Source organism: Rhamphochromis sp. 'chilingali' (genome assembly GCF_963969265.1).
Source record: "Rhamphochromis sp. 'chilingali' genome assembly, chromosome: 20".
NCBI classification, from domain to species: Eukaryota; Metazoa; Chordata; class Actinopteri; order Cichliformes; family Cichlidae; genus Rhamphochromis; species Rhamphochromis sp. 'chilingali'.
The window spans coordinates 14,349,215-14,479,832 of NC_137947.1; the positions used below are offsets into that span (position 1 = coordinate 14,349,215).

The 130,618-nt window shown below is 41.1% G+C and overlaps 8 protein-coding genes and 2 long non-coding RNA genes across 11 annotated transcripts; 4 read left to right on the plus strand and 6 right to left on the minus strand.

Moving 5' to 3' along the window:
* The first annotated feature begins 410 nt into the window (after positions 1-410).
* Positions 411-13,302, plus strand: hmgcll1 (3-hydroxymethyl-3-methylglutaryl-CoA lyase like 1). Its single transcript, XM_080868784.1, has 9 exons — positions 411-659; positions 2,994-3,071; positions 3,551-3,658; positions 4,032-4,127; positions 4,327-4,475; positions 5,017-5,080; positions 5,514-5,702; positions 12,010-12,135; positions 12,515-13,302. The coding sequence occupies exons 1-9, from the start codon at positions 564-566 to the stop codon at positions 12,632-12,634; spliced, it is 1,026 nt and encodes a 341-aa protein (XP_080724910.1). The 5' UTR covers positions 411-563; the 3' UTR covers positions 12,635-13,302.
* Positions 13,303-17,328: 4,026 nt separating this feature from the next.
* On the minus strand, positions 17,329-21,615 carry gfral (GDNF family receptor alpha like). Its single transcript, XM_080868801.1, has 9 exons — positions 21,518-21,615; positions 21,095-21,208; positions 20,491-20,646; positions 20,271-20,330; positions 19,855-20,170; positions 18,493-18,752; positions 18,329-18,400; positions 18,137-18,215; positions 17,329-18,053 (listed from the first exon to the last, which is right to left on the minus strand). Exons 1-9 carry the CDS (start codon positions 21,552-21,554, stop codon positions 17,984-17,986), a joined length of 1,164 nt encoding a protein of 387 aa, XP_080724927.1. The 5' UTR covers positions 21,555-21,615; the 3' UTR covers positions 17,329-17,983.
* A 5,361-nt stretch (positions 21,616-26,976) lies between these two features.
* On the minus strand, positions 26,977-67,286 carry hcrtr2 (hypocretin (orexin) receptor 2). The gene is made up of 7 exons (XM_080869205.1): positions 66,972-67,286; positions 31,753-31,931; positions 29,827-30,070; positions 28,213-28,328; positions 27,896-28,116; positions 27,617-27,738; positions 26,977-27,347 (listed from the first exon to the last, which is right to left on the minus strand). The coding sequence occupies exons 1-7, from the start codon at positions 67,186-67,188 to the stop codon at positions 27,178-27,180; spliced, it is 1,269 nt and encodes a 422-aa protein (XP_080725331.1). The 5' UTR covers positions 67,189-67,286; the 3' UTR covers positions 26,977-27,177.
* Positions 67,287-79,705: 12,419 nt separating this feature from the next.
* LOC308388780 (uncharacterized protein) lies at positions 79,706-83,139 on the plus strand (the record flags this gene model as incomplete). Its single annotated transcript, XM_080869673.1, has 5 exons — positions 79,706-80,598; positions 80,867-80,963; positions 81,337-81,447; positions 81,896-82,062; positions 82,395-83,139. The coding sequence occupies exons 1-5, from the start codon at positions 80,243-80,245 to the stop codon at positions 83,137-83,139; spliced, it is 1,476 nt and encodes a 491-aa protein (XP_080725799.1). The 5' UTR covers positions 79,706-80,242.
* A 1,802-nt stretch (positions 83,140-84,941) lies between these two features.
* Positions 84,942-88,499, minus strand: LOC308388435. The gene is made up of 7 exons (XR_013970091.1): positions 87,533-88,499; positions 87,318-87,420; positions 86,987-87,054; positions 86,820-86,872; positions 86,638-86,716; positions 85,548-85,741; positions 84,942-85,439 (listed from the first exon to the last, which is right to left on the minus strand). It is a non-coding gene; the product is annotated as an uncharacterized lncRNA (long non-coding RNA).
* Positions 88,500-88,991: 492 nt separating this feature from the next.
* On the minus strand, positions 88,992-93,743 carry LOC308388455. Of its 2 annotated transcripts, XR_013970097.1 has the most exons (7): positions 93,703-93,743; positions 92,831-92,856; positions 89,983-90,068; positions 89,802-89,834; positions 89,618-89,707; positions 89,135-89,206; positions 88,992-89,026 (listed from the first exon to the last, which is right to left on the minus strand). It is a non-coding gene; the product is annotated as an uncharacterized lncRNA (long non-coding RNA). The 2 variants fall into 2 exon arrangements; XR_013970098.1 differs by lacking the exons at positions 92,831-92,856; positions 93,703-93,743 and having other exon boundaries at positions 89,983-90,195.
* Positions 90,199-92,299, minus strand: LOC308388454 (uncharacterized protein). Its single transcript, XM_080869206.1, has 3 exons — positions 91,820-92,299; positions 91,393-91,675; positions 90,199-91,265 (listed from the first exon to the last, which is right to left on the minus strand). Exons 1-3 carry the CDS (start codon positions 92,272-92,274, stop codon positions 90,594-90,596), a joined length of 1,410 nt encoding a protein of 469 aa, XP_080725332.1. The 5' UTR covers positions 92,275-92,299; the 3' UTR covers positions 90,199-90,593.
* Positions 93,744-106,146: 12,403 nt separating the features above from the next.
* LOC308388396 (G2/M phase-specific E3 ubiquitin-protein ligase-like) lies at positions 106,147-110,680 on the plus strand. The gene is made up of 11 exons (XM_080869096.1): positions 106,147-106,181; positions 106,493-106,568; positions 106,775-107,086; positions 107,212-107,293; positions 107,373-107,470; positions 107,727-107,924; positions 108,245-108,498; positions 108,717-108,845; positions 108,910-109,047; positions 109,769-109,871; positions 110,449-110,680. The coding sequence occupies exons 3-11, from the start codon at positions 106,942-106,944 to the stop codon at positions 110,664-110,666; spliced, it is 1,365 nt and encodes a 454-aa protein (XP_080725222.1). The 5' UTR covers positions 106,147-106,181; positions 106,493-106,568; positions 106,775-106,941; the 3' UTR covers positions 110,667-110,680.
* Positions 110,681-111,383: 703 nt separating this feature from the next.
* On the minus strand, positions 111,384-116,102 carry LOC308388395 (uncharacterized protein; the record flags this gene model as incomplete). The annotated part of the gene is made up of 7 exons (XM_080869095.1): positions 115,757-116,102; positions 113,842-114,515; positions 113,593-113,638; positions 113,427-113,443; positions 112,534-112,644; positions 111,667-111,943; positions 111,384-111,590 (listed from the first exon to the last, which is right to left on the minus strand). The coding sequence occupies exons 1-7, from the start codon at positions 115,826-115,828 to the stop codon at positions 111,384-111,386; spliced, it is 1,404 nt and encodes a 467-aa protein (XP_080725221.1). The 5' UTR covers positions 115,829-116,102.
* Positions 116,103-120,328: 4,226 nt separating this feature from the next.
* On the plus strand, positions 120,329-122,531 carry LOC308388209 (uncharacterized protein). Its single transcript, XM_080868785.1, has 3 exons — positions 120,329-120,931; positions 121,076-121,349; positions 121,477-122,531. Exons 1-3 carry the CDS (start codon positions 120,675-120,677, stop codon positions 122,146-122,148), a joined length of 1,203 nt encoding a protein of 400 aa, XP_080724911.1. The 5' UTR covers positions 120,329-120,674; the 3' UTR covers positions 122,149-122,531.
* Positions 122,532-130,618: the final 8,087 nt, after the last annotated feature.

The following is a 130,618-nucleotide window of genomic DNA, read 5'->3' on the forward strand; positions in this document are numbered from 1 at the left end:
TGTTGCCTTGGCTTAACGGGGGATTTTATTACAATATGCAGTTGACATTGGCAGCAGTGGCACGCCTGGCAATGGAAACTGTTCCACCGGTTCAGGTCACAGGAGATCAATCAAAGCAGGCTGTTACACTGAAACCTTCAATTCTCAGCAGTACAGGGAGGTGAATGTGTATGTGAACTTGTTGAATCAATTAAGAAGAAAAAAATCACCAGCTTTCAAACTGAAGGAAGCACCTTTTCCTGGCCTTTATTTTCTTTATTTCATTCATTTATTTTCCTTAAAAATAAAGGAAAATACTCCTCTGTGCTTAATTTCCTCTCTCGCTCTCTGGCCTCCTCCCCCCACTTTAGGAGATGTGGTTGTCATGACAACCGCTGAGTCATCCTCTACTGTAAGTAGCCATCCTCATATTTAATCTCTGCATGCAGCGAGGCCCTCCGCCATCCAGGCCTGCATTAGCACACGGATGCGACACATTAATTTGCTCTGGGTAGTTCCCGCGATCTGCGAAGGTTATTCCCGGAGAACACGGAGCTGCAGCGGGCTGAGCAGCAGCCACACGGATGGGTAACGTGCCCACCACAGTGAAGCACTGCCTGAGCTATGAGCAACTCATCGAGGACTACCCGTGGCTGAGACGCTGGCTGCAGGAGGACAAGGTGGGCGTCGGTTTTCCTTGTTTTTATTCAACTGCACATGTTCGGCCACATGACTTCCTCATGACAGAGCAGAGAGGAGCACAACACAAGGCCACCTATGCGCAGATGCGCAGATGCTGCTGTAACTAAGGTGGTTAAAAAAAGAAGAAGAAGAACATGCGAGTACCTTTTTCTCAATAAGAGTATTACGTTAGCATTATGTATGTTTGGGGTAATAAAATACACTCAATAGAATATGAATAGAATAAAATACAACAGAATATGAGCTGCCCCAGGCTTCATTTTCAGTTGTAATGTAGCCTATTAGAGGTAAAAGTAGTGTAAGTGAAAGAGTCCGCTCGATTTTATTCCTGCATTTTCGAATTTATTTTCACTTTTACTTTATAACATTTTTGTAATCCAAAGTATGAGTATATTTTACAAATAGTTCATGCCTATCTGTAAAAAACGTACATTTCACTCATAACAGTTAAAGATATTACAAGCTAAACCACATGCAGTACTGTGCAAAAGTCTTCAGTCAACTTTTGTTTCTGTATATGTGGTTTCCAAGTCTTTTATGTAATTTTTTAACTTCTGGGTTGCTTTTTCACTCATTTTCAGTTCAGTCCTTATACATAACCATTTTCAGAGGAATGTGTTTTGTTTGTTTGTTACACCACTTAACACTGAGCCATGCATTAAAAGACAGACAACTTAGTAAAGATCGAATTTTAGCTTAAAACTCTGCATGGTGTGTAGTGTAGCCTTAAAAAAATTGAGGAAACTAGTCAAGTGGATAAAAGAGGAAATGTCACACCTAGAAAAACTATCTATGGTAGTTAAACAGTGTCTGTTCCTCTTATCTAATTAGTCAGGATAAAATGTGGAAAAGAACTGACACAGGAACTGAGAGATACATCTGCCTCTATACTTAATCTATCTACTGTTCACTGAAGTCTCAGTGGAAGAGTGGCTGTACAACAGTCTGTTGTACCTGTCTCCTGTCTCCTGTCCAGCTATCTGTAAAACACGAAGAATCCTCTGTCATAGTTTGGGACTGGATTTCGGCCAATGGTGTTTGGGATCTTGTCAAAATTGAATTATGAACCCAGAAAAGTACCATCAGATTTTAATCCACCTTGCATTACCACCTAGAAAGGGTCTGATTCGGGAATATGTTCATTTTTCAAAATGACAATCATCCCAAATACACTGCCAGTGCAGTGAAAGCATACCTGCATAGAAAAACACACAGTGGAACACTATCAACCATGGATTGGCCTCCCCAGAGCCGAGACCTCAACATTATTGAAGCAGTTAAAGCAGTGTGGGATAATCTTGATAGAGAATCAAACAAAAGGCAGCCAACATCCAAAGAAGGGCTTTGAATGTCCTTCGAGAAGCTTGGAGAACTATTCCTGAAGACTAAAATAAATTACAAGAAAGCTTGTCTAAAAGAGTTAAAGCTGTGTTGAAGAATAAAGGTGATCAAATCAAACATTCACATTCAAGCTTGTTAGAATTGCACAAACACTGTTTTCGTGTAATACACTGTTTCCATGTATGTTTGCACACGTTTCAGCAAACAACTGCATCTATTTTCCATTTTTCTAGTAAAATATAAAGAAACAAGGGGTAGCTAGACACTTTTGCACAGTACTGTATATTTCTGAGCACAGTACTGTGTGCTCAGTTTGTTCTGAATAAATATTTGATATCTATCTTCCATAGATATAACACATTAGCTCTTTACCCCTTGAAAATTGACAAAGATTAGACTAAAAATTTAAACTGAGTGGATTCTTTCACATTTCAGGCCTGCTTGTAGAAGAGTTAAGCTGGGATATCGGTTAGCTTTCTTTGTTTTACTGCTCCCCACTGGAAAAAACTTAAATAGATATTTTTGACGGCTATAGTGAGATATGTGGTCTTCACTCTCTGCTTAAATATCACTGTTGCTAGGTTCATATTGTAATCTTTAAGGTCTGTTGAGGTTTTGCATTTAGTTCAACAAGGGTCTTTTTCTTTAAAATTATAAGGTTGAGATCAGGAAAAAAAAATACCTTGATCCTCAGAATATTCCTTGCGGTTTTAGTGGAGTTACTCTAACCCTTCTTCCCAGCCTTTCCTCTGTGTCACATCTCATGAGTTTGCATCTTAATGACATAGCAAGCTTATATTTGGGTTCTAAAGTTTCAGCTGGGTTGAGGTTGAAAGTTATTCATGTTAGAAATAACATGACCTGGAGCATCCCACGGTAAAAGGATGGCTGACTTCTCCGTGTTCTGTGTCTTGTTGAGCGGTGTTTCTCTTTTTATTTATTCCCCTCCCCCCCATTTGATATTTTCCCAGACAATTACAGGACATGCCTATCCAGAGTTTGTTAAAATTGTTGAAGTTGGGCCAAGAGATGGACTTCAAAATGAAAAGGTATACTCTGCAATTACAATCACAAACCTTATTTATATTTATGGGTACCTTTGTTTTCTAATACTATACACAATCCTCCCTGGAAACTCCCATTTTTTCTATACATATAACAATTCATAACATATGGGTTTTGTGCCATAATTGCTAGAAGCATATGTTTCACATTGTCTTTGAAATTGAATAGGAAAGATGACACAGCTTCTGGCTGAGTTCACTCTCTTTACCTACCATTTAGAGATTATACTGGATGGGGGGAAGTAATTTTATTTCTACAACATATTACCTGAAATTTGGCATATAGCGAAGCTATCTCAGAGTTTTCAGCAAGTGCAAGATTGATCATGTCAAATATGGCTATCTGTATAAATAACACGCAGCACAGCAAAATACTAAGCCATATATCTGCTTGTCACATCTCCAACTGTATCATGAGAGGACTCAAATACAAAATAAGCTATTTCAATTTCATTGTTCTCCAGGAGATTGTTCCAACTGGGGTGAAAATCCAGCTGATAGATATGCTCTCAGGAACAGGCCTGTCTGTGATCGAGGCCACCAGCTTTGTCTCTTCAAAGTGGGTCCCACAGGTAAGAATTCTTCTTTTTGAACTGCAGTTAAATGCTGAGTGATTTATTAGGCCCTCTTTCTTGCTCCTCTAGCATCCTTGTTGGAGCTGGAGATGGTTTTGGAGAAAGTATTTTATTCATTTTCTCCTTCTCAATCAAATTGTACCCCTATTTACTACTTGGATACAAAGTCAGACGTTAACACGTGTCTCCTTTTGTACTGAGAAAAATGATAATTAATTTGATCTTTAATGCTGCCTTCAAACGTGTGAAAGCATTTGTGAATTCCCAGGAACATGTTAATATGTTATTATGTTATTACCTTACCTATGTTATTGCCTGTTATGTTGTTACCTTTAACATCTAATTAATATATCTTCCTCCCTTTATTTAGATGGCAGACCACACTGATGTACTCAGAGGAATCCAGAAAGCATCTAATGTTCAGTATCCTGTTTTGACACCTAACTTGCAAGGCTTTCAGGATGCTGTAAGCATGAATTTTCACTTCAGCGTAATGACCTGTGCTATATACCTTTACTCATATAATTCATCATGTTTACTCAAGCTTGTCAGTTTGAGTTAACTGTTGGCACTACATTGTTTTTATTAAAATAGTTCCTGCACTTACGTTAGCGTGACTCACAGTGAACACGGTTTTAAAAGTTTGTTTTCTCTGGCGATTTAAGGTTGCAGCTGGTGCTACTGAAGTGGCTGTGTTTGGGTCGGCATCTGAAACCTTCAGTAAAAAAAATATTAACTGTTCTGTTGATGAAAGTATGCTGAGGTTTGAGGAAGTCATTAACGCTGCCAAAAAGCGACAAATTCCAGTTCGAGGGTTAGTATTCTGCCTATTAATTCTCTGCTACAAAAATGAAAACAAAATGAATGAAATGAAATGAAAACAATTCCCTTGATTTCTGAGCTTCACACAGATTTTCACTTTTCCCCATAGGAAAACAGGGCATTTGAACATACTGCAGTTTTTATATAGAAGAAAACACACAGTTCAGTAATGATACTGTTATAGCAAAGTTCCAGATGTTCACCAGGACTATATCTATGCATTAGTAAACCACGAGGCCAGATGAGGTAAACCAAACAGGCTAACTTTTACTAATGTGGGCCTTTTATCATATCATGGAAATGTGTGTGTGTGTTTTATTTTATTTTTTAAATTATACGAACTGCTTTGCCCATAAAGGACACCAAAACACTAATAGGCTTCTGGACACATTGGACCCAATTCTTTCTTTTTTTGAAGAGCACACTATAGTATAGAAAATGTTCAACAGCTTTTGACGTTTTTTTTTTTTGTTTTTTTTTGTCAGTTGCTGAAACTGACAAAATAATGATACTTGTTAACTTTATCTTCTCAGGTATGTTTCTTGTGCCCTTGGGTGTCCCCATGAGGGACACATTGAACCTTCCAAAGTGGCAGAGGTAGGATTGTTCTTTACACTTACAGGTCTTTTAAAACCTATCTGTTCATTTATTTAAATGATCTAAACTAAACTGAATCGTTTCTTGAGATGTTGTTCTGGTTTTGTTTTTCTGTTTTTTTTGTTTTTTTTTTTAACTTGTTTTTCCTGGAATTAATTAATTTTGTGGATGTCAGTGCTTTTCGATATATATGTCAAAACTCAAAGCTAATTATTGTCAGTTCATTGCTAAATGAAAAATCACAATAAATGTTCATATTCTTTCCGTAAGCACAGATTGAATTAACTGAAGAAATGTAAAATATAGCATTTATATTCTCTTCCATTTCACTGCCTAACCAAACATAACATGGTACTTATATTTGAAAAAAAAGTTATTTTACTATGTAATCCTCTTATAAAGAGAGCATTTTCTATATTTTTATTATTTTTAGGTGGCAAAGAGATTATATGAAATGGGCTGCTATGAGATTTCCTTGGGAGACACCATTGGTATTGGTAATCCAGGATCTATGCTTAAGATGCTGCAGAGGGTGATGAAGGACGTGCCCATCAATGCGCTTGCAGTTCACTGCCATGACACCTATGGGCAAGCACTGCCCAACATCCTTACTGCACTCCAGGTAAGAACACGGGTATTGTGCAGCCAATAGTCTCAAAAGTACTTATGCTTCTACCTATGATGATTTTGTTTCTTATGTTATTGTTTATATTATTATTATTGTTACTATAATTAATATTTCCAAGAAAACAAGAAGTTTTAACGGTTCATTGCCATGACACCTATGGGAAAGCACTGCCAACATTCTTAGTGCACTCCAGATAAGAACCCCTAAGATGTGGTACTGCCAGTAATCTCAGAACCAGAAATTGCTAATGATCTAATGATGATTAGATTTATTATTCATTGTTATTTATAGTTATTGCTATTACTGCAGTTGTTAATATTATGAGTACTGTAGCGACAGAAAGAGCTCTTAAGTCGAAAGTAGAGCAAAGTCTTTGTCAAAGCAGTTAGCTTGACAAACAAAGAGAGCAGATGGAAATCTGAAAAGAAATCAAATAGACAGTCTAGTGTGTTTAACTAGAGAACTATTAGATGATAAAAGCAACAGATGACACCTGTTGAGGATCAGCTTGTGACACCAGAACGTTTCCAAGCTTCATTACGGTCCTTAATTCTCTATCTGTCATGAAGTACATGACAGGATTATCTTAATAAATGCCCTACATCTGTCTTGTAAACCAGCTTTTGTGCAGCTATTTCATAAGTCTAAGATTAGACATAAAATACATTAATAATAAAATAATAAAAACTTAAAAACAAACATTTAAAAGTAAATGAAGTTAGTTTGTAAATGGAAGTCAATAAAAGAAGGAGACTAGCTCCAGGACTATTGAAAGGTGGATAGGGTAGGAACTGTGAATTTTGGAAAAATTCTCTGAACCTAACAGGCAGCCGAGAGGGATCTTTAAAAACAGAGGCAATCAGACACAGTTCAGCTAATTTGTTGGTGTGATTGGAGGGTATGGAGGTCTCTGAATAAGCAGAAAGGTAAAACAGTTCAAAGATCCAAAAGAATAAAGGGATAATATAAAGCCTGACAACTCTGGGAGGACAGATGTGCCCACACCTCTGTTGTGAGACAAAAACCTTCTGATTCTTGTGGGAGAGACATAAAAGGTGCTAACACTTTTAAGTGGAGAGGTCTGTGTTAAGCGTACAAATGCTGGTAAAGTTAGAAGAGGAAGCCCTCTTGCCGTAGTTTGTAGTGTAGATTCTCCTTTTGGACAAGCACAAGACAGCAATGCATCGTCCTCTTGATCCCCATATCCTCTCATGTTAAATTGTCTGACAGCTTTACTTTCTGCTTTCCCAGTGGATTTGGGGTACCTTTGCCTTCACATGCACATCCCTCCCCCTGTGATGAATATGAATGTTCTCGTGGAGAACCACAGACCGATTATGGATAAATGCCCGGCCTTTGCATAAATCAATGTAGTTACTCATGATGACATGAAGAGGAGCAACCAGATGTGGAGGCAAAATAGAGGTGGTGATTCTTGTTCCAGGATATCATTCAACTTTCTGCCAGCATCATAGAGATCACAGGTCTTTGTTTTTTTTTAGGTTGATTTAAATCATTATCCCTGCTGGGAAGCATCATTTGTTAAACTTCTCCCAATCCATCTTTTTAGACACTTTTCAGCTCACATGCTACAGTCCATTGAAATACAGTGTCCTTTCTTTGCAACGAGAAAAAGGAAAAATTGTTTTTATTTTCCGCTGGAGTCAGGAAAAAGGAAGCCAAATAATGTAATATATCAATAAGACTGATGTATAGTTATTTTGGCCATATATGCCACTTTAAAATGATGTAAAACTTTTTATTGCAAACTTTTATATTAGAGTATTTCAGAGCTTAAAATTTTTTTTGTTTTTTTTACGTTTTAAAAAGCGCACATATGTGCCTAAGCTTTAATGACAGTCTGTCAGTCTATGGCATGATGAATGTGTTCTCTGTTGTGTATGTGTAGGCTACAATGGGACACACAGAGAACCAGAAACCATCAGTCAACGAGGAAAATCGGCATTAAGAAACATGATCTAAGCTTCCCCACAAAGCAAGATGATTCACAAACTGCTTTCAAAAAGAAAAAAAAAATCCCAGAATCTTAATGAACTTAACAATATGTATTGTACAGTTAAAGGTATACACTCTATAAGTGCATTTGGGTTGTGAATCTTTGTGAAGGAGCTGTCGTGGGGGCATTTGTCACCACTTTGCCTGTTGCGAGCCAGTAAACCTGACATATATCCAAACATAAAACAGAGGCAATGCAGGCAGGGCTGTATCAGTTTTACTGGAGCGCATTGTCACCACAGAGGAGGAAGCACACTGGGGGCTGGGTGGGTCAACAGATGTGAGGGGGTCAGCACAAAGGCTCACCTATTCAGTGTCTATTGGACAAAGCGACTGAGAGCTAGGTGGATCGAAGGGCCCTGGGGGGGTGGGGGGGCTTCTAGCTCGTCTGCCGCTTGGCTGTTGAACTTTCTGACAATGGCGTGCTTAAAGGCCAGTGGAAAATGATCCTTTCATTTGCTCTACGGTGAGCATGTGATGAATGGTGCTGCAGCTGCAGACGCAGCTCTAGAAACGTCTACTCAAGTACTTTATTTTACTCGACTGTAAACGTTAGTATAGTATTTATGCTTCAGTTTGCACAAATCACTGTATGACTGCAAATGTAACGTGTAAATGAAATCATTCATTCATTCACTAATGTTACACATCCACTAAAGAAACTGTTGTTCCGTTGTGAAACTTGCAGTTGAACACTTATCCCTTCTAATAATTATGATGGAATTAATCTAATATTGTACTTCTCTGGTACAATTTATGGTCAAACATTGTTCGGAAAGGCAGCTGATCCATGTCATGTAAAGAAGCAAATATTTTTAAGGTTAAATCTGATTCTGAATGGTTTGAAAAAGAAAAAGTACAGAGAGATGGTGAAATTCCTGCGTGGATCATATTTACAATGATTCATTGCAGCTGCCCCATGGCCACAAGAAATAATAGCAGCCAGGGATATTTAGCTCACCATTTGCTCACCCATAAACAAGTAGGAAATTAAAGATTTTATCATAGTTTTTCATTACTGTGTGCCAGAACTCCACACCACCAACTGGGAGAGAAATGAATTCCCCCAGTGCTGTCAGCCCTGAGTCACCTCTTTTGTTCCCGATAAAGACATTCCTTAGTCTTTGTACCTTTTTTCAGGAGGTCTAGGGGGGCTTTGTTACAAACCTACCCTGGCAGGTCACACAATGACAATGTATGTACTTAGATTTCACAGGCTTGGCAAGGAAAATTATTTAATCTTACCTGCAATTTTGGTGTATTGTGTACTACTGCAGCTGGGGAATACAGTATAACCTGTCTGGGCTCACACTAGAGATCTCTACTGACAATAACATCCATCTGCAGTATTTTCTTTTGTCTCCATACATGAGACTCTGTTCAGCCTTAGTTTACTAACATATTTTACTAACATCCAGTTACCTAGCAGCTGTGTTGAGCAGTGTGTTGATAACTTTAGTGCAACTTTATGTTGACTTCTTTGACTGAATGGTAGAAGTTATAATGGATAGTTATAAAGGATCATTTTATCTTGTGACTGGTGATTTGCTATTTCAAAGAGTGAAATCCGCTCTGAATCAAAGCCACCGACGATACTTTCTGTTGAGTAAACAAGTAAAATCAATTTCAGCTAAACTAGAAAATATTTATTATAGATTATTAACTTTTTTTAAAATGAGCCCTTGTGACATACTGGAATATATATTTAAAAGACAACCGTAAAACCCACATAAATACCACAAAAGGACAAAATAACAGTAAAAGAACATTTATTTTTCTTTTTTCTGTATTCTTAGGCTTTATTTTACTTTTTTTTTTAACTATTTAAAAAAAAAATGCTTTTAACATGTATGTAAAGGAAGCAACACTGATGTAATAAATGGGTCAAAAAGCTCATTTTCATCTGCAGCCCCTGGGACGATTGCTGTTATACAAAATAAATAAATACAGATGAAGAGCTGAAATATAAATGTTTATTATTCAAAATCAATAAATAATTTAATTAGCAAGTACATAAATTCCTAAGAAACTGGATTATCTGTGAATTTATTTTCTTATATTTTTTCTTCAATTCCAACCAAATTCATGTTTTAAGGTGATAAATATGTTATATTATTATTATTATCATTAGTAGTAGTATTTTTAGTATTCATTTACATTATATTAAAAATAGGATTGCATATTAAAGTTGAGTAACTTCATATTTGTCACATCACATTAGTCAAACTTTATTTTCTTTTGGAAATGATAAAGTAAAATGTGATTTATTTATTCTTTAAGTGCTTGTTTGCCTTTTGCTGTCCGGGGTTCGCTCCTCGAAAGAAGTGATATAAGTGTCAGCACGGGATCCGTGACAGTTTCTGTCAGCCTTTCGGTTTATGTAGTCGTGGGTGAAGCATCACTGCTTCGTGTCCTTCGCTGAATGCACACTCTTTCTTTCGCTCGCTCTGTGACGCAGTTATAAAACCAAAATGGGAGCTTGTCCATCTTCAGCCTCGTCCACTCAGAGCGCAGAATGTAAACAAGCTTATCCCAAATCATGCAAGTTTGAAAATGTTCAGTGTCTTTACCCAGGAATGCATTGTTTTTATATAGCCGCAGCTCACTCAGTATGGCTTTTTAACACTGAGCACACATCTGGTTTCTGGGTAGTGTGAACCTAACTGAGCATTGGCAAGCCCGAGCCGCTGACCACCAGTTCCTGCGTGATTAGTGTCCAGGGGTACGGGGCACGCTGCTGAAAGGGTTTGTTCTGTTCCTCTCGGAAACAGTACGCTGAAGACCTGTGACCTTATAGCTAGAAGCGAGAGGATTGGCATGGCAGATTACAACTCTGTGTTTATACTACAAAAAATTCTGCCTAGTACAATATCCTGCTCTGGCTTTAACCAAGGTCTGGAAATCTCGTGCACTGCACACACCGGAGTAGATCTCCTCCTCCTTCTACCCACCTCCTCCTCTTCCCTTGCCAACATAAACAGCAATTACGGCTGGCTCAGACAGCCCCCTGAAAGAAGTAGGTTCTTGTCTGGAGGAAAAGCAACCAATTAGCATCATTGTTCCAAAAAAGCAATAGAGATTCTTTTAATTTAACTTGCTTGGTCCTGCTCTGTGGGGTACCGGTCCTTCGTGACCCAGTGCCACTGAGAGGATCAGTGTGTTAATTTTGTCTCACTGTAGGATCCTCTGACATCTGGTTCTACCGCGGAAGCTGGAAAACATCTTTAATATTCTCATGACAATCCCAGGGACATGTGGAAAACATCCCAAGACCTTAGTCCATAATGACTCTGAAAACTGAAGGCCTGTCTTGGTGTGAAAACAAAGGTTTTATTCATGACTGGGTCGCGCACGTCCATGGCAAGAACAGTGACTGTGTGTCTTTGAGTAATATGGGCATTCAGAGAAAGAGTAAAATGTGCTTCTGTAAATTTCAATGTCAACATCGAGCTGCAACAAAAGCACCGGGGTACTGTTTCCTGGGCAGCCTTTTATAATGTTGGGTAAGCTGTCCAACAAAAGCAACGGATTGAGAAGAACAACTGAAAACGCATCATTAATTTTCATATGGAGGCCAGGCGCTCGCTATCGTCGGCAGTAAAAAAAGGAAAAACTTTCCCACAAATTTCAGCAGTAATGTTTGTCGTGAGCGCTGGTGAGCCAAAAAAAAAAAAACGCAGTAGAGTACACAACTTGAATTTTATCTCTTGTATATTCTTACATTCGTGTAAACAAAGAGGCCCTTAGAAAGCAGAAACATTTGTAATCAAGGAGATCAGCGAAATAGTTTGCCATTAATGATTTTTTTTGTAGCACATTTGTGTACAAATGCATTAAGTTTATTGGCACAGTTTGATTGGACACTAAGCAGCCAAGGGGAAAAAAAATGTCTTCTCGATGTGGCAAGAAAGTGAATCCCTATGGTGAAGAGCAGAGTCGTGCTGTAAAAACATGAGTAACCAGGACAATCAGAAACATATGAAATCTTCTGCTCAGCCTTTATAATATTCCTGTCATATGAACAAGGCCATAATTATGTGGTGCTGGTGGTTTGAGCTGACAAAGAGGATGACTAAGCCATACTGCGGGACATTCTGTGCCCACTCATCTTCAAGCCTTAAGCCCACGGTTCTCAGAAACAGCTGTAAAACACAACCACAGGCCTGGCAAGGTGCGCGGCACCAGGCAGAACAACCCAATAGAACAAAGATCTTTGTTCCTGGATTTTACCTGACATGAAGTCTTTCACGGATTTGCCGAATGCCTCTGTTGTTTGTCCTTGCAGATGGGGGTCTCTGTGGTGGATTCTGCAGTAGCTGGCCTGGGAGGATGCCCTTACGCTCAGGGTTCATCTGGCAATGTTTCCACAGAGGATGTTCTCTACATGCTTCATGGCATGGGCATTGAAACAGTAAGTATGACTTCACTGTCTGGTGTGTATGTACACTTGTGTCTAATCTCAACAAAACCAACGTTGTACAATCTTTCAAAGCTCACTCACATAAACACATCGTTCTCCAAACATACTGCCCTGTAACAGTTTATTTGATCATATTAGTGGTTCTACATAACTTGTGCAAGACTGTGGTGTTGCACACACTTCTCAGGAACAATTTATTTAACAATTCCTACCCCTGCTGGTAGAAACGATTCACTGCGGGTTAATTTTCTGTCACCTGTTACACGTCTTCTTTTAATTTCAGTGAGAAAACCTTAAACTTGCCATTTCTTGTTTATCTTGCGCTTATTATATTAATTGCACTTTTACTGATGCTGGGATGTTTTTGCAGGGTGTGAACATTGCCAAAGTCATAGAGGCTGGTTCCTTCATCTGCAGTGCTTTATCTCGCAAGACAAACTCCAAGGTTGCCCAAGCAAGAAGCACGGCCTGCTGTGATGCGTCTCTGTAATGGAACGTCTTTAAATATTTTAGTCTGTTCCCTTTAAAGTGCTTCCCCGTTGTTGCTGCCTTCAGATTTGTTGCCTATCTGTCTGTATTTGAACTACATTGTTCCATGTATCTCTTGCATGTCATCTAAATAATATTGAAAACTATCTCATTTTTATTATTTTTTTACTTTATTGTTCATTTCCAGTCTATATTTGCCGTCTGAGTACCTTTATAATCTGCTGAACACATGCATCTTCCTTGGCTTAGTTTTTGCTCTACACAATTTTTGATGTAACAAAAGCAAGCGTCGACCGCACTGAATGGAAAGTGACAGGAAGCTGGTAATTATCAAGGGGAGTATTCATTTGTGATTGAGGTTTGTGTTGACAGCTCGATAATTTATGATCTTATGATTTTATTCGTTTGCATTGATCAGTGGCCTTATAAAATTATGTAACAGCGTATTATAATCCTACGTGTATGAGTGCCTCCACATGCACCTTGCTTCTCTGAAGACCTTTTGTGATTTCCTGTGAACTTGTATAAATAATTCAAAATAAGACAACTCTCAAATTACCACAAAGATAGCATTTTAAAGGAGGCACAGAGGAGTTTTTGCCATCAGGTTTGCCAAAGATCCCTTAAAAAGTTCCTCTTTATAGTCTTTTTTTTGTATTTCAGAATTTTACCACGACATAAACTACTTTCTGAGACAATTGTCTCTGTAAAGTTGTCCTTTCATTTTTTGTCATGTTTACACCCTGCTGTGCAATCTGTAAATCAGAAAGTAAAGAATAAAAAAAATCAGTTGTTAGCTCTTCTGTCCTGTTCCTCTGCGGCTTTCTTTCCTACGGCTTAATTGCATTCACCTTACATCCCTATTTTCAAAAATCAGACTAATTAGGATGCCAGCATGATGCCAACTGGGAAAGAAAAGCACTCCACACTAATGAATAGATGTTAGATTTGCATAAGCGTATTAAATTGTGATAATTGTCTGCCCATGGCGGTCCATCTTAATCACGTAACAAAAAAGAAAATTATGCATTCATGTGCAGTTGCACACAGACTCAGTCCTGACCTGTCTCCACCCCCAAGCAAAATTCCGCCTGTGAACCACATTTAGTCACACCTGATACCCAGTGCTCCCACTACAGCCTCGTTAAAACAGTTTCCATCTCTAAGAAATGACCAATGTTCAAACAAACAATATTTATTGACAATAGATATTTTTTTCCAATATTAATATTAAACCTGGCTTACCTGGATAGTTGACTGTGCATTCATATTCCCCAGTATACCCAGGAAACAGTAGCCAGTGTCCATACATTGCTGGAGATTTGGTATCTACAGTTTTTATTTGTGTAAATGCATTTTAACAGAGCTGTGCCTTATAAACACAGTAAACACTTATTAAAGGCACTTATTAAATGTATTTGACTCTCACTTTTATGAGCCAAAAACTCACAGAACATAGTCATGGTAGTAGCTACAAGCGAGCCAAGAAGTTATGCTACTAACACAGTAGTACCTAAAAATAGCACCACAACTTTACCCTCAATGCTGTTCTCGCCCTTGTGAGTGTTTTTTGTTTGTTTGTTTACTTTATGTTATCTTTTAATGGCAAACAACAACTTTAGTGAGACATTTTACACCCTTTTGGGGCCCTCTACTGGCCACATGGCTCCAAAGTGGCTCTTAGTTCTGACCTTTGTTCTCCTAGATCTATCATTTATGTGCAGTGATGTGTCTTGGGGAAAATACATAGAAAGAGGGGAATTAGATAGCTTCAATCCCATAGTTATCAACTGTGTAAGTGAAATTTTGTAATATTAAGATCATATAAAATCTTTTGAAAGATGAAAGGCTTAAACAGCCAATAATTTGGGTCAGTTTTTGTCATGCAAAGCAAAAAGTGGAAGATGAGAAATAAAAAATAAATTACTGTCATGGTCCCAGAGTTTTTGTGGATATAAATTTTGGATTCTTAGATTTGATTGTTGTAGTGTTTGATGTTTTGGATTCCTGATTTGATCTCTTTTCTAATAGTGGCTTTGATGTTTTGTGATATTGTTGAGTCTTTGATTTCTACGATTACTTCATGTTTTTTCTAGTCTTGCAAGCCTGTGTTTTGGTTCATGTTTCCATTATTCTAGTTGGCTGAGCTTTAGTTTTACTATGATGGGGTTCTTTTCTAGTTTTCATTGACGCCTGTTTAGACGAGGCTCTGATTCTTGCTATTTATTTTCCACTCATTGTTTGAGTTTATCAATTGCTTTTAGCTCCCTTATGCTTTGAACCTCATGTCATTATTGATATCATAATAAAACAACACCAATACAAAGGAATACAACCTTTATATTAAATTCCAATTCTAATTTTAATCAAATTTCTATCTGCTGTTATGTAGCACAAACATGAAGAAAACAAAGCAAAAAAATTTGCTCTGTTTGTTGTTGCCTACACTGACGGGTGACTTTGGCTCCACACCTAAACAGAAAAAATGGGTACAATCCGGGGGGGGGGGGGGTATAAGACCAGCTGAAGTGAATAGAAATAAGTCCCAGTAGTTTCTGCTATCAGCACAAATGGATTTTAATCACATGGTATGTGCTGCTTCCTCTCTTTGTGGATTTACACAGCCTAATTCAAGAAGATGTAAGCAGATGTTACATGAACTATCACAGCTAATGCCCACCACTAGTCTGTATGAAGCTAATTTAAATGTGGAAGTCAGTGAATGAATCCAAGCAGCACCACCAGCTTAAATTTATTTTCATGTCTACTGCCTGTGATTGTGATCACCACAGTCACTCTGCTCCATCACTAAACTTCACCAGAGTACAGCATACTCTGGTGAACTAACCCTGCATTAAACTGCCAGATATTTTCATATGATCAATATCTGTTTGATAAACTATAAAATGAACCAAACCTTTAAAATGTAAGCTTTACATTTCCAGTATATCAAATGTCACCGAGAAGTCCTCAGCTTTAAAAATAACCTCTTTTTCTTCCTATCCTTCCTTATCTTTTCTCCATCTCTGAGTGAAGTTATCTCCCACGTTTTCTCTCCCTGGGAAATAGAGCAGCTGTGCCTTTAGCTAGCAACACACTGTGTGACAAACTGTGCAGAAACAGTTTGTCTGTTTGCTAATATTTGTTGAGGTGTTGGATTTGTGTTTGCATTTTTGGTGTTTGCATTTAAAATCACCTGCCACATTTAAAAATTAATCTAAAACCTGACCATAGTCCTAGAAATGATGGCTAGATGATGTGTTTTTCTGTCTTCCATCCCAGATAAGATACAGATAAGCACATGCGATAGACACACACCAACAGAATTGTCTTTTATGTTATTTTCCCCTCGATTTAGGTTCAAATTGTTTTGATGTTTGAAGGCAAGCAGTGATAGAAATAATCCCCGCCCCCATTTTGAAAATGTAAGAATTAAAAAGTAAAGATTTGTACAAAAACATCAAAATTTAAAGTAAAATACAGACGCCTGAAAGTTCTACGTAAGTACGTTAGTGAAGGTTTTGTACTTTATTATCTCCTACATCTGAAATTAGGCCCAAATAGTCCCACCAATCCAGTGTTTGCCTGTCAATGAACATGTTTAGCTCACTGTTTAGTGTTTAGTTCCCTTTTGTCCTATTTTCCTGAAAAAAGCCTTCTTTACCTCCCAATCAACTCTTCCTGTCCAACAAAAATCCCTGCCTTCAAACCAGCTGGGAACTTTTTAGCATGTATTTGGATTTATCTCTGTATCTACTTACTGTTGCATCCTTTCAAATATATAGATTTCCAGACATGGCTGTTCATTTTCCTCACAGACACAGAGCCCTCCACACAGAAGATCAGACTGTATGTTGTGTGTGCTTAACATGATAGAAAAAAGAATTAAATCATGGGTTAAAACATCAATCATATTTATCCACACTGACCTTTAATTTGACTTTAAATAGACTATTGGACAGAACTTCAATTCTTTCCCGGGCAGAATGAGTCCAGAAATACTCACCTATAGCTCAATCGTATAAAACAGAGCAGATCAGTGAATCAGGGTTAGATCAGCTCCAGTGACAAAAACAATTTGGTGTCTTTGGCCCAATTAAAGTGAAGCAAATCCACTCATCTTGATTGCTGCAATTGCTTCTCTTTTTCCACCACTCAGACCTCGTTACCCTGTCTCCAAATAGCTCAAAATGCTAAAGTAAGTGTGTTTACAGGTCAATACAGATAACTCCCATCAGTGCCTCTCCCCTGCTGTTTGTGCAGGGGTGAATAGGGTTGTCCTCCCTTTCTACTTCTCCTGTTTTTATATCAGACATCACCTGACCAAAGGCTCCACTCTGTCCCTGATTCCAGGACTAAGTGGACTATGCTGACAGGGCTTTCTCGATAGCTGTCTATGAACTAATAAAAGAAAAACAAATCACTGCTTCAGGTTGAAGACCTTTCTTGGGGGGCTTTCACGCACACTGACTGGAACTATTAAAAAAAAGACAAATTATTTAAATTCTGATTTTTTAGTTTTTCTTTAAAAGCTCCTTTTAAAGGAATCGTCACATAAAATGTAGCATTTTGAACAAACTGTGGGGCTTTAAGGCTTTCAGTGGGAAGTTTATTATCAGATACAGAGGAACACAGCACAAGAGTGAGCAGAGCACAAATAAATCATCACACTTGAAGTTATAACTTAAAGCAATCTTAAACTTGTCAGATCTGTTGTTTTTTTCTATAATAACTGTCGGTGTGAAAGATTAACAACAAAATCTTTTCAATTAACTTTAAACATAAAGGTTGTATCTACAAATATACAATATGTTCTTTAATAAAGCAGCACAAGATCACTGTTTACAACAACACAAAGATTAAGGGTGCACTACAGAAGAACTAAACAATGCTACTTCACAAGATTGTGCAAAAACTTCTTATAGTCTTATCAATCAAGTTACACCACTGTGTGACAAGTGCTTCAAACATACAGCAACTCTAGACCTAGAGCTACTGAACTACAGCAAGAAGAACAATCAGTCCTTGTACAGATTGTATGACTCCCACAGAGCCCTCATGTCAAACTCATCAATCACCTACCAAGTACTTTGAAAAACAAAGTGTGCTTTGGAGACCTTTGCAAAGGATGATTACAACAATATTCATTTGGCTATTGATGACAGTGTTTTAAAGCATTCTCAATTTAGTTATTTTCTTAATAAACTCTATTACCTATTACAGCAAAGAAATATGAGATGACTGCATGTGCAGCAAACTCAAAGGAACCTCACGAATCTATTCAGCTGTGATCTTGAGTTAAAAGAGAAAAAATGATGATTATTTTATTCAGTGGGAAGAGGAATAAACATCAGAGAATAACGACACAGTTGCTTTTCTGTGGATGGTGAAATTTTGTTTTATCTCTCTTTCTCGAGATCCTACAAGGAAACAGAAATAAAAGTAAATTATACATAATATTTTGATAAAAGCGACTTAACATTGATTCAACATCGATGCTTACCATTTTTTACTGACAATAACCAGAGGCATTAATATGACACCAGCAAGCAGGATGGCTGCAACAACGTACAGAAGATAATCTGGAAAGACAAAATATTCCATCTTGAAAACCCACTCAAAAATTGTTTTGATAATTTAAATTCATGTGAATCATACTACGATTAGCATAAAGAGTTTACAAATTTCAATTTACCTTGCAACCAAGCATAAGCATGATCTGATGGAGGAGGTTTAGAGGGGCGAATGATTGTTTCTGAAGATGCCACTGAAATACAAATAAAAATAATTTACAATCTTTCCAGGAAAAATGATTGTTACATTTAAAAATGCCTGGTTAGAAAAAAAAAAGATACTCACTGAAGCGTGATCTATTGTGAAGCACGTCGTGAATCATGCTGCATGTAAGAAGATCGTCATTGTAGAGTCTTTTACATGTACAAGGATGGTGAAGCACTGTGCCTAAAGTAGCCACGAAGGCCCTTTTGCATTCAGCGTCTGCACCAAGGATGAGCTCTGGATCCATCTGGGTGAAGCATTCATCTCTTGGGAGGTCACTGTCAATGCACTGGGCTTCTTCAGGACTCCAACAATTGGCTTGAAAATTTTCTAATAAGCCCCTGTTAATACAGAGAAAATGTGTGTTATGTGGAATGAGTGGGTGCTGCGATTTATAGATGTTTATGTGTTATGGTAGCTTGTACATATTACTTCAAGATCATTTCACATATATTTATGGAATTACATCAAAAATGGCAGCGGGAAAAGTGCACCAATCACACAGGCGGAATTTGGATTATAAAAGGCTGCAGTCTACGTGTAAAGTGGTTTCTGAAAAATTTTATTAGATAGTAATTGGAGATGTGATCTTAAAAAATGGCCATTTAAAAAAAAAAGAAACAGCATTGGATTTGATGGAACTATAACCTGAAAATCTAGGTTTCCATAATGAAATCAGCTTGAGAATGGACAAGTGAGGAGGGCATCCACTTGAAGAAGACACTGAACCACAAATTGCTCCTAATGGCTGGACCAGCACTTGGCACTCTCTATGAAAGCTCGCTGCCATGTATGTGTTAAAAGGACAAACAGGACAATGTAAAAAGGATTTTGGTTAGGAGTGCTACTGTGCACTAATGCGGCCCTATACTGGACTACCTCAGCTTGAGTTCTTCTTCATTGTTCACTTAAAGGTTGAGAATTCACATTTTGTTATTTCTGTGTCTGGCTCAGTGTTGGTAGTTACGTATTCAACTATCTGCAGACTTCTTCTTTTCTGTTACTAGCAGTGAGCTGGCATTATTTTAAAAAATGTTATTTTATACACTCATTTCCAGTATCACTCACTCGTTCACTTTTTAAGGCTGGAAAGGACTCTCGAATGATGAACGCTCTTTTTCCTGCTCCAATTTAGTGATTGTTAGTTTGTTGACTGAATCCCTTCCTTGCATTTTAAAGTGTTTGCCTTCCTGCTGCACAGCCTATACACAAGACACCTTTTTTCTCCTCCCCGCATGCCTCGCACAACCAATGTTCCTGCCAGCCTTTGTTGTTCCCTCCAGCAATCTCATCCGCCAGATGCTGCTCATACATTTCATCATTGTGCAAACAATGAATTTGCATCTGATTTGGTGTGCATTTAATAATAATAGTATTTGTACAATAATCCTGAAAACAACAACAACAAAAAAAACAAAAACATCTGAGGACAGAACAGCATACCTGCAGTTACTGTCCTCAGTGCACTGGTTAAGTACACGCTGACAGACCCGGATCTCATCTCCACAGGTGCCACTGTGCAATTCGGTTTTCATGCTCAGACAGCTCTGATCTGAAGCTTCACACTCGCACATGACCAGCATCTCTGCAACATTTTGGGGTACGTTCCTGTAGAACCGCAGAGTTTCCTGCTGACACCCTTCATCATTGCACTGGCCTGACTTACAGGCTTGGAGAATAGGTGCCAGGTACCTGTTGCAAACTGAATCGCTGAGACAAGCCCTAAATTGATCCAAACATGATCCAGCACCATCATATACTAAAAAACAAAGAGAGAGAAAGGTAGTGAATGGGTTTCACCAATTTTGACTCATCTTCACTAGATTTCATCTGAGATTAGCGTAATAAAATATAATTACCGTAGTTTAATAAAGTGCTTGACTGCCAATCCATTACTGCACTCCTCGTGAGCTGAACTGCTGTTCAAATAATCAACATGATTATCTCTCCCACCAACAAAGGCACATTAAAGATCCTCTTAACAGTCATTTTGTAGTGCAATAACTGTCCACCTTTGGCAAACAAAAACGTAATTTCACATATAAATGCTTATCGTAGAGACTTCTGAGAATACCGCACCTGGCTTTTGGTGGCATTGTGTGGCCAGCACTTGTATAGAATCACAAAGCTCCTCCTCCCAGGCACACACGCACCCTGGCAGAGAGGGAAATTGGTGCAGTATTGTCTGGATGGTCATGTTACAGACCTCTGAGCCTTTTATTTGGCACCCTCCATCTTGAATGACAGAAACATAAGAGGAAGGTGGAAAAACAGGATTTTCCATAAGCGAGCAAGGTCTTGTTTGAGCAACAGGTGTTTTCTATGTGCCTGCTGCTCTGACAGTTTTCCTTGTGATGTCTGGTTATGTATCCCGATATAGGCTGGTATATCAAATTCAGTGTAATAATGGAGGATTTCGATGTCAAAACAGACATACTGTGTCTGTCTGTTTAAAGGCATCAGAAAAGTGATTTATTGTCACTTAATTTTGTTATGTACATTTTGCTTCGGGCTGTTTTCTCACTTATTACATTTTAGCCATTTTCCATGGAAGCAATTCAGTCGAACGGTCTCATTTGCTGACCTTCCTGAGGAAATGCAATCGCTTTACGTAATACTTACTTGTCTCAACCCTTGGTAATATTAACAATATAATGGAAATGTGTTTGTTTGTTTTTTTTACCTTCACAGATGCCGTCATAAAATGCCTGTTCACGCTTGCATAAATCTGACATGCAGATTTTCACAGCAGCCAAACACTCAGAAGCCAGCGATGAAATCTGAGGAGCAATAATCACTGAAATACAAGCAGACTTTAAGAATTTATTTACTTTATCATTGGTTTTTATATGGATTTATTTCACGGAGATCATTTTTGTCTTGAGGTTTTATATGAAAAGGGACATTCAAAAATTAAATGTTAATGTCTCACATGACTAACTGTAGCTACGCTTTGACTATACATGTGGTACAAACTACAAGACATGAAACACTTCTAGTAATGCTAATTTTATAGCACAAAAAACATACAATAACACTAATCAACTTGTTTGTTTTTTCTATCAGAAATCTGTAATTTTATGGTAATGGTTCGGCTTAAACTCACCAAATATGACTGCAGCTTCCAGTCGTCTCAGTTGCATGATAGCTGTTGCAAAGCTTTGAGCAGACAAATGAAGCTCTCACCAGCAGCTGATGTGTCCCTCTTGTTGGTGTCAGCATTTAAGCTGGGATACACCACCCGCTGTCAGGAGGATGTAACACATTTACTGGAGGCTGTACCCTGCACCAGAATAAAAATGACAAATGCAATGAAACAGAGCTGCAACAAAAAAGGGAAAAAAATTAGTGCATATAGTATTTTAATATTGTCATTATTATATTTTGTGGGCTTAAGTAATAATATTATCTCTTAGGAGTAGTGCGATATTACTTCAGAGATAGGAAATAAAAAACAGTTCATCCCTGGTCTGATCTGCTGATTTAAATTTGTGTCAGATTGTTTTCACTTGATTTCTTTTTCCAACAATAACTAAGAGGAAAGTAAACATATTTAAGCAGCACATTTCAGACAAAATGCATTTGGATGTGCTCTAAATAATCAAAAAACAAACAAACAAGCAAACCAAATACTTTTTTATTATTTAATATTTTAATGGCTTGAGGCTTCAACATTGCAACGTTGCTCAAGTTCTTGGGAGACCAATCCATGACTGAAGTGTTGCATTGTGTCTTTTCCTGCCAGGTATGATTTTACTGCTGTTGCCAGTCGACATGCCCTTACATACTGAAGATGATTTGAACCAAAGACCAAAACAAAGATACACTACACTGTCAAAATTAATCCCTTACCCATCCAAATAGCTGAATTCAGGTATTCCAATCACTTTAATGACGACAGGTGTATAAACTCAAACATCTGTGTCCCTTCTCCAAACATTTGTGAAAGAATGGGTCGCTCTGCAACAAGTGCAGCCCTGGAATTTCCTCGCTAAATATTCCACAGTCAGTGGAACCTTGTGGAAAGCCTTCCCAGAAGAGTTGAAGGTGTTTTATTACATTTTATTATATTTTATATGGATTTAGAATGGGCTGTCATTTAAGTTCACATGTGTGTGAAGGAAGGAGTGTGAATACTTTTAGGAATATGGCATAATTTCTTAGAGCTACCACTTCTTCTTTTATCCTCTGCTTTTGTTCTGCCTTCATCCTCAAATTTTTTAAGGACAAATTGCACACCATGCCAAATTTTAAGCTAATAGCATTTTGATCATTTCTTTGTTGGAGAAAAAAAAAACTATTTTATGGCTGTCAAACTGTGTCATTTTGCCATTTTTCATATATTCAACTAAAGGCAATGGGACAAACTATATAGTTTTTCAATAGACCAGTGACAAAGTACAATAATACAAGAAAAATGTAAAATATTTAAAAGAGTTTATTCAATAAGTTGTTCTGTTACGAATCAACACAACACTGCCTTAGGTACCAAAAAGCATATGTATATGTATACATGTGTTTACTGATAAACAAACAGTATTCACCCTCAGCTGTAAATAATGTTACAGCACAGTCATTTACAAGATGGATGGCTTTGCTAACAACTCCACCCAATTCGAAGTCAGCAACCTTCTCTTTTTAGCTCATTTCTGCTGCTCCCTAGTGGCTAGAAGTCAACAGTGATTAACTCTCGTAAAGCCTCCAATCAAGATGATTTATTTGTCAAGCAAAAAAAAAAAAAGTCAACAAATATTGATCAAAGGGTTGCACAATGAAGTATGAAACATTGGAAGGCAAAAAGGCTTAAAGTGCACTGGAAAAAGTTACAACATACATTATATTTTTTTTTTAAAAAGTGATGCAAAAAGACGAGACTTTAATTCGACAGCTTCATGTCTATTCAGAAGTTGTTAAAGCCAATTGTATGCACTGTTTTACCCTTAACAGCATTCAAGACCTGGGCTGAGAAGTGTTTTCTAAATACTTTATGTGGGGATGCAAACATTTCACATTTAGTTCAAAATGAAGAAATTCTTGTGAAAAACGTCCCACATGTGTCATTGTTGTGCCATAGTCGTGGTTTAAAGTCTATAAAATTTTAACATAATTAGTAAATCAAATCTATGCTCACAAACAATTTCCCCACATTAAACACATCAAGCTGAACTGAGCAATCAAACCTAGATTAATTACAATCATGCTGCCCTGGCAGGGATTGTTTTCCTCTCTGTTTCCTGTTATTGGTTTTATTTCTGTCATTCTTTCATATTATGCCTTTTTCCAGATTGCCTTTTTAGTTTCCACATCCTCCTTGTTTATTCATTTTTGTCCTTTGCATCCAAACTATAGCACTTTGACTCAAGGATTTTCTCTACTGCTGATTACACTGAAGATTAATATTTGCTTTGTGTTTCTGAATGGAAACGTTGTTGTGCTGTATGTTTGAGGATGTGGATTCTCTGAGTTTCCAGTGTGCTGCAGTGTACAGTTGTAAATATCTTTGCAAATACTTTTTAAAGAAATTTTCTGCTTTTATCTTCTTCCAGTAATGTGCAAGTAGCTAAAATGAATGGCTTCAGCCGCTTACTCATGTTCACTGGGTGAGGGGTTCTCAAGAAAGATGGAAGCTACTCTTGAAGGGACATCGGTTTAATCAGGGTGCTCTCTGCATAAAGAGTTGTGTGTATGTCTTTGTGTTCTGCACAACCATTACTCTGATCCACTTCACCCTAGGCAAATGCTGCGGTTTTAAGGAAGTCATATCTGATGCTGTTTGGATGAGAGGTCTGACAAAAAGTCAGCGCTGCTTGTGAACAGGGTTAACCATATGTGTATTTGTGTGTGTAGACTTCATTCACTGACATAAAATCAAACTCGCAAGCAACTAATAAAAATAGCCCTGCACATTAGCGTTAACATTTTGGAACACATACAAACAGTTGTGCACAGTTTAGGGAACCCTTTTTAAAAATGATGTGGGCATTAACTGTGCTTCTCAGGCTGACACACGGGGCAAGCTGCAGCAATTGTCTTTAAATGCTAGCTCATGCATATAAAATCATTTAAGATATCACCAAATACTATATGCCCGACTGACTGCTGTTCTAAACCAATGCTGTTGAACCACCACAGCAAAGTGTTGACAATCCAAATCAGCTGCTACGAATGACTGCAATTACTGAGTCAGGCTGCAAGTTGCTCATCTGAATGAAGCACGTTTGAAATGGGAAATTCACTGTTGTGGTTAGAAATGGGAGGAAGACTTCATACACGCGGTCTCTGCAGCAGCAAGTAATTTTTGGTGGGGAACATGAAAAAGCATGTTTGTAATTGCCTCATTTTCACCACTGAGATGCCCTTGATCAAAGCCTTTGACCTCCCAGATGCTCTATCAGAGATGCTCAAAGGCAACTTCTAAGTGTGTCATCAAGTACGAGTAGGCCAATCCTGCAAAAGAAACAATGAAGTATACGGAAGAAGACAAAAAACACTACGCATTGTAGCTGTCAGTACAATCATTTCTTATCAAGAAAAGGTCAAAACATTGATACCAAGAGTTCTGGAGTAGAAAAATATCCTGATGAATCAGAGATCAAGATTTGGATTGTTTTCTGATACTGATACATAAATCTATTACAACAAATATTTACTTACACTTTAAATAAAAAATTTAAAATTATTTTACAAAATACATTTTTCAGCGTATCAAATTCAAAATCGAATTCAAATCAAATTCAAATTTTATTCGTCACACACACAACCATGCACAGTATGACATGAGGTGAAATGTTTGTAAGCTGTGCAATGCAATGCCTGACCATTAAATGACAGTGGTTTTACAGTATTTACAGGTTATTACAAAATTTACAGATTTAACTTAGAAATTTACAGTAAAAATGTGCAAATAGCAGAAAGAGTTTATAAATTATAGGAAGTGTGCATGAAGAAAAACCAGAGTGCGTGTGGTGATGTGATGTGTGTGGGAGAGTCCAGTCCTACACCTGGTTCAGGGCCCGAATAGCCTGGGGGAAGAAGCTCCTCCTCATTCTCTCTGTTTTGGCCTTAAGGGAGCGGAAGCGCTTCCCAGACCTCAACAGTGAGAAGAGTCCATTGTTGGGATGGGAGAGGTCCATCATAATCTTCCTAGCTTTGGACTTGCACCGCTTGGTGTAGATGGACAGCAGGTCAGGGAGCTCTGACTGAATGATGCGTTCGGCCGAGCGCACCACTCTTTGCAGATCTCGTCTGTCCTGCTTGGTGCTGTTCCCAAACCAGGTGCAGATGTTTCCCGTCAGGACGCTCTCGATGGTGCAGGAGTAAAAGTTCTTGAGCACCTTCAGTGGCAGATGGAAGTCTCTAAGTCTTCTGAGGAAGAAGAGATGCTGACGGGCTTTCTTAACCAGGGTGTTGATGTGACAGGACCATGACAGGTCCTGAGTGATGTGGACACCCAGGTATCGGAAACTGTCCACTCTCTCCACTGGCGTGCCACTGATGATGAGGGGCTTGTAATTCCTCGCCTGCTTTGTAGTGAAGTCCACGATCAGCTCCTTAGTCTTGCTGACGTTTAGGAGGAGGTTATTCTCCTGGCACCAGGTCTCCAGGTTCCTAATCTCCTCCAGGTAGGCCGTCTCGATGTTGTCAGAGATCAGGCCCACAACAACAGTGTCGTCAGCAAACTTGACAATGTTGGTGGTGTCTGATGTGGCTACACAGTCATAAGTGTACAGTGAGTACAGCAGGGGGCTTAAAACACAGCCCTGAGATGCTCCAGTGCTGAGTGAGATGGAGGGGGAGACTTGTTTTCCCACCCTCACTGATTGGGGTCTGTCTGTGAGGAAGTTGAGGACCCACTGACGCAGTGATAGTTTTTTCATCTGTGCAAACAGTTTCAAGTCTTGCCATAATTCACTTTTTTCTGACCCAGTAATAACTTAAAACAGCAGATAATTAAGTAATAACAGATAATCAGCAAAATATGTGGGCAACACAGTTATTATTCATACATGCTTGCAGACTACTGCCACAAAAGAAAATGGAAAGCACATCCAGGACATGTTTCTTGTTTTTACATTTAGCATCAGTATAAAAAACAACCCACCATAGAGTCGCCTGTAAAAGTGACTGTGAGCAGCTCTTACCCACAGCCGAAAAATTCAACCACAATGATTATTTTGTAACGTATATTTTGCTGGAAAATGTCCGCTTTGCTGATGCTATCCAAACACAAACCTGGAGTGTTTCAAATGAAAGAAACAGGCTTCACATTGCGGTCCCGTTCATGCAGGGGTCACATTGAATATTCTGTACTTTGATGAATTGAGCTGGCTTCATTAACATACTCAGTGCACAGGAACATACATTTCTGGGCATTTACACTGAGGACTTGAGATGAACATGTGACCGACTGCACCTTTAAAGCTTCAAATCCCTTAAACCAGTTATATTAAAGGTGATGCTACTACTTAATTAGACGTAATTAGACAAACCAAAACAAAAATACATACAAAATTTACAGAAACTACACATGAAAGAGAGATATAAAACACTGAACATTACAAACCGTGTCTTTCATAATTAATCAACATTTTCTTGCATAACAGAAGAGAGAAAGTCTGTCCTTTTCAAATCAACCAAACAGAAAACATTAAATACAATTCTTTTCCCTTTAAATGTCATCCAAAAATAATGAGATCTGCACATTATCACATGTCTAACTTAAAGATCAACGTGTCCTTCAGGTGCCCCAGCTGGAATATAAGACGACTACACTATCTGATCTGATATGCGTGACACATTGTCCACATTGTGAACTTGAGTGGAGAGGGATTTTCGACTGTCTGTACGCGTTCTGGTCCTTATCCTCCTTGTTTCATTTTCATGCTGGCCACAACAATGACAAGAAAAGGCTGATTTGAACTCCTCGCGGAACTTCCCTTAAGAAAAAAACGACAACAAAATCTTTATAAAGTCCACCTTCTTTAAAAACCATCTACAAGCTTGCATTAAAAATAGCTTAAATTTTTTTGTAAAATCATTCTAAGAGCTTTTTTTTCATAAATGCATGAATTAAAAACTTGCTGCTTTCTCAGAATTAACTTCTGTTTTCAGGTTATTAGCAGATAAAGCTGTGAATTGTGTTGTTGTTGCCAGTTTGTTCACTAGAGGGCAGTAATGAATCCTTAGAGGAGAGTTCAAAACTTACCACTTAGGAAATTGTAGATGATTGGATTTGCAGCACTGTTGGCATATATGAGCCAGTGTGAGAAAGTAAACCACGCATACACTGTCTCTCTGTCGTTTGTCTTCTTAAATGTCCCAAAGACTCTGGAGGTAAAAAAATGATATCATTTTATTCATTCTTTTCTTTTTGCATGCATTTTAATCACAAACCTGTCAGGGGGAAAAACTATACAAAATATGGCTTATAGTAAGCTCTACTGTAGATCCGGGATGCAGCAGAGCTTCCTTGAGAGATTATTACCTTTTCATGACATTGAGCACACTGATTGGCAGGTAGCACAGGGCGAAAACAAAGAGCACCACCATCAGCATGCGAGCTGTCTTCCTCCGGGCTCTGACTTGTTTGATCTCAGCACAAACCGTGCTGGTTCTAACCCTCACCGACTCCCCCGGTCCTGGAGTTGGAGCTGAGCATTTGATAGACTTCCACTTCCTCTGCAGCACTGATGTGCTTCCAGGAATCTGTTGAATGAATACATTAAAGTGGATACACGCGCACATCAGACCCTGGAAGCCCATTGGGAAATTTATATTTATAGCAAATGGCAGAATACGCACCTGTTGACACCACAGCTTGTGACAAATCTGAATGTATGCCAAGACCATGAGACACAGTGGTGCGAAGTATGTGACAATGAAGAAACAGGTGTGGTACACCTTTGGGTAGATCTCAGCTGTTGAAGGATTTAAAAGGAAACACTTAACAATATTGTAGAGAAAACATGAGTAGTTACTTAGTAGTTAAAGACTAAAAAGCAGATAATGATGAGCGTCTAGAGAACAAACACGTCCACTGACCACTTTTTCATAAGCGGCTTATTATTAACTGAACCTTCTGCTGAGTGGCACAAACTAATGACTTAATGATTGAGAGCGGGTAAAGTTTAATGCTTTTTTTATATACTACATGTTCTGCAACACTACTCATAAAATTCCAAATTCAGGAGATTCCACAAATATAGTCAGTTTCCCCTTTAAGTTTCCCCCAGTTTACCATGTGGCTGGTATTTTTGTTTCCTGAAAAGCCTGACAACTTTCACCTTGGGGCCATTTGCCAGTGCAGACATCCAGCAAACATCCACTTTTTTGCCAAGCAGACCTGCCTCTTAGTCAGCCAAATAGCTGCTTTCAAAACAAGAATCTTCAGCGTCCAAACCCAAAGGTGGCACAATAAGTAAGGGGTTCAACTTCTTGCTCATAATTATTCTTCTGTTGACAGAGCACTGTGAATTCATGCCACAATATCAGACAACCTGAACTGTGGTGCATACCACTGTGTCATCCTGCCATCTTGCATCAGCACACGGAAGAATTCCTCAGTCATATTTATCATTTTATCTTGTTTTTTAACTACTTTGATAACTTTTTAGAATGAAAATGAAGTTGAGGGGTTGCCGTGTCGACATGCTACAGGAAATCAAGTTTTGCACAAACGTTTCAAGAAAAAACAGCATCTGTGAAAGGTTGTTGGAGTGCTGCTGAAGGCGACGAAATTAGAGGTGAGTTAGGCCAAATGCAAATTTGATAAGGCTGTTGATTGTTTTCATGGGCGGAGTCTCTGAACTTTGTGTTCCGTCCTTGTATAGTTCTTCGATCAGAGTCATTCATGAGATACTGACTGACTGCCATTTAAATATCTAGTCATTACTGATTCATTTACCTCTCATCAACTTCTGACATTTTTGTTTACTTTATGTAACAAAAAACACAATTTTCCTCTTATTACTGCTCTGCCTGTCAGTCTTGCACTGCACACTTTCAATGATGACTGCAAGCTTATTAAAGAAAGCAATCTACGTTTCAAAGGTAGTCATTAAAGGTACCCATCATTACTGTAATATAATGAATGTGAGTAGATGGAAAGCTTCCTCTCTTTGTAAGGTTTTCCTCTTTTGACTTCTTCAATCACAGAGGCACCCTGAGCGACTTCATCTGAGCAAAGCAAAATCCACCCATCCCGCTTAGGTGCTCACGCTTTATGGATAAAAAGTGGTATGACACGTGATCAACCCATCTATACGGGGGGTGGAAAAGCCCAATAAATGTCACTGCAGTTGTTGTTTAAGTAATTTAGTGAGTCATTCAGTTAAAGTTGAAACTGTGCTTCTAGCAGCGAGGGAGACATATATTTTCATAATGCGTTCATTTAGTTTGTGAACTGTGAAAACTAACCTCCCCAGTGCTCATCACACACCGTGAACAGACTGGTCTTATTTGTGAGTTCAGGCAGCAGGCTGCTACACTCCATCACGATGGCCTGGGGGATCATGATGATACACGACACAACCCAGATGACAACAATACTCTTGCGCGCCCTCTTGGCTGTGCTCTTGAACAACAGTGGGTGACAGATCGCATACCAACGGTCCTGGGCGATGCAGCTCAGCGTTAGGACTGATACAGAAACAGAGATGGTCTGCGAAGAATGAAATAAAACTTTTAACTAGATACACAAAGATGTTCACCATTTAATATTGATACAGTTTGCAGTTGTTACAGAAAATACTAAATGCTCATGAGGAAAATAATTTCAGAACATACATTTGTAGACTTGAATCATAGATTGGCAAACACTGATGCATGGGACACCTCCTATGCTGGAGATGCTCTTATCTCTGTGTTGCAGATGAGTCTGTTCACTTCAGAGCAGCGGCACAAATTCCACGTGCAGGTTTAAAAGCAGTGGGTGGTCAATTTTTCTTGGAAATAAAAGGCGGAGATTCCTTGTTTTTGTAAAGGGTTAGCTTATGATGCCAGGCACATTAAAATAAATCTCGCTGCCTAATTTAAAATGTTCATTTAAACGATCTTAAAAAAAGAAAGGAAAGATTGCACCTTAGGCAGAGCAGGGCACATCCTCATTGCCCTTCAACTGACAGAAAGTCAATTGTTCATTGAGTTTGGATGTTTTTGAGTTTGGATGCATCCTGGATGGTTACAGGTTAAGTATGCTGAATATGAAACATATGTAAACACTGAAACCAGTGAGAGAAACCTTGAGGGAAGTGAATCATTGTTTGCAAGACAACAGGAACCGTCTGTGACATTTAAATGCTTTGAAATGTATATTTTAAAAAGACGTTCCCACACACACAAAACAACCTGCTGCATTTAGGCCAAAACAGCATTTCCACCACACTGCTCATTGTAAATTGCAATGATCATTTTTCACTTGCTTGCACATTACACTGTGGAATCATGGATGGGTTTAATCCGGACACCAGCTGCAAGCTGAAATATGGACCCCCTTTTTAAAATATTATACAATGTACTGCATTTGGCTTCTGTTGCACCCTGCTGTGAACCTATTCAAGGTATTATAGACCACCAGCATACAATGTAGAACAGTAGAATAGGAATCATACCAAAATGTTACATAAAATGAATCACCAAAGGGGAATTAGAGTTGATGCTCCTGGATTTAAAAAGAAAGCAGCGGGAGATGGCCCTCAAGCAAATACTGCAGCGCCAGTTTATGATACAAAGCTCAACAGTAAACGGGGTGAATGTCACTATGAAAACCTTCAAAGAGATTGCTAATTAAAAGCCATGAGGTGCAGCATGTTTGCTAAACTAGCTCCTGACACACAAGAATTCACATTATGTTAGAATTTCTTTGCTTTACAGCTGCATCCCTGCAGAACATATAGTCAAAGCCGTGCCACCATAAGGCTAGAATTGACTTTGCTGTGCATAAACAATATAATATAACACAGTCTGTTAAGAGTATGAGACATATAATCTGTGCAGAGTAGTTTGGGACTTTGGTACATGCTCTCGATACATATCATTGTGATCAACAATATTAAATAAGATTGTCTTTTTTGCATACATATTGCCAGAGTGGTGCTAAAGCAGTGTTGCCTGAGGCATTAAATCACTTTAGAGTAACATCAAAGGTCTCACTCAGTGCACATCCTGGGGGATATGAAAAAGAGTTTTTTTTTTTTTTACCCTCATGAATACCATGAAGAAAAATGGTAGAATAATAGAAATATGGGTCTTGGCTTGCATCCACAGACCTTGTGAATTGTTTCTGAAAAGGTCAAAGATTCCAATATCCTGTTTGAAAAGCAGATGTCAGGGTTCAAGGCTTACCTGCAGATAAGGGACAATTTTGCACAGAGTGTTTCCAAAGAACCACGTCTCTGTGATGTCCACCACAAGACTCGCAGGCAGGCAGATGATGGTGACCAGCACATCAGCCAGGGAAAGATTCACTATGAAATAGTTTGTCACGGTGCGCATGTGACGGTTCTTCCATACTGCAAAACAAACTGAAAGTGATGCACAATCAAGGGTTGTCCAAAGAAAGGCAAACATTTATCACATCAGTGCATGTGAAATCTATTTGAGCCACCAGTGTCTTGATACTTTGTGTATGCTATCATACACAGAGTCTGAACTAAAATTTAACTGCAGCATTGTTTCATTTGACTAAATCAGGAAATAATTATAAAACTTTCAGACATTAAAAGACAAAAAAAGCTCATGTACAGTATTGTGCAAAAATCTTGAGACTCCTGTTTACTTGAGCCTTTCTTAAAATTTTGCCAGGAAAACAGCTGCAGTGATTTATTTAGTCATGTACAAAACATACATGGAATTACAGAATTCAAGGCAAAACACAGTTTGTACAATTCTAACAAGCTTTAAAGTGAATATTTGGTCACCTTTATCCTTTTACATGGATGTAGACACTCATTGTTGTGCCTCTCTCCTGACCTCCTCCGTACATGTTGACAACAATTTCAGTTAAAAAAATTCAGGTTTGGATTACTCCGTAAGACCTGTTGCCACTGACTTTCAATTTAGTTCTTACGTAAAATGGCATAGCAAAGCCTTTTCTCCCTGTTTCTCCCTCTTAATCTCCGTGGAGATTGAGATGATGGACTCATATACGTACCTGGGTGTTCAACTGACTAATAAATTGGACCGGACTAACAAGAGAAATGCAATCTTGGAAAGGACAGAGCAGGCAGTATCTGCTACAGAGACTTAGGTCTTTTGGATTGCAAGAAGAGTTCCTGAACTCCTCCTATGACTCAGTGGTAGAATCTGACATCTTTTTTGTGTGTGTATGGTCTGCTGGGGCAGCAGTATGTCTTCTGGGGATAATAAAAACTGAACAGGCTGTTCAAGAAGACCAGCTCTGTTTTGGGACACCCTCCTGACCAGATGGAAGTATGGTGGTTAAACTGTCATCCCTTCTAGAGAACACATCCAATCTCATGCAGGTCGCTCTGACAGCACTGAGCATCTCCTTCAGTGACAGGTTGCTGCACCCACGGCGTGCCAAGCTGTTTTTCCTTCCATCTGCTGTCAGAGTCAACAGCAGTAAATGTATGACAGCAGTAATTGTACACATATGAACACACACATGCACACTCTGTGGTCTGTACATATTTCAAAGTTCAACACTCAATGCCTGCTATGCCACTATGAAGTATCCTGGTTTGCTGCTAGGCATCTAATCTTCTTCCACCTTATATTGTTTACATTTTCTTTTATTGCTTCCGTATAGCATTATCAGTTGTGCTGCATCTATTTATTTCTGCCACGTCCAATTTGCTTTTTTAATAATGTGAATTTTCCTACCTGTTGGACTAATAAAGGGTATTTTATCTCATTTATCTTATCTTAAAAATGGCTTCTTGTCTCCCTGAGTCACAAAGTGAAGGTCTACAGTCTTTGACTACACATGTTTATTCCGTATGCAAAGCACCAATTTAAAACACTATAGAACACTTTTTCTTGCTTGTTACCCTGAAAACACTTCACTTCTTGAAAGCTCTTGTTTGAAGAACTCTGAAAGTTCAAGTTCATTATTTAGCATGTTAGCACTCCTCTTTCTGTCATACCCATTGCACAAAAAGTAAACAGTAAGTGACACGTAGAATGTGCCCAAGTGGAGTGAATAACCAAAACCAAAAACGTAGCCAAATTAGACTTCAGTAAACAGTAGAAGGGCCAGATGTATCCATTGGGTCCTGTTTCATGTCTTTACTGGATTTCTTCATATTTATTAAGGACACGACTTTCAGATACTGCTCATCTGCTGTAGATATTATTTTAGGTTTGCTATTTCTTCTTTTGTTCTATTTGGGAATCACCATGTTGGTGCAAAAACGCTATTCTCTCTTATCTCTGGGATTTTTCATAGACCCCACTTAATAGAGTTGCAGTAGGCACGTTTTTTCATGCTTGAATGACTCAATTGTTTGGTTTTTTTGGCTTAACAACCAAAAAAAAAAAAAAATTCCTCTAATAACGGCCATGTAGAGGCTAAACCTACATTTGAAGCCACTGAGGTGTTCGTTGGTGACGCGATGCCAATGTTATGCATGAAACTTCAGTCCAGTAACTCCAGCCGTATACTTATTTTGTCTTGTCCCATCTTTAATGCACTTCCATCAGTAGTTGTTGAACAGTTCTCTTTATCCAACGTCATTTATCACAACAACGCAGCGGTCACAAACTGTTTGCTTCTTTCGACCAACAACACCTGGCGCTAATTACATGTTTCTACAAAAGGTGACCCCTGGTGGCACACATGAGGTAACAACACAAAAAATGACTCCTACAGGTCAGGTTCAAGGACTGGACTGAAAATCAGTGAAAAGCGGTCCAAATGAGAAAAAAAAAGTCTAAAGAGCTGTCCTGTAAGAAACTAAAAAATTAAAAGAAAGTACCTTTGAAAGTAAAATATAAAGAAATGTGGGGTGGTTCAAGATATTTGCACAGTACTGTGGGTTCAAACATTGCCTTTTTTGTTTTCTTCATGCACAGCTGAAATCAGTGGTGTCACATGTCAAAGTAATAAAATTCATTCTCTCTTCTTTTCATGCCACATTAGTGCATAGTCACAGTATATTCTGTGTATCTGGGAGGCAGCTGTTGCTTCTGAAATAGCTTTTAGTATTGTGCAGGGAAATTATAACCTAGAAAATGAAAAGATTTGGAAGGTTGGTAGAGAAAAAAATAATATCTCTGAAGTGGAAGAAATGCATTTTTTGTCACAAAATATATTTTTCCAGAAGGAAAGAAAACAAACAAAAACAAATTAGACAGCACTCCCAAAAGTAACAGTTTGAATCAGGGAATGCAAAGCACACATTTGCCAAAGGTTGTCTTACTCCTTTAATGATTCAAGGTGAGAGGCTTTCAAATGCAAATGAAGCTTTAATGTACACTTTTTTTAAACTTTAAAAGTCATTTCCCAAATGGATTGTGATTTATTCGACAACACGGTGACTGACAAATACGCAAAAAAACTCCCGCTGTAGCTTTGCCTTCCCTCATTTCATGTGCTGCCGTTCCAACATTTTGTTTCTAGCGAGGATAAGAATTATAGGTTAGATGGTATTGCCGCAGAGAACTGATTCACTCCAAGAAGAGCTCCTGGAAAAAGGCTGACAAGAAAATGCAACACTGCACAACTAAAAACAATAGAGCGGAAAATTACCTCACAGACAGAGACCAGGGTGGACGTCAGGTACAATCTACTATCTTTTAGTGACAGTATGTATCAGATTTATACCCCTACATGTTTCATAATATACACCAATGGGCCAAGACATTATATCCACTCACGGATAAAAGGGATGATGCTAAGATTTGGGATTTACGTGGACCAACTTTTGGAAAGACCACATGATGAAGGTTTTGATGACTGGCTTGGATCATTTCCAAATCACAGAGGTTTGCAGGGGTTTTCTGGTCAGCAACAGTGACTGCTGACCAACAACAAGGTGTTGGTGGATCTGCTAGATAAAAAATATGTTCAGAGGAACCTCCGTCTCACAACTTGAAGGACTTAAATGATCTGTTGCTAACATCTTGTTGCCAGATAGCATAGGGCAACTTCAGAGGGATGGCACACTGGCCTTTTTCACAGCAGACATTTTCAGTTGTCATAGCAGGAAAAGCACAGGTGCTGGTGTTAGTGATAACACATGACAAGCAAAATGTAGCAAACCGCTGAATTTACTTAATATGCATATGCTTTTTTCCGCTCTGACATGAAGATGTTACAGAAGCTTGTAATTTTGCATCAGAATGACCCTACAGGAGATGAGCAAAGTCTTCACTAGGCTTGGATTCACTTTAGAATGAATAAGAAACAGAAATTCCTCTTAGTACACTTTTCCATTAGCTCACACAAGTAAACATACCATAAATAATGAAAAAGAAAAAAGTTTTCCCCTCCTTAACAGCTGGAAACTTCCAATCAAAATCTCAATGCATACCCATGCAGATCAGACTGCAGCTTTCTGGCTCTTCAGTTTGCTCCTCAATCCATTCAGTACCCTGTAGCTTCAATTATGACTGCGGTAAGATATGTGTATAAAGAGGGCTCATATATTTACTTTTGCCTCAGGCCTGTAAATGTGCTGTGATGGTGCAGACCTGGGGTGGATTATATAAGGAGGATAAAAGGTCTAGACTGTAACTGAACTACACACAACATCAAAGAGAAGATACAGTCAACTTAAATTATCTTCTTGTGCATATCTGATCAGTGCTTTGAATATGAAAAGTTGCTACAATGCTGTGAATAAATCAGAGGATCTAGAATAGAGTAATACTGACGTCAACACACGCGTTTGGTTTGACTGAATTAGTGTTTGATCTTTTTGCAGTGAAACACGCTGTTCAAATATAAACTAATATTCTCCTCCTTGCCCTTTGTTCTATTGTATGTTAACATGCAGTGTGAGCTACTGTTGGAGCATTCATAGCTTTTCTGCTGAGGGAAAGTTGTCTGTACGCTGCTTTTCTTTCTAATGCCTGCATCACTGACGACCATTGCATCACTGCAAAAAGTTAGACATTCAAACCAGAGAGAGGCCTTTCTCTGCGGAGTCTGCATGTTCTCCACGTGCCAACAGGAGATTCCTGTAGGAACTCTGGTTGCTCTCACTGTCAAAATCATGATAGGTAAATTCTCCTTCAAGCTCCTAGCCTGTTTGGCGCCCTGGGCGAACACTCCCTCTTCACACAACCCGATTCAAATCATGAATACATAATGGACTTGGATTTAAAACATTATAAATGAAATGTGCTCTATTTGGAAGGAGCAGCCCCCCCCCTCGACGGCTCGTGTATGAGACTTTAAATCATCAAACTGTAAATTTTAAATTGTTATTGATCCCTTTACCCCGAGTCCTAAAGTGTATATTTATTTTCTTACTCTTCTTATATATATTGTTTGTTTACTTGCACTGCTATAACTGGAGCTTTGTCGTCTCGTCTCTATATATACTGGACTGTATGTAGCGGAGATAGGGTTGCCAACCGTCCCTTAAAATACGGAATCGTCCCGTATTTCGAAACAAAAGTACACGTCCCGTATTGAGCTAATAAGGGACGCACTTTGTCCCGTAATACAGTGAGAATCAAAAGTAGTCTATAAATGTTTATGGAATTAACACTTTGTTTGAAAACATAATTCCCAGCCCCTCTCCTGCTTTGTGACCAATGAGCTGACAGCACACTTATGACAATTCGAGTATGACAATTCAGATTACCGCTCATCTCATTGGTCGAGGAAAGGTCGCTTGCGGAGAAAATACCGGAAGACAACAGATGACCACAACAAGAAGCATGGTCAACAGGGGAACAAACGCCGACTCTGCGGTGCAAGTCTCGGATGACAGTACACCTAAAGCTGGGCAGACACTGTGCGATTTTTTTCAGTCACGTTATTCAGCTCCTGCTCAAACTGCACGATTGACTCGCAGGGATTAGAAGTTTGCAGGTCACGATGCAGGTCTCACACTATACGGCCCGATGCTCTGATGCGACCTGAGTGCTCACACTGTGCCAACATAACATGAAGGTTATAACAGAACATCTGTCGCTCGCTCTCTCTGTCTTTCACTCACACAGACACACCACTACCATCAACTTTGCTAAATTGCTAATGAAAAACATTGATCAGGCAGCTGTGATTGAGCAGCAGTGTAAATCCAACTATTTTCACGGTTGTTGTGGTTGTGATAATTTTGTGATGCCACATCGAAAAGGCTCGGATGAGCTTTCCAAAGTTCTACAAGTTGTGCCTCCATCGCTTGTGTCCAGATCACACGCTGCACAGCCGTGCTGCGCCGTCTTTTTCACCAACGTTTACGTTTGCGCGTGAGCAGTGTGAGCGCCTGTGGTGACACCCTCACGAGCGATTGATGATCGGGAGCTGGTCGTGAGGTGTTAATCACTTCTCGTTACCCCACGTATACTACACGACGCACGATGAAGGCCAAAATCGGTCCGATCACTCAAAAATCGGCTCAAAATGGGCCAAAAATCGCACAGTGTGAGCCCAGCATTAGAGCAGCAATGTTTGTTCCCCTCAGAGAAAGGGAAGAATGGGAAAAGGAAAACACCTGGCTGGAAAACGTTAATATGGGCATGTGCAGTGAATATCAGCGCTATGTGGCCAGAAGTGTGATAATATAATTTATTTTGTGTAATAAACAACTGCAAGGATAGATGATTACAACAAATTGATGACTAATACATAAAAGTAATACATAGATGAATAATGATGATGAGTTATGATGCGTAATCATGGGAACAAGCGGGTTTACAAACAGGAGCAGCTGATTAGCATTAGAAAAGCTGAAATAATACCTCAGCTGAAGCCAATTGTACTAAATGCACTAAATGTGCACTGTTACAAGAATATTTTTCTTTCTATTGTTTTCTATTATTTTAAGTTAAGCAGGACAGAGTGCTTTTAAAGAAAGATTTACTTATATTCTCAAAAGTTAAGCATGACAGGCTTCTGTTTAAGAAAGAGACCTGTTTTACTGTGTTAATGTTGTCATTTTGAGCTAAAAATAAATGGCTAAATGATCATTTGTTTCACATGTGTTCATATCACAAAGAATAGAATATGCATCTACTTAAATCAACTTCAAGTCAAATGGTTAAAAAAATAATTTCACACACAAAAAAAGAGCTAGAAAATTCACCACACTGGGAAGGGTGAAGACAACTGGGTCGCCCGGCCCTGGCCACGAGGTGTCCCTTATTTATTTTTCAGGGAGTTGGCAACCCTAAGCGGAGATGACAACAAAGTTTACTTTGACTTCGGCAGCAAGCGGGCGCACCGAGGGCTTCGTGTATAGAATTTCGAAAAAACATCGGTGCAAATTATAAGTCTGTATCATAATGTCTGGTGTTTTCGTGTTTGTTGGTTTGTTTTTATTTTGTTTTACTTTGATGGTTATTGTCAGGGTCCCTGTGCCTACCCGGTCGGCTCAGTACGGCTACATATGTTTTGTATTCCTTTTTTTATTTTTTTCCTGCTCTCTCCTTTCCCCTCTTTCCCTCCTCCCTCTGCCTGGGCGGAGCTTACCTGCGGGCTCCTGCCCTTGGCCCACGCACCTGTGGCTCATCACGAGTGATCCAGCTCCTTTATAAGACGGCAGCCCTGTGTTTCTCGTCGCTGGACCGTTGCCGACCCTCGTCAGTGTAATCCCAGCTCAATGACTTCAGAAGTGTTTCATAGCGATTTACCTAACTACCCATTCGTGTCTCTGTGTACAGATTCCCTGGACCTACCCCTGTGTTACCCGAGTGAGTGGAGTGTGAGGAGGAGTGGACGGAGAGTGTGCGTGTCTTTCCCGTTCGTGTGTGGACCCCCGGAGCCCGGCTTTCCCCTCACTTTTGTAAATAATCACCTGGTGCATCATAATAAAGACTCTTGTGCTTTCAAGACCTAGAGCCTGCGCGTGAGTCCGTTCAGTCCCGTTGTGACAGTTATGATGGTTATCAAACGTTGCTCTGGCCGGTCAGAAAATCCCCCGCCGCCCCGCCCTCTCCTCTCTGCGCCGCAAGCAGCAGGCGCACCTGCAAACGAAGGGCGCCCTTACTCCCAGCAAATGGGCGATAGAAAACACTACAGGCACTGTGTAAAACTGAAACAATACACTAAAGCTACTTTCAGCTGGCTCTTATTCATGAGGGGTTGCCACAGCGGGTAGCTCCGCATGTTTGATATGGGAGATTTTCTACACTGGCTGTCCTTCCTGACAAAACACACCTCCGGGGTATTTGTGTCTCCTCCTGAGATCGTTCTAGCGATTTTTCGCTTGTTAGGCAAATACGCAAACTACTTTACTTGCATTAAAGCTGCAATGCTGGGGATGAATTTATCTTCAATAATATGGAAAACAGAAGTATTAACATCCAATTTATATTTTCTTTAGCTTTATACTTTATATACCATGAACAGATTCAAGAAAGAGCCACACAGATCTTTAGAAGAAATGACCTCCTGTGACAGAAAACAGCAAGATTTTGCCTGTCCATATTCAATTAGTCTCTTACACATGTGCTATTCATTGATCAGTTAAATTATAAAAAAAAAAAAAAAAAAAAGCGAAACCCTATAAGGCCAGCGCTACAAGCATATAGTAATTTGATTAGCAACGTGCAGGGACAAGAGATGAAAGGAGAGCACATCTCTTCCACAAACAGCAGGAAATGAAGGAATCTTTGTAGTCATCTTTGTTCATCTGGTTGTTGACCTCTTTAATCAAATCCGTTTAAGTGTGGATTTCTTTCTCTGTCATTTTTCAGATACCGTCTGAAAGAAAATACAGTCTCAAAGTCATGTCATTTCGGATCAAATGCAAGCAAATCACAACAAAATTTAGGGAAGCTGCATAAAAGTCCATATCACGTGTCAGTCTATGTCAGGCAAAGTCACTTTGAATTGGCAGCGCCTGATATAAAAGCTTCAGTTAGATAAAAAAAAAAAAAAAAAAAACAGATTCAAACTTATCTGTATCTGGGTCTCTGTCTAATTTATATCTAATTAAAATCCATCTAGGTGCGGTGCACAGCAAACAATTTCATGCTCTTAAGCAAAGAAATTTATACTTACAATATGTTCTTCTACAAATGTTCACAGTGTAAACAAACTCAAAAGAGAGTGAAAAGCAGCCCTGATTACAGGCTCCATATTCTGAGAAATGATTTCTCCGATATTAAGGAAAAACATATGTCTGCTTATGTGTTGCTTTATTTTCATACATCTTTCCATTTTTATTCCCTCTTGTTCAGCCACACAAGGATTTGAATTGGGCTCATCAGGGAGACAGTGTCATGGTCCCTGTGCCTCACCGCTGATTCTGTATTAGGCAACATGTTTTCTCTCTCTCTCTCTCTCCTGCCGGGGCGATGCTCATTATGGGCTCCCGCACCTGGCCCACGCACCTGCTGCCGATCGGGATAATCACAAGGCCAATTTAAGACAGCAGCACTGTGTCACTCGTCGCTGGATCGTTGAGTTATCAGCGTCAGTAGATTGTAAATAAGGATCTGTGAGTTCGTTCCGTCTGTTCGCCTCTAACTATAATCTCTGTGTACAGATCTATCCCGGACCTTTCCCTGCCTGCCTGTCATCCCGTGGACGAGTGAGTGGATGGTGTTTCCCCAGTGTGGGGAGTGAAGAGAGAGAGCCTTTGGAGGACGTCAGATTCCCGTCTTTTCCCTCACATACCCCGGAACCCTGGACCCCCCTCCCCTCCCTCCAGCACTTTGTAAATAGCATCACCTGGTGTCGTTGTGTAAATAAAATCTGTAAATCCTGTAAGGAGTCCCGGTCTGCGCTTGAGTCCGTTAACTGAAACCTGACAGAACGATCCAGCCATCATGGACTCAGCAGGTCGGGACCCAGCCGCTCAGGACCCTGTCGCTCAGGCACTCATCGCTCAGGGAGCTGCTCTGGCTCGACATGAGCAAATGCTCGAGCGGCTCCACCACGAAATGGCGGCGCTTACGCAGGCGGTCGCTCGCTTAACACCTCTGGAGAGTGATCCCCGGCCGGCGGCTCCCGCCCCCCAGGAGCCTGCGCCTGCCGCTGCGAGCGCACCTCCGGCACCTCTGCCACCCTCGGACGGACCCCTGCCCACGCCGGAACCTTTTACGGGTGAGTCGGACAAGTGTGCTGGTTTTCTGGCTCAATGTACTCTTGTGTTCCGTGAGCAGCGGCGCTTCCATAACAACGACAGTGCCAAAATAACCTTTTTTGTCCAGTTGCTGCGGGACCGGGCTTTAAAGTGGGCTCAGGTCGTGCTTAGCTCGGATCCCGGGATTGCCTATGCTGATTTCCTGTCTAAATTCCAGACTGTGTTCAATAAAGGCTCAGGCGCTGAAGTCGCCGCGCTTCGTCTGCTGAACTACAAACAAGGGAAGCGGAGCATGTCTGACTATTCTATTGATTTTTGGATTTTGGCTGAAGAGACAGGCTGGGGCCCGGAGGCCTTACGGAGTGCACTGCTCAATAATGTTCGTGAAGAGGTGAAAGATGAACTCATTATGCGAGATCTCCCCCACTCTCTTACCGAGTTAATGGCTTTATGTATTAAGGTGGATGACCGGCTGCGAGCTCGTCGTCTGCCGCGGCACTACAATTCCCAGGAAGCCACGGGGCAGTGGAGGGCTGGCTCCACCTCGGAGCCCAGCTCTTCCCGGCAGGCAGAGAGCGCAGACGGAGGAGAGCAACCCATGCAGATTGGAGGCTCGCATCTCTCCGCCGCGGAACGCCAGCGCCGTATCTCTGCCGGTGAGTGCCTCTATTGCGGCCACAAGGGACATGTGGTCGCCTCTTGCCCATCTCGAGCAAAAGGTCGCGCCCACCAGTGACGGTAGGAGTGCTGGTGGGCGGTCTCAGCCAAGACAAATCTCCTCCACGGTTAATGCTGTCTGCCCAGCTCACGGTCAACACCAAAGGTCATGTTCTCTCCGTTTTGATAGATTCAGGGGCGGAACAGAATTTTATTGACTCTGAGTTAGCAGACCGCCTTCAGCTAGGGCAGGAACCTCTTCCCCCACACTTTGCATGTCACTGCTTTGTCCGGCCAGCGCCTACCTGACATTACTCACGTCACTGAGCCCGTTATTCTTACTCTGTCTGGCAACCATACTGAGGAAATATGTTTTTTTTGTGTTTAAGGCCACTCGGACGCCGCTCGTTCTCGGGCACCCCTGGCTTCGTCAACACAACCCGTGCATTAATTGGCTTACGGGACGCATTACGGGGTGGGGAGAGGAATGCCATATGACCTGCCTTAAATCCGCCTCACCGCCTCACACACCAGCCTCCCTCGCCAAGTCGACCGCGCCCTCCGATTTGTCCGGAGTGCCCCCTGTTTATCATGATCTCGCCGAAGTGTTTCGCAAGGACCGGGCCCAGTCGTTGCCTCCTCACCGACCGTACGATTGTGCTATCGACTTCCTCCCTGGCGCGCCATTGCCTACTAGCCGTCTCTACAGCATCTCTCTACCGGAGCGAGAGGCTATGGAGTCATACATCTCAGAGTCCCTCGCCGCCGGCTTGATCCGCGCATCCTCATCGCCCGTAGCAGCAGGGTTTTTCTTCGTCGAGAAAAAAGACAAGTCTCTCCGCCCGTGCATCGACTACCGTGGATTAAATAACATAACCATCAAAAACAAATATCCACTCCCACTTCTGACCTCTGCTTTTGAGCTGCTCCAGGGGGCGACAGTTTTCAGCAAATTGGACTTGAGGAGCGCATATCACTTAGTTCGGATCCGAGAGGGCGACGAGTGGAAGACCGCCTTCAATACTCACCTTGGACACTTTGAATACTTGGTTATGCCGTTCGGCCTCTCTAATGCTCCTGCAGTTTTTCAAGCACTCGTTAATGATGTTTTGAGGGATTTCATCAACAGGTTCGTCTTCGTCTACCTCGACGACATCCTGATCTTCTCCAAATCACTGTCAGAGCATGAGACCCACGTCAGACAGGTCCTGCAACGCCTGCTGGAAAATCGGTTGTTCGTAAAAGGTGAGAAATGTGTCTTCCACGTGTCCACAGTTGCCTTCTTAGGCTACGTCATCGAGCAGGGAGACCTACGTCCTGACCCAGCTAAGGTGAAAGCCGTGGTGGAGTGGCCTGAACCCCCCAACCGACGGCAGCTGCAGCGGTTCCTCGGCTTCGCTAACTTCTATAGGAGGTTCATCCGGGACTATAGCAAGGTAGCTCTGCCTTTAACACAATTGACCTCTCCCAAGGTTCCTTTTCAGTGGAACGATGCTGCCCAATCAGCCTTCCTGGAGCTGAAAGAGCGATTCGCCTCAGCACCCATTCTGGTCCAGCCCGACCTAACCCTGCAGTTTGTGGTGGAGGTGGACGCATCCGACACGGGAGTAGGAGCGGTCCTCTCGCAACAGAGGGATGGTAAGCTCCACCCGTGTGCCTTTTTCTCCCGTCGTCTCACCCCCGCAGAACGCAACTACGACATTGGCGATCGGGAACTTCTTGCCATCAAGCTCGCCTTGGAGGAGTGGAGGCACTGGCTGGAGGGCACTGCCCAACCGTTCATCGTTTGGACAGACCATAGGAATCTGGCATATCTGCAAACCGCAAAGAGGCTTAACGCCAGACAAGCAAGGTGGGCTCTGTTTTTTACGCGGTTCCACTTTTCAATCACTTACAGGCCAGGATCCCGCAACGTCAAGCCGGACGCCCTGTCTCGACAGTTCTCCACCTCCGAAGACCCGGCGGACCCTGCTCCCATCCTCCCGGCCACCTGTGTGGTGGGGGCTGTCTCCTGGGAGATCGAGTCGGCCATTCGCGAGGCTCAGAGAGCCGAACCGGATCCAGGAGGCGGCCCTGCGGGGCGCCTGTTCGTTCCCCAACCTGTCAGGTCTCAGGTATTACAGTGGGCACACACAGCCCGTTTCTCCTGTCACCCAGGAATACACCGCACAATTACTTTCCTGCAGCGCTACTTTTGGTGGCCCACCCTGAGCCGGGACGCCAAAGAATACGTCTCCGCGTGTACAACCTGCGCTCGAAACAAGACCCCAAACCAGCCACCCTCGGGTCCGCTTCATCCCTTACCCACGCCTACCAGACCATGGTCCCATGTTTCTCTGGATTTTGTGACCGGCCTCCCGCCATCTGCAGGTAATACGGTCATACTCACGATCATTGACCGCTTTTCTAAGGCGGCTCACTTTGTTGCTCTGCCCAAGCTGCCTACAGCATTGGAGACTGCTCGCCTGCTCACCACCCATGTCTTTCGCCTGCACGGCATTCCAGATGACATACAAATACAAAATGGCAAAATGGCGCCGGTGAGGTCGGCTGCCGTGCTGGATGCTCTGCCCTAACTTCTCCACTTTTTGCAGTTTTTCGTCACTTTTTGCTATATCTGCGATAATCTTGCATGGGCATCATGCAAAACACACAAATCCGCTACAGTAGAGACACTTTGGTTTCTATTGGTCTGCAGTACACGAACATTTCACCATGTTTAACTCCGGACCCAACCTGGCCAAAGGAGATCCTGAGAGAGAACAAAGGACGCGACCCTAAGCAACGGCCTCGAGGTAAAAGAGCCGGCATCAGGAACAGGCTACGGGTTCGCGCACACCGCGCACCCATGCCCAGTATCCTGCTAGCCAATATTCAATCCATCGAGAACAAGCTTGATGACCTCAGAGCCAGAATCAAGTTCCAGAGAGACATTCGGGACTGCAACCTCCTCTGCTTCACCGAGACTTGGCTGAACCCAGCGATACCAGACCACGCCGTGCAGCCGACGGGGTTCTTTTCGGTTTACCGCATGGACAGGACAATGGAGTTGGGGAAGAAAAGAGGTGGTGGAGTGTGTTTGATGGTGAACAACAGATGGTGCGACAGCACAAACATCTCCCCACTCACACGCTCTTGCTCGCCCAATCTGGAGCTTTTGATCGTTAAGTGTCGCCCTTTCTATCTCCCTCGGGAATTCACTGCGGTCATTGCCTGCACTGTTTACATTCCGCCTCACGCGGACTCGGACACTGCCTTATGTGAGCTACATGAGGCTCTCACACATCAACAAGCACTTCACCGAGATGCCGCACTCATTGTTATGGGAGATTTTAACAGAGTGAATCTCAAACGGACATTTCACAACCTTCACCAGCACATCAACTGCCCCACCCGGGGCATGAGGACATTAGACCACTGCTACACCCCGTTCAAGAACTGTTACAAGGCTCAACCCCTGCCGGCATTTGGAAAATCGGACCATTCCGCCATCTTCCTCATACCTGCTTACAAACAAAGGCTAAAGCAGCAACCACCAATCAGGAGGGAGGTCGCTCGCTGGACGGACCAATCGGTGGCCGCGCTGCAGGACGCACTGGATGACGCACTGGATGATGCAGACTGGGACATGTTTCGGCGCAGCTCTGATGACATCAACATGTTTACGGAAGCGGTTGTGGGATTTATCGGGGAAACTAGCGGACGACACAGCAGAAAGAACTATCATCCGAACGTTTCCCAACCAGAAGCCGTGGGTGGATAAAAACATCCGCGACGCTCTGAGATCACGCACCGCTGCCTACAATGAAGGGCTTGTCTCCGGTAATATGGACCTATACAAGGCTGCGTCCTACAACGTGCGCAGCGCGGTCCGAAAGGCAAAGCGGAGCTACGGGGAAAAACTAGAGTCACAGCTACGACAGTGCGACTCTAGGAGCCTGTGGAAAGGACTGCGGACTATAACGGACTATAAACGACCAGCTTCTTCAATGATGAATGCCGATGCTTCACTGGCTGATGAGCTGAACACGTTTTATGCTCGCTTCGACGCCGCAGCAATTAAAACAACAAACGGCTGCGCGCGCTCGGAGTGCACCAGTGAAGAAAATGCATTCGTCATCACAGAGCATGCCGTGAGGAACACCTTCAGGAGGGTGAACACCAGGAAGGCAGCAGGACCAGATGCAATCCCTGGCCGGGTCCTTAGAGCCTGCGCTGATCAACTAGCACCGGTGTTCACGGAGATCTTCAACCTCTCCCTGGCCCAAGCTGTGGTTCCCACGTGCTTCAAACAGTCCATTATTGTCCCTGTTCCAAAGAAACAACAGCCCGCTTGCCACAATGACTACCGTCCAGTAGCACTGACTTCAATTGTGATGAAGTGTTTTGAAAGACTGATGAGAGATCACATCACTTCTTCACTTCCTCCCACCATCGACTCACTTCAGTTTGCTTACCGGACTAATCGTTCCACAGACGATGCCATATCTCACCTGCTCCACACATCCCTGAGTCACCTGGACACTGGCAGAGGGAATTATGTTACTGTGTCAGTGGATCCTCAACTTCCTCACAGACAGACCCCAATCAGTGAGGGTAGGAAAACAAGTCTCCCCCTCCATCTCACTCAGCACTGGAGTGCCTCAGGGCTGTGTTTTAAGCCCCCTGCTGTACTCACTGTACACTTATGACTGTGTAGCCACATCCGACACCACCTCCATTGTCAAGTTTGCTGACGACACTGCTGTTGTGGGCCTGATCTCCGACAACATCGAGACGGCCTACCTGGAGGAGATTAGGAACCTGGAGACCTGGTGCCAGGAGAATAACCTCCTCCTAAACGTCAGCAAGACTAAGGAGCTGATCGTGGACTTCACTACAAAGCAGGCGAGGAATTACAAACCCCTCATCATCAGTGGCACGCCAGTGGAGAGAGTGGACAGTTTCCGATACCTGGGTGTCCACATCACTCAGGACCTGTCATGGTCCTGTCACATCAACACCCTGGTTAAGAAAGCCCGTCAGCGTCTCTTCTTCCTCAGAAGACTTAGAGACTTCCATCTGCCACTGAAGGTGCTCAAGAACTTCTACTCCTGCACCATCGAGAGTGTCCTGACGTCAAACATCTGCACCTGGTTTGGGAACAGCACCAAGCAGGACAGACGAGATCTGCAAAGGGTGGTGCGCTCGGCAGAACGCATCATTCAATCAGAGCTCCCTGACCTGCTGTCCATCTACACCAAGCGGTGCAAGTCCAAAGCTAGGAAGATTATGATGGACCTCTCCCATCCCAACAATGGACTCTTCTCACTGTTGAGGTCTGGGAAGCGCTTCCGCTCCCTTAAGGCCAAAACAGAGAGAATGAGGAGGAGCTTCTTCCCCCAGGCTATTCGGGCCCTGAACCAGGTGTAGGACTGGACTCTCCCAAACACGTCACTATAAGACTGGACTCTCACACACATCACCACACGCACCACCACACATTTCCTATAATCCTATAATTCCTATAACTTATAATCCTTATCTTTATAATCTCTTCTGCTATTTGCACATTCTTTACTGTAAATTCCTAAGTTAATTTGTAAATTTTTGTAGTAAATTGTAAATATTGTAAAACTTTTCTTCTGTCATTTAATGGTCGGGCATTGTACAGCTACAAGCATTTCACCCCCATGTCATACTGTGTATGGTTGTGTGTGTGTGTGACAAATAAAATTTGAATTTGAAATTTGAATTTGACATCGTGTCTGACCGGGGTCCTCAATTCACGTCCCGTGTGTGGAGGGAGTTCTGCACCTCATTGGGATCTAAGGTCAGTCTCTCCTCTGGTTATCATCCGCAGAGCAATGGCCAGTCCGAACGGGCGAACCAGGAGTTGGAGGCGGCCCTGCGCTGCGTCGTCTCTTCCAACCAGGCCGTCTGGAGCGAGGAACTGCCCTGGATCGAGTACGCCCACATCAGCATGACCTCCTCCGCCACGGGCCGGTCCCCTTTCGAAGCTTCTCTGGGGTTCCAGCCACCTCTTTTTCCCTCCATCGAAGGCGAACACTCTGTGCCATCCGTCCGGGCGCATCTGCGTAGGTGTCGTCGGGTGTGGAAGGCCACCCGGGCTGCGTTGTTACGCACCAAGGACCGCAACAAACGCTTCGCTGACCGCCGCCGGTCCTCCGCTCCCGCCTATACTGTTGGGCAGATGGTATGGCTTTCCACACGCTTCGTTCCCATCCGGGCGGAATCCAGGAAGCTCTCTCCTGCCTATATCGGCCCGTTCGAGATCTCGGCTTTGGTTAACCCTGTGTCTGTTAAGCTCAAGCTGCCTCGCAACATGAAGATACACGATGTCTTCCATGTGTCTCAGGTTAAACCTCTCCGGTCCAGTCCTCTGTGCCCGCCTTCCAGGCCCCCTCCTCCCCCCCGGCTCGTGGACGGTCTGCCGGCTTACTCGATCACCCGTATCATGGATTCTCGGCGGCGGGGGCGTGGCTTCCAGTACCTGGTGGATTGGGAGGGCTATGGCTTGGAGGAGCGGTCCTGGGTCCCTCGGGCGGCCATCCTGGACCGGCGCATGCTGCGGGCGTTCCATCGTCTGCATCCGGATAAGCCTGGTGGGTCGCCGGGGGGCTCCCGTTGAGGGGGGGGTACTGTCATGGTCCCTGTGCCTCACCAGCTGATTCTGTATTAGGCAACATGTTTTCTCTCTCTCTCTCTCTCCTGCCGGGGCGATGCTCATTATGGGCTCCCGCCCCTGGCCCACGCACCTGCTGCCGATCGGGATAATCACAAGGCCGATTTAAGACAGCAGCACTGTGTCACTCGTCGCTGGATCGTTGAGTTATCAGCGTCAGTCGCTCAGTAGATTGTAAATAAGGATCTGTGAGTTCGTTCCATCTGTTCGCCTCTAACTATAATCTCTGTGTACAGATCTATCCCAGACCTTTCCCTGCCTGCCTGTCATCCCGTGGACGAGTGAGTGGATGGTGTTTCCCCAGTGTGGGGAGTGAAGAGAGAGAGCCTTTGGAGGACGTCAGATTCCCGTCTTTTCCCTCACATACCCCGGAACCCTGGACCCCCCCCTCCCCTCCCTCCAGCACTTTGTAAATAGCATCACCTGGTGTCGTTGTGTAAATAAAATCTGTAAATCCTGTAAGGAGTCCCGGTCTGCGCCTGAGTCCGTTAACTGAAACCTGACAGACAGATATGTTGATTTAGGTCATCTATGAATAATTTCTAATCAAAATTGAGATACCTTTTGCACAACACAGCTCTGTTGGCATTTAAGCTTCAGTAGCCAATGTTATTTTTCATATTGTATCAAATGAGTTCTGAAAATGCTGTTTATCCACTTGATTTCACTGAAGAGCTTTTTGTGTATATCGATCAAGAACCTTATGTGTAAAGTCAAGTGATGCACATGAATACGTGACTGGTTTTTCAGTATCAGGAGTCCTAATACATGAAAAAAAAATTACATTACATTAATGTACAATGTCAGTTAACTGTTGGCTCTAAGATGGCAGCATCCTTTTCTCTCTTTCTCTCTAAGTGACAGCAAGTTTTGAACAAGCAAAGCGAATATATGATGGCTGTTCTGAAGCACTTTGATCTTCAGAATAAACGGTTGAACGTAGGCTGTGTCAGAGTGAAATGGTATATAAGCACTCGACTGGCAGAGTCTGCACAGGCATGTGAATGCTAACCTGCAAGGAATGAAGGCATCTGAGTTCAGCACTGCTCACTTGAGCCATACTAGAAAGAAACTGTCACGCATCTCAGCACCATTTGAAATATGACTTGATTATCCTAGAATGTGATGTGGTTCAGATCTTGCAAGCATCTAAAAATCTTTGTCCATAAAGCTGTGCTATCAGAGTTTTTTTTTCTCAATTTAATTAACATTTAGACTAAAAACTACGAACTTTCAGTAAGTTCTTAAAAATTACTTGCTTAGATCCAAAGATTTTCACAAACAAACGAGATGCTAGATGGGAAAGGGAATTCGAGCTGCATCAAACACTGAATCACTGCAATCAACAAGTAACAAAAGACTGACATTTTGACACAGAATAGGGGTCACCACCTCTGCCATTTAACGCTCACGCTCACAGACAGAGCCAATGATGCTGACCTGTTGTGCATACAAGTGAGATCTGAACTCGGAAAAGACTTTAAGCACCCGTCAACACACTGGTGATACTTTATGTGCCCAAAATGTAAAGACAACATGCTAAAATCAAGAAACAGATTGCAGAGACTAAGATATTAAAGTAAAAAAAAAAAAACCAAAAAGCTATATTGAGATGAAGAGATGAAGATCATCTGATGACACCAAGGTTTTTTAAGTGTGCTGGAATGATTTAGAACAGCACCTTCCTTCGTGAAGGATAATTGAATCTGATCAGCAGGTTGATGCATATTTGATTGTGTGCTGCAGCGTGATGTTGCTTGCATTGATAGCAAGGTGACACTTGCACAGTAATGACAAAATAATGACATCCGTCAGCCCCGTTTTTCTTCTCACCTGGTTGTGCATTTACGGTGCAAAGTAAATATAGCTGCAGTCATGGCACTTGGTACAAGTAAGCATAAACCAAATTTTTAAAGGAAGATCATTTAAAATGCAGCTTTTCAAACAGTTTGACAAATATCACCAAACACACAAAGTTTTCCGTACACTTTGACACAAACTCTGTCTGCTAGCTTCATAAATACACAGTTGTTATATTTTCCAGGGAGAGAAAAAAAGATGCAAGAAAGTTTGAGAGATTTTCATAGGTACGGACTGCTCAATTATGCCCTTAGTGATGGCTTAATACATTTTTAGTTTTTAGATCCGATGGATCTATGTGCAGCGTGTTGTTGAATTATGTTTCTGTAAAACATCTTGCATAACAAATGAAGTATACTAACTGTGGCAGGATGTGGTCTGCGGTTCCGCTGCAGAGGGGTGGTGCAAGCTGAGCCCAATATACTAATCATGCTCTCCTTACTTCAGTGATGCCGAGACCACGAGCTAGGCAGTGTGTGTGTGTGTGTGTGGGGGGGGGGGATTATTTGAGCAGCTTTGAGAGCAAATCATCAGAAGTTTCACTGGCAATACTAAATGCTCTGACTACACTAACATTGTTATTTAAATACTATATCAGGCAGTTTGACGTACTGTTGTAAGGTTTACAGTAATGGTGCAGGGCAGGCTGTGGCGTTCAATGTTAGATTACATCAAGGCTAGAAAACATCCGCTTATGTTTAAAGTGATGATGCTGAATAGATTCACTTACTGAATTCCACTTTTCATACTACCTTATGTCTAGAGGTTAGAAATCAGCCATGATAGCTTGTGAAACATCTGCTCACATTTTGTTGATTTCAGTTAAATCCAAAAACAGGAGTGAGTATCGGGGAAGCAGCTGACGTGATACAAATTGTGATTGAGTAAGCTGATTGCTTACTGGTTTCTGAAGTCAGGCTTTAAAGGTAAATGACTGCATTTTACCTGCTGTCATACTGTCTCTTACTGTTTTTGGAGCCAGAAGTGAACTACAAATAAAGAAACTGCAATTTTCAGTGCCAACTCTGATGACAAGTCCAATTTTTATTTCTTTATAAAAAGTATGATTAATAGATCATTTTTAGAACTTTGCTTACACTGAAATGTCTGTTTATGGCCACGATAGAAGACTAACATTCAATATCATAATTTTTAAGAAAATATTGACAGATTACAGGCCTTCTTATTACTCTCTGGTCTAAACCCAAAATAAAATGCTAAAATCAGTTTAAAATTATATGCAGTATCTCCCACTTTATCTGTAATGTTTTGTAAATGAAATATTTGAACAATTACTGTTACTGAAATTACTGCACCACAAAATAAGAGTTTAAAAATGAAGAAATGGAAGATCCTACAGTTTTAGTGTTTACATTGTGTCACGGTCCGGGGCAGCGGCCGTGTGGAGAGCGGAAGGAGGACTCAAAACGCAGCACTTATTCAGGTGTGAGGGTGATTTATTGATAATATCCAATATAAAGTGGGGATGGTAAAACAGAACTAAGGATGAACTAACTGGGAGAAACTACACAAAGAAATAGCAAACCTGAGCATGAAGGGAGAACAGCAGGGAGAGCACGCAGGGGATTACACCAGGTATGAACACAGACGACGCGACGAGGAGCAGAGGAAATCACACACTATAAGTACACAGAGAGACACTGGGAAATCACACACAGGTGGGGGAAACAGCTGGACCTGATTAACCTGACGAGACAGGGGAACACTAACACCAGGGACCAACAGAGGGAGCACAAACCCAGAACCCAGTGTCTAAAATCCCAAACACAAACCATCCCAAAACAGCCATGAATAATAATGAAAGTAATAACAATAAAGAACATAAACATAAAGTCACTGAGTCATGGTCGCAGGACCATGACAGTATCCCCCCCTCAAGGGCTGGCCCCCGACAGCCACAGAAACACACCACCAGATCCGGGCGGGCGGCAGGGGGCCCAGGACGGAGGGACCGGGCCAAGACCAAAGACGGAGGCCCCAGAGTCCCAAACAAATGTTCACAAAAAAAAAACCTCACAGGGGAGCAGAGTCCAAAACACAGTTCAGGCGGCCGGCCACGAAGAAGGCCGTGGCGGCGCGTAAAGAGTTCGGGAGGCCGTCCACGAAGAAGGCCGTGACGGCGCGCAAAAAGTTCAGGGGGCCGACCGTGCGGAAGGCAACGGCGGCCACTCAGGCGAAGAGGGTCCGGGGGCCGGCCGTGCGGAAGGCAACGGCAGCCACTCAGGCGAAGAGGGTCCGGGGGCCGGCCGTGCGGAAGGCAACGGCGGCCGCTCAGGCGAAGAGGGTCCGGGGGCCGGCCGTGCGGAAGGCAACGGCGGCCGCTCAGGCGATGGCGGTCCGGGGGCCGGCTGTGCGGAAGGCAACGGCGGCCAGTCAGGCGACGGCGCCCGGCCAGTAGTCTAGCCAGCGGTCTAGAAAACGGCCGTTTAGCTCCAGACCCAAACGAGGCTGGGCCAGGCGAGGCTGAAGGCACAGAAGACGCTGCTGCAGGCGATGGTACAGATGCTGAAGACGCTGCTGCAGGCGATGGTGCGGATGCTGAAGACGCTGCTGCAGGCGATGGTGCGGATGCTGAAGACGCTGCTGCAGGCGATGGTGCGGATGCTGAAGACGCTGCTGCAGGCGATGATGCAGACACGAAGGCTGGACCAGACGAAGATGCAGACACGAAGGCTGGACCAGACGAAGATGCAGACACGAAGGCTGGACCAGACGAGGATGCAGACACGAAAGCCGGGCCGGGCGAGGACGAAGCTGTAGCCGAAGCCGGGCCGGGCGAGGCTGAAGCAGAAGCTGAAGCTGGACCGGGCGAGGATGAAGCTGGACCGTGCGAGGATGAAGCTGGACCGGGCGAGGATGAAGCCGGACCAGGCGAGGATGAAGCCGGACCGGGCGAGGATGAAGCCGGACCAGGCGAGGATGAAGCCGGACCAGGCGTGGATGAAGCCGGACCAGGCGAAGCTGACGCTGGAGCTGAAGCTGGGCCAGGCGAGGATGAAGCTGAAGCTGGGCCAGGCGAGGATGAAGCTGAAACCGGGCCAGGCGTGGATGAAACCGGACCAGGCGAGGATGAAGCTGAAACCGGGCCAGGCGAGGATGAAACCGGGCCAGGCGTGGATGAAGCTGGACCAGGCGAGGATGAAGCTGAAACCGGACCAGGCATGGATGAAACTGAAACCGGGCCAGGCGTGGATGAAGCCGGACCAGGCGTGGATGAAGCCGGACCAGGCGTGGATGAAGCCGGGCCAGGCGAGGATGAAGCCGGGCCAGGCGAGGCTGCGTCCTCAGGCTGAGGCGTGGTAGTAGCAGGTGGTAGCGCTGCAGGTGGTGGTACTGCAGGAGGCGGCGCTGCAGCCACGGGTGGAGAAGCAGCCACAGGTGGAGAAGCAGCCACAGGAGGCCGGACGGGCTCCTCGGGCCCCCCAGCCGACGTGGCAGCCGGTGTGGCATGAGGCCGGACGGGCTCCTCGGGCCCCCCAGCAGGCGAAGCAGGAGGCTGGACGGGCTCCTCGGGCCCCCCAGCGAAAACAGCCGCAGAACCAGCGGGCACACACAAAACAAAACTAGGAGGCACGTGGGCCTCTGGCACACATGAAACAAAACCAGTAGGCACGTGGGCCTCTGGCGCACGTGAAACAAAACCAGTAGGCACGTGGGCCTCTGGCGCACGTACGGAGGGCTGCAGCTGCGCAGAGCACTGACCCTGCTCAGGCAGTGACAGCCCGGTGCAGTTCACAGCTGGCATCTTGGCCTCCAGGGGTCCAGAGTAAGCTGAGGGCAGTAACCCAGCCTCTGGGGAAGCCCCGGAGTGAGCAACAGTCTCTAATGTTGCCAGCTTTTGAGGAACAGGTCCGTAGCGAAACAGTTTGTCTCCCTGCCCAGAAACAGCGGTGGAAAAACAGTGCGAAAATTGTGGCTCAGCCATTACCGGAACTGTGGGCTGTAGCGATGCTAGCGGTGGTGGTGGCTGAGTGGCTAACTGGAGCGGCGGCAGAACGGGTAATTGAGCCCTTAGGGAGGCTAACGGTTGAGCCACAGACCTGGGAGCTTGTGGCTGGACACAGAACTGAGCCGGAGAATGGTGATAAAGTCCTGGCTCAGAAGGAGCGGCAGAGAAACAGTCTCTCGGTTTTACAGAGGGTTTGTAGACGCCCACTTGCAAAGGATCCGTTACCACGAAGGTAGGTAAGCTATCTACACTGTCTCTCATCCCGCTCTGAATAGCCCCAGAAAACAGAGTCCCAGAATCTGGGGAAGCCAGAACATGTCGCTCGCTCACCGCCTCGGGCTGCTCGAAAGTAAAAGTAGACGGGGGGTGAAGTCCGAGGTCCAAAAGGAGGAACTCCCGCTCCCACAAACAAAGCGAGCCCAGAAGCCATGGGAGACCGGTCACCAGACGCTGTAGCCGCCTCTCTATAGCGCGCTGGGACGTGCCACCCGGGTTTTCCAGCCACCGGTCGATGAGCTCCTGTGTGGCATCGATGAGATTTTCCCGTAGCTCCCTGGACGGGTTAAGCGCTGCTGGGTCCATGTTGTGTTCGCGTCGTACTGTCACGGTCCGGGGCAGCGGCCGTGTGGAGAGCAGAAGGAGGACTCAAAACGCAGCACTTATTCAGGTGTGAGGGTGATTTATTGATAATATCCAATATAAAGTGGGGATGGTAAAACAGAACTAAGGATGAACTAACTGGGAGAAACTACACAAAGAAATAGCAAACCTGAGCATGAAGGGAGAACAGCAGGGAGAGCACGCAGGGGATTACACCAGGTATGAACACAGACGACGCGACGAGGAGCAGAGGAAATCACACACTATAAGTACACAGAGAGACACTGGGAAATCACACACAGGTGGGGGAAACAGCTGGACCTGATTAACCTGACGAGACAGGGGAACACTAACACCAGGGACCAACAGAGGGAGCACAAACCCAGAACCCAGTGTCTAAAATCCCAAACACAAACCATCCCAAAACAGCCATGAATAATAATGAAAGTAATAACAATAAAGAACATAAACATAAAGTCACTGAGTCATGGTCGCAGGACCATGACACATTGTGAGGAAGCAAAATGAAATAAAATATTATCTTTTACTATACAGGAGAAATATCCTTGTGAAAATCAATCTATGTTTGTAGTAGTTGCAAATAATCTTCTCATGACCTCTGACAGTAAATTCAGCTTAAATTATATACCTATAGACTCCATTTATTACTTCTAGGCTGACTTATTGTAATTTATTATTATCAGGATGTCCTAAAAACTCCCCAAAAAGCCATCAGCTGTTCCAAAATGCTGCAGTGAGAGTACAGACAGGAACTAAACGGAGAGCCAAATCAATGACGGAACCAATGAAGAGAAGCTATATTGAATTCTCTTCATTGGCTCCTTGTTAAACACAGAATTTAATTTAAAATCCTCTCCCTCACATAGAATATCTTAAATAATCATTCCCCATCTTATCTTAAAGAAATTATCGTACAGTAGCACCCCAAGAGACCACTTAACTCTTGAACTGCAGACTTACTTACTCCTACTCCTAAGACTCTTAGGGTACTTAAAAGTAGAATGGTAGGCAGAGCCTTCTGCTTCCAGGCACCTCTCCTGTGAACCAGCTCCCAGTTTGGATTCAATTGAAGTTGTGGAAAAATACATGTAGAATTTATTTAGAATCTCCATCTAAAAGATGATGAAAACTAAAAACTGAGGAAACAGCTTTGCACCAGGCTTTCCCCCATTTCAGGAGCACCCCTGTCAATATACCTACTATGGCCTGCTCAATAAACAACCTAATATAAAATGACTCGAGAGGCGCTAAAACTCATGTCTGCATAGTCAGAAGCACCTCCCAATTCAGGAAATTAAATACTGAGCACAAAATTAGCTTACAGCAGAGCTCAATCCAGCATTCAAAAGACAATAATAAAGAAACAGTGGGAAAACAAATTTAATTTCATTAAGAGAGTGGGCCTGCTTTACATTTGCTTACAATCAAAACGTCCTTCAAACATCAGACAAAACTCCCCCTGACATCCCCCAGGACCACGACGATAAAAAGAGTCCTAAAGGACCGGGACCTGGTTTGGGATTTGCTGGATTCAAACTAGACTGGAGCCGAGGAGAGGTAAGAAATAAATAAACTACAAACAACAGATCAAAAACAAATCCTAAAACTATTATTTAGTTTAGCTGCAACACAGCAAGGTTACAAGAACTGAGTGTTGTGTTGAGAAGTCTCAGGCTTCCCTTTGATGAGGTTAAACAACAATAACCTGAACTGTGGATTATTTGGGATTCTTTTTATATTTAGAATGAGAACAAATGATCCAGTTGACAGCCCAATTAAGGTTTTTTAAATCAAAATTAACATAGCACTATGATGCTGTGATGCCTAGGAACTATAAAAAGGACTAATGCACATTATACCATAGATTTATAAATATCAATATAACCCAAACAGCTGATAATGTTTGTCCTGAAAACTCCCAGTAACCTACTTGCAGAAACTCACACGTAGATAATAAGTGCATGGAAGCTGAAGCAAAGATAATGAGCGGCTTTTAAAAAAAAAAATATTGCTACATATAGCAAGCCAGAATCACTCAGGTGGAACTGGAACCAATGTACTGCTAAAAGCTATTAAGTAATGGACAAGAGGTGATCAGAAAAACACTCGAGCTGGATAATATTTCCTTGTTTCAGCTGGATAGCTGTGCATACGATTATTGAGTTGAATTGTTGCAGGCTCTGTGTGGTAATTAGTTAGTTAGTTCAAACAGTTTCTACTGTTGTTATAGTAAAAAAAATAGTATGGAGGACTGCTTCTTTTTTTTAAAAGAGCTTGTGATCAATTATTCTTAAACAAAAAAGACATAAATGTCAAATAGTCCTGTAAAATTTAACATGCATGTTTAAATTCTTGTTTGAACTTTCGCCAAGCATTTACTGATTAGAGCATCACACAGGAGATAGTACTGTTTCACAGGACATTTGCTGCTCTACTTTTTATATAACAGTATGATTTATTATACAAGTACACAGATTTGTGTGGTTCAAGTTAATGTATAAAATATGCTGATTGATTTTCCAAAGAAGGTTATCTCTTTAGTCAGCAAGTCAGATCTGAGATGTTGGCGCGCGCGCGCGCACACACACACGCACACACACACACGCACACACACACACGCGCACACACACGCGCACACACACACACACACACACACACACACATATTTATACAGCACTTTTATTCTTTGTCTAACATTTACACACACACACACACACACACACACACACACACACACACACACACACACACACACACACACACACACACACACACACACTGCAGTGGATCAGCATCAAGGGAAATTTGGGTTTCAGCATCTTGCCCAAGGATCCTTCAACATGCATTCTACAGGATCCGGGGATTGAATCACCGACCTTCCGATTAGTAGATGACCCACTCTACCTCCCACGGCCACCCCTGCAGCTGCCTGTGGGTGTCTTCCACAGCAGCAGATGTGCATGCCTACTTCAAAGATCTCTCCTCTCAATGCAGTCATAATAAGTTTACATATAAGTTTATCATTAAAGGCAAAAAAAGGGCCCGCATCTGCTTCTGATATACGTTGCTGGCGGATGGCAAATAATATACCCGCTGCCCTTTATAGGGCACATTGCCAAAAAATGAAAACAAGTAGAGTGCGTTTAAAAGAAAATCTAATCTCTTATAATGTGTTTTCAGCAGACATTTAAAAACAGACTATTGATTTTGTTGACCTAATGAGTGAGGAAGTGCCATTCCAAAGTTTATGCACTAAATGTTAAAAAGCTTCATCATTTGTGGATTTAAAGAAAAAGCGTGGACCAGTTAAGACCAGGGTTGGACTGGGACAAAAATCGGCCTGGGCATTTTGACTAGAGACCCACCAGGTATTACAGGAAAAGCCATAAAGCCTTTGAATGAAAACAGACACTGTTGTGACAGTGATGTACACTGTCTTGTTGGTATATGTATGATTTCTATACATTTTACATCAGATAAAAACTTTGGTTGTCAGATTCAGATAATTATTTATTAAAAGCTAGACATTTTAAATGAGAATAAGAAAGAAAAGTATTTCTTTGTGCCCCCCTTTCCCTGTTAATGCACTACCTGGCCCCTGGGAAAACTTTGCTAGACCCGCCCCTGCACAGTTACCAGCTTTCAGCTACTACAGTTCATAACTTCCCTTCAACTCATTCATGTCACCTAAAAGGTAAACCTGTTTCTCCATCACCTGTTCAGCTCTGATGATTCAGTAAGGACATCTCCTGGTTTCATCTTCATGTTTCCCTCTCACCAGATAACCAAACCGATATCAAGACCAGCAGCTTTTACAGCTGTGGCTCCAGCAAACATCAGCTGATAGTAGAAATTAATATTAAATAAATTCTAACAACAGCTGATCAAGCTTAAATGTGCTGCTGTTGTTTAGCGCGACATCCGCTGGTTTCCTCTTTCTGGCGCAAAGTGGGAGACAAACAAACAAGACAGCAATCCCGATCAGCTGATCATTGATCAGTTTCATGATTGAAGTAGCAACAGGCGAGAGAGGGGCAGAGAATGAGAGAAGAAGAGCCAGCTGACAGCGTAACGACACAATAACTTTCTCTGAAGGAGGGACCATTCCATTTTTTTTAAGGAGCAGTTGGCAACTCTACTAACTAACCTTATGAATAAAATAAAGTTCACTATCAGTAACATCATAGCACCCACCCAGCTGTATAGAAACTCAGTCATGTTGGCTACTATGCAGTACGAGTTATTGTAACTTACTGTAAAAAATCAGCACAGCGAAAATAAACTCCACCTAAACTTGGTTTATATCTGACCCAGATAGACTGCAGGTCATAACTTCTTACCTGATGTTCAGTTCACCTGACACTCGGACTGCCGCCTCGGGTCTCTCCTCCTCCTGCCTCCCCTTTCCCTCATCCACCTGCTGGCCTCTGTGAAAGCTCCGCCATAGAAACCACCACCAAACAACTGAGTTATTTTTACACATCGGTCAGCATCGGGCCCGCCCACCGATGGCCAGTCCAGCTATGGTAAAAACCAACTGAAGTTTGCAATGAAATAAAGAGACAATTAAAGTGTGATTAACTGGCTGTATCACTAGTTACAGTGGGGCAAAAAAGTATTTAGTCAGCCACCGATTGTGCAAGTTCCCCCACTTAAAATGATGACAGAGGTCAGTAATTTGCACCAGAGGTACACTTCAACTGTGAGAGACAGAATGTGAAAAAAAAATCCATGAATCCACATGGTAGGATTTGTAAAGAATTTATACGTAAATTATGGTGGAAAATAAGTATTTGGTCACCTCAAACAAGGAAAATCTCTGGCTCTCACAGACCTGTAACGTCTTCTGTAAGAAGCTTTTGTGTCCCCCACTCGTTACCTGTATGAATGGCACCTGTTTGAACTCATCATCTGTATAAAAGACACCTGTCCACTGCCTCAAACAGTCAGACTCCAAACTCCGCCATGGCCAAGACCAAAGAGCTTTCGAAGGACACCAGGAAAAGTATTGTAGACCTGCACCAGACTGGGAAGAGTGAATCTACAATAGGCAAGCAGCTTGGTGTGAAAAAATCAACTGTGGGAGCAATCATCAGAAAATGGAAGACATACAAGACCACTGATAATCTCCCTCGATCTGGGGCTCCACGCAAGATCTCATCCCGTGGGGTCAAAATGATCATGAGAACGGTGAGCAAAGATCCCAGAACCACACGGGGGGACCTGGTGAATGACCTGCAGAGAGCTGGGACCAAAGTAACAAAGGTCACCATCAGTAACACACTACAACGGCAGGGAATCAAATCCCGCAGTGCCAGACGTGTTCCGCTGCTGAAGCCAGTGCATGTCCAGGCCCGTCTGAAGTTTGCCAGAGAGCACATGGATGATACAGCAGAGGATTGGGAGAATGTCATGTGGTCAGATGAAACCAAAGTAGAACTTTTTGGTATAAACTCAACTCGTCGTGTTTGGAGGAAGAAGAATACTGAGTTGCATCCCAAGAACACCATACCTACTGTGAAGCATGGGGGTGGAAACATCATGCTATGGGGCTGTTTTTCTGCCAAGGGGACAGGACGACTGATCCGTGTTAAGGACAGAATGAATGGGGCCATGTATCGTGAGATTTTGAGCCAAAACCTCCTTCCATCAGTGAGAACTTTGAAGATGAAACGAGGCTGGGTTTTCCAACATGACAATGATCCAAAACACACCACCCGGGCAACAAAGGAGTGGCTCCGTAAGAAGCATTTGAAAGTCCTGGAGTGGCCTAGCCAGTCTCCAGACCTCAACCCCATAGAAAATCTGTGGCGGGAGTTGAAAGTCCGTGTTGCTCGGCGACAGCCCCAAAGCATCACTGCTCTCGAGAAGATCTGCATGGAGGAATGGGCCAAAATACCAGCTACTGTGTGTGCAAACCTGGTAAAGACCTATAGTAAACGTTTGACCTCTGTTATTGCCAACAAAGGTTATGTTACAAAGTATTGAGTTGTATTTTTGTTATTGACCAAATACTTATTTGCCACCCTGATTTACGAATAAATTCTTTACAAATCCTACCATGTGGATTCATGGATTTTTTTTCACATTCTGTCTCTCACAGTTGAAGTGTACCTCTGGTGCAAATTACTGACCTCTGTCATCATTTTAGGTGGGGGAACTTGCACAATCGGTGGCTGACTAAATACTTTTTTGCCCCACTGTACCTACTCTACACTTACTTGATGCTTTGTTAGGAAGACCTTGGTAGTTTTGGAGTTTTAGAGAACGGTCTTATTTCTTCATTGAATACATTTAACAAGGTGATGGAAACATTTCTCAGAGATTTTGGTCATGACATGGTTACATTACAGTTACTGCAGATTCTTTGGCCTCACATCCATGCTGTGAAGAGCTCCTTCCATCATATACCTAAGGCAGTGTTTCCCAACCACTGTGGAGTGGAACATAGGTGTTCTGTGAGAAATGATCAGGTGTGCCTCGGAAGATTATCTGGTTCCACCTGATTGGTACTCTGAGCAATTGACTTTGTGCACGTTAGCATATGCTACTTCCGGTGCGGAAACTCCTGTGGGGAACTTTGTTTCCGGTGTCCTATTCACGCCCTGTTTATGGTCCAAAACAAGTTAAGCAAATGAATGAATCAAGCGGCAATTTACATTTCTATAGATGTCTTGGGCATTTACCCAATATATCTGTAAATGATGTTCATCAACTTGTCGATATTTTTTCCCCCGCGCCTCAGAGCAAAAGAGAAAAGGGATTCAAATATTATATTTCTCAGCTGTCCCTCATTTATCGCGGGTGTTATGTTCTAAAAATAACCAGCGATAGGTGAAATCAAGTAGCCAATTAAATTTTTTGACGGTGCAAAACGTTTCGTGGACATCGTGGACATACAGTACTGCACTTCAGAGTCACACTGCTAGCGATCGATGCAGCGATTCTGTACTGTACATGAGAGACGTCACGGAGGAGATCGTCTGCAGCGATCAGGACGCAGGACACAATGTGACGTAAAAAAAACGTGCAAACTTGCACTAAAAAAATCTGTGAAACAGCGAGTTGAAAGGTGAACCGCGTTATTAGCGAGGGACCACTGTAATTTTGAAGGTAAGTCACAACATACCCTTCGTAAATACTAATGTATAGAAACCCTTACCAACAATCATTCATTTTTTGTGTGGCTTTTTTCACGGTTTGTTAACATGCTGTGTGGGTGTGTACTTGACTAGCTGATATCGACATAACGGAGGAAACATCTGGTTTGACTATTCTTCACCTGTAGTTTGAATGCTGAACATTTGCCTGTTTAAATCATAAGACCAGTCAGTATACAGAGATGTGCTTCTGAATGTGGACGATGTGTCTTCTGCTGCAGTGATGCAGTTCTGTGTTGCTTGTGTTGAGTGATGTAAACAACTGATCGATCTAAACTCTTTAAGCGTCAAAATTGATCATTAGATTTTTTATGACACAACAGTGGTGAGTGTTCCCACCTTCTGCTCTTTGTAACTTAACGCGATCTTTCCGTTTTCGAGTTTTGGACATGATTTTGGAGTATATTTTCGCAGTAGCGATTGACCGCAAAGTAAAGCTACCGGAAATGTACAACCCCACATCCGGTCTCAAACCAGGAAGCTAGCATTTTCTCGTGCACAGGGTCAATTAGCGTGAGTAACATGCAGAACAATTACATTCTCTTCCACTAGAGGGCAGTACAACTGCCTGCTCTAATTAAATGGGTTGCCAACTGCCAGTAAAACAGAAGAAGGCAAAGAAGAAAGAACATCGTGTAAAAGCAATAGAAAAATATTTGAAAAGAAAATTAGTCAATCTGACCTGGTTCCTGGAGAAATTCCGACCCATATTAAGACCCTAGCGTGAGTAGTGGTCAGAAGAAGAAAAAACGTGTACTGTGGACAAACTGAGCCAATTCTGCTATACCTGATGTGCAGGTAAAAATGATCAATATGCTTTTTGTGATATTTTTGTTTTGTGTGCCGTGTGATTTTTCTAATGTGAAATATGGTTTTCACATTAGAAAACCATATTTCAGTGAAACACTGCCCTAAGGTGCTCTGTTGGATTGAGCTCGGGTGACTGTGGAGGCCATTTGAGTACAGTGAGCTCACTGTCATGTTTAAGAAACCAGTTTGAGTGGGATTTGAGCTTTGTGGCAATGTACTTTATCCTGCTGGAAGCAGCCATTAAAAGATGGGTATACTGAGGTCATAACAATGCTTAAGAAGGCTGTGGTGTTTAAACTACACTCATAAGGGGACCAAAGCGAGTCACGATAATATCCCTCACACAAGTACAACACCAGTAGCCTGATCCAGTGATTCAAGACAGGATCATGTTGTTTCATGTTGCTCATGCTAAATTCTCACCATACGAATGTTGCAGCAGAAATTATGACTCATCAGAGCAGGCCACATTTTTCCAGTCTTCTATTGTCTAATCTAGATGAGCCTGTGTGAATCACAGCCTCAGTTTCCCATTCTTTGTTGACAGGAGTGGCGTCCAGTGTGGAATTTGGCTGCTGTAGCCCAGCACCAGAATTCAAGGTTTGAGATCTTATGTGTTTAGTGATCCAGTTTGGTATACCTTAGTTCTAAAGAATGGTTATTCGAGTTTATGTTACCTTTCTATCATCTCAAGGCAGTTTGGTCATTTTCCTCTGACCTCTGAATGAATAACGCAACCAGAGGGATGGTTTTCTGCCCAGTAGATCAGCAGTTTCTGAAATATTCAAACCAGTCCTTCTGGCAAAAACAACCATGTGTCACATTCAAAGCCACTTAAATTACCCTTCTTCCCCATTCTGATGCTCAGTTTGAACTTCAGTAGGTCGTCTTGACCGTGTCAACATGAGGAGGAGCGCACTGAGTTGCTGCCATATGTCTGCCTCATTGTATTGTTGTGTTAACAAGAAGTTGAGCAGGGTAAGTAGCCCTAATGCAGGGGTGTCAAATTCAAATACACAGTGGGCCAAAATTCAAAACTGGAACAAAGTTGCGGGCTAACGTTAATATTGATTGAAATATATTTATTCCTCCAGATATGAGAATGAATCTTTTCTTATGGACTCAAACATGTTTCGCTGAAAAACTGAATATGGAACAAGCAAAGCTTAATACTAAAAAAAAAAATATATATATATATATATATATATATATATATATATTAGCTGGATAATACCAGTAGGCCAACTCTAATAATAATTTGGTATGGCTTCACGGGCCAAATGTAATTAGGCTGCAGGCCAAATTTGGCCCGTGGGCCAGAGTTTGACACCTATGCCCTAATGTTTCTGATGATCTAATGACAATTGCCCGCCCATTATTAGTTGGAATTTTAGCTAATGTTTCAGTGCCTATGGGGTAAAATGTTGGCATGGGAAGGGGAGAGCCTTGAACACAAAGTGTACACACTGTGTCCAAGGTTTAAAAGCATAATAATGTTGCAAACATTTTAGCAAAAAGCTTCTTGTAGTTACACATCCATCACATACAGAGCAGATTTATTAGTGGTTTCTCTTTACTTTTTACTCCAAGTTCAGTCTCTGCCAACTCTCTGAGGGAAATATCTGGTGCTTTAGTTGCTTAATGTTATGCTCGCCAGGTGGTCGCTAACATCGTCAGTGAACAGTGAAGTTAATACAGGCAGCAATTTGATGAATCAAAATTTGTACTTACAGCAGCAGGAAAGAAATGCTAAAGAGGATTACACTGAAAGACCCTCTACGAAAAGGAAGACTAAAGTTTTAAATTGAGTACCTACTGTACAATGTGTGCCTGAATCCATTACAGCAGCAAGGCCATTTACTATGAGAACAAATACTTTCAGCTCTAACAAAAATTCCACTGGATTCCTTTTCCCTTATAGGAATAAAAAATGCAACAGTAAATGCTGATTTTATGATTTTTTTTTCTCTTTACTTCTGTCTATGGAAGAGATTCTCCAGGCAGGGGTGACACCTTTGTTGTCACTTCCTGCTGTTCATAGCAGGTAAAACTGCAGCAAGAGAAAACAGCACACAGTGCAGGAAACAAAGAAAGAGAAGCTGCGATGATTTAAAAGATTTGCGCTGTGCTTCCTCATCTAACACTGACAGTTATAATGAGAACCTGTCATCTCTGGCTTTGAAACTCATGGCCATACTGATTAAACACACACGGACCCCTCCAATGTCCTTAATTGCTCTGTTCGGCAAAGAAATGCAAATTTTGCTCATAAACAAAATGACTAATTTGTTTCCTAAATGACTTCCTGCTCTTGAAGTATTTACTAAAACATTGATTACATCAGCAACCAGGTATTGTTAGTAAACCAGTACTATAAAGCACATATTTTTTGTAATCTGAGCTTTAAAAAGCAAATGATAACCCTGCTTATTTCACTTAACATGTTTAATATGAAACTGTTGAACATTAGACTGTGAATAGCTGGCCTGTCTGATTTCTGGAATCGTAACTTATCCACTCATGTATCATTTTCAAAGTGTCTGTTCACTCCATTGTGAGACTAAAAGCATAAAAGGGGAAGTAGACTCTGCACAAGGGTGGAAAGCTGTTTTCTGAAAGCATCTACAAAATTCTCTTGGACAGCATTTCCAGTGGCCCATTTCAAAATGTCATCCACTGTCTGGGGAGTGGGTGTTGCATTAAGGATAATGAAGATGGCAAGAGGGTGAATGCTGTCTTCCTCACTGAAATACCATACAAATTGTTAGATTGATAAATGCTGCCTAAAATGACAGGTAATGTGGCACACCTTCAGCCTTTCAAGCTGGAGTGCAATTCTGCAGTGCGCAGCTGCATCTATGCGGGGGCCCTTTTCCTTGTTACCAAAAAAAAGTCTAAAAATAGCTAGTGGGAACCCTGAGATGAGGCATAGAACACAAGCCTGCACAAAGACAGCTTTCAAAGTTGAAATAGATCAAAGTGCAAGCGGAAAAAGAGCAGGTTATTTTAGTGACTGTGACAATCGAGCTTCAGTAGAGCATAACTAAGACTCCCACACTGACACAAAGAAGGAGGTTCTCAAATGTGTGGTAGCAGCCCGATAAGAAATTTCACAATTAAAAAAAACAGAGCTACAGGTCAGTCTGACTTCTCTTTGCTAAATAGTAAAACTGCCCCTGCTGCTAAACCATTGAGAAAATACACCAGCAACAAAGCAGTCCAATAATGGAATTTCGCAGACAATAGGTCTGCAAAACTTGCAAGTTACGCAAATGCACGGTGTGAAATAATTTATTTTTACTCGATGTATCTTCAAAGAAATCAAAAGGTTACCGATTTTCCAAAATTAACCTCGCTTTCCTGGACTGATTGACGGTTTCTCCTCCTCATTGATGCTTCCACATCAGCAGAGGCGCGACTGCGATTAGTGAACATCACAGAGGGGGGGAATGCGCTTCTAGTTATTGATCGCTCTTGATTTGGATTTTTCTCATACTTCAAGTAATATTTGCGCTGATATTATGGAGAGGTGGGAAAAGTTGCTCGAAGTGTGCTTTTGCTTTATGATTTTTGCAAGTTGTTAAGATGAATGGAGAGAGAGAGAAATGAATGCATTTAAAGGTACGACTCACCAAGCGAGTTCCCAATGAGTGAAACGAAGAATACAATAATGTAAGCCACAATGAGAACCCATTCATACTGCTTGGGGTGTAAATACTCTCTCCAAATGTATCTCAGAAGTTCCTCGTCGTCATCCAAGGTGGGATGCACATGTAACTCCGTGCTGTTGGGTAGATGTCCAGACGATAAGCACTCCTCGCAGTCCACGTTCCCAGTGATGCCAGACATGCTTCCAGGTGTTTTGTGTGCCCGATGAACTGCAGCTGTTGCTTGTGCGTCTGCAGTGACCGCAGGTTGTTTGAGCACACTGCAAACGCGATTCTAAATGCGCTCCGCACGGACCACTCGTCAGAATGACGCTGGTCTCCCTTCTGTCTCCATTCAAAGCCACTGCAGGGTCAAACACCAACACAGCAGATTGCAGCGAGCAACGAGCTCTGAGCTGCAACCCGAATGCCCACTCGCGTAAAAATAGAGAGAAACGGGGTGTTCAGGCATTTCTGCGGGGAGGGGTGCATGAACAAGGTTTGGAAATGAATGGGGTGATTTAAAATGCATCAGCTTAATCTGCCTTTAATTCTGTGCGAAATTCAATTACAAGCATATAAAGGAGGGCACATTGGACGGACGGCTTGAGACCAATTCACGGACACGGTTAACCCCCTTAATCCAACAGTGCACTTGTTTTAAACTAATTGGTTTAACTGGGTCCTGTAGTGCTTGAGCAAATTGTTGTGACTGTGTGAAGGTAATGACTGAATGGTGGGACAAGCCTCAGACTGTGTACCAATTTATTGGGGACATGTTTTCGAATTTTATTTAAAAAACAAAACGAAACAATGACAACAATATAAACTGCTGTTTTTATGTCATTAAGACTCCTTTTTTGTATTTATTTAGTCTTATTTCTCTTTGTCATAAGCTGTGAACAGCTCTGGTGTAAACAAATCATAAATCTGAACATCATTTCAGCATCTTGTTTTTTGGGGGCATATACTGCATACTGTCGCTGGGTTTGTTTAGGCAGCTCTTCTGAGCAAAATATGGTGTTATGATGACGGTATGGAAATCATGATTCCATTCAAAATGAATAGACCAGATTAAATCTGCAAGGCAGTCAAAGCACAACTGCACGGACTCCTGCTGAGAAGTTAAAAATGAATTAAATGGTACATTTGAATTAAAGATGTGAATCTCATGGTGGAGCAGTGCTTAACAAGGCTGCCTTACAGGAAGCTTCAGTACCCTTGATAACATAAGACATATACATCAAGTGAGGGTCCTTTAAAAAGCCTCTGTATGAATCCTCTTCCTCATGGTTTATGTTGACATCATAATATATTTGAATTCAGGATTAGGTTTTGTAAATTGTGCTTTATGTATCTATATGTGCATGCACGTATACATTGTACTGGGCTACTGTGCCTGTGAAGCAAACTGTCCCAAGGGGGCATTGCTACACCACTCTACCCACTACTGAGTTCTGGTTGGCTCCTTGTATGATCTCCCTTTCCCTATTTTGTTTCCCTGTCAGAGTGATCTGTTTTTTTCTTGCAGTTTAAAATCTAATCTAAGATTAATTTAAACTTAGCTTTAAGTGTGTGTGAATATAACGGTTATCTGTCTGTCCGTTAGCCACGTAAACTGTCAGCCTGTCCATTTTATATTCTTCTCAGCCAGTGTCAGCTGAGAGTCTCGGTGGATAAGCGGTTGTGAAAATTGTTCAGCCATCTACTGTAGTATGAAATCATTAGTGTCTAGTTATTTTACAGTTTTTTCTGATTGCTTAAGCACATTTTTTGTAACTATTGGCTAATTTTGCAAAACTCTTCACACAAATAAGAAAACCTGTCACCCAATCATCAAAACATTGTAGTTCTCTTGCAAAAGCGAACACAGCTAGATTAACTCTTCACACCATCGTAAAAATGGTGTTTCCGTATCAAACAGTACACACAAGCCATCATCTACTAAGCACACAATGCGCCAACTGCACACTGATGGTATGAATACAAAACACATCTGGCTTTTGCTTTCTCTGTGCACAAGGTAGGCTATGTCAGTTTGAGCTCATACTTCTGTCATAGATCCATAAGCATAGAGGGATCCAAACTTCAAGTACTGGTGTTTATTCAAACACATCAAAACAAACACAAGTGTTTATTTCCAAGTATAGGATTATTTGCAATCGCCATAATGACTATATGGGTTACTTGGTCTGCAGTGAACATGCTTCCTCTGCCCCCAGCATCTGGTCATCTAGCAATTCGGTAAAGTAACAATTTCAGTATTTTTACATCAATGGTATTGGTGTGTTTCTCATTGGCATATGGCAGTGCTACAAATCTTTGTGCAAAGTGACTGTACTAACCGATTCTCATTTCAAGATGTCCTTATGGTACTTGCTACAGTGTAGCGGCTCGAGTTAGGCTGGACCCGTTGGCCAGCTACCCTCAGGGTCATTCCACGGTTGACATGGTCCACTATTGTAGCTCTGATGTCATCAGCAATTCTATTTCTTACTCTTCTTACCCTTCCTATCCCACCTCCTCATCCTCCTCTTCCCCCTCCTTGTCCTCCTCTCCCCCCTCCTCGTCCTCCTCTTGGTCCTCCTTGTCCTTGTCGTCCTCTTCATCCTACTTCTTCACCTCCACGTCCTCTTCCTCGGCCTCCTCTACTTCTCACTCTTTCTGCTCCCTCCATTGTACTCCGCACACAGAGCTTACCTGTATTATAGTGCTTAGGCTGATTGCAAAGTGAACTAATTATCTAAAAAAGTTTTCACATGTGACAGTGTGCCAGACAGTTGGCAAAGTAGTGTAAATAATGGCCATAAATGTGTATAGTTTTGCTGGAGTGCACTGATCATTTGGAAATTGAGTGTAAAGCAGTGAGTTGTGTTTACAGTTCTGCAAAAAGAGTGCTGTGCAGTGGATTGTAGCTACAGGTTTGCAAAGTGTGTGTTACAAAATGGCAAACTGAGTGCAAAGCAGTGTTTGTGCTTTTAATTTTGCAAACTCAGTGAGTGGTTTTGCTATAAGTATCAATAGTTTTAGAAATTGTGCTATAAGAATCACAGTTAGGGTTTACAGTTTTTTACAGTCGCTAACAAGCGCCTACCCATACTTCAGATACCTTTTCTAAACTCTTAACACAGACCCACACCTACAAAACACAATTGGCCAAATGGATAATATCCTTCCCAAAAATACACTTTGTTAAATATATACTAACTCCTCATTTCAAAATTAGAACACATCTTTCTCTGCACACACTAACTGTACAAAAACACTATAAATCTGACTCAAAATGAAATTAGTCTGTCAAAGAATAACACTTGTTTTCACTTCACAAGGTACATGCAGTCAATCAAAGTACACCAGGTTTCAAAATACTGGCTATCATTGACATTACAAAAACTGCATAGACATTTATGTTTCAGTTTCACAGGTATTTGCATGCGAAACATGCAATCCACCATATTGACACCAGAAATGTCTTGGTTGGTAACTGTATGTCCACATGTACAGTAATGTTCACATTCAAAAGCATTCCAGTAATAAGCAAACAAGTTTTTGTTTCTTTACTGTTTACCACAGGAGGTACAGTAGAAACACGGTATGATAGGACAGAGAAAGTTTTACAGTATTGCTTACAGTGAACAAAATATCCATGAAACACACAAGAGCATTCTGAACAAAAAAACAACAGCAAAAAGCCAAGATAAAAAAAAAAGGGGGGGGGGGGGGGGGGGCTATAAAAAGGCAAAAGATTTGCATCTAATCTCTGCGATCTTCAGGGTTAGGCCACATGTTTTCATCAACATCACATCTGATGTTATCCAAGTCGATGCACCTGGGATAAAACCGCCTGGTATGTCGGATCCACCGACATATCATTGCAGAAGCAGAGGTTTTTATACTGTATCTAAGGTTTGGGATATTGTTTTTGCTATTGTGGGATGTTGTGTGTTAACATTCGTAGATACTACAAAAACAGTTCATGATTTTGCTGGGAGGTATAGCTTGTCTGTTAAGAAAATGTAAGCATTGTGGAAATGTGTTCACTGACTGCATATTGGGTGAACACGACATGAAATGTGTGACTGGTATGGCCACAACAGACCGATGCTGTGCTAATTGTGTTTAGAGTTTTGCAAATGTGACAACTGTTTGGACAAACGCTTGTTAGCGACTGTAAAAAACTGTAAGCATTCAGAAAAAACTGTAAGTCCCTCAATGTACCTCAAAAGTGTCATTGATTGAGGTACTGCTAATAATTGTATTTGTCACGGTATGGCATGGCACACCGTGGAAGGAGTGGGGGAAGGAGGACCCAGGCGCGGTGCTCTATGTACAAACAGTGTTTATTTACAGAGTGAAAACAACGTAACAATAAATCCCCGTATTCTCCCAGACTCCCGTGTCGTGTCTCCCGTGAATAGTCCGTGTGCTCTCTGCTCCCGTGTCAGCACCCCCCGGTGCTCGCTGCTCTCCGTGCCTTCCACTCTCTTCCTGCGGGAAACAATAACGGCAGCTGTCAGGACACTCAGAATGGCAGGCATACACTTTCAGACTTAGCTTAGACAGGGTGACTAACGTGGAGTCTCATGCAATGATCCCGCGTCGGTGGGAGCTCCAAGACTCTCTTACAGTTTTTGCCCACTGCTTGAACACATTTTGCAAAACTCCGCTCTCTGTGCCAAAACTGTACACACAAGTACACATGACACAACACTGGGAAATATACCATTCACATCTGTGCCAAATTGAAACTCTACTCCCAAAACCTAAACTCTGCTGTCAAAACCTAACATTCCTTTGTCAAAATGTAACTCTGTTGACAAAATGACACATACTTGCGTCATATGCAAACACTTACAGATCAGGGGGAACACACTAGTCTCCTTTACATAAAACACTGCAGTCCTTGATTTCCATTGTTTATTCAGAAGGCACATTTACAGGAGACACATTTCCAAACAACCAAAAACGCAAATAGACCTACCCAATGTTGTACATTGCAGTACCATGAATTCAGATAAAGCAAAAAAAAACAACAACAACACAATACAGTTTTTTACAGTCGCTAACAAGCGCCTACCCATACTTCAGATACTTTTTCTAAACTCTTAACACAGACCCACACCTACAAAACACAATTGGCCAAATGGATAATATCCTTCCCAAAAATACACTTTGTTAAATATATACTAACTCCTCATTTCAAAATTAGAACACATCTTTCTCTGCACACACTAACTGTACAAAAACACTATAAATCTGACTCAAAATGAAATTAGTCTGTCAAAGAATAACACTTGTTTTCACTTCACAAGGTACATGCAGTCAATCAAAGTACACCAGGTTTCAAAATACTGGCTATCATTGACATTACAAAAACTGCATAGACATTTATGTTTCAGTTTCACAGGTATTTGCATGCGAAACATGCAATCCACCATATTGACACCAGAAATGTCTTGGTTGGTAACTGTATGTCCACATGTACAGTAATGTTCACATTCAAAAGCATTCCAGTAAAAAGCAAACAAGTTTATGTTTCTTTACTGTTTACTACAGGAGGTACAGTAGAAACACAGTATGATAGGACAGAGAAAGTTTTACAGTATTGCTTACAGTGAACAAAATATCCATGAAACACACAAGAGCATTCTGAACAAAAAAACAACAGCAAAAAGCCAAGATAAAAAAAAAGGGGGGGGGGGGGGAGGGGGGCTAAAAAAAGGCAAAAAATTTGCATCTAATCTCTGCGATCTTCAGGGTTAGGCCACATGTTTTCATCAACATCACATCTGATGTTATCCAAGTCGATACACCTGGGATAAAACCGCCTGGTATGTCGGATCCACCCTTGGCAATCGTCAACTGTGATGTCCCTGGAGCCGGCATCCATGGCTTCAAGGAGGGACATCTGGTCATGTGGCTGATGGTCATAAACCTTCCACCTCCATGCAGAAAAGAACTCCTCTATGGGGTTGAGGAAAGGTGAATAGGGTGGAAGGAAGAGACTTACCAGTCTTGGGTGGACTTCAAACCATGTTGTTATTGCTTGCGAGTGATGGAAAGCCACATTGTCCCAGGTAATTACAAAGGTCCTCATGTTTTCACCCTCCTGACCCTGCTCTGGAACCAGGCGCTGGTGGAGATCATTGAGAAAGGCAAGCAAGCGCTCTGTATTATAGGGTCCAACCTGACATCTGTGAAGGAGTAATCCTGCATTTGCAATTGCTGCACACATGGTAATGTTTGCCCCTCTCTGTCCTGGCACATCAACTGTGGCCCTTTTTCCAATTACATTTCGTCCACGTCGACGCCTTTTGGCCAGATTGAATCCTGCCTCATCGATGTATATGAATTCATGAGGGGCCTGGTTGGCCTCCAATTCCATAACTCTCTGAAACAAAGTTTATGTAAGTCATGTTATTACTGTATACCATACTGTACTGTAACCTAGTATTGTGTAGGTTACCTACTTGCAAAGTGCAAAGCTTATAGAACTGGACATTGGATTGAATATACACTATACCTGGACATATTGTCGTCGTAGCTCCTTGACCCTCTCACTGTTCCTCTCAAAGGGAACAGTGTAGAGCTGCTTCATCCGCACTCTGTGTTTGGACAATGTCCGCGTAATGGTTGTGAGGCTGATTCTATCGATATTGTCAAATATCTCATGGTCCGCCACAATTCTAGTTTGAATTTCACGCAGTTTTATTGCATTATTTGCAGTAACCATTTCTACAATGGCAAGCTCCTGATCATTACTGAGGAGCTTTCCTCTTCCCCCAGAGGGTGGAAGATGTTGCATTCTTTAGAAAGACAAAAAATTCAACATATGCATTACTGTATGACCATATTGACATGTCAAGTGAGAATAGAAACAATCCATGTAAAATGCAATACTTACCTGTTGGTTTGTTGAAAGATGCGTATAATGGAGGCAACCGTTGACCGCCTCAAATTGGGCTGCACTCTTTCACCAGCCTCTCTTAGTGAAAGACCATGGTTGATTACATGGTCAACGATAGTGGCACGAATTTCATCACTGACTACTGTTCTTGCAGCCCTTGGAATGCCACCACCACGCATTCTTACACCTCTACCTTGCCCTCTCCTTGGGCCTGCTCTTCTCCCTGGGCCCCTTGCTCTTACTCTTCCTCGACCAGACATTACAGTGTTTGTCTTTTTTTTGTTTCCAAAAACATCACTCCTCAAGGTCTTGCCTTATAAACCCCACTGAGTCTAAGCCAGAATGGAAGAAGCTGTGGTTGGCCCAATTTACCCAACATAAATAAGCTGTGTCTCAATTATTCAGTTGTTTGTTTATTATCAGCTGAGATATATTTTTGATATTGATATTGTTTTTGTACTGATATCATTGCAGAAGCAGAGGCTTTTATACTGTATCTAAGGTTTGGAATATTGTTTTTGCTATTGTGGGATGTTGTGTGTTAACATTCGTAGATACTACAAAAACAGTCCATAATTTTGTTGGGAGGTATAGCTTGTCTGTTAAGAAAATGTAAGCATTGTGGAAATGTGTTCACTGACTGCATATTGGGTGAACACGACATGAAATGTGTGAATGGTATGGCCACAACAGACCGATCCTGTGCTAATTGTGTTTAGAGTTTTGCAAATGTGACAACTGTTTGGACAAACGCTTGTTAGCGACTGTAAAAAACTGTAATACTGCAATAGAAAAAACACTATACTGTAAACACAAAAAACCATGACAATTGTGCATAAGTGGGCTCATGGATCCCGCCATCTGTTGGGGTCTGGCCACAGGACCTCATCAACATCGCAAGCAATGTCCTCTCCCGCTAGGCACCGGGGAAAATATCCTCCTGCATGTCGAAACCATCCATGGATTGCTGTCACCTGAATGTCGCCGCAGGCCTGTTCCATTGCCTGCAGAAGAGGCATGCGGGCATGTGGTTGGCGGTCATATACTCGCCATCTCCAAGCCGAAAAAAATTCCTCTATAGGGTTTAAAAATGGTGAGTAAGGGGGCAAGTATACCACTTCAAGTTGGTTGTGGTTGGAGAACCAGGCCTGGACCAGAGCAGCCCGATGGAAACTGACATTATCCCATATCACCACAAACCTGGGCTGATCTGGTCTGTTCTGTACAACTATATCATGGAGAGCATCTAGAAATGTGAGTATGTGTTGGCTATTGTATGGACCTAGTGTTGCATGATGGTGCAGAAGCCCTCGAAGGCATATGGCGGCACATAATGTGATGTTTCCCCCGCGCTGCCCTGGGACGTGCACAATTGCCCTTTGGCCAATTACATTACGACCCCGTCGTCTTGTTTTGCTCAGGTCGAATCCAGCTTCATCAATGAAAATGTATTCATGAGGCTGTGCAGCTCCATCCATGGCCAAGATTCTCTGGAAAAAAGGGGAACATATCACTGTACTACAGTGCTACACATGCAGCACCCTCACCCCATCACACAGGTACCTGTGTAGCTCTCAGAATAGATCCATGTGGTACTGATATGGTACATATTCAGCTGCTACTGGACTTCACCAATACTCTATTGTAAATGTAAGGGACAGTTACACGTACCCGTACATATTCAGCTCGAAGTCCTTTGACCCTGTCACTGTTCCTCTCGAATGGGACTCTGTAGAGCTGCTTCATGGTGATGCTGTGTTTACCCAAGATGCGTCTGATGGTGGTGATGCTCACATGGTCTATGTTGCTGAACACTCGCCTGTCTGCAAGTATTTTCCGTCGTAGCTGGTGGAGACGGATGGCATTGTCTGCCCTCACTAGGTCCACAACGGCAAGTTCCTGCTGTTGTGTGAACAGGCGTTGGCGTCCTCCCCCAGAAGGTCTTCGAGTAATTCTAGAGAAATACAACCACATATTGTCATCGGTTTGCTTATTTTTCTTACAGTACTTTACTGTATGTACTGTGTCATCCACTGTACAACACTGTACTTCAATATAAGGAATCAGCCACTTTGGCTGCAAAAGGAGCATTAGCACCCCGTACACTTGATATGGTAATGTGATATACTGTAGAACAGTGCTATAAAACCATCTGAGTAGAGCAGAAGGTATGGAGGTGAAGACAGACCTGTTTTCTAGTCGGAATGTTCGTATTACAGATGCCACTGTGAAGCGGCTTAGATGTGGGTGGACTCTCTGCCCAGCTTCCCTCATAGTCAGGCCGTGGTTGATGACATGGTCCACCAAAGTGGCTCTTATTTCATCAGAAATATGGGTCCGTGCATGGCCTCTTCGGCCTCCTCCTCCTCTTCCTCTTGCTCTCCCTCCATCCATGCTTGCAAAGTTCTTGAAATGGCTACGCTGAGGGCTTTTTGTAGTTGGCTAATTGGTGTTCGGTTTTGCAAGTAAGTGCCTTCAGGTGTGTATTTGAGTGGTTGCAATTACCCGATGTGTTTTGTATTTTGGATACATGTGTTTTCCGAATGGCACCCTGAAATTTCATTTTGTGAACGAAGTGTCTTATGTATGAAATGGAGTGTAGCATGCAGGACCATGTGTGTTGCATAAAGGAGTAGGTGTGTTGCATAATTGGAACTGGGGTGCAAAGCAGCGCTTTTGTTTAAGGTAGGGGTACATGTGTTTGAGGTATGGTAACAAAAGCTTCAAGTTGTGTTACTTTAGTCTAGGCATGGGTTCATGGTGTTCAAGCAACGGGCAAAAACTGTAAGTAGCTCCCCCGACGAGGCCTGATCAGCAGCAGGTGTGTGGCTTCGGGTGTGGCCAGTCCCTCCGCAGGGCCACACCCCTCAGGCCTGCAGGTGGCCGAGCTCCATCCTCCAGGCACACCCGCAGACATACACACCCATACCTCGCCTAAACATATGAGTGGGACACAGACTAACACAGCACAGAGAAACACACATATGTACACGCACAGAGAAGGGGAAACGACACCAAAAATACATAATAATAATACACAGGTCCATGACTGCCCAGGGATCCTGGGTCGCCCAGTCCCAGGACCCTGACAGTATTAATGTTTTCTTGACATTAATTTGAAGGTGGCTCATGAAATAATAAATTTTTAATTGTTGTTGCAGTCAATGTTATTGCTAAAACCTTTTAGGAGACATCGGTCTGTTCAGCAACATGAGTCATCTATATTTATTGTAGCAAATTGATTAATATTTGTTTTTACCCCAGTCATTGTCATTGTCCATTAGCTTTCCCACAGAGCATCCAGGTATTGACTAGTGATGGGTCGTTCGCGAACGAAATGGCTCTTAGAGCCGGTTCTTTGACGTGAACGACACGAGCCGGCTCCTTATCGCGAGCCGTCACGTTTTTTTTTTTTTCCTTTCTCTCAGCCTCTCTCTCGCACTTTTTTTCCGCTTCACTCTGCACGCGAGCCTTGTGCTTTACGCTGGGCAGAGGGGGGGAGGGGCGGTAGTTACACTCAGTACAGGAACAGAGCCAGAGAGAGAGAAAGAGAGGCAGGGACAACAACATTAGAAAGGTATAGTAATCATCCACAACTATTTTCGGTTGCAGATGATAAAGGATTCAGAAAGTTTATTCATGCAGGCCCATATGACAGAGAATATGCATGTTCTTTTTGTTTTCATATTATAATTTATATTTAATTGTGTTGTGGTTTGCAGTGTTTTATGTTGTTTTCACTTTAAATTTGTAAAAGAAAAAAGCTGAAAATTTAAATAGTTAAAACTTGAAATGTGAATAGTTGATTTTTGTATTATGTGATTTATTTATTACATTTTATGTGGAGTGAATAAATAAAAGTATATTTACGGTGGCCCCTAGAGACAAAGCACATACGAACTCTGAAGCATGTACAAACTCCAAAACACGTAAAAACACGTACAAACTCCGAAGCACGTAAAAACTCAGAAGCATATAAAAACTCAGAAGCACATAAAAACTCAAAACACGTACAAAAGACAACAGAAGTGCTCCAGGATGCTGGGCGCAGTGTTGAGCCTTTGTTATCTTGTGGCTACACAAGCCAGCAAGTACCAACGACCGGATTTGGTGTGTGGTAGTAACAGGTAAATGAACTTTTTTTTAATTATTTGAATATATATGAGTGCCTGTGTATAAATACACAAACAATACACACATGCTTTCAATTGTGTAATTTAAGTGATCTAGTAGCTCTGCTTTAGAAGTTCAGTTCATGCTAGAAATGTGTTTTGGAGTTTGTACGTGTTTTGTCTCTAGGGGCCACCGCATATATTTATATATAAACATATATAAATAAAACCACTTTTTTTACGTTAGTAATTCCTTTTGTGCATAATTTTATATTATTGTTAATAATAAATTAATTAAAGCAACAAAACAACCTGAAGAGCCGGTTCGGAGCCGAAAGAGCCGGCTCTTTTTAGTGAGCCGAACCGAAAGAGCCGGATCTGTAAAAAGAGCCGGAAATCCCATCACTAGCATTGACTTTTCTGACTGTGATTTCATTATTAGGGGACAGCAGGGTTTCTTTTCTTTACGCTGAAATTTGCCTTGTTTACTGCATTGTATAATCATTTCTTGTATGTCAGAGAAGACTTGTGTTAGATATGCCTCATTAGTCGTTTTTACTGCATTAATGTGACACAAAGTGGAGATTTATCAAAGAGTTTTTTATTTAGTGCAGCCATGAACTGAGTCATTACAACTATGCCTCCTTATCCTGAAGGTCAGACACTTATGTGTCCTTTCTCAAGACTTCACTCTTGATAACATAAAGTAATGCAAAAAGAACATGTTCAGGCAAACAAGTGCTCAGCTATAATCGTTAGAAGTGGCAGACTAGTTGTCACCCCACACCATGTTTCCTGTCTTAATGGGACGATCTGATTTCCTCGTGTCAGCATTGTTCCCACATCATCATAATTAATGTTGTTCCAGGTTCAACATTGCAAGTGACCAATCACCTTCTTGTGACGTCATTCCTTTGCGACTTCGAAATACCCGCCTTCAAGTATTTCGAAATACAAGTGAAGAAGCGAAAAACCGCCGCCTGTCCGCCGAATTTGAAGTCAATTTAGGATACTTTCCTTTAATAAACGGTAAGCATTATACATATGTTCCTCACTTGGCTTGCTGTTTGTTTGCTAGCGATAAGCTACTTGACGACAGCATTAGCTAACCAGTGTTCTCTAGACCAGCGTTCCCCAACTTTTTGGGTGTTTCGTGGCCCGGGGGTTGGGTCAGGCAAAATTGCAGTAGCTCCCCTGATCATTTTACAAACATAAGTGAAGAGAATCTGGACTAAAAGGCCTAGACTTATGGTTGTGTGCTGAATCTATGAATCAAACTATCACCTGGAAACATAATTAACTGGTCCATAGCTGTGAAACTGGACATGAGTTCTTGATTCTATGGAGATTAACAGTAATCCAGAAATTTACAAATTTGTCCCAGGGACATCGCGTAGATGTTGTCCCTGGGACATCGCGTAAATGTTGTCCCAGGGACATCGCGTAAATGTTGTCCCTGGGACATCATGTAGAAGTTGCCCTGGGACATCATGTTAAAGTTGCCAGAGACATACCATATGAAAGTTTAGCTTCTTTTAGCCCCTGTTTGTTTTATATTATTTTATATATATATATATTTTTAATATTATATTTAATATTTACATTGTATTGCAAAAAACCCCACAACAAGTTAAAATGAGTTAATGAATATTGACTAATTAAACCTTCGTTATTTTTCCACCAGAAATGGACGACATAATTAGAAGAAGTGTTCTGAATGACGAAAAAAAAGAACTGGAAAAGACACACAACTTTGTGTGCATGTGTCACAATGCCAGGAGGACCCATTCAGTGTTGTGTTAGAAAAATTGAACTCATTAACCCTTCATGGACATTATAAATGTTTAAATGTTGCCTCAGGTAAAGACAGGAAAAGAGACTATTACAAATTCAACTGCATCAGAGCTGGGGAAAAAAGTCGAAACAGCTACAGAGCAGTGGGCTGTAAGGCCTATGTTTCATTTAAAGTACTCAAATGTTGGAAAGACCACACAGTCATCGTGCAGCGTACATATGATAAGCATGATGGGCATGATCCTTCGGACCCAAAAGACGCACATTTCAACAATATTTCCAGTGATTTGAGGAGGAAGATTGAGGAACTGCTTTCCCTTGGAACTAAGCCAGCCATCATACTAACCGAATGTCATAAATGGGCCAAAGAACATGGACACAGAGATCTTCACAACAGAGAGCATTTTGTCACACCACGTGACATTGACAGTGTTAGAACCTGCATGATGAGGAAGAAGCACTTTAACTGTGGAGACAGTCAAAGTGTACATACCTTACTTAATGGAAAACATCAAGAACATGTTCTCTTCTATCAACCATACACATCTGACCAAGAACTAATGATTGTTTTGCAGACACCTGTAATGAAATCAAACATGGAGAACTATGCAAAACAGTTAGTATTTGTTGACACCACGCACTGCGTTAACCAGTATTCATTTCCCTTATTCACACTTGTTGTAAGAGATGATCATGGGCATGGAGTCCCTGTGGCCTATGCTATTGTCAGCAACGAAAGTCAGAAAACCCTGGAAACTGTTCTTGGAATAGTTTGTGAGCATTTCCCAACTTCCCCGAGGTAAATAATACATTGACAGCTATTGATTTTGAAATAATTCCTTTTCAAAAAAGTTATAACATGCCAGAATCTAATGCTATAGCTGCAGCATGGGCTGCAAAAAACTTTCCTTTCCAGTTGTTAAAGTTATTCCTATAGGCTGTATGCAGTATTTTATATATCTACTTGTGAGTTGAAATGTTTAATTTGGCATTGAAGTGGTGCTTTGAGATAGCAAAAACATTTTCATACTGTTTATTCTCATTTAGTGTTTTCTTTTTTTCTGTAGAGCATTTATGGTTGACAAAGACTTTGCGGAAATAAATGCTTTGCAGAAGGTTTTTCCAGAGTCAGCTATCCTTCTATGCTGGTACCATGTCTTGCAGGTAAACCACATTGTTTTCTTTTCACGTTGTCTAAGATGCACCTGAAACACATTTTTACAACAGGGTCCTGTTGTCATGATTTGCCTCATTGTGATATTCACCTACTCAGGTTAATGAATATAAAGGGATAAAATGTTGAGTGACTATGTCCATCCATTTAAGACCACAGTGCACTCATCTTCTGGTGGCTGCTTCCCAAAGCTCTTTTTGACATTTAAAAATATGTTTGCCTGGTTGATTTCTGTAATGCACAGGTCCGCTTGTCCAGTGAGTGACAAAGTTATTTTTGGACGTCAGCTTTCTTTTATGCTTTTTGTACAGCTGCTCCTCTGTCTCTCTCTCCAGATTAACTTTTTTTCTCTTACATTCACAGGCTGTTAATCGATGGCTTTCAAAATCAGAGTCCGGGGTCCATGGGCTTTCTAACACCCAAAAGAGAAATGAAATCATTTCTTTCTTTTGTAAGCTGAAAGCTTGCACATCTGTAAGTGTAATTTGTCTATTTCACATTTTGATTTCTTGATTACACTAAGAGCATAATAACTTTCAGTTGCTAAAAAAAGTTACAGAGAGATACAAAATAGATTTTTGAAACAATTTCTAAAACTGGCTTCTTATCTTGCTTATCAAAACAAGTACTTAAGCTGTGCAGACCATCATTGTGTCACCCACTGTGCAGTAGAACTTGTGAGTGGGATTCTTTCACAGACAGATGCTGAAACCAAATATGCTTATAGGTTTAGTGTTCCTTCTTAGCCATTGTAAGAGAAGAAATAATTGCTTCTTAATACAAAAACACGACATATTATTAATAACTTAAAATTCTTAATGTTATTCAATAAAAGGAAAAGGGCTTCAATACATAATATTAAAGATTTCAATAGGTCTGTTAAATGGATTGAAATATATTCTGTTGCATCCAATTCTCTTAGGAGGACGACTTTAAAGCCACATCAGCAGAGTTCTGCCAGACATTTAAGCAATACCCTTTGGTGTGCCAGTATTTTCAGAAGCACTGGGAAGGCATTGGCCACATGTGGTGTGACTACGGCCGTCGCTTCAGTCACGCTCGTTCTGAAACAAACAATGTGATTGAAAGGTATGATTTATTATTTTGACCTCATTCAATTGTATTGCTGAAAAAAAGATATTATGCTTTAATCCAAGAGGCTAAACTGAGTAGGTTCGTCATGTCATTGCCAGAACAGGTTTTAGGCAAATCCTTTAAATTCTAGCAGCGTTTTTTATGTTATCACAACAAAAAACAGAGTAGGTGGATTTGCCTAAATCAGCTAAACCGGCACAGAGCATTCCTTTATAAAAGACGTGTGCAATAGGTATTTCAATTTTTAAAAAAATAATACAGTCTTGATTAAAACTTTAAATTCCTTCAATTACAGTTACTAATCATTTCAAATAACTGTTTTTCAGATTTTTCCACCGCCTGAAATACCAGTTTTTATCTGGCTACAAGAATAGGCGTCTGGATGATCTGATTGAAGTGCTCCTAGGGAAGGCCGACGACTACTTCTCAGTCATAAAAACCCTGCAAGATGTGGGCCGCATGAAAAACAGGTTTGCTGACACCTTGTCTCAAGTTTCAGACTCTGCTTCAAGACTGATGGAAAGTGGTTGGGCTCTTAAAATTACAGTCAAGAACAGCCATGGAGTTAATGCATATCAAGTCCCATCTGAGTCAAGAGAAGACATGGTGTATGACGTCTGCCCTGTTGAGTCCTACTGCAACTGTACATATGGCTTACGAGGACTTCTTTGCAAGCATCTAGTGTTACTTGCAAAATTAGCAGAGGCTGACAATGACATCTATCCAAACATGGAAACAGACATTTCTACCTTGGCAAGAATTGCAGTGAAAGAAAGGCATTACTTTGTACACTGTGAGGACTTGAAAGTGATAAAAATGCCAAGTTTGTTTGGAAATCTGTGTTTTTTTGCATCGGCTGAAACACTTCAGTGCACTTGTTGTACGTTCTCTCACTATAACACATGTGCTTGCCTGAAGGTGGCTTGTAGCCATTTTAAAAAAATGAAAAACTCTCTGAAAAGTCCTCTATCAACTTTGAATGACACTCCTGTAGTTGAAAGCACAGACAAAAAATGCACAGAAGATGCGGTTGGAAAACTAAATGCTGTTTTAGACACAGTTAAACAGTAGGCATTCATTCCAGAGGGTATTACTCCAATGATAGATGAACTGCATACAAATGTCTTAAAAACAAAACAAGTAGGCAAAAGTATATGCCAGTACGAAATAAAGACGACAGAGAATGCACGCAAAATTAGGCCATTGTATTCTAGCAAGAAACGTTCGGCCAGCATCGACATTCCAACAGTCTGTGAAAATGAATGTGAACAGTCGATAACCACTGAAAGAGAGACATCCTCTGGAGAAAATGAAAACCTTTTGGAATACAAAACAAAAAAGAGAAGAGTTAAAGCTAAGTATATGCATAAGTAGACTTTTGTGTGACATTTCAAAGGGACTGCATCCATTACTTCTGTTTATTGAAACCTAAAGCTGAATAGCTGTCTTAACTTTCTGCCAAGGAACAGTTGAAAAGAAATTGTTTGGTCTCTCAAGCAGTTGTTATTTATGTGTGTTATTCATTACTTTGGCTTGGTTGCTGTTTTTGATACAAATTCATCTGTGCCCATTGTAATATTTTCATATGTTACTATTTTTATATTGCTATGCATTATAAATAAAGGATTACTTATTACTATTAAAGGTCTGCATTTGTAATTGTTGGTATTATTTATAAAATATGTGCTCTTAAGTTTTTTGCTCCATAAAACGATACCTGTCACTTTTTGGACATAGAGTATCAGCTGTTGAGAATCCTGGCTCATACAAAATAGAAGTAAAAGGTTTCAACATCCAGCCTTTTTATGATTAAATACAAAGTGTAATAACAGAGTTATTGGGGTGTGATTTTGTTAATAGTTAGTCTTAAGTATAAGTTTAATAGTAATGAGTAAGAAAATATAGCCAGAATAATGGAATGAGACTAACACCTGACCTCACACTGAGATTTGGTATGAAGTGGCATGTTTGTGCTAATGCTGACATTGGGGCTCAGAGTTCCTCTGTGTGTATATATTTGTGAACGTTAACTTGGCTAATGTCCAAGGGTTTGACTGCTTTCCTGTTGGATTGTATCACAAAGAACAGGGATAAGAGCACCAGTGGCCGTGCACACCCTCATCTCTCTCCTTCACCCGATCATTAGTGTTGGAAACCGGCATTAGCTCAGAGTAGATTAGACTTCAGTATAGTGCAAGTGATTTGATTTTATGATTATTTGATTCAGTTTTTTCTGTGTTCAAGCTCAATTACTTTAATAAAATATGTTGAATTCAAACAAATAAATAAACAAATAAACTGTGGACATTACCCTTTTAAACCTTTCTGAAACAAGACAGGTAAAAACCAGTGTATAAAAGTTTACATAGGTATAAATAGCTCTAACACTTTACTCCAGCCTGGCGTCCACACATGTGGACATCACATTTTGGGTTATTTAGACCAAAATACTAAATCTTGATCAACAAGTGCCTGATATACAGTTATGAGGACATTATACTGCAACTGTTCTATCGAAATTTCAAATTAATGTCCTCATATGTGGCTCTCATTTTTCTCAGAAACAAAAATTAGGTAAAAAAAACAAAACCTGGTAATTCTTTCTTTTTACATTCATCGGGTTCCAATCGGCCCAAATATCAAAGAGAAATTAAAAATGCATGCCATGGAAGATTTCGGGTCTTAGGGGGTTAAAATGACCAGACCCCTCCGGCCTGTTTTCCAGGCCACTAAATTAAACCCAGTCAATTACCAATTGAACAGAATAAAAACCTACGAGGTCCACTAATAGTCCAAAAGTCCAAATCTTTAATAGAAAAGACAGGCAGAACTCAAACAAACAATAATCCAAACGAGGAGCATATATAAACACTGGAAAGTAAATAATTATAAGTTATTAAATCAGACTAATTAAATACAGTAAAACTAATAAGGGAAGACGAACACACGGGAAATAAAAATAACAGTGTAAACATACCAAAACTCAAAATAAAACAGGAAAGTTACTACAAACCGAGTGTGACACAATTACATTCATATTGAAACATATGTGATAATTTTCTTTCTTTGTAGCATTTTTAAGATATGTGTTAGAACAGTCATTATGCTGTTTGGATTAGGAACCAATCATTTTTGCCAAATAGTTAACACAAACTTAGAACAACAATGAACAATTTTCAAGATTCTGATTTACAGAACAAACAAAAGTCACAAAAGGTTTCATTATTTAAGAAACAAGATCAAGTTTTTCACACAGGAATGAAATGACAGAATCCAGTGCAGCGGGGCCAAAGGTGTGTGTCAGCAAACTGAAGGTTGAGGAATCAGTCAGTTCCTGTTTAAGATTGTGTTGGATTTTGAGAAGAGTCTGTCTGTTATTAGAAAGTAAGATTAACAATGTTACACCAATAACCCAAATACGGGGAAATGACAAATAATACCAAAAAAGATACAACTTTCATATTGTTTTACTAACTTACTTTGTCATATCAGCACTTGAATGGTCGATGCCTTTACAGACCATGTCTGTTGTGACATCGCAGGCCAATCTTCCGGCAAACCCGAGGGCTAGCTCCCCAGCCTCCTCTTCACTCAGAACACTAAACACTGTTACTTTAGTTTTGGCCTTCTTAGGCCTGTCAAGAATCATTGCGGGCAGTTTGGCTTTACGGCCCTAAAAAAGAAAAAGTGCAAACACCAAAAGAGCAGAGAGAGACACACACACGCGCACAAAGTTAAATGCTTTTGTTTACATGGTGTAATTGTGTATATGTTGCAGCAAATGCACAATTTCCAGCCACATTGTCACTTCATTGATACGAGTAACCCGGATTTATTTCAGGTGACATCAAAATCACGAAATGTATATCTACCCCAATCAAACCTCTGAAAACATGAACTGACATGTTCTCTGCGTTGATTCTGCGCTTGATCTCGTCTTCTGTTATTGTGTAGGTTTTCTTTTTTGAGCTTGGTACAGATAAGTGACCATGCACTCTGTAAACTGTACTAGTTCCTTCTGAATCAGTTTGGAATTCTGTATCTGCATCGATCCTGTCAACATCAGCAGCAGCAGCAGCATTATCTGTACTCAGACTTGTGCCGTATACTTCTGTTTCTTTTTCTTTGTCTTCAGTCTGTGTACCTTCATCTCTGACTGTCAGTCTTCCTATCTCACTGTTACTTGTCGATTTGCTGCAGATGTTCTCTCCCTTAGGAACTTTTCCTTTGTCATTCGCTGCCTGATGCTTTCCCTGATGACATTCTTCACTGGCTACTTCTATTGCTCCTCCTGTATAGCCACCCACTATGCTGCACAACTCCTTTCCCTCTGCTGTGCTGCACTGTGCTGTTACATAAAGAAGAATGATATAAACAGCACTATATCAATTTAATTGTGAAGAGAAATCCCCACAATACGACACAGTTATGTCTAAAATAGTTTTGTGTAAAAACTGGATCTTGAAACGTCCACTTTAATTACACAGTCCTGGTGTGCAAAGGCAAAATTACGAAAAAAAAATTCACTTTAAACATTTTTGGACATTGTTTAGTTATATTGTGACTTACTCTCACAGAAGATACAGATGCCACAAACAGACTTTGAACAACGCATGTGCTTGTATGCACCACATTTCTGGCACTGCACCTGTGAATTAAAAAAAAAAAAGAAGAAGAAATAAACAAACAAAAAACAAATGAACAAAGTCCATTAAATAAACAATCTATATGGCTAAGGACATGTCATGTACCCGGTCTTTGGCTGCAATCACACACCAGCACTGACTGCACTTCCTAGTTCGATCTGCAAAATATAATTTGTTTAAGTACAAGTTACATTTTCCAATGTTAGAGAAAAAGAAGGCAGCTAATTTTATCTTTACCTATTGAGGAAAATAACTAGTGGCAAAGTCGGGACCTGAGCTTTGTGATTTCAGTGTTGTACTCCTCCACTTGTGTTTTACCGTCAATGAGAGATTGGGCAAACTAATAATTGACGAAGAAAAAAAAAAAAAAGAACAAAAAGAATTAGATTAACAAAGAAATGTTTGTTTGTTTTTAACCCCCCCCCCCCCCCCCCCCCCCGAGAAAAAAAAAAAACAGAGCAACCAAAGCAAAGCATTACTGCTGAAATGGTTCAATCTACAAAAAAAATTGAGATTTTACCATCCTGCCTCTAAGGCTTTAAAAACTGAATAGGCAAAAATGTAAACATTACTTATATAGGTTAAAGCTATAGTTTTCAGTACCATTATGACATGCACTCCACATGAGTTCCCATCCTGTTGATGTGGGTGGCTCACATGTGACAAGGTCCACTCTCCAGCGCAGCCTCTTGCTGAAGCAAATGAGCTGAGAGATCGCAGTTATTACAAATAAAAAGCATATAGAGAAATCAATAACCACGTTCGGTAATGATTTCAATTAAATTAAATATGTTATGTTAAATATGTTAATTAATTACCTCCAGTTTTTCAACACCGCACTTTTTCTGACCTCCGACTCGCCAAATGAATTCATATAGACTAGAGCTGGGCGATATGAGATTTTTTCATATCACGATATGTTTTTTTCATTTCAGGCGATAACGATATCTATCACGATATAAGCCAAATAACTATATTTGTAAGATTTAAATGTGCCGTTGCTCACAAGTAAAATGTGAAATAATCAGCAGCTTGTTTTTATTTAAATATTTATTTCCCATAATAAGTTCAACAGGGTAGATGTACTTAAGGAACATGAGACTTTTTCAGATAAATAAAGGCAAATATTGCAAACTACACAAAAGGCAGCCGCTAAAGCGTTTAAGTTTCAAAACAGAACAAACGAAACAGACTAAATTGTCAATTCCACTTAGAAACAAAATATTAATTCTAAAAATAAATCTTAGTTTGTTTTACAGAAGAACAGACAAAACTGACTAACTTTTGTCAATATCAAATAAACTGAGAACTAAAAGGAAATTCTCAATCTCTCCTTGTTGTATAGCTTAGCTTTTCAAACAGTTTTAACAGTTACTTTAGTCTGACAAAAGCCGAATGACGAATTAGCGCTTCCAGTCAGAGACTGAGGCTACGTCCACACGTACACGGGTATTTTTGAAAACGGAGATTTTCCGTTTTCGTTTTAAAAAATAATCCCGTCCACACATAAAGGCAGAAATGAAGGAAAACGCTGCTATGAACATGCCAAAGCAGCAGGTGGCGCTAGATTCCTAACCGTGCAGAAATGTTGGCCAATCAGAAGTCTAGAAGCCTCGGTGGGAAAAAGTAAACAAAGCTGGGGCATAGAAGCAGAACCGAGTCGTATGTGTGGACGGACAGTAACTGTGTGTATATGTAAGCATTTAAACACTGCAGAGAGTAGAATTAACAGTAACAGTATTGTAGAAATTCATTTCACCGAAACAATAACGTGGCGCACAGTGTGACGCATGCACCAGTTTATTGTATTTCCAGACTTGCTTTCGGCACAATTTACAGTGCACGCTACTCTGTTTTTTGTCAGACTTGAAATAGCCGAAATACCTTCACACTACGGAACCTCTATGGCTCTTCCGTTCGCCAATCTCTCCGGCATTGGAACCATCATCTGTTTTCTCTTCGGTCATGCTCGGTTGATTTTTTTAGTCGGCACACTCATTTCCTCCATTACGCGCTGGCTCCATTACCCGCTGGCTGCTTCCCAAACAAACACACGTGTGGCTTGGCACTTGTGCTGTACGTAACAAGTCACGCGACGTGACGCTGCGGCTGTGATTGGTTCGGCTCTGCGCTACTTAATTTGGATTGGCTGACCTTTTTTTTTTTTTTTTTTTTAAGAGGACAAGAGCGGCGAGGTCTATCGCGATAGCTTGATTTCTCTATCGAGTAAAAGTTATATCGCGATACATATCGTTATCGTTCTATCGCCCAGCTCTAATATAGACTATGGTCCTCTTGGGTATGTCACAAAACTGTTTTGTAAAAAGATGGATATGGTAGGCTTGGGCCTTGAGCTTTCCTAATGAGGGACACTGAAAAGTATCATGCACTAGAGAGAGTGCAAAATCTGTGCAACTTACAAACAAGGTCCAGTGGCTGCCGTTTTCCAGACAGGCTCCAATCAATTTCTCATACATCTGAAAGATGTTTTTCTGGAAATAAAAATAATGTGACAAGTATGTTTTTCTGTCAAGAATGACACTGCAAAACTGCAAAAGCTTGTCAGGTGAGACTTGTAATTAATTCTGCAGATACACAAACATATAGAAAGTGTCATTTTTGGTTTACATTAATTAATTTCTATAGTGTGTACAAAACAAATCAAGACCACAGACTCAACACGCACCACTAAATTTTTGGTGTTCTTTATCAGTTGGCCAAGACAGAAATGTTTTAATCTGTGTGCATTGCTTTTGAACAAGTCTTTACACAGAAAAGGTTTCAGAAAGGTATTTTTCAGGTTCTTCTGACAAGGCTTCAATTTTGGAAAATGCTGTTTGTTTATAGTGGCAACTTATAAACCCTTTGTGATAAGAACATAGTTACCACAGTCCAAGTCATACCTTCAAAAAGTATGCACTTTGTGCTCTTGTGGACCCATCCAAAATTTTTCCAGTGATTTGGCTTGGTATTGGATAAATGTGAGGGAAATTCTATAAAAATAACAAATACACCTATGTTTTCAAATACATTACAAAAAACGTAAACATGCTATGTCATTATGATCAAACAAGCTTTTCAACATACCTCACACTGCAAATAGATTAGGCCATCTATTACCTTATAAAACAAATAAATAAATACATATAAATAAAAACAGAACTAAGGAACACGATTCATTAAGTAAATTGTACAATAAAGTGTATTTAAAGCAGAATTTAACATTAGTTTTATGACAACATAAAAGGATTTTTATGTCAAGAGGTACCTCATCTGAAATGTTAGTCTGGTCAAACAGGGATTTCAAACTTGAAATACCAATAGAGTTTGGTCCAGCTACTCCCACAAGGTAATCTGTGAGAAAGCATATGCTGTAGTCAACAGATATCATTTTCTTTTTGCATGCTGCAACCATCATCCATTTCAGTCTTCTAGGAGCTTTGTCTGGTTGTAGTTCTTTTTTCTCCTCCTCTCCCCTCATCTATTACAGTTTTTCTCGATTGCTAAAACACATTTCTTGAAACTATGCCTCATATTCTCACAACAGTAAACACAAATCCATAACATCTCACTCAATTTCCCAAACATCCTATTTCCAGGTCAAAATGAAGCTCTACACTCAAAACTATTCACTCTTGCTGAAAAACCAAACTTTGCCCTCAGACATCAAACACAAGCCCTCAAAAACACACACACTACAACAGAGTTTTGCACACTGGTACAATTAATTCAAAACAATAGTTCCAAAACAATTAGGTTGCTTATGGTTCTCCCCTTCAAAAACCTTTTCACATGATAAACACAAAAGACGCAACCAATGTATGTACAGTGGCACATTTTTATTCATGTACTATACAGTACAACACACACCAAAAAACATTATTCCACCTCAGCATCTTGTCTTTGGTCTGGGTCAGGCCAGAGAATCTCATCCACATCACAGGCTATATTGGCCCTAGCCAGGCAGCGGGGGTAAAATCCTCTTGCATGCCTGATCCACCCCTGGCATGCATCTACTGATATGTCTAGGCAGGCTTCTTCCATGGCCTGAAGGAGGTGAACACGGACATAAGGTTCTCGGTCATACACTTTCCACCGCCATGCCGAAAATAACTCCTCTATCGGGTTTAGAAAGGGAGAGTATGCAGGCAGAAAGATATTAGAAAACCTTGGGTTATTGGTAAACCAGTCACGAACCAGAGCAGCGCGATGGAAGCTGACGTTATCCCACACAACAACGTAGTGAGGCTGCTCTGGCTGTGCTGGTTCCCTGTAGTCCAGCTGGAACATATGTTGTCTTAAACCATCAAGAAAAGCAAGGAGAAGCATAGTGTTATAGGGTCCTAGTACGGCATGGCGGTGGAGTACCCCTCGTTGGCTGATGGCTGCGCACATAGTGACATTCCCCCCACGCTGACCAGGGACATTTACAATAGCCCGATGGCCAATTATGTTCCTCCCCCTTTTCCTTCTTTTGGTCAGGTTAAAACCTGCCTCATCCACAAAGATTATTTCATGGGGAACAGGCCGTCCTTCAGTCTCAAAGATTCTCTGCAAAACACATAACACAGTAGAGTCAATCGGTACCCTGAACCACAGTTCAAGAGTGCTGAAATGGCAGCATAAACTGCCATGCTGTGATGGTACACAATACTTTATACAATATCCAAACTCATACCTGAACATATTCCACACGTTGGTTTTTCACTCTGTCAGAGTTTCGTTCGAAAGGGACTCGGTATGCCTGTTTCATCCGGAATTGATTCTTTCGGAGGATGCGGTCAATTGTGGAGAGGCTGATGGCATTTATGCCTCGAAAAAGATGATCATCCTCAATCACTCTCCTTTGAATCTCTTGCAGGCGGATTACATTATTTGCAATTACCATGTTTACAAGTTCCCTCTCTTGCCCCTCCGACAAAAGCCTTAACCTGCCTCCACCAGGTGGTCGTCTCTGTGTCCTACAAAAATAGAAGCACTCATTACTGTAACTGTCACACATTCTTTTTACAGGAAAATAATGGAAACATACTGAAACTCAAGAAACATAAGTTCAGTAACTTAAAAGTTACTGTACAAAGCAGTCTTACTGCAAGTACACCTACCTGTTTTCCTCCCTGAAGGTTCTGATGATGGAGGCAACAGTGAAGCGACTCAAATTTGGTTGTACTCGTTGCCCAGCCTCCCTCATAGTCATCCCATGGACAAGGACATGGTCAACTAAAGTGGCTCGAATTTCATCCGAGACTGACTGTCTTCTTGCCCTTGCTCTTCCCCTTCCTTGTCGCCGTCGTTCTCCACCTCCACCTCCTTCACCACGTCCTCCTCCTCCTCCACCTCTCCCTCCTCCTCCACCACCTTCCTGTTGTCCTAGACCACCTCCTCCTCCTCCTCTTTCACCACGTCCTCTTCCTCCACCACGTCCTCCTCTTTCACCACGTCCTCCTCTTTCACCACGTCCTCCTCTTTCATCATGTCCTCTTCCTCCACCACGTCCTCCTCCTTCAACACGTCCTCTTTCTCCACCACGTCCTCTTCCTTTGCATCTCTTTGGATCCATTGTTTCAAACCTGAATGAGCTGACTTTGGCCCTTTTATCTATCCATCGAAGGTTCTGATTGGTGTGTGATAAATTTTGACTCCTAGTGTTTCCACCTGGTTAATTGTGTGCTAACTGAGCTCAAGCTATGCTGACTTAAGTTAACATTATTGAATGCTAGTGCTTTCTAAATGACTACATGGTGTAAGCACTGAAAAATGTAGGGATTTGTGTGTAGAGTTTTGCAGTAACAGTTCACCAAATTTGACTCATGTGTCAAAGCAGGGAATAGTGTTTATAGTTCAGGGAAATGGGTGAGCTTTTTGAAAAATAGCGTTACGGTTTTGAAATTTTAGTTTAAAAGCCTGGTTATAGTGTTTAAGCAATCGAGAAAAACTGTAATTAAATTGTTTTCTGACCTTCCTAACTGTTTCCGACCTGTCTTCCCAATGTGATGTTTAAGCAATATATGTATGGTCAGAAGGGGGTGAAATTTTCATTGCAGTTGTACGTGTAACATTGCATGTGATAATAAAAGGCTTGATTGGTTGATTATTCAACATGAGTTGACATTTACCTGACATTGTGAAGGAGTCACAGTTTCTGTAAGGGTGTAAGAACATAACATGTGGATTTGTTACACTTCTTTTTCACAAGTTAATAACAATCAATAATTTTCATTCCATTATTTACAAGCTATCACACGATGTCCCAGGGACAACATCTACACGATGTCCCAGGGACAACATTTACACGATGTCCCAGGGACAACAATTACACGATGTCCCAGGGACAACATTTACACGATGTCCCAGGGCAACTTCTACATGATGTCCCAGGGACAACATTTACACAATGTCCCAGGGACAACATTTACGCGATGTCCCTGGGACAACATTTACGCGATGTCCCTGGGACAACATTTACACGATGTCCCAGGGACAACATCTACACGATGTCCCAGGGCAACTTCTACATGATGTCCCAGGGACAACATTTACACAATGTCCCAGGGACAACATTTACACAATGTCCCAGGGACAACATTTACGCGATGTCCCTGGGACAACATTTACGCGATGTCCCTGGGACAACATTTACGCGATGTACCAGGACAAATTTGTAAATTTCTGGATTACTGTTAATCTCCATAGAATCAAGAACTCATGTCCAGTTTCACAGCTATGGACCAGTTAATTATGTTTCCAGGTGATAGTTTGATTCATAGATTCAGCACACAACCATAAGTCTAGGCCTTTTAGTCCAGATTCTCTTCACTTATGTTTGTAAAATGATCAGGGAAGCTACTGCAATTTTGCCTGACCCAACCCCCGGGCCACGAAACACCCAAAAAGTTGGGGAACACTGGTTAGCTAATGCTGTCGTCAAGTAGCCTATCGCTAGCAAACAAACAGCAAGCCAAGTGAGGAACATATGTATAATGCTTACCGTTTATTAAAGGAAAGTATCCTAAATTGACTTCAAATTCGGCGGACAGGAGGCGGTTTTTCGCTTCTTCACTTGTATTTCGAAATAATCGAAGGCGGGTATTTCGAAGTCGCGAAGGAATGACGTCACAAGAAGGTGATTGGTCACTTGCAATGTTGAACCTGGAACAACATTAATTATGATGATGTGGGAACAATGCTGACACGAGGAAATCAGATCGTCCGTCTTAATGCTAGACTAACTGACTGCTCACTATAGCTTACACCTATTTACCTGCCTGTTAAAACCACTATCTAATGAGCCAATCACATGGGAGAAACTCTGTGTATTTAGGTACATAGACATAAGTGATGGGTCAGTCGCGAAGAAATGGCTCTTAGAGCCGGCTTGTTGAAGTGAACGATGCGAGCCGACTCCTTATTGGGAGCCGTGGGATTTTTTTTGTCTCTCACTTTTTTTCGCAGGTCAGCCTTTTGTTTGCGCTGAGCAGAGACAGGAGGAAACAAACAGACCCTTGCGTTTGCGCCCTGCCTCCTCTGCTCAGCCGGTAGTTACACTCGCACACGAAAAGAGCAGGAGGTTAAAGAAAGAGAGCTGGGTTTTCTGACAAACCATCCTACTTTGGCAAAATGTCCTACCCTAAGTAGTTAATGCACATTTCTGCTGTCACAGAGTAATACCAGCACAAATTTAAGTAGGTATGATGGTTTGCCACTTAAATTCGCCCATCAGAGTAGGCTTGTAGCTCATAAAGCCAGGACGGTTTGCCACTTAATTTTACCCGTTAAAGTGTTTTTCTAGCTCTTATTAATAAAGGTATGATGATTTTCCACTTAATTTTAGCTGTTAAAGTATGCTTCTAGCTCAGTTTCACAAAGTTAGGACTGTTCACCATTTAACTTCGTGTTGTGCGCATGCGCACAAACAACGGGTAGGATGGTTTGTCAGGTAGGATGGATTCCCAGAACACCGGGAGCAACAACAAGTCACAACATCGTCACATTAAAAAGGTATGGTAAAGAAAATTGAGTGACACCAAGAAAAGAAGAAAAATCTGGAACCATTTTAATTTTATTGACAATACAAAGGCAGAGTGTAGAGCCTCGCCGTTGCTCTGCGGGTACCTGGGACTACTGGTGACATGCTCAAAACAGTAGTCCTTTGCAAAGTCTTTCATTTCTTGACATGCAAATTGTGGGCCATTCTCGGTAATCAATGCTTTAGGTATTCCATGGCGTGCAAATATTGACTTTAAATGCACAATCACATTGGCTGAACGAGTTGGGCTGAGTATATCTCGAGAAATAATCTACTACCAACAGATAGTTTTTGTCTTTTAGTGTAAACAAATCAGCTCCTAAATTCTGCCTCTCAGGTAAAGGTGTGGGCATAAGAGGTTCCCTCACATTAACTCTCTCCTGTATGCACAGCCTGCACTTAAGGACAAGTTCACTGATCTAATTACTTAAGCCTGGCCACCACACTGCTTGTTGGGCACGTTCTCTGGCACTTAACTACCCCTTGGTGACCCTCGTGTATTTTGTCCAAAACTGCATTTCGCATGTTTGCAGGTATGACCAACCTTGTGCCTCGCAGTAGTAGTCTGTTGTGTACACTCAAAACTGCTCTTTCTGACCAGTAGTGTTTTACTACTCCCTGCAGCTGGTTCCTGTCAGGCCAGCCCTCTGCACAGAACTTCATGACTTGGGAACAGACGCTGTCAGACTGTAGCTGCTCACGGAGATCTGCAAGGTATTTGCTGCTAGTAGGAAGGCCCTCCAGCACTGCGTCAACGTAAATATCGGTGTCCTTCATAAGATCATTGTCTCTGGGCATCACGCTGTCTGCCAGCGGTAACCGTGACAGCGTGTCGGCTGTGGTGAGGCTTTTGCCTGGAATGTGCCTTATAGTGTAAGAATACCTCATTAGGCGCATGCGGAATCTCTGTATCCGCGGTGGAAGCAAATCCAAGGCTTGCCCTCCAAGTAGCCTCACAAGTGGCTTATGGTCGGTCTCAAGCTCAAAGTGTAGCCCTAGAATAAAGTCACTGAATCTTTCACAGGCACAGGTGAGCGCCAGCGCTTCTTTTTCCAGCTGGGCATAGCGCTGCTCTGTGGGTGTCAATGATCGTGAGGCATACGAGACTGGTGACCCATGTCATTGTCTTTCTGTAGCAAAACTGCCCCCAAACCCGTATGAAGAGGCATCTCCTGAGATCTTTTGGGGTTTGTTTGGGTCGTAAAGCTGCAGTACTGGAGCGGATGACAGTTCTTCTTTTAAACTGCTAAACGCGTTTTGTTGCTCGTGCCCCCAGTACCACGTTTTTAGTTGAAAGCAAGTCTCTCAGTGGTTTGTCTTTTTCGGAGAGGTTTGGGATGAATTTCCCCAGCTGATTCACCATTCCTAAGAAGCTCCTAAGCTCACTCACGGTGCTTGGCTCTTTCATATTCTGCACCGCACTAGTTTTGTCAGGGTCAGGACTCATGCCTTCAGATAACACAATGAATCCTAAGAATTTCACTGCTCTTTTGCCAAACTCACATTTTGACATGTTCAGGGTGACGCCCGCCTTCTCTGCACGGTCGAGGACAGCGTGGAGTCTCATGTCGTGCACCTCTTTCGTGGATCCCCAGACCAGGATGTCGTCCATGTGGCACACGACTCCCGCGAGGCCGGCTGTCACTTCCGTCACCATCATGTTTTGGAAATGCTCTGGTGCACTGGAAATACCAAATGGCAAACGATTGAAATGGTATCTACCAAATGGCGTAATAAATGTGGTGAGGAGAGCAGATTCTTTGGACAGCGGTATTTGCCAAAAGCCCAGTATTTCTCAAGCTTGGAGAAATACTGCGCACCTGTGAGCATGCCTAGCGTTTGGTCTACAGAGGGGAGGATATATCTTTCACGACACACTGACTCATTTAAAGGTGTCATGTCCACACAGATGCGGACTTTCTCTTTGTCCTTTTTGGGGGTTACGACCATGCCGCGACACCAGTCTGTGGGCTCTTCCACACGACTGATTACTCCCAACTGTTCCATCCTCTCCAGCTCTGTTTTGACTTTGCCCAGTAGTGGCAGTGGAACACCCCTTGGCACTTTCAGTGAATAAGGTTTAGCGTTGAGCTTCAGCTTAAACGTGTATGGTTTTTGAACAAGCCGAGCCCATCACATAGTTTCGGGTACGCTTTCTTCACTGTTTCAAGGTCAACATTGTCCATTCGGGCAATTAGTTTCAGTCTCACAGAAGCTGTCCTGCTTAAGAGAGCTACACGCAGATTTCTGACTACATAGATTGTCTCTGTAGTGCTCCTGTCACTGTAGGAAATGTCCTCCTTTGTAGACCCAAGTACGATCAGTGCTGCACCTCCTGGTCCATACAGTGGCTTTTCAGCTTTTTGCAAATGTTCATTTAGCTGCTAAATGTCTTTGAATGTCTCCTCTGAGATAGCTGTGACATCTGCCCCTGAGTCTAATTTAAATGTCATGCTTTTGCCTCTCACGCAGATGTTAGCAAGCCACGGGTCTTCTCCTGAATCCAGTTCACCTAGGAAAAGTCCGTCTGCACTGTCTGCCACCTCATGCACAGTTGTAGACCTACAAACTCTCCCGTGGTGTCCACGTTTCCCACAGTTGTGGCATTCTGCATTTTTGACTGGGCACTGTGCTTCTGGGTGCATCGGTGCTTTTCCACATTTAGAACATGTTTTATTCTCTTGTTTTGTTATTTGTGGTTTTTGTGGCTTGAACTGCTTTTGGTGTCTGCTTCGGAATTCGGAGTGCAAAGTCGGACCGTACAAATCTGTAACTCTGTAATTAGGCGCCATTCTTCTTATTTTACGGCGCTGTTGTTCAATCGGGGGATGCTCTCTGTTGAGGAAAAAGCATGAATTTGTTTGTATACGGAGGTATCCATTGTTTAAATTTCCCGGTAGTCGAAAAGGAGGCAGAGCTGTTGAGAAATGCTAGGAGCTAACTGGGTGCTAACCGTGTCATTCAAATATATTGAATGTCGCAATCTTGGCAAAGAGAGGAAGTGACGTAAGATTTGCGCATGCGGGGTACCGATCGGGTTTCAGGTACGGATTGGGTAGTGACAGCAATGTTTTACATGCCCCTATTTCCTGTTTAGTGGGTAAGTACTGCTGCCTAGTGGCGCATGATGTACGTCAATATAGATTACACCACAGTAGGTAGGAAGAAGCTGCTCATTGAGTCACCTGTGATGTAATGCAAAAGAAATGGCTGAACAAGCAAAATAAACATTTCCGAAGCACGTCCATCCTGTGTGTGTCGGGTCTTTTGCTACAGCATGCTTGAGACGAGCTACTGAGGTTCAAGCTGAGCATCAAATTCAAGGGACTTTGGATGTGGGGTAGTTGTTGGTACCATACATGCTGGTCTGAGTTTTTCAGAAACTGCTGATCTTCTGGCATTTCCCCTCAAAACCATTTCAAGGGTTTTAAAGAAAAAAAGAGAAAATAGCCGATGAGCAGTAGTTCATGGGTAAAAATGCCTCGCTGAGTCCAGAGTCGTCTTATCTTCTCTTATGAAACCTGCATCATTAGGAAAAGCAAATGAGTGTATTTCTGAAAATCCCAAACTGTTTTAAGACTTACCTCCTGGTATCCTTTAACAGCATGTTTGCCCCTGCTTTGTATAAAGCTAGGCTAATTGCTTGTTGGACGTGACCTTGCATTTAGCGTGCACACATTAAGTGATCTACATTTCTCAAAATGTTGAGAGGTGTGTTGGCCTACTGTGAGGTTAATTTATTATAGTTGCTAATGTACATAATGTCACGGAAAAGAGGGACCCAGGCGCGGTTCTTGCTCACAGAAACACAGTGCGTTTATTTACAGTGAAACAGACAAGTCCAACAATCCATTCAAAAGTGCAATTTTCCAATCGTGCTCGTCCCTTGCTCCCAGTGCGTTCCGTGTAGTAACTCCCTTAGTGTGTGTGCTCCCCAACTCGCTTCTCCGCTCGCCCCTCCTGGAGGAAGAAGGAAAATCCAGCGTTAGCCACACGCTAGCCGAATAACACACTCACACTGCTCGCACAGACTATACCAGTTCGGAGTAATAATCCCACGTCGACTGTCACCGTGAGTCCAGGTTAAATACCCCTTTCTAGCCTGGAGGAATGATTACCAACCACTGGTCAGGTAATCAGCTGCAGGTGGGCCGGCAACAGCGAAGAGGGACTCCCAATGACGACAGTCGCCAGGACACGCCTCTCCCACGGCGCGCACTTCCGTAAACAACCCCGAGGGCCAGGGAGGGAGAAGCAAACACATATACAGAAAACATAAACACAAGCAGGGTCGTCCGGAAAGGGCCGTCCGACCGTGACACATAATTTGTTTATTGTGACAAAATGGGAAAGTATCAGTGTCACACCAATTTGCAGACCCTTTCATGTTTATCTTCCACTTTAATGCAATTATGGAGATGTAATGGCCGATACCCAAAGAATAATATAGAGGAAAAAAACATCTGATCTATAATAAACTCTCAGAAAAAATAGCAGCTGCTTGCTACAACTGTGTGGCACTGCAGGAGTACCCTGTGATGTAAAAACAAAAACAAAAACAAAAAACAAACCCCAGCTCATTCAAATTACATATTTATTTCACAATATTCATTTGTTAACTTGGAAATTTACTTTTGCAGTCTTTTTCTCCACCCACAGCGAACAATCAGCAATTAACCTACACGTCCTTGGACCTTTGAAGGAGACTACCTGGAGAAAATGTTTCAGGCACAGAGAGAACAAAGGCTGCAGAAATCTTCAGACCCAGCGCCTTCTTGATGTGAGGTGGCAGTGCTCTTCACCTTTAAATACATATATATAAGACAAATGGAGAATGACAGTTGTTTTTCATTTAATATAAATAAATCATAAAACCTTAACCTTAGCCAAAAACAAGCCGTTTTTTCACATTGCATCTTAAAGTCTGGAAGCCCAAGATTAGCCCCGGGGGGTGCATTCAAAAATATTGTACCTATAAAACCAGAAATAGAAATCCCAAATTTCTGAGCGTGTATGCTATGCATTCGGAAATAACTCCTGGGGTTCATGTCACTTTGAGTGGGTGTCAAGGTCTCTAACAGGGGAAGAGCATGCACTTTTTCAAAGCTGCCTTTTTCTATTAAATTAATGCTATATGTTTCAGATGTCATCAGTGAAAGCAGATTGTTTTCTTTGAGCCCAATTGACACTCAGAACATAGAAGCAGAACTCATTATTTTAGGAACCAAGCCTCCAGCAAAATAATGTCAAACACGATGCAGGTAAGCTTCTCTTCAGAGGGTTCACCTAAGACTGTAGACAAAATGATCGCAATTTGTTTTGCACCCAAATATAAGAAGACTATTTGCAATAATGAGTAGGCATCAGCTATGAAATCCTGAGTCTGATCCATTAATTTTGTGTCATGTAGGAGTGAGCTGCTGTCATAGTCGGCTTTTATTTTCATGTTTGAGAATAATAGATCCATCTTTTGTTTGTATCGATCTGCTCAGCTAGGTTTTTGTCTTCATTTAGACACCTGACAACACTGAGCTGTTTACAAAATCACAACTCTTTTATTCTTCCAATATGTGCAATATGAAACAAACTATCTGTGTAATTTGTTATTCTATTTATATACTGTATATAAAAATGCTTTATATGTATACTGGAGAGAGTGTACATATATATATTGGCAGGTTATTGAAAAAACAGCTACAAGCACCTTGGTATTCCAACGTCTAATGGGAACAATGATGAAGTTGCAAAAGGTCAGCCATAGCCAGTTACTCCCACTTAGTGAAATGGGAGCTGAGAAGCCAAATCAACAGCATGAATAAGATTTAAGCAATCAAGACATAGGCCTTACTGGTCATCAGATACCCAGCTGGAATAGCAAGAGGCCAAAGGAAGAAATCAATGCCATGGATGTCAAAACATGAGTTCCTCACAATGCATAGATGTTTGCATGGATGTTTCCACCCTATGGCTCTCTGAGCCACAAAAAGTGGAAGAGGGGGACTAGTGGGTGTCAGAGCTATAATTATAAATATGAGCGTGGTGAAAGTTGGGCAGCACGCTAACGTATTTTGTCCCTCTGTGTGCTCGTAAGGGTCTGACCCTTTCACTGGTTTGATTTTTTTCCTCGTATCTTTTCTTTGACTTTTCATCAAGTCTGTCTTTGTACGGACCGGCATTGTTCTCCTTCGTTTTGTGCATACCTTTTTGGGGGGCAAAGAAAAAGCAAGAATTTATTGGAACCGAAGAATGAACGTTTTGCGGTGCTGCAAATGCTTGCGTTTGATGCGGTACTTGGATTGTTTTGCCACGAGTTCACGGCATGCAATGTGCGAAAGTCACGTGGTCTGTCAATCTCTATACATTAGGGAGATGGCCCCTTTGAGAGGAGGTGCTACAAGAGTGCCTCAGGCAGCTGAAGACAGATGGTGATAAGAAACAAAAGGAGGAAGTATGGTGCAAGACCAAGACCCTGCATTTAATGTGCTATTGACAGACAGAGGGAGTGGCTGATATTGAGAAATACTCCCAAATGCTAGAAAAGGCTGACCAAAAGGACAGGAAAGATGTTTTGATCATGACAGCACAAGATCCTAAGCACCAAATCCACACAGGCAGAAATTTACCACAGCCATCAGGACTCAGGTTGATGGCAGTGCAAAGGTGCCCTGGATACAGCCCAGCTCATAGTAGCAGGATGGAAGAAGCAAGATGGGACAGTGTACACAGAGATGCACAACTAAGCAGCTGGGATAGTATACAGAAACATCTGTGCCGCATATGGATTAGAAGGCTGGGAGACAACAGCTAAGGTGATTGAAAACAAAGAGGCTAAGGTGCTGTGGGACCTCAACTTCCAGACAGACATGCAGCTCCTGGCTAACCAACCAGACACAGTGGTAGCTTGAAGATGTGGGAATCCTGGCTGAGAGCAAATCAGAAATTCCTTTTGATTTTCCATCAGCTGGGATTGCCGCATTTATCACATCATAAAGAAGACGCACGAGAAAAATGAGCAGTACCAGGGATGAAAGATGTCAAAGTTAAAATCAATAGCAGTAACAGGAACATTAGAAGTTGTAACCCCCAAACCAGAAGAACGGCTCCAGCTGAATTCAGGCACAACATCAAATTACGATGGTGAAAAATTAGTCTTTCTTTGCTTAAAAAGCTGATGTGAGCAATTGTGAAATCCCGCATCTTTCAATACAAACATGCGTGAAACATGTAAAATACTGCTCAGTGATCATGTGTTGTTTCTTTAGCCCTGATGCATTTAAGCACACATGCATAGCTTCATGTTGCCAGCAGGAGGCTTCTCAGTTTGTAAAGACATCTAGGCCCTATTGCTCACTCTCTTATGGCTTCAGCAAACACTTTCCAAATGAGATATTGGTCTCAATCTCTAGTAAAAGGCCTTGTTTAATGCAACATTTTCATTTCTGTGTATGGGTAACGAGTACCTAATGTTAATCCTCACACACTGTAATTGAAAAATGAGTGTAAAGTATCAGTCGAGTCAGTTTAAACAAAAATATTTCTAAGGTTCTCTTCTTTATTCTCGCTATGTTTTTTGAGTTTATATGTTGGTTGTTGCTCACCAAATATATGACTGAAGCTCACGCTCATAAAATTTGTAACACCCAGGATCTATACTCATTCAGTATTGAGCCTTCTAAAGTATCCTAACTGTAAAGAAATAAAATATTAATCAGATATTCTGCCTTTGGTGCTCCGCTAATCAGATAAAGTCCAGCATTAAATAATAATCACAACTAAGCAGCATGTTATCCAATTTTTTTGTTGAAATGCCAACCTGAGGCTCTGAATCCCAATTCAGTTTGCCAAAAATCCCCAATGAGCAATACAATAATCCACAGTAGCCTGTTCTTTAATTGAAAATACAGAATCTAAGCTTTTTTTTTTTATTACATGACCTTAAATGTTTCTGATTTTTGTTATTATCTCCTTGCAGAGATACTAAAAACAATCCATAATCAGGATTTCAGTAAATACTGAGAAATGACATCAATGCAGAACTCATCGTCTGTTGTTTTTTAAAGTTTTTTTCCCCCTTATCATGATTTGCAGGTTTGGTTGGTTCTGATTATATCTGCCAAATCCCTTTCGCAACATTCAACTTTCTATGCATGTATGAGCATGTCTCAACGTCTGGGTACTCTTAGGGAAGAGATGGCAGAGATTAAAATTTAGACCTGTATTGAATTTTTCTGGGTGGATGTAAACTTTAGATTTACTACAATTTCTGCTAAACTCACCTTTCTTCTTTGACTCTAGGCTCTTTTGTTCTTGAATGATTCTTAGCATTATAAATGTCAATTATATACAGTATATTCTAGTGACCTTTGACTAAACTCATTTCAGCAGGACCTTTATTCCTGTTGTGTTACTCTTAGTTACTTATGACCATTTTACATTACCTGGCCTGCTTTTCTCATTAATGTCACCACCTCATATAATGGCTGTGGGTGCAATAAATCCTCACTGTTGCTGATTAATGGCAGATATATGACACAGCCTATAGTCTCATTCACACTGAAAAAAAAGGCCATGTTGGATTTACTTGATTCAATAGCGGAAATTGGTTGCACAACTGAGATCAACACATCTTTTTCATATTCAATAAACGTGCATTTTGTGTTCATAAAACGCGATTGTGGTATGGAAGAAATATAGTGTCATCAGAATTCAAGTATTTTTAGACATTGAATTTATGACACTGAATTTTTATCCTCCAAATTTCCCTGCAAAAAAATTCACCTGCAAAAATTCACCTGCAAAAATTCACCTGCAAAAATATTCAACTGCAAAAATTCACCTGCAAAAATTCACCTGCAAAAAATTCACCTGCAAAAATTCACCTGAAAAAAATTCACCTGCAAAAATTCACCTGAAAAAAATTCACCTGCAAAAAATTCACCTGCAAAAATTCACCTGAAAAAAATTCACCTGCAAAAATTCACCTGAAAAAAATTCATCTGCAAAAATTCACCTGAAAAAAATTCACCTGCAAAAATTCAACTGCAAAAGTGATGAACTTTAATGACCCAAGCCAGAGCAATCAGCACCAGATCGAGTCGAGTGGCTCTCAGCCAATTAAATTACGCTGTTTGATCACATGACACCGTTAGCCAGCAGTGTGTCTCCTAAAAGAGAGCTGTTTAAAGGTGAGTGATTAAGTTTTTCTCCTAAATAGAGATCATTACAGAACGCCTAGTCCTACTTAAAATCCCATTTATTTTTATTATTTTTTTTTATCATCTACTCGAACTAAGGAAAACGTTTGACTAACTCAAAGACAATTTCCACGCCTCCCATGCCTGTCTGCAGAAGGCGTTTTGAATTTAGGAGCGCCAAGATGGCAGCGGCAAACCCTGGCGGCTCTCCGGTGAGTATATATATTTTTTTTATCTTCAAGTTTGTCTTTTGAAACCTTAATTTTATTTAAATCCGTTGCTCACGTATAAAGTACACAGACGGGGTCTTTGCTCAACTCGTCTGAGGCGTGTCTCACTAAGCGCTACATGCTAGCATCCTGCTAACCGAGCTACCCTTTACATGCTGTGCTTTAGAAAATAGGATACTCGTTAAAAAAATACTCCGCAGATATTGATAGATAGACGAACACTGCAAATATAATGTTGGGAACGAGAACGGCCTTTGGTGAAGGGGTAAAATACACCATGAATAAAGCCATAGAGTGAATGGCTGCCATGGTTGCAGAACGGCCTGATTTAATGACAAGAATGGGGAAGAGTGAGGTGAAGTGAACCAAAGCCACAAAACACGGTCAGACAAGGCGGCAAAAGGGCAGTGATCTGTCCGTCACTATGAAGTTGGTGTGTGCTTTGGTGAACAAAAACTCCAGACCGGTAGCAGGAAGATGGGAGACTCGTGTTTCACTGGAATAGTGGTGAATTAAAACATCCTTTGTTGGGGACATTTCGGTGTAAATGCATCCATACACGCAAGACAGAGGCAGACCAGACAGTGAAGAAAACAAGGCAAACATTAGAAATATTAAAACGGAAATATAGGATTGAGTTGAGGTCCTTGCAGGCTACCCACAATTTCCCCAAACTGAGCCACCCATTAAGAAATTCATTCTCACTGTTTCATAAACCAAAGGGATTAAATTTGACAATATCAAATTTAATTTTCTGATCTTTTCATAAATGAAACACGCTGCCAGGGAATCTGTTTTCATTTTTTTTCATCCATTCAGAGTATTCGTTGGGAACACTGAACTCAATAATCAGTTCCAGCTTTCTTCATTAAGTTTTGGTTTGGCTTTGTTCTCAAAAACATTTAAATAAAACAGATAAAATAGAAAATAAAGCTTTTTCTCTTGCGAGCTCAATTTTTAAATATACTGTGCTATTAAAACAAAAGATGTAAGAAAAGAATAAATAAAATCCTAACCAGAAAATCAAAATGCTGCAACAAATGGCATGAATTAAAAAATAAACTTTTTTGAAAGAACCATAAGGAAATATGATAAAATAAACATTGGAATCTTATAGCCTAAGAATATTCAGTTAACTAGGTAACTAACCTTGTGTTTTTAACTCACTTTTTGTTGGTGATTTAAAAATTACAAAAATAATTCTACTTTTTCCTCTCCTTTAGGATCTTCTCCTACATCATATTCTTCTGAGACAAGGCAAACATTAGAAATATTAAAACGGAAATATAGGATTAATATAACATACAATTTGGGAAAATGTAAGGAACGCAATGTAAATGATATTGTAAAGTCATTAAAACAGCATACTCTGATTAAAAGAAACATGTAATTGGGTAGGATAATAATAATAATTATAATAATAATAATAATAAACACGTACAAGATGGGTATGTATACTTGTATCCAGAATTTAACAACTATAAAGTTGTAGCATGCCAGACCATCTTGATTGAATGTAACTTTGCTCCACACAAGTTTTTTGTTAGACATATTCATATTGTTATCTAATAAATGATACATTCTTAGATTTTATCGAACGTTAATTTATAAATTGTTTCTGTCTTTATGTGTTTGTTTCAGATTATGCAGGATGAAATTATTCGGTCAGCAAGACACTTGCTGCAGTTGCTAACATCATCCAACCAAACTCCTGCTGTTGCTGCTGCGATGAATCAGAATACAAGGTACTTTAGCAAGACTTATGAGTTAATCCTACATTCAACTAAATTGAGATATATCTATGTATATGTGTATATGTATATATATGTGTGTGTGTATATATATGTATGTGTGTGTGTGTGTGTGTGTGTGTGTGTGTGTATATATATGTATGTGTGTGTGTGTATGTGTATATATATATATATATATATATATATATATATATATATATATATATATAGAGGCAGGGATGGGTCAAAGAACAGCACATCTTGATGAGAGCACAACACATGAAGAGGTATAAACTTATTCTTTTTATTCACTGATCAAAACTGAGAAGTTTTCGCTTAATAAAAGTGTTATTGAAGGTGACCATCACTGCAGGTCACAGGTGGCATTTACAAAAAATAATATTATTATTGGATATTCATCATTAATCATGAAAATGTAACTGTAAATTTTGGATTGAAAAAGATTTTTTTATTATATCCAGTTTGCACTGTAAATGCATGCTTCTTTTACCGTTTCTTAGTATATACAGGGGTATAATTAATGTTAAATGTGTAATTTCTTTGGACTCAGAGATTGTATTTGTATTATTGCTTTCAGTTAAGGGACGCCCTGAATGATTTGTTTCCCAAACTGAAGGAGGTAACAGGTGGCTGGCTGCTGTTCAAACCTGGGGGTGTGTATGAATTCTGCACTGTGTATAATTAAACTAGAAACTGATCCTGCTGTTTAATAAGTACTTTTAAGACAAGTTCCTTTTCACCGCATGTTGTGAATTCCTAATTCTGAGTAGTTTTGAAGATACTTTTCTTTTTTACTTTTCTTGAGGCATTGGATATATTTCATGATCAGAATAATCTGCTGCAATTTGCTTTTATACAGGTGGTTGGGGAACCCAAAAACTCTCTCTGGTTCCTCCAGCTGATATTGGCTATACAGGGACAATCCTAAAGGCTGCCAGTCGTGGGGGTAAAAATGTATATATTGCTCCTATTCAAGAGGAACTTAGCAATGACCCTGTACCACTAAGCGATGAGTCCTTCAGATGCATGCCAAAAGCAAAATGCCAGAAGTGTGGCATAGGTGTTCCACTGCAACTTCTGTCAGAACACCTAAAATCCTGTCCTCCTTTGGAAACTCCCAGTGAAAGTACTGTGGTGAATTTAGATGGTGATGAACCTACAGAAAAGGAATGTAGGTTTTTTGACAATTTCATACTAACATATTACCCAAAAGCATAAAGTGTTAAGAGCTAGCTAGAAGGAAAAATTAAATGTTATAAAAATAAACTTTGTCCTTTATAATTTATTGCACAACAGCACCATTGCAGCAGTGTCCTGTCTGCACAGATATGTTTCACTCTGACCTCATTGAGCTGCATGCCTCTTCATGTGGAGAAAGGTATTTAGCAACAAAAATTGCAATTTTTATTGTCATTGGATTTAAGCCTTGAATGAAATTTAACAACATATTTTGATAGTAGCTCACGAAATGAAAAGGGGCATGAAGATACAATAATTGAGGAAGGGCTAGCAGATATGCCAGGACCATCTGGAACTACTTGTGAAGTCAGGGATGGTAGGTCAATCATTTAGTCACAGGTTATGTAAGGAAGGTGTTGATTAGTAACAATCAACAGCTAATGTGAACAATTCCCGGAAATCAAACCATTAGTTTGTATCCATTCAATGGATTTCTTATTTTTGATAGCCTCATATTCAAACTACTTTAGACAATCCTTCAAAGGATAAAACATAATCTTCTTGTAATAGTATCTAGATAGAACGTGATATACAGACTATATCCAATTATAATCACTTCTATTTTCTTTTAGGCTGGTTAACTGTTTTGGACTCTTCAAAGGCCAAATATGAATGTGCAAAGAATGCTTTGGACATGCATGAAATGGAGAGCCCATTACGTCTCACAATGGACATCAGACAAAGTGTAGCTGATCAGGACATGGCCCTCATCTCATTCTACAAGAGACCCAATGTTGAATGGGCACGTCCCTTGGAGTGCAGGCTTGAGGGTAAATTTTCTGAAAATGATACATAAATATATCTTGAAAGAATTATTTGTATTCATTATTTTATTTTGGTGATCTAACAGGGGATACAGCTATCGGACAAGGAGTAATACGTTTTTTCTTATCAATATGCATGGAGAAGCTGATGTCTGGTTTTTGCATCAATTTTGGTTAGTTTGTTTTGGTTGACCGTACCTATGTTTGATGATCATTATATTGTATAACTTTTCACAAGGTAATTGTCTCTTTATTTTGTGAAAACCTCTGTATTGTGTGTAAGTAATCTTCTTTTTTTTTTTTCTTTCTTTTCATTTATCTCATAGCAAACTCTAATGTTACTCCACTTTTTGAGGGAGAGCCAGGCCATTACATACCATCAGCAGCTCACTTTCTTGTGGAGAGTGATATGTTCCTTATGGCAGGGAGGATGGTAGGGCACTCCTTTCTTCATGGAGGCCCATGCCTATCTGGACTTAGCCCAGCCGTTGTGCATGTCCTACTTGGTGGTAGTCCTGAAACTGCCACCGTTACACCCGAGGACTGTCCAGATCTAGACCTGAGAGGGACAATTCAGCTTGTAGGTTTTTATGTTTAAATGAGGGAACGTTTATACATTGCCCCGTGTGAGTTATAAACATGTCTAACCTAGACTAATCCTTTAAAATTGTTCTAGATCAAAAACTCTGCCATTGAGACATGGTCTGAGACTTTTAACTTGTCTTTTTTTTTTATGTATGAGGAATTAGGAATTTATAGTTCTTGTTTCTGTCTGAATTACTGTCTTATGGGTTACAGCTTGAAGGGCAATCCAAGCTGTCGGATGAAGAGAGAAAACGTGTTCAGGATCTGGCATATGCATGGGACCTCCCCCCCTTGACAGAGAACAACAGGAGATGGCTGTTTGAGAAATTATTACTCCATTCTGTGAGTAAATTGAAAAGTAAGTAAAATATTTCTGTGTTACTGTTTAGTTAACGTTTTTCCTTAGGTCATTGGAAGAGTGACGAGGTCGATAAAACAGCTGAGAAGGGGACTTAAAGAAACCCATATGTGGACCCTGCTGACCCAGCGACCTGACACGGTGCCCTTACTCTTTCCACAAGAGTTGGCTGCTGTGAATCCTGAGGTAAATTTTGTGTTCCTAAATACTGTATTCATTAATAACATTTTACTGTGTTGTAGAAAATGTAGTCCAAAGCAAACTATGAAGACTTGAGTCATTCTACAAAGTGAAAAAATTGCAATTTTAATTTGGCATTTACCAAGAATTATGTATCAAATAATAAACTTACCATAACAAAGCTGTATTCATTTTTACAAATAGAATGCACAAATACTAAAAATGAACATATTCTTGTGGACCATACATTTTTACAGCAGTTTTTCTTTAGTCCTGTAAAAATAAAACTGCTCAAAGCCTGATTTACATATAGAAAACGATTTTGTAGATTTGAAAAAGACATGACTAAAATACATTAGTAATTATTTGGTAATACACATTTTCTAATTATATATTTAGCCATTAATGTTGTTTGAATTTGAAAAAAAAAATTGATTTCTATTTTCATTTTTTGTTTGAGACAGTTTCTTCTTTTAAGATACAGTCAAAACTATGTAGAGGTTTGGGGATCCAAGTGAACACAAAAAGCACAAAACATGGATTATTATAGAAATTTATTCAAGAAATCAAGTCATGGACCATAAGGCTAAGTGGGTGATAGTGAGCTAAGAACAGGTGAAATATGGCTATAGGGAAGGGAACTACCCAAAACAAGAACAGACAAAATCCATGGAAATCTGAAAAATGTGCAGCAGTATTTTTAAGGGTATACTTTGTTCTGTTACAGGTCCTTCTTCAGCGGATCGTGTGGCCAGAAGATGAAGATGATGACTGTCCTCTTGAAAATAAATGCCGAATCACAGGCTACATGAGGCATTTTATTCTAAATGGTAGGTTTGCCATTTTGCAGGAGGGGAATACTACGGAGCCCCGCAGGGGACATGGGAGGGAAAAAAAATTAAGACGGACTTTTGCGAGATCTCGCAAAACAAACTCGGGATCTCGCAAAAGTTGAATTCCAACAATGGCGGCAGCTACTTAGTTGTAATATTACTCTTTCTGGGTCACAAAATACACCTTTAAGATATTTTGAGGCATGAATGTAGTGGTGTAAATGTCAGATACCTGCTCGGTTTACAAGACATCACATATTTGCAAAAGTGCTCCGACGCTTTTGGAGATGTGACACCCACTAGCTCGAAGCTAACGGGAGGTCGAGACCTACTACAGCCGGGAGGAACACCGCTTTCCCGGCACATCGTGCCTCGACCTCCCGGTCGGCTTCGAGCTGGCGGCCTCTGAAGAATGCGGCTAAAACATTTGCGAGATCTCGCAAAAGTCCGTCTTAATTTTTTTTTCTCCCGTGTCCCCTGCGGGGCTCCGTAGAATACCAATATTATTGCAATGTTAAAAATATATTGGTTGGATTTTTTTCAAGGTTGTTAAACCTCATTTTTTTCTTCACAGCAACACCAAGTGAGCTGAAAAATGTCCTAAAATTCTGGACTGGATGGGAGATTGTGCCAAAAAGTCTCACAGTGGAGCTAGTGGATGGCAGACATCCAACTGCTGCCACCTGCTATGAGACCTTGCGCATTCCATACCACTACAAGGACTATTTAACTTTTAAGGAAGACCTCATTGCCTGCTCTGAAACCTGCCACTCAGGGTTTGGACTCATTTGAGTCATTCCCATAATGCAAGGTAGTGTTGTACAAGTCTCTGTTTAAGATTTGGAATATAAATGTTCACATCTACTGGGCCTCTCTGATGCCATTTACTCTGTGCAGGCAACATTGGTTCAGTTCTCGGTTGAAAATGCCTTTAAGTAGTTTTTAAAACTGTTAATGTCTTGAAAGTTTACCTTGTCAATGACATCTTGCATGCATCTTGATCAAAATAAAAGGACAAGATTGACTTACATTGTTGTTTTAATTTTGAAACATTCCAACCATCAGCCTTCAGTCAAATATTGCTTTACAACATAACATTCAAACTGACAAGCAGTTTCTATTTAGTTTTCTGAGTGAATCTATATTTTTAAGTTCCCTCTCCTAATTCTTCAGTATTTACATTACGAAGCTTTACTAAAAATTCCTACTTATAGCAAAGTTTATAGCTTCAAACAGTTGGTGAACCCTGTGTAATCTCATAGATTTCAGCACAATTTGAAGATCAGATCCCATTTCATGACCAAAGTCACAATAATCAGAACTGCTTATACACAATTATGTTAATGAAAACACCATGAAAATTCTTTGAGTTGGTTTAGTTTAAGCAGACTGATTGTCCAGATGCCCGTGATGAAGATCCGATTACATTTCATGACCAAATTGTGCAGAAATTAATGAAATTCAACAAGATTCACAAACTTTCCTGCAACTGTATGTAGCTTTCCTATTCTAAATGAATTGCTGACAAAACTGAACAGCCATAATGTAGATGTCCGCACCAAAGAACTGGGATGCCGCTCTTGGATTAACAACGCCCTGTAAAGTTGTCATTTGTTCTTCTGTCAATGGACAGTCAGTGTTCGGAACAACAATGCTTGAATGGTTATGGCAAGATAGGCCACTGTCCTCCCAGTCAATGTCTGGAATCTGGAAGCCCTGCAACGAACAAGCAAAATTAGGAAAGAATAATTGTATATAGGAATCAATGAGTACTAAAAATGTGCACCTTTACCTGTGTGTTTTCTGGAACAGGAACGGGGTGATATCTGTGACCCAACTCCCACAGCTGGTTGGGACTCATGTTGTTTTCTGTTCGCAGTGGATGGTTGTCCCATCCACTGCAAAATGTATTCAAATCATCCTCCAGTCGAGGAAGAAAGACGTAATGGCAGCAAAAAAGGTGTGCAACATTTGAAATGTCAAGAAGGCCCTCTTCCTCAAGGTTGTGAAGAACATCGTAGTAAATGCATGTAACGGCCACCCAGAGGTCTCTCCACAGTCGCTCTATTCTGAAATAATATATAAAAAATATTTAATTAGGTATGGCTTTTCTTGGTGTGTATGAGAAATTCCCTGCTTGTTTCTAACCCGACATGAAATGTGTGCATGACAACAGTAATAATACATTACCAGGGCATGTAGGAAGGACCCAGGCATATCACTTAAAAGGTGCCAAAAGGGTTGTAATGATCAGTGGCAACATGAGATGACAACCAGACCATTAACACAGAATGAACATTCATGGAAGGAAGGAACAGACTGGAAAAGGTGCGTGAATAACTAAAAAAATAGGGCACATTCCTGAAGGCTCTTTGGGGTTTGCTGGACCTGTCCAATATTTTCTTCCTTGAGGGGTAAGTAATGGAAATTGAAAGAAAAAACAACAAAAACTGCCAAAAAAAAAAAGGAACACCTGATACATATCACAAAGTGTATCATGCTGGATAGGGCACTGTTTTCTAAAGACATTTTACTGTAAAACTTTCATAAAACTATACCCTTTAAATGTATGTATTTTTAATTAATGGAAATAAAGATGCAACACCTTCCATCTTATGTCAGGAACATTTGAGGTGGACAGTATTTTATGAGAACAAACCTTTGATTGTGCACACTCTTTCCTGAAATGAAACTGCCTCTTCCTGTGCCACGAACAGTAAACATCAGCCGTGCAACCTCCACATTTTCCCCTCCGTGGTCGCCACGAACCCTGAAAACAAAGAATCGTACCCCAAAACATTCGAAGCTTTTAAAAAAAATTAGATCTGATAATAAAGAACAGTATATGCCTTAAGCAAAGTTTGAAAAACAAATTGTAAAAGAATCCTTAAAATCTTTCATTGCTACTGCTCTTGAATGCATCAGAAAAATTGTCTCATGAATGCACTTTCCAGCATGTGTCAGTATGAAGTGTAATTTAACACAGCTGTTAAAACATTTTTCAGGATTTCACAGGTTAGTAGTAATTACTTAGATTTATTGTATTTGTTGAAAATTACGCAAGTGCCATCTTGTATCATTATGATCTGTGTAAGGAGACAATTTTTAGAATATTTTTGCAAAAATATTTACATCAAATTAAACAAATAAGTAGTCTATGGCATTTAAAAGTGGTTACCTACAATTCTGAAATGATAATACTAATTCTTATTGATGATGATATTGAATTTGAAATCATGGTGTAACACTGAACCCGACATCATAAAATGATTACCCTTGTAATGTCAGGGAGTTACAGCCAAGGAGGCAAAATATTACTATCTCACCCCTTGTATCCAATTACATAACAGCAGTGTTTGGTAAAGGTGTTGAATTAATTTTTTTTTATTCTTAAATATCCCCAAGTCACCATAACAATCCTTTGAAATTAGAGATATATATATTGAGGCAAGTTAGAATCATCTTAAACAACTTAATGAAATATCCAAATGTAGTCTTACAAAAGGTATGTAAGATAATACCTAACCCATAATAAAATGCATCACTTATTACCTGAGAGGAAAACCAAACTTCTCGATTGATTTTCGGAAGAATGCCAGTGTGGTTGATGCCAGATTGTTGGAAGCAGCACCGAGATACATAATCTTTATAGGAAAAAGAACAATGGGAAACTTCCATGTAAATATTACATTTGATTTACTTACTAAACTAAACTTACCTTACGAGAAAAGCCATCAATACCTCCAAAGATCACAATGTTATAGCTGAATGGGGAAAACAAAATTTTTTTTTATCAATTTTGGAATTATCACTTTGAAGTGTTTAAATGTAAGCAATGCAAGATGTAATTTATGTATGTCCAGATGCAAATATAGTAACGAGTAAGATAACAAAATACAGTTCTGAACATTTGCAGATGAAAAAATTCTCAGGAATATCTTTCACTTCAAAAGATCAAATAATTTACCGTATCAGTTTGTGATTTGTGTCAATATGCATTAGAGACTGTGGTCCTGGGACGGAATAAGCACGTCGAGCAATGCATCCCAAGGAAAACATCCTTGACACAACACCAGCTGTGTCAACACGGTGCATAGAACTTCTAACCCTTTGGTACTGGACTCTGTGTCCTCTGGCCTGAAGAAGTGCTTTCACCATCCGGTATCCAGCGTGAGGCTGCCTGGATTTTATGTCTGTAATGCATTGGTCCAACTCTTCATCTGACAGGCTGCTATAGAGTGCTTTGACTGAAAGATTGAACTCATTCATGCGTCTGAATATTGTGCTTCTTGACATTCCCAAAATTTTAGCAATGGCTGGGATGGACAAGTTCAGTTCCAGAAGGCTGTTAAGATGATGGGGGGAAAGAGCCATTCTTAGTCGCCCAGTAGGTCCCCACTCAAACTGAATGACAGCACTATGTAGATTCATTTTATCCTTTTCTCTGTTTATCAGAGTATGTAAACTACATAATGCATCTAAGAGGACAGGGCAAACCTGAACTTGACCAGACAAAGCTTGTAGAAAAACTAGTTCCTGGGTGCAAATGAAATCTAAAAAGTCCAGATCCAGGGGAAGGTGTTCAAGACAATGTTCTAAACGTGAACGCAGTCTCAGAAGAATATGATGTAGGAGAAGATCCTAAAGGAGAGGAAAAAGTAGAATTATTTTTGTAATTTTTAAATCACCAACAAAAAGTGAGTTAAAAACACAAGGTTAGTTACCTAGTTAACTGAATATTCTTAGGCTATAAGATTCCAATGTTTATTTTATCATATTTCCTTATGGTTCTTTCAAAAAAGTTTATTTTTTAATTCATGCCATTTGTTGCAGCATTTTGATTTTCTGGTTAGGATTTTATTTATTCTTTTCTTACATCTTTTGTTTTAATAGCACAGTATATTTAAAAATTGAGCTCGCAAGAGAAAAAGCTTTATTTTCTATTTTATCTGTTTTATTTAAATGTTTTTGAGAACAAAGCCAAACCAAAACTTAATGAAGAAAGCTGGAACTGATTATTGAGTTCAGTGTTCCCAACGAATACTCTGAATGGATGAAAAAAAATGAAAACAGATTCCCTGGCAGCGTGTTTCATTTATGAAAAGATCAGAAAATTAAATTTGATATTGTCAAATTTAATCCCTTTGGTTTATGAAACAGTGAGAATGAATTTCTTAATGGGTGGCTCAGTTTGGGGAAATTGTGGGTAGCCTGCAAGGACCTCAACTCAATCCTATATTTCCGTTTTAATATTTCTAATGTTTGCCTTGTTTTCTTCACTGTCTGGTCTGCCTCTGTCTTGCGTGTATGGATGCATTTACACCGAAATGTCCCCAACAAAGGATGTTTTAATTCACCACTATTCCAGTGAAACACGAGTCTCCCATCTTCCTGCTACCGGTCTGGAGTTTTTGTTCACCAAAGCACACACCAACTTCATACTGACGGACAGATCACTGCCCTTTTGCCGCCTTGTCTGACCGTGTTTTGTGGCTTTGGTTCACTTCACCTCACTCTTCCCCATTCTTGTCATTAAATCAGGCCGTTCTGCAACCATGGCAGCCATTCACTCTATGGCTTTATTCATGGTGTATTTTACCCCTTCACCAAAGGCCGTTCTCGTTTCCAACATTATATTTGCAGTGTTCGTCTATCTATCAATATCTGCGGAGTATTTTTTTTAACGAGTATCCTATTTTCTAAAGCACAGCATGTAAAGGGTAGCTCGGTTAGCAGGATGCTAGCATGTAGCGCTTAGTGAGACACGCCTCAGACGAGTTGAGCAAAGACCCCGTCTGTGTACTTTATACGTGAGCAACGGATTTAAATAAAATTAAGGTTTCAAAAGACAAACTTGAAGATAAAAAAATATATATACTCACCGGAGAGCCGCCAGGGTTTGCCGCTGCCATCTTGGCGCTCCTAAATTCAAAACGCCTTCTGCAGACAGGCATGGGAGGCGTGGAAATTGTCTTTGAGTTAGTCAAACGTTTTCCTTAGTTCGAGTAGATGATAAAAAAAAAAAAAAAAAAATAAATGGGATTTTAAGTAGGACTAGGCGTTCTGTAATGATCTCTATTTAGGAGAAAAACTTAATCACTCACCTTTAAACAGCTCTCTTTTAGGAGACACACTGCTGGCTAACGGTGTCATGTGATCAAACAGCGTAATTTAATTGGCTGAGAGCCACTCGACTCGATCTGGTGCTGATTGCTCTGGCTTGGGTCATTAAAGTTCATCACTTTTGCAGGTGAATTTTTTTCAGGTGAATTTTTGCAGGTGAATTTTTGCAGGTGAATTTTTGCAGGTGAATATTTTTGCAGGTGAATTTTTGCAGGTGAATTTTTTGCAGGGAAATTTGGAGGATAAAAATTCAGTGTCATAAATTCAATGTCTAAAAATACTTGAATTCTGATGACACTATATTTCTTCCATACGATTGAAACATGTTTAGATGTTTAGTAAGTTGAGCTCTTGGAATATCTTAATCCTTCACAATTTTGTCATTTTATTCCAACATTATGCAATAACTTTTACCCCAATAGTACTTGGTCACTTAAATATTACATGTTGTCTTCATATTGCATAATGTTCAACAAAGTCTAGAGTCTGGTTACCATAAACAGTGAATGGATCTACAACAACTAGCATCCTCCAATCTTTATCCTGGTTGCAGGGGGGGCTGGGAAATAACCCTGAAGTGATAGGTTATAAAGCAGGGTACACCCTGGTCAGCTCACAAATCTATCACAAACAACCATTTGCACTTACATTGACAGGTAATTTAGAATTACCAATTAACCTAACTAACAACTGCATGACTTTTTAACTGTGGGAAGAAACCAGAATACCAAGAGAGAACCCAGTGCAAACTAGCCGCACATGTTTTTGTCTCGCACACTTTGGATCGTGGTTTGAGGAAGGCATCCATCTCAGTCAAGTCAAACATACACTTTTTTTGGTATACTGATTGTAGGAAATTGGGTGGTTGTTACATTTTTAAAAGTCTAACTTCTAATTTGAATAAAATAATTTCAAGTAATTAAATCATGTTGGATCTGTATGGAATTCAAGGACAAATTTTATATTAACTACACTCTAGACTTCGTTAAACATTTATAATATGAAGACAACATGTAGTATTTATGTGACCAAGTTGTATTGGGGTAAAAGTTATTGAACAGTGTTGGAATAACATGACAAAATTGTGGAGGATTAAAATATTCCAAGAGCTCACCTTACTTCATTTAGACATGTTTCAATCACGGTTTATCATCACAAAATTCACAGGTTTATTGAACATGAATAAGTTGTGTTGATTTAACTCAGTTGTTTAAGTTTCTGCCAAAGCAAAACAATTGTGCGCAACCAATTTCCGCTATTGAATTAAGTAAAACCAACATGCTCTTTTTTTCAGTACCTGCAAATGCAATGTTATATTGTCCATTTGTGTTTGTTTCACATGTCACAGTCAACGTATATTACCAGTACAAACATACAATGGTCACCAAAATCTGTATCTAAGATGCAGTTTTGTTTGAGTCACTGCTAAACACAGAATTTTGAATTTCCAAAAAAATACAGCAGGTCTGACCTAGCAAAAAGTTTCATGTTAAGAAAATTTGTCTTTTAAAATGATCAGGTGAAATGCAAAATTTTAACTGAAGTTTCTGACAGCTCATTAAAGATGCAGCTATTAAAATAACCATAATGGCTAATTCAAAAACGGTGAACAAAAAGTATAGTATATGGTAGAGATGGCATGATACCACTTTTTTATGTCCGATACCGATATCATAAATTTGGATATCTGCCGATACCGATATGAATCCGATATAGTGGTTTTTAATCAACAAAACTGTTTTGTTTTTTTTTAATATCTTGCTGCATTTTGTATAAGTTCATACTCAAGTTTAATGGATCGGATTACATTTTTTATTTTTCTCCGATATCCGATCCAGTAATTTAGGTCATATTACATATCGATACCGATACGTAATATCGGATCGGTCCATCTCTAGTATATGGTCCAGAAAGCAATTATAGAACCACATGGCGCCATTAGTCACAGGTCTGTGCTCACTACTGGATCTCACTGTCTGACACCTGTCTGTCTAGCAGCAATAACCTACTTAAAACTCCACCTACTGTAATCCATAATACATATGGGATACAGTACATGTTCTGTGTTAAATGAGACTGTTCCTAAACTTCATGTTTAGAGCCTTTCATTCACAGTTTTGTTGAGTATTTTTGAAAAACCCAAAAGTCAGTTTATGTGTAGTATATGTGTGCGTACATCCATTCGTGTACGGTATGTGAAAATTGAAGACTAAAGCAATAGGCCGATAATAAAGAGGTGAAGCTGTGAAACACAATAGTCAGAGTGAGAATTTCAACTCTAACTTCTCGTACATCATAAAATAAAATAAAATAATTGTTTCTGGGTTTTTTTGTTTGTTTGCCTCCTCCTACTGTGGACATCTCTTATCCACTCCCCTCCTCCCCTTTCTCTGTCTGTTATAATACAGGAGGGGCTTCAGGGGTTCTAATTATCCAATCACCTGCTGCAGCTCCAGCCTTATATACCACTCTTTTGCGCCACTGCACAGCCAGATTGTAGAATCAGCCAACTGTTGCCTGCTGCCACCGCTGAGCTGCTCCTGCACTGGCTGAGCTTTGTTACATTTTGCCCTGGTGTTTCTTCAGCCAACAGTCTTCAAGTTTCTTTGCACCCTTCAACTCGCTACACTCCGAGTCTCAACCACTAATCTTCAACTTTATGTCAGTAACCTCCCAACTGCTCAAACTCATTCTGTTGCTGGCTTCTTTCCCCTGAACAGTAATCATACCAGGATAATTCTCTAGTCTGTGGCTCTTTCCCCATGGACTATCTAAGGAGAGAGCCCCGCCATTCAGCCTAGCAGTCTTATTCTCTCTACTACATCTAACTGTATAAATAGACTTCTTATTAGTGATGGGATTTCCGGCTCTTTTTAGAGAACCGGCTCTTTCGGCTCGGCTCACTAAAAAGAGCCGGCTCTTTCGGCTCCGAACCAGCTCTTCAGGTTGTTTTGTTGCTTTAATTTATTTATTATTAACAATAATATAAAATTATGCACAAAAGGAATTACTAATGTAAAAAAAAGTGGTTTATTTATATATGTTTATATATAAATATATGTGGTGGCCCCTAGAGACAAAGCACGTACAAACTCCAAAAAGCACGTACAAACTCCAAAGCACGCACAAACTCCAAAAAGCACATACAAACTCCAAAAAATGGTAAATGGCCTGTATTTGTATAGCACTTTTCTCGTCCCTAAGGACCCCAAAGCGCTTTACACAACCTGTCATCCATCCATTCAAACAAGCTACACTGTAGCCACAGCCACCCTGGGGCACACTGACAGAGGCGAGGCTGCCAGACACTGGCGCCACCGGGCCCTCTGACCACCACCAGTAGACAACGGGTGAAGTGTCTTGCCCAAGGACACAACGACCGAGACTGTCCAAGCCGGGGCTTGAACCGGCAACCTTCCAATTATAAGACGAACTGCCAACTCTTGAGCCACGATCGCCCCACGTACAAACTCCAAAGCATGTACAAACGCCAAAGTACGTACAAACTCCAAAACACATTTCTAGCTTTAACTGAACTTCCAAAACAGAGCTACCTAGATCACTTAAATTACACAATTGAAAGCATATCTGTATGGTTTGTGTATTTATACACAAGCACTCATATATATTCAAATAATTTTTTAAAAAAAAGTTCATTCACCTGTTACTACGACACACCAAATTATTTGACGGAGACATCAGTTCTTGCCTAAGTGTGTTTTCCAGTTTTTTGAGGAGACTCCACAGTCTTTTCAAATGCATGGCATCCTTCATTGTTTACCTAATGTGAATGAATACCTGATGAAAATGAAGGAATTCTTTTTGATTAAATTAAAGTTAAATTAATGATTAACAAAGACATAAATGATTAGCAACTTTTTAATATGATTGTCAATGTAGGAAGCACTACAGAGGCCCACTTTGTTTTTAACTCTGGCTAATGCATGTTTATGTTCGCAAAGGTTGATTAATCATTAAAATCTTTTCCAATTATGTAAGCGCTGGTGAAAACATTTGTGATGATTAAAGAAGCAACATTTTTAATTAATGATGTATCAGCCTTTGTCAGTTTTAGAGTCTTAATGTGGCCTGGAAAAGAGAGCTTTCTTTTAAGGTATTTCAAAATTGACAAAGAAGATACAATTTTAATAGTCCCTTCACGCAAGAACACACACTGAACAACCAAAACAAAAAGAGAAGTGAGCAAGAGGTACATCAATGTGTTAAAACTGAAGAAAAAGCTAAGAGATAAAATAAATGGTACCTGTAAAGAAGCGTCAGCAAAGGCACAACACCTTACAGTTTTTCTCGATTGCTTAAACACTATAACCAGGCCTCTAAACTAAAATTTCAAAACCGTAACGCTACTGTTCAAAAAGCTCACCCATTTCCCTGAACTATAAACACTATTCCCTGCTTTGACACATGACTCAAATTTGGTGAACTGTTACTGCAAAACTCTACACACAAATCCCTACATTTTACAGTGCTTACACCATGTAGTCATTTAGAAAGCACTAGCATGCAATAATGTTAACTTAAGTCAGCATAGCTTGAGCTCAATTAGCACACAATTAACCAGGTGGAAACACTAGGAGTCAAAATTTAGCACACACCAATCAGAACCTGCGATAGATAGATAAAAGGGCCAAAGTCAGCTCATTCAGGTTTGAAACAATGGATCCAAAGAGATGCAAAGGAAGAGGACGTGGTGGAGAAAGAGGACGTGGTGAAGGAGGTGGAGAACGACGGCGACAAGGAAGGGGAAGAGCAAGGGCAAGAAGACAGTCAGTCTCGGATGAAATTCGAGCCACTTTAGTTCACCATGTCCTTGTCCATGGGATGACTATGAGGGAGGCTGGGCAACGAGTACAACCAAATTTGAGTCGCTTCACTGTTGCCTCCATCATCAGAACCTTCAGGGAGGAAAACAGGTAGGTGTACTTGCAGTAAGACTGCTTTGTACAGTAACGTTTAAGTTACTGAACTTATGTGTCTTGAGTTTCAGTATGTTTCCATTATTTGCCTGTAAAATGAATGTGTGACAGTTACAGTAATGAGTGCTTCTATTTTTGTAGGACACAGAGACGACCACCTGGTGGAGGCAGGTTAAGGCTTTTGTCGGAGGAGCAAGAGAGGGAACTTGTAAACATGGTAATTGCAAATAATGTAATCCGCCTGCAAGAGATTCAAAGGAGAGTGATTGAGGATGATCATCTTTTTCGAGGCATAAATGCCATCAGCCTCTCCACAATTGACCGAAAGAATCAATTCCGGATGAAACAGGCATACCGAGTCCCTTTCGAACGAAACTCTGACAGAGTGAAAAACCAACGTGTGGAATATGTTCAGGTATGAGTTTTGATACTGTATAAAGTATTGTGTACCATCACAGCATGGCAGTTTATGCTGCCATTTCAGCACTCTTGAACTGTGGTTCAGGGTACCGATTGACTCTACTGTGTTATGTGTTTTGCAGAGAATCTTTGAGATTGAAGGACGGCCTGTTCCCCATGAAATAATCTTTGTGGATGAGGCAGGTTTTAACCTGACCAAAAGAAGGAAAAGGGGGAGGAACATAATTGGCCATCGGGCTATTGTAAATGTCCCTGGTCAGCGTGGGGGGAATGTCACTATGTGCGCAGCCATCAGCCAACGAGGGGTACTCCACCGCCATGCCGTACTAGGACCCTATAACACTATGCTTCTCCTTGCTTTTCTTGATGGTTTAAGACAACATATGTTCCAGCTGGACTACAGGGAACCAGCACAGCCAGAGCAGCCTCACTACGTTGTTGTGTGGGATAACGTCAGCTTCCATCGCGCTGCTCTGGTTCGTGACTGGTTTACCAATAACCCAAGGTTTTCTAATATCTTTCTGCCTGCATACTCTCCCTTTCTAAACCCGATAGAGGAGTTATTTTCGGCATGGCGGTGGAAAGTGTATGGCCGAGAACCTTATGTCCGTGTTCACCTCCTTCAGGCCATGGAAGAGGCCTGCCTAGACATATCAGTAGATGCATGCCAGGGGTGGATCAGGCATGCAAGAGGATTTTACCCCCGCTGCCTGGCTGGGGCCAATATAGCCTGTGATGTGGATGAGATTCTCTGGCCTGACCCAGACCAAAGACAAGATGCTGAGGTGGGATAATGTTTCTGGTGTGTGTTGTACTGTATAGTACATGAATGACAATGTGCCACTGTACATACATTGGTTGCGTCTTTTGTGTTTATCATGTGACAAGGGTTTTGAAGGGGAGAACCATAAGCAACCTATTTGTTTTGGAACTATTGTTTTGAATTAATTGTACCAGTGTGCAAAACTCTGTTGTAGTGTGTGTGTTTTTGAGGGCTTGTGTTTGATGTCTGAGGGCAAAGTTTGGTTTTTCAGCAGGAGTGAATAGTTTTGGGTGTAGAGCTTCATTTTGACCTGGAAATAGGATGTTTGGGAAATTGAGTGAGATGTTATGGATTTGTGTTTACTGTTGTGAGGATATGAGGCGTAGTTTCAAGAAATGTGTTTTAGCAATCGAGAAAAACTGTAATGCTGACTTTCAAGGGTGTCAAACAAAGAGTCTTTTTGTCCTTCTTTGTCAAGCATCTATTCTTTTGCCCACCTTCTTTTCTATTCAATGTTTCGGAGATGGCTTTTTTTTATTGCAACCCTGTGCTACTGTTGAATCAGCTTCTTTTATATGCTGCTGTGAAACATTTTGTGGAAACCTCTAAATATGACATGTGCAGAATTTCAAAGAGTGAATCTTTGTGAAAAATGTGAAAAAGTCATATCGGAGTGAAGTTCACATCCAAACTTCTGCAATCTATGCAGAATAATAGGAGCAGTCTATAACATGTTTGTTTGAATAGTTTAACAGATTAAAAACTACTTAATCAAGATTATTTCACTGATCTTATTCCTAAAAGGATTAATGGGACACAAATATGTTCTTCTCTAAAGACTTGCAAGAAGACAATGCCTCTGTTATCTGGCCATTCAAAGCTAATCTCTAATGTAGACACAGCCGTCTGTTAAATTTTCCAAAGTCTATAGTGTTCAGGACGCAATCGGGCTGTCAAGGGACCATGTAAGCAAGAGCCTCTCTTTCCCTCCCACACGGGGACAACAATAATGTAATCGGGTCATATCTATTCACTCCTGTGGCAAATTTTACAGCTGGAGGTGGACTGCATTACAATCAGATGGAAAGACATACCAACAGCATCACCAGGCTAGAATAGAGAGGTGGAGATTATGCTTTTGTTGCTTGCTGTATCCAAATAGTTCAAAGTCTCACTACTCATGACTGCCATCAAAAGTTAGAGAATCTTTAGTGAATGGAGATGAGGAGGAGGAAGGGGAGAAGGATCTATTATTGCTGTATTGCATCAGATATTGAGATTATTGTTACTGAATATATTGCTTGGGCTTTTTACATTAAGATAGAGAGGAAGGGACTTGTAGAATAAGATTAAATGGGTTATTTTAGAATATGATAGGATGGCATAGAGTAACGATTCTTTGGGAGTGGCAGGTTTCTGTATCAGAAAATGTGTAATAACTGCCTGTTTGTTACTTGCCAGTAGCAATTCTGTCACTCAGTCAGATTTGTCAGGGGAGTGAGGGTATCTGCTAAGTTGCTGCAGTACACTGCTGGTATATAACTCAGCTTTTCCTTCATTTTTGCTATAGCAGTGCTGTTGTTTGTGATGAAGGGTTTAGCTGCAGTCAGTTTTGTCAGTTTTGTCTGTTGTCAAATTAGAAAAAACACTAACTAGTGGGTCCAAATAAATAACTAATGTGCATGAAAATTATTATTTCTGATAACTAAGTCAGATATTTGTGTGCTTTTATTGCAAGAAGCCAGTTTTGTACACAAATTTAGATTTATATATATGAAAAAGAACGACTGAATACGATGGGACATGGTAGGATTGCGTTGAATCTGGATTTTGCACTGACAGGCTACATTTCTAAATCCAATCACAAAGACTTTACACGCCATAGAAAATAGACAGTGAAGCCTCTGCGATGTGATAATAGCAGCTGGTTACTGTACTGCCCTTTGAAGCCTGAAATTTTGCAACTTGTCTATCAGCTTATTTTCAATTTTGTTTTTTTAAGACTAATATGAGTTGTGCTCTATGAAGCAAATTTAACATACCCAGGATCTCTTTGCTGATCTGGCTTCACGTACCCAAACAGTGGCAAACAGGCAAAGTGGTAACACGAAGGTGGTTATCAACTTAATAACTCAATCTAGCAATGAGCTCATGCACATAAAAGGGGTGGCGTTGGTTGGATCAGGCCAGAGTTAATAGATAAATCTATTGGAACCAGAGCGACTGATTTTACAAAAGAAGACAAAATTATAATATGAGAAAAATATGAAGCGGTTACACACGGAGGGTCACAAAGACAATGAAAGCAACAGTTTCCAAAGCAGCAGCATGGGTGTGTGGCAGGAATAGCAGTGTAGTCTAAAAGTATAAATTCTTCTAACAAGTCATATCCAACTAGTATAGATAGGTGTTCTGTTTTAAGATCATATACTAAGACATATAGAACAACAACGTTTGTATAAAATAGTTTCCATTCAACCAGAGGGGGAAAAAATCTTTAATATCAAACATAATTCACTCTGAACAGATAAAGGGCTGCAGCGTAACCATGGCAATGCACTCTCCAAAAGAAGAGAGGCACCTTTGTAACACTGAAAACTAGTGGTGTGTGATACTGCAAATTCTGGTATCGATCGATACCAAGTAAACTGTGTGCAATATTGCTAATACTACTACTGATACAGATACTTTTAACCTGTAAAGGGAGCTTATGTAGGGGAGAGCAGTGTGTGAATCATTGTACATTTGGTAAATTTTGAACACATTTTAATGAACACCAACACAATAGTGTTGTGGTTTTAACTGCCACAATATTTAATTAACACAGTTCAGTGGGAGACAGTGGGTTTAGGTTTACTGGTGGTTCTAAATTGCCCATAGGTGTGAATGTGAGTGTGAATAATTGGCTGTCTCTCTGTGTTAGCCCTTCTGGTGACCAGTCTGCCTCTCGCCCTAAGACAGGTGTGATAAGCTCCAGCCCCCCCTCTTCACATACTAGACTTTGAGGACAGAAACAAAGTATCGATCCAGTTGCGTTTGTATCGATTTGACACTGATACCAGTATTGGTTTCAATAAAATTGATATTTGGATTGATCTGCCCACCTCTATTGATAACCCAGGGTTAACGCTGAAGTTACTTGGATAGGTTCAAATCCTGCTTTGTAGTACATGGCTCTGGGGTTATGTCAGCTAGTGCAGCTAGCTAGGTTTAGTGGAAATCTGAGAACTGAAGAAAAGCAAATCCGGAATGTTTAGCTAGCATCTGATTCTTCCACTGACTAATTTGAGGAGGAATGGGGACAATTACATATGGAATGGTAAGTTGGAAAGGTAAACAGACTTGAGACAAAATGTACTTACCTCGGAAACTGAACAGCTCCTAAGAATGCTTTTTGTAGCTTATGAGCTAAGAATAGAAAAGAACGCGTCAGTCAATTCACATGAACACTCCCGCATAATACTTACAGTTTTTTCTGAATGCTTAAACCCTAACTGTGATTCCTGTAGCACAATCTCTAAAACTATTCAGACTTATAGCAAAACCACTCACTGAGTTTGCAAAACTAAAAGCACAAAAACTGCTTTGCACTCAGTTTGCAATTTTGTAACACACACTTTGCAAAACTGTAGGCACAATTCACTGCACAACACTCAATTACCAAATTTCCAACACACTCCTAGCAAAAGTATACACATGTATGGCTATCATTAACACTAATTTGCCAACTGTCTGGCACACTTTCACATGTGAAAACTTTTTTAGATAATTCGTTCACTTTGCAATCTGCCTAAGCACTATAATACAGGTAAGCTGTGTGTGCGGAGTACAATGGAGGGAGCAGAAAGAGTGAGAAGAAGAGGAGGCCGAGGAAGAGGACGTGGAGGTGAAGAAGTAGGATGAAGAGGACGACAAGGACAAGGAGGAGCAAGAGGAAAATGAGGAGGGGGGAGAGGAAGGGTAGGAAGAGTAAGAAATAGAATTACTGATGACATCAGAGCTACAATAGTGGACCATGTAATCAACCGTGGAATGACCCTGAGGGTAGCTGGCCAACGGGTCCAGCCTAACTCGAGCCGCTACACTGTAGCAAGTACCATAAGGACATCTTGAAATGAGAATCGGTTAGTACAGTCACTTTGCACAAAGATTTGTAGCACTGCCATATGCCAATGAGAAACACACCAATACCATTGATGTAAAAATACTGAAATTGTTACTTTACAGAATTGCTAGATGACCAGATGCTGGGGGCAGAGGAAGCATGTTCACTGCAGACCAAGTAACCCATATAGTCATTATGGCGATTGCAAATAATCCTATACTTGGAAATGAACACTTGTGTTTGTTTTGATGTGTTTGAATAAACACCAGTACTTGAAGTTTGGATCCCTCTATGCTTATGGATCTATGACAGAAGTATGAGCTCAAACTGACATAGCCTACCTTGTGCACAGAGAAAGCAAAAGCCAGATGTGTTTTGTACTCATACCATCAGTGTGCAGTTGGCGCATTGTGTGCTTAGTAGATGATGGCTTGTGTGTACTGTTTGATACGGAAACACCACTTTTACGAAGGTGTGAAGAGTTAATCTAGCTGTGTTCGCTTTTGCAAGAGAACTACAATGTTTTGATTATTGGGTGACAGGTTTTCTTATTTGTGTGAAGAGTTTTGCAAAATTAGCCAATAGTTACAAAAAATGTGCTTAAGCAATCAGAAAAAACTGTAATACAGGCAGAGGAGGTTTTTTGTTCCAGGATGTAAATATATTTTGTGTTGCGGTGGGGGGGGGGTTGCTTTGTTTTTGTTTGGGTTTTTTGCTTGTTTTTTTTAATGGGTAGGTTATGTAATTTCTGCTACGATAATGGGAGTGGAGTGGGGATGAACTTGATTTTCAAACCAGACTCTAGTAGTTGTGTTAGAAACTGCAGTTTTTGGCACCTTGGCTTAGTTTGATTTCCCAACCTCAGAGTTGGCTGCTTGTCTTTTTTCAGCTTTTCACATAAACTTGAGAAACACTAGAATGTACCAAGTTGCTTAGAAAAAATTAATGTTAAAGCCTTTTTGTTGTTGTTTTTACAGTTTTTTCTGATTGCTTAAGCCCTTTTTTTGCAACTATTGGCTAATTTTGCAAAACTCTTCACACAAATAAGAAAACCTGTCACCCAATCATCAAAACATTGTAGTTCTCTTGCAAAAGCAAACACAGCTAGATTAACTCTTCACACCTTCGTAAAAATGGTGTTTCCGTATCAAACAGTACACACAAGCCATCATCTACTAAGCACACAATGCGCCAACTGCACACTGATGGTATGAATACAAAACACATCTGGCTTTTGCTTTCTCTGTGCACAAGGTAGGCTATGTCAGTTTGAGCTCATACTTCTGTCATAGATCCATAAGCATGGAGGGATCCAAACTTCAAGTACTGGTGTTTATTCAAACACATCAAAACAAACACAAGTGTTTATTTCCAAGTATAGGATTATTTGCAATCGCCATAATGACTATATGGGTTACGTGGTCTGCAGTGAACATGCTTCCTCTGCCCCCTCCTCGTCTTCCTCTTGCTCCTCCTTGTCCTTGTCGTCCTCTTCATCCTACTTCTTCACCTCCACATCCTCTTCCTCGGCCTCCTCTACTTCTCACTCTTCCTGCTCCCTCCATTGTACTCCACACACACAGCTTACCTGTATTATAGTGCTTAGGCTGATTGCAAAGTGAACGAATTATCTAAGAAAGTTTTCACATGTGAAAGTGTGCCAGACAGTTGGCAAATTAGTGTTAATGATAGCCATACATGTGTATACTTTTGCTAGGAGTGTGTTGGAAATTTGGAAATTGAGTGTTGTGCAGTGAATTGTGCCTACAGTTTTGCAAAGTGTGTGTTATGAAATTGCAAACTGAGTGCAAGGCAGTTTTTGTGCTTTTAGTTTTGCAAACTCAGTGAGTGGTTTTGCTATAAGTCTGAATAGTTTTAGGAATTGTGCTACAGGAATCACAGTTAGGGTTTAAGCATTCAGAAAAAACTGTAATTTACACTCAATAGCACCAAACAGATATTAAACAGAGCCTTTTTATTTTACACTGAGAAAAGACGGGGTTTCATCCTCTATAACCTAAAAGCAGTCCCATATTCTAAAAAAACAAAAACTTTTAACAGTCAAACTGAAGAACTGTGCAGGTTATTAAATTGCTAGTTGACACTTTTGGATACTGAAAGAATAATGAAAGAAGAGAGGGGGAATCGGTTACAGCCTCATTTACAGTTTTTGCCCGTTGCTTGTGTGGGACTCATGTAATGGGTGGGCACAGATGGAAGTATTGTAATAGATATTGCCCCCCCTCCATAATCTCATGCATTCTTATCATTGTTATGTTATGCGTTCAGTTCTGTATTACTATTTCTGACACATACTGTGATAACTGGCAATATAGCTAGGATACTCTGATCAATGATGATTCCCACGGGTGGTGCCCACGCAGGCACTGAATCGGGCAGCTTTGGGCTCACGCAGGCACTGAATCGGGCAGCCTTGGGGTCCTGTGTGTTCTACTGCACAGATAGCCTGCAGAGCGCAGCTACGCTGAACTGAAGTGCTTGTGTTTTGTATTTTCAGGTGAGCACAAGTTATGTGTTGATAAACGGAATGATGTTGACGTATGAGAAATGTATTAGAGTAAGGTACTGTCATTAATGGAACACAACGCTAATGTCGGAGTTTGTGATTTACATGATGTACCTGAACTGGTGTTAAACGGGATGTCACATCGCAAATGATGTAATGAGGGGATCGAGAGGGTAGTCTCCATGCGCAACAATACTAGTTGGAGGAGCATATGAGTGTGCAGAATATTGTAATATGAACATTGGTGGGAAAATACTGAGTAAATGAGTACTTTGTTAACACGTGTTCAGTAGTTATATGTAAAATGGTCCTGTGTGTTCTACTGCACAGATAGCCTGCAGAGCGCAGTTACGCTGAACTGAAGTGCTTGTGTTTTGTATTTGCAGTTGCAAATGAGCAAGTAAAGAGAACGATTCTGAACTCATGCATGCCTGGAAGTGTCATTTGTCCAAGTGTGCAACAAATATTGGAGGCACCGCTGGGATTATTAACGCCGTGTCCAGCTTGATGAAAATAAGGAAGGGCTACAGCAACCACGATGGACCTCGAGGAGCTGGCAGAGACTGTGTCCCAGACACTCTGGAACCTACAACTCGACCAACTCAAAGGGGTATGTGCTGAAGCTAAAATCCCTAGTGGAAATGTCACAACAAGACGAGCGTTAATAAAATTTATTACAGAATCGATGGACAAGGTTATTAATGATGAAGAGCAGGATGTTGCACTCTGCTATCTAAAGAAAATGTTAGTGTCGACCCAGCGATAGGGAGCTCCAGAAGCACAGAAAGTGGATCAAATCCAACGAGCTCGCCACAGGGGGCTCAGGAAATAAGGTAAGAAGTTGATTTAGCAGAGAGATACGCACAGCTCCAGAGAAACAGCGAAGCACTGCAGGAAGAAATTAGGAGGCTGAGTGGAAGGGTGGAGAGGACACCACCAAATCAACCAACCACCCCACAAAATGTGGGGTGGTTGGTTGATTTGGTGCCAACCGCCTTTCGGAAGTGACGATAAGGAGGGAATTCAAAATCTGTGGTCAAATTGGGGAGAAGGGCCAAAAGGACAGACTCTCATACACCAACCTGATGCATCAGATTGACAGAGGTCTGAACAAAGGACACAGTGAAGCGGAGGTTATAGAGGCTGTGGTGAAGTCTGTCAGCCCAGGTTTGAGTCTTAGAGACATGCTTGAGATAAAACGTGACCTCACCCTCCCCCAATTGAAGGCCATATTAAAGGGGCATTTTAAAGAAGATAGCACCACAGATTTGTATCACAGACTAGTGAACGTCACACAAGACAGCCGCGAGTCTCCCCAAAACTTCCTCTTCAGAGCAATTGAGTTAAAAGAGAGGCTGCTGCTTGCATCGGAAGACACGGGGTCCGATGAACAATACAGCCCTGAGCTCATCCAGAAGAAATTCTTGAGGTCGGTCAGTACTGGGCTACTGAGTGACCCTATCAAGTTTCAGCTCAAGCCCTATCTGGATGACCCTCGGGTGACAGATGAAATCCTCATTGATAAGATGAATGAAGCAGCTAGTGTTGAATCAAAAAGACAATTGAAGCAAAAGAAAACTACAGGCAGAAAATCTGTGAAAGTAAATGAACTCCAGACGGAAAGGCCAGCCAGTCAATTGGGTCTGGGTGTAGCCGAAACTAGGTTGGGGACTCAAGAGCAATCAGCTGAAGTGGTGAAACCCAAGAACCGCAGAACACCTGTTGTAGCTGCTTCCCGAGAGTCAGAGCTGCATGAAGCGGTCAGGCTGCTGAGAGAGGAGATGGCTGAATTAAGGAGGAGCATCACCACCCCTCAAGGCCCCACTCGCCCACTAAGAACCAGTGGGAGGAGGGGATGTAAGGCATGCC

Coding starts and splice junctions, on each gene's coding strand:
- gfral (XM_080868801.1), bottom strand. CDS start 21,554: ATGCAACTGAGACGACTGGAAGCTGCAGTCATATTTG. Junction 20,647..21,094: donor TTATGACGGCATCTGTGAAG/GTAAAAAAAACA, acceptor CTGTCATTCAAG/ATGGAGGGTGCCAAATAAAA. Junction 18,401..18,492: donor TCACAATAGATCACGCTTCA/GTGAGTATCTTT, acceptor TTTGTATTTCAG/TGGCATCTTCAGAAACAATC.
- hmgcll1 (XM_080868784.1), top strand. CDS start 564: ATGGGTAACGTGCCCACCACAGTGAAGCACTGCCTGAGCTATGAGCAA. Junction 660..2,993: donor GCTGGCTGCAGGAGGACAAG/GTGGGCGTCGGT, acceptor ATATTTTCCCAG/ACAATTACAGGACATGCCTA. Junction 5,081..5,513: donor AACCTTCCAAAGTGGCAGAG/GTAGGATTGTTC, acceptor TATTATTTTTAG/GTGGCAAAGAGATTATATGA.
- LOC308388396 (XM_080869096.1), top strand. CDS start 106,942: ATGCCAAAAGCAAAATGCCAGAAGTGTGGCATAGGTGTTCCACTGCAA. Junction 109,048..109,768: donor TGGCTGCTGTGAATCCTGAG/GTAAATTTTGTG, acceptor GTTCTGTTACAG/GTCCTTCTTCAGCGGATCGT. Junction 109,872..110,448: donor GAGGCATTTTATTCTAAATG/GTAGGTTTGCCA, acceptor TTTTCTTCACAG/CAACACCAAGTGAGCTGAAA.
- LOC308388454 (XM_080869206.1), bottom strand. CDS start 92,274: ATGGATCCAAAGAGATGCAAAGGAAGAGGACGTGGTGGAGAAAGAGGA. Junction 91,676..91,819: donor ACCTTCAGGGAGGAAAACAG/GTAGGTGTACTT, acceptor CTATTTTTGTAG/GACACAGAGACGACCACCTG. Junction 91,266..91,392: donor AACGTGTGGAATATGTTCAG/GTATGAGTTTGG, acceptor TGTGTTTTGCAG/AGAATCTTTGAGACTGAAGG.
- hcrtr2 (XM_080869205.1), bottom strand. CDS start 67,188: ATGTCTGGCATCACTGGGAACGTGGACTGCGAGGAGTGCTTATCGTCT. Junction 31,932..66,971: donor ACTCATTGGGAACTCGCTTG/GTGAGTCGTACC, acceptor CATCACTTTCAG/TTTGTTTTGCAGTATGGAAG. Junction 28,117..28,212: donor ACAAGCTGTGGTGTCAACAG/GTGCGTATTCTG, acceptor TTCATTCAACAG/ATTCCTGGAAGCACATCAGT.
- LOC308388209 (XM_080868785.1), top strand. CDS start 120,675: ATGGATCCAAAGAGATGCAAAGGAAGAGGACGTGGTGGAGAAAGAGGA. Junction 120,932..121,075: donor ACCTTCAGGGAGGAAAACAG/GTAGGTGTACTT, acceptor CTATTTTTGTAG/GACACAGAGACGACCACCTG. Junction 121,350..121,476: donor AACGTGTGGAATATGTTCAG/GTATGAGTTTTG, acceptor TGTGTTTTGCAG/AGAATCTTTGAGATTGAAGG.